The sequence below is a fragment of the Python bivittatus genome, unplaced genomic scaffold (assembly GCF_059951505.1).
Source record: "Python bivittatus isolate LINGU-HERP-01145 unplaced genomic scaffold, Pbiv_v1 ctg000090_np1212, whole genome shotgun sequence".
Lineage (NCBI taxonomy): Eukaryota > Metazoa > Chordata > Lepidosauria > Squamata > Pythonidae > Python > Python bivittatus.
The window spans coordinates 1-101317 of NW_028277046.1; the positions used below are offsets into that span (position 1 = coordinate 1).

At 46.7% G+C, this 101317-nt stretch overlaps 5 protein-coding genes and 3 long non-coding RNA genes across 18 annotated transcripts; 4 read left to right on the plus strand and 4 right to left on the minus strand.

The window, feature by feature from the left end:
* Positions 1 to 25870: 25870 nt before the first annotated feature.
* On the minus strand, positions 25871 to 30839 carry LOC103064023 (arylacetamide deacetylase-like 3). The gene is made up of 4 exons (XM_088136666.1): positions 30663 to 30839; positions 29090 to 29306; positions 27478 to 27541; positions 25871 to 26671 (listed from the first exon to the last, which is right to left on the minus strand). The coding sequence occupies exons 1-4, from the start codon at positions 30837 to 30839 to the stop codon at positions 25906 to 25908; spliced, it is 1224 nt and encodes a 407-aa protein (XP_087992792.1). The 3' UTR covers positions 25871 to 25905.
* Positions 27647 to 29315, plus strand: LOC148216383 (uncharacterized). 2 transcript variants are annotated; one of them, XR_015795451.1, is made up of 4 exons: positions 27647 to 27714; positions 27960 to 28183; positions 28704 to 28744; positions 29111 to 29315. It is a non-coding gene; the product is annotated as an uncharacterized LOC148216383 (long non-coding RNA). The 2 variants fall into 2 exon arrangements; XR_015795450.1 differs by having other exon boundaries at positions 27654 to 28183.
* A 5445-nt stretch (positions 30840 to 36284) lies between the features above and the next one.
* On the minus strand, positions 36285 to 41251 carry LOC148216384 (arylacetamide deacetylase-like 3). The gene is made up of 4 exons (XM_088136667.1): positions 41075 to 41251; positions 39500 to 39716; positions 37890 to 37953; positions 36285 to 37085 (listed from the first exon to the last, which is right to left on the minus strand). Exons 1-4 carry the CDS (start codon positions 41249 to 41251, stop codon positions 36320 to 36322), a joined length of 1224 nt encoding a protein of 407 aa, XP_087992793.1. The 3' UTR covers positions 36285 to 36319.
* On the plus strand, positions 37270 to 40338 carry LOC148216385 (uncharacterized). Of its 3 annotated transcripts, none has more exons than XR_015795454.1 (4): positions 37270 to 38597; positions 39114 to 39154; positions 39521 to 39844; positions 40190 to 40338. It is a non-coding gene; the product is annotated as an uncharacterized LOC148216385 (long non-coding RNA). The 3 variants fall into 3 exon arrangements; XR_015795453.1 differs by lacking the exon at positions 40190 to 40338 and having other exon boundaries at positions 37270 to 38128; positions 38374 to 38597; positions 39521 to 40182; XR_015795452.1 differs by lacking the exon at positions 40190 to 40338 and having other exon boundaries at positions 39521 to 40182.
* A 4083-nt stretch (positions 41252 to 45334) lies between the features above and the next one.
* AADACL3 (arylacetamide deacetylase like 3) lies at positions 45335 to 51308 on the minus strand. Its single transcript, XM_007444859.3, has 4 exons — positions 51132 to 51308; positions 48170 to 48386; positions 47498 to 47561; positions 45335 to 46109 (listed from the first exon to the last, which is right to left on the minus strand). The coding sequence occupies exons 1-4, from the start codon at positions 51306 to 51308 to the stop codon at positions 45335 to 45337; spliced, it is 1233 nt and encodes a 410-aa protein (XP_007444921.2).
* A 4801-nt stretch (positions 51309 to 56109) lies between these two features.
* LOC148216386 (uncharacterized) lies at positions 56110 to 76096 on the plus strand. Of its 2 annotated transcripts, none has more exons than XR_015795456.1 (5): positions 56110 to 56299; positions 62238 to 62461; positions 62893 to 63022; positions 63389 to 63568; positions 64057 to 76096. It is a non-coding gene; the product is annotated as an uncharacterized LOC148216386 (long non-coding RNA). The 2 variants fall into 2 exon arrangements; XR_015795455.1 differs by lacking the exon at positions 56110 to 56299 and adding an exon at positions 56309 to 57069.
* Positions 60186 to 62131, minus strand: LOC148216387 (arylacetamide deacetylase-like 3). Its single transcript, XM_088136998.1, has 3 exons — positions 62023 to 62131; positions 61753 to 61816; positions 60186 to 60951 (listed from the first exon to the last, which is right to left on the minus strand). The coding sequence occupies exons 1-3, from the start codon at positions 62129 to 62131 to the stop codon at positions 60186 to 60188; spliced, it is 939 nt and encodes a 312-aa protein (XP_087993124.1).
* Positions 76097 to 84306: 8210 nt separating the features above from the next.
* DHRS3 (dehydrogenase/reductase 3) lies at positions 84307 to 100451 on the plus strand. 7 transcript variants are annotated; one of them, XM_088136677.1, is made up of 8 exons: positions 84307 to 85075; positions 94744 to 94887; positions 95680 to 95799; positions 96564 to 96802; positions 97549 to 97674; positions 98790 to 98934; positions 99389 to 99529; positions 99991 to 100451. In XM_088136677.1, the coding sequence occupies exons 1-8, from the start codon at positions 84881 to 84883 to the stop codon at positions 100003 to 100005; spliced, it is 1125 nt and encodes a 374-aa protein (XP_087992803.1). In that variant the 5' UTR covers positions 84307 to 84880; the 3' UTR covers positions 100006 to 100451. The 7 variants fall into 7 exon arrangements, 6 of the variants coding, with proteins under 6 accessions (XP_087992803.1, XP_087992802.1, XP_087992804.1 ...); XM_088136676.1 differs by having other exon boundaries at positions 99389 to 100451; XR_015795459.1 differs by lacking the exon at positions 98790 to 98934 and having other exon boundaries at positions 84315 to 85075.
* Positions 100452 to 101317: the final 866 nt, after the last annotated feature.

Consider the following 101317-nt stretch of genomic DNA (forward strand, 5'->3'; position numbering starts at 1 on the left):
CTGAGTCTACTACCTCGGGAGAACATGAATTATCAGCTCTTTTTCAAATCTGGTGTTTGTCTGAGCCGGGAACCTCAGTTGTGAAAGGGCAGTTTCGCCATTGCTAGAATAGGCCATTTGAGCAATTGCGGTAATAGGCCGTTTCTTCCAAATTTCATCTTGGGATCACTCTTCAGGGAAGGAGAGACTCATGTAACTATCATGTTTTTCTGATTCTACTACCTCGGGAGAACATGAATCATCAGCTCTTTTTCAAATCTGGTGTTTGTCTGAGCCGGGAACCTCAGTTGTGAAAGGGCAGTTTCGCCATTGCTAGAATAGGCCATTTGAGCAATTGCGGTAATAGGCCGTTTCTTCTAAATTACTTCCTTGGATCACTCTTCAGGGGAGGAGAGATTCATGAAACCACGATGTTTTTCTGATTCTACTGCCTCAGGAGAACATGAATCATCAGCTCTTTTTCAAATCTGGTGTTTGTCTGAGCCGGGAACCTCAGTTGTGAAAGGGCAGTTTCGCCATTGCTAGAATAGGCCATTTGAGCAATTGCGGTAATAGGCCGTTTCTTCCAAATTACTTCCTGGGATCACTCTTCAGGCAAGGAGAGATTCATGAAACCATGATGTTTTTCTGATTCTACTACCTCGGGAGAACATGAATCATCAGCTCTTTTTCAAATCTGGTGTTTTTCTGAGCCGGGAAACTGATTTGCGAAAGGGCAGTTTCGCCATTGCTAGAATAGGCCATTTGAGCAATTGCGGTAATAGGCCGTTTCTTCCAAATTACTTCCTGGGATCACTCTTCAGGCAAGGAGAGATTCATGAAACCATGATGTTTTTCTGATTCTACTACCTCGGGAGAACATGAATCATCAGCTCTTTTCAAATCTGGTGTTTGTCTGAGCCGGGAACCTCAGTTGTGAAAGGGCAGTTTCGCCATTGCTAGAATAGGCCATTTGAGCAATTGCGGTAATAGGCCGTTTCTTCCAAATTACTTCCTGGGATCACTCTTCAGGCAAGGAGAGATTCATGAAACCATGATGTTTTTCTGATTCTACTACCTCGGGAGAACATGAATCATCAGCTCTTTTTCAAATCTGGTGTTTGTCTGAGCCGGGAACCTCAGTTGTGAAAGGGCAGTTTCGCCATTGCTAGAATAGGCCATTTGAGCAATTGCGGTAATAGGCCGTTTCTTCCAAATTACTTCCTGGGATCACTCTTCAGGCAAGGAGAGATTCATGAAACCATGATGTTTTTCTGATTCTACTACCTCGGGAGAACATGAATCATCAGCTCTTTTCAAATCTGGTGTTTGTCTGAGCCGGGAACCTCAGTTGTGAAAGGGCAGTTTCGCCATTGCTAGAATAGGCCATTTGAGCAATTGCGGTAATAGGCCGTTTCTTCCAAATTACTTCCTGGGATCACTCTTCAGGCAAGGAGAGATTCATGAAACCATGATGTTTTTCTGATTCTACTACCTCGGGAGAACATGAATCATCAGCTCTTTTTCAAATCTGGTGTTTGTCTGAGCCGGGAACCTCAGTTGTGAAAGGGCAGTTTCGCCATTGCTAGAATAGGCCATTTGAGCAATTGCGGTAATAGGCCGTTTCTTCCAAATTTCATCTTGGGATCACTCTTCAGGCAAGGAGAGATTCATGAAACCATGATGTTTTTCTGATTCTACTACCTCGGGAGAACATGAATCATCAGCTCTTTTTCAAATCTGGTGTTTGTCTGAGCCGGGAAACTGAGTTGTGAAAGGGCAGTTTCGCCATTGCTAGAATAGGCCATTTGAGCAATTGCGGTAATAGGCCGTTTCTTCCAAATTACTTCCTGGGATCACTCTTCAGGCAAGGAGAGATTCATGAAACCATGATGTTTTTCTGATTCTACTACCTCGGGAGAACATGAATCATCAGCTCTTTTCAAATCTGGTGTTTGTCTGAGCCGGGAACCTCAGTTGTGAAAGGGCAGTTTCGCCATTGCTAGAATAGGCCATTTGAGCAATTGCGGTAATAGGCCGTTTCTTCCAAATTTCATCTTGGGATCACTCTTCAGGCAAGGAGAGATTCATGAAACCATGATGTTTTTCTGATTCTACTACCTCGGGAGAACATGAATCATCAGCTCTTTTTCAAATCTGGTGTTTGTCTGAGCCGGGAAACTGATTTGCGAAAGGGCAGTTTCGCCATTGCTAGAATAGGCCATTTGAGCAATTGCGGTAATAGGCCGTTTCTTCCAAATTACTTCCTGGGATCACTCTTCAGGCAAGGAGAGATTCATGAAACCATGATGTTTTTCTGATTCTACTACCTCGGGAGAACATGAATCATCAGCTCTTTTTCAAATCTGGTGTTTGTCTGAGCCGGGAACCTCAGTTGTGAAAGGGCAGTTTCGCCATTGCTAGAATAGGCCATTTGAGCAATTGCGGTAATAGGCCGTTTCTTCCAAATTACTTCCTGGGATCACTCTTCAGGCAAGGAGAGATTCATGAAACCACGATGTTTTTCTGATTCTACTACCTCGGGAGAACATGAATCATCAGCTCTTTTTCAAATCTGGTGTTTGTCTGAGCCGGGAACCTCAGTTGTGAAAGGGCAGTTTCGCCATTGCTAGAATAGGCCATTTGAGCAATTGCGGTAATAGGCCGTTTCTTCCAAATTACTTCTTGGGATCACTCTTCAGGCAAGGAGAGATTCATGAAACCATGATGTTTTTCTGATTCTACTACCTCGGGAGAACATGAATCATCAGCTCTTTTTCAAATCTGGTGTTTGTCTGAGCCGGGAACCTCAGTTGTGAAAGGGCAGTTTCGCCATTGCTAGAATAGGCCATTTGAGCAATTGCGGTAATAGGCCGTTTCTTCCAAATTTCATCTTGGGATCACTCTTCAGGCAAGGAGAGATTCATGAAACCATGATGTTTTTCTGATTCTACTACCTCGGGAGAACATGAATCATCAGCTCTTTTTCAAATCTGGTGTTTGTCTGAGCCGGGAAACTGATTTGCGAAAGGGCAGTTTCGCCATTGCTAGAATAGGCCATTTGAGCAATTGCGGTAATAGGCCGTTTCTTCCAAATTACTTCCTAGGATCACAATTCAGGCAAGGAGAGATTCATGAAACCATGATGTTTTTCTGATTCTACTACCTCGGGAGAACATGAATCATCAGCTCTTTTTCAAATCTGGTGTTTGTCTGAGCCGGGAACCTCAGTTGTGAAAGGGCAGTTTCGCCATTGCTAGAATAGGCCACTTGAGCAATTGCGGTAATAGGCCGTTTCTTCCAAATTTCATTTTGGGATCACTCTTCAGGGAAGGAGAGATTCATGAAACCATGATGTTTTTCTGATTCTACTACCTCGGGAGAACATGAATCATCAGCTCTTTTTCAAATCTGGTGTTTGTCTGAGCCGGGAACCTGAGTTGTGAAAGGGCAGTTTCGCCATTGCTAGAATAGGCCATTTGAGCAATTGCGGTAATAGGCCGTTTCTTCCAAATTTCATCTTGGGATCACTCTTCAGGGAAGGAGAGACTCATGTAACTATGATCTTTTTCTGATTCTACTACCTTGGGAAAACATGAATCATCAGCTCTTTTTCAAATCTGGTGTTTTTCTGAGCCGGGAAACTGATTTGCAAAACGGCAGTTTCGCCATTGCTAGAATAGGCCATTTGAGCAATTGCGGTAATAGGCCGTTTCTTCCAAATTACTTCCTGGGATCACTCATCAGTCAAGCAGAGATTCATGAAACCATAATGATTTTCTCATTCTACCGCCTCGGGAGAACACGAATCATCAGCTCTTTTTCAAATCTGGTGTTTGTCTGAGCCGGGAAACTGATTTGCGAAAGGGCAGTTTCGCCATTGCTAGAATAGGCCATTTCAGCAATTGCGGTAATAGGCCGTTTCTTCCAATTTACTTCTTGGGATCACTCTTCAGGGAAGGAGAGATTCATGAAACCATGATGTTTTTCTGATTCTACTACCTCGGGAGAACATGAATCATCAGCTCTTTTTCAAATCTGGTGTTTTTCTGAGCCGGGAAACTGATTTGCGAAAGGGCAGTTTCGCCATTGCTAGAATAGGCCATTTGAGCAATTGCGGTAATAGGCCGTTTCTTCCAAATTACTTCCTGGGATCACTCTTCAGGCAAGGAGAGATTCATGAAACCATGATGTTTTTCTGATTCTACTACCTCGGGAGAACATGAATCATCAGCTCTTTTTCAAATCTGGTGTTTGTCTGAGCCGGGAACCTCAGTTGTGAAAGGGCAGTTTCGCCATTGCTAGAATAGGCCATTTGAGCAATTGCGGTAATAGGCCGTTTCTTCCAAATTACTTCCTGGGATCACTCTTCAGGCAAGGAGAGATTCATGAAACCATGATGTTTTTCTGATTCTACTACCTCGGGAGAACATGAATCATCAGCTCTTTTTCAAATCTGGTGTTTGTCTGAGCCGGGAACCTCAGTTGTGAAAGGGCAGTTTCGCCATTGCTAGAATAGGCCATTTGAGCAATTGCGGTAATAGGCCGTTTCTTCCAAATTACTTCTTGGGATCACTCTTCAGGCAAGGAGAGATTCATGAAACCATGATGTTTTTCTGATTCTACTACCTCGGGAGAACATGAATCATCAGCTCTTTTTCAAATCTGGTGTTTGTCTGAGCCGGGAACCTCAGTTGTGAAAGGGCAGTTTCGCCATTGCTAGAATAGGCCATTTGAGCAATTGCGGTAATAGGCCGTTTCTTCCAAATTACTTCCTGGGATCACTCTTCAGGCAAGGAGAGATTCATGAAACCATGATGTTTTTCTGATTCTACTACCTCGGGAGAACATGAATCATCAGCTCTTTTTCAAATCTGGTGTTTGTCTGAGCCGGGAACCTCAGTTGTGAAAGGGCAGTTTCGCCATTGCTAGAATAGGCCATTTGAGCAATTGCGGTAATAGGCCGTTTCTTCCAAATTACTTCCTGGGATCACTCTTCAGGCAAGGAGAGATTCATGAAACCATGATGTTTTTCTGATTCTACTACCTCGGGAGAACATGAATCATCAGCTCTTTTTCAAATCTGGTGTTTGTCTGAGCCGGGAACCTCAGTTGTGAAAGGGCAGTTTCGCCATTGCTAGAATAGGCCATTTGAGCAATTGCGGTAATAGGCCGTTTCTTCCAAATTACTTCCTGGGATCACTCTTCAGGCAAGGAGAGATTCATGAAACCATGATGTTTTTCTGATTCTACTACCTCGGGAGAACATGAATCATCAGCTCTTTTTCAAATCTGGTGTTTGTCTGAGCCGGGAACCTCAGTTGTGAAAGGGCAGTTTCGCCATTGCTAGAATAGGCCATTTGAGCAATTGCGGTAATAGGCCGTTTCTTCCAAATTACTTCCTGGGATCACTCTTCAGGCAAGGAGAGATTCATGAAACCATGATGTTTTTCTGATTCTACTACCTCGGGAGAACATGAATCATCAGCTCTTTTCAAATCTGGTGTTTGTCTGAGCCGGGAACCTCAGTTGTGAAAGGGCAGTTTCGCCATTGCTAGAATAGGCCATTTGAGCAATTGCGGTAATAGGCCGTTTCTTCCAAATTACTTCTTGGGATCACTCTTCAGGCAAGGAGAGATTCATGAAACCATGATGTTTTTCTGATTCTACTACCTCGGGAGAACATGAATCATCAGCTCTTTTTCAAATCTGGTGTTTGTCTGAGCCGGGAACCTCAGTTGTGAAAGGGCAGTTTCGCCATTGCTAGAATAGGCCATTTGAGCAATTGCGGTAATAGGCCGTTTCTTCCAAATTACTTCTTGGGATCACTCTTCAGGCAAGGAGAGATTCATGAAACCATGATGTTTTTCTGATTCTACTACCTCGGGAGAACATGAATCATCAGCTCTTTTCAAATCTGGTGTTTGTCTGAGCCGGGAACCTCAGTTGTGAAAGGGCAGTTTCGCCATTGCTAGAATAGGCCATTTGAGCAATTGCGGTAATAGGCCGTTTCTTCCAAATTACTTCCTGGGATCACTCTTCAGGCAAGGAGAGATTCATGAAACCATGATGTTTTTCTGATTCTACTACCTCGGGAGAACATGAATCATCAGCTCTTTTTCAAATCTGGTGTTTGTCTGAGCCGGGAACCTCAGTTGTGAAAGGGCAGTTTCGCCATTGCTAGAATAGGCCATTTGAGCAATTGCGGTAATAGGCCGTTTCTTCCAAATTTCATCTTGGGATCACTCTTCAGGGAAGGAGAGATTCATGAAACCATGATGTTTTTCTGATTCTACTACCTCGGGAGAACATGAATCATCAGCTCTTTTTCAAATCTGGTGTTTGTCTGAGCCGGGAACCTCAGTTGTGAAAGGGCAGTTTCGCCATTGCTAGAATAGGCCATTTGAGCAATTGCGGTAATAGGCCGTTTCTTCCAAATTACTTCCTGGGATCACTCTTCAGGCAAGGAGAGATTCATGAAACCATGATGTTTTTCTGATTCTACTACCTCGGGAGAACATGAATCATCAGCTCTTTTTCAAATCTGGTGTTTGTCTGAGCCGGGAACCTCAGTTGTGAAAGGGCAGTTTCGCCATTGCTAGAATAGGCCATTTGAGCAATTGCGGTAATAGGCCGTTTCTTCCAAATTACTTCCTGGGATCACTCTTCAGGCAAGGAGAGATTCATGAAACCATGATGTTTTTCTGATTCTACTACCTCGGGAGAACATGAATCATCAGCTCTTTTTCAAATCTGGTGTTTGTCTGAGCCGGGAACCTCAGTTGTGAAAGGGCAGTTTCGCCATTGCTAGAATAGGCCATTTGAGCAATTGCGGTAATAGGCCGTTTCTTCCAAATTTCATCTTGGGATCACTCTTCAGGGAAGGAGAGATTCATGAAACCATGATGTTTTTCTGATTCTACTACCTCGGGAGAACATGAATCATCAGCTCTTTTTCAAATCTGGTGTTTGTCTGAGCCGGGAACCTCAGTTGTGAAAGGGCAGTTTCGCCATTGCTAGAATAGGCCATTTGAGCAATTGCGGTAATAGGCCGTTTCTTCCAAATTACTTCCTGGGATCACTCTTCAGGCAAGGAGAGATTCATGAAACCATGATGTTTTTCTGATTCTACTACCTCGGGAGAACATGAATCATCAGCTCTTTTCAAATCTGGTGTTTGTCTGAGCCGGGAACCTCAGTTGTGAAAGGGCAGTTTCGCCATTGCTAGAATAGGCCATTTGAGCAATTGCGGTAATAGGCCGTTTCTTCCAAATTACTTCTTGGGATCACTCTTCAGGCAAGGAGAGATTCATGAAACCATGATGTTTTTCTGATTCTACTACCTCGGGAGAACATGAATCATCAGCTCTTTTCAAATCTGGTGTTTGTCTGAGCCGGGAACCTCAGTTGTGAAAGGGCAGTTTCGCCATTGCTAGAATAGGCCATTTGAGCAATTGCGGTAATAGGCCGTTTCTTCCAAATTACTTCTTGGGATCACTCTTCAGGCAAGGAGAGATTCATGAAACCATGATGTTTTTCTGATTCTACTACCTCGGGAGAACATGAATCATCAGCTCTTTTCAAATCTGGTGTTTGTCTGAGCCGGGAACCTCAGTTGTGAAAGGGCAGTTTCGCCATTGCTAGAATAGGCCATTTGAGCAATTGCGGTAATAGGCCGTTTCTTCCAAATTACTTCCTGGGATCACTCTTCAGGCAAGGAGAGATTCATGAAACCATGATGTTTTTCTGATTCTACTACCTCGGGAGAACATGAATCATCAGCTCTTTTTCAAATCTGGTGTTTGTCTGAGCCGGGAACCTCAGTTGTGAAAGGGCAGTTTCGCCATTGCTAGAATAGGCCATTTGAGCAATTGCGGTAATAGGCCGTTTCTTCCAAATTACTTCTTGGGATCACTCTTCAGGCAAGGAGAGATTCATGAAACCATGATGTTTTTCTGATTCTACTACCTCGGGAGAACATGAATCATCAGCTCTTTTTCAAATCTGGTGTTTGTCTGAGCCGGGAACCTCAGTTGTGAAAGGGCAGTTTCGCCATTGCTAGAATAGGCCATTTGAGCAATTGCGGTAATAGGCCGTTTCTTCCAAATTACTTCCTGGGATCACTCTTCAGGCAAGGAGAGATTCATGAAACCATGATGTTTTTCTGATTCTACTACCTCGGGAGAACATGAATCATCAGCTCTTTTTCAAATCTGGTGTTTGTCTGAGCCGGGAACCTCAGTTGTGAAAGGGCAGTTTCGCCATTGCTAGAATAGGCCATTTGAGCAATTGCGGTAATAGGCCGTTTCTTCCAAATTACTTCTTGGGATCACTCTTCAGGCAAGGAGAGATTCATGAAACCATGATGTTTTTCTGATTCTACTACCTCGGGAGAACATGAATCATCAGCTCTTTTTCAAATCTGGTGTTTGTCTGAGCCGGGAACCTCAGTTGTGAAAGGGCAGTTTCGCCATTGCTAGAATAGGCCATTTGAGCAATTGCGGTAATAGGCCGTTTCTTCCAAATTACTTCCTGGGATCACTCTTCAGGCAAGGAGAGATTCATGAAACCATGATGTTTTTCTGATTCTACTACCTCGGGAGAACATGAATCATCAGCTCTTTTCAAATCTGGTGTTTGTCTGAGCCGGGAACCTCAGTTGTGAAAGGGCAGTTTCGCCATTGCTAGAATAGGCCATTTGAGCAATTGCGGTAATAGGCCGTTTCTTCCAAATTACTTCTTGGGATCACTCTTCAGGCAAGGAGAGATTCATGAAACCATGATGTTTTTCTGATTCTACTACCTCGGGAGAACATGAATCATCAGCTCTTTTTCAAATCTGGTGTTTGTCTGAGCCGGGAACCTCAGTTGTGAAAGGGCAGTTTCGCCATTGCTAGAATAGGCCATTTGAGCAATTGCGGTAATAGGCCGTTTCTTCCAAATTACTTCCTGGGATCACTCTTCAGGCAAGGAGAGATTCATGAAACCATGATGTTTTTCTGATTCTACTACCTCGGGAGAACATGAATCATCAGCTCTTTTTCAAATCTGGTGTTTGTCTGAGCCGGGAACCTCAGTTGTGAAAGGGCAGTTTCGCCATTGCTAGAATAGGCCATTTGAGCAATTGCGGTAATAGGCCGTTTCTTCCAAATTACTTCCTGGGATCACTCTTCAGGCAAGGAGAGATTCATGAAACCATGATGTTTTTCTGATTCTACTACCTCGGGAGAACATGAATCATCAGCTCTTTTTCAAATCTGGTGTTTGTCTGAGCCGGGAACCTCAGTTGTGAAAGGGCAGTTTCGCCATTGCTAGAATAGGCCATTTGAGCAATTGCGGTAATAGGCCGTTTCTTCCAAATTACTTCTTGGGATCACTCTTCAGGCAAGGAGAGATTCATGAAACCATGATGTTTTTCTGATTCTACTACCTCGGGAGAACATGAATCATCAGCTCTTTTTCAAATCTGGTGTTTGTCTGAGCCGGGAACCTCAGTTGTGAAAGGGCAGTTTCGCCATTGCTAGAATAGGCCATTTGAGCAATTGCGGTAATAGGCCGTTTCTTCCAAATTACTTCCTGGGATCACTCTTCAGGCAAGGAGAGATTCATGAAACCATGATGTTTTTCTGATTCTACTACCTCGGGAGAACATGAATCATCAGCTCTTTTTCAAATCTGGTGTTTGTCTGAGCCGGGAACCTCAGTTGTGAAAGGGCAGTTTCGCCATTGCTAGAATAGGCCATTTGAGCAATTGCGGTAATAGGCCGTTTCTTCCAAATTACTTCCTGGGATCACTCTTCAGGCAAGGAGAGATTCATGAAACCATGATGTTTTTCTGATTCTACTACCTCGGGAGAACATGAATCATCAGCTCTTTTCAAATCTGGTGTTTGTCTGAGCCGGGAACCTCAGTTGTGAAAGGGCAGTTTCGCCATTGCTAGAATAGGCCATTTGAGCAATTGCGGTAATAGGCCGTTTCTTCCAAATTACTTCCTGGGATCACTCTTCAGGCAAGGAGAGATTCATGAAACCATGATGTTTTTCTGATTCTACTACCTCGGGAGAACATGAATCATCAGCTCTTTTTCAAATCTGGTGTTTGTCTGAGCCGGGAACCTCAGTTGTGAAAGGGCAGTTTCGCCATTGCTAGAATAGGCCATTTGAGCAATTGCGGTAATAGGCCGTTTCTTCCAAATTACTTCCTGGGATCACTCTTCAGGCAAGGAGAGATTCATGAAACCATGATGTTTTTCTGATTCTACTACCTCGGGAGAACATGAATCATCAGCTCTTTTTCAAATCTGGTGTTTGTCTGAGCCGGGAACCTCAGTTGTGAAAGGGCAGTTTCGCCATTGCTAGAATAGGCCATTTGAGCAATTGCGGTAATAGGCCGTTTCTTCCAAATTACTTCTTGGGATCACTCTTCAGGCAAGGAGAGATTCATGAAACCATGATGTTTTTCTGATTCTACTACCTCGGGAGAACATGAATCATCAGCTCTTTTTCAAATCTGGTGTTTGTCTGAGCCGGGAACCTCAGTTGTGAAAGGGCAGTTTCGCCATTGCTAGAATAGGCCATTTGAGCAATTGCGGTAATAGGCCGTTTCTTCCAAATTACTTCTTGGGATCACTCTTCAGGCAAGGAGAGATTCATGAAACCATGATGTTTTTCTGATTCTACTACCTCGGGAGAACATGAATCATCAGCTCTTTTTCAAATCTGGTGTTTGTCTGAGCCGGGAACCTCAGTTGTGAAAGGGCAGTTTCGCCATTGCTAGAATAGGCCATTTGAGCAATTGCGGTAATAGGCCGTTTCTTCCAAATTACTTCCTGGGATCACTCTTCAGGCAAGGAGAGATTCATGAAACCATGATGTTTTTCTGATTCTACTACCTCGGGAGAACATGAATCATCAGCTCTTTTTCAAATCTGGTGTTTGTCTGAGCCGGGAACCTCAGTTGTGAAAGGGCAGTTTCGCCATTGCTAGAATAGGCCATTTGAGCAATTGCGGTAATAGGCCGTTTCTTCCAAATTACTTCCTGGGATCACTCTTCAGGCAAGGAGAGATTCATGAAACCATGATGTTTTTCTGATTCTACTACCTCGGGAGAACATGAATCATCAGCTCTTTTCAAATCTGGTGTTTGTCTGAGCCGGGAACCTGAGTTGTGAAAGGGCAGTTTCGCCATTGCTAGAATAGGCCATTTGAGCAATTGCGGTAATAGGCCGTTTCTTCCAAATTACTTCCTGGGATCACTCTTCAGGCAAGGAGAGATTCATGAAACCATGATGTTTTTCTGATTCTACTACCTCGGGAGAACATGAATCATCAGCTCTTTTTCAAATCTGGTGTTTGTCTGAGCCGGGAACCTCAGTTGTGAAAGGGCAGTTTCGCCATTGCTAGAATAGGCCATTTGAGCAATTGCGGTAATAGGCCGTTTCTTCCAAATTACTTCCTGGGATCACTCTTCAGGCAAGGAGAGATTCATGAAACCATGATGTTTTTCTGATTCTACTACCTCGGGAGAACATGAATCATCAGCTCTTTTTCAAATCTGGTGTTTGTCTGAGCCGGGAACCTCAGTTGTGAAAGGGCAGTTTCGCCATTGCTAGAATAGGCCATTTGAGCAATTGCGGTAATAGGCCGTTTCTTCCAAATTACTTCCTGGGATCACTCTTCAGGCAAGGAGAGATTCATGAAACCATGATGTTTTTCTGATTCTACTACCTCGGGAGAACATGAATCATCAGCTCTTTTTCAAATCTGGTGTTTGTCTGAGCCGGGAACCTCAGTTGTGAAAGGGCAGTTTCGCCATTGCTAGAATAGGCCATTTGAGCAATTGCGGTAATAGGCCGTTTCTTCCAAATTACTTCCTGGGATCACTCTTCAGGCAAGGAGAGATTCATGAAACCACGATGTTTTTCTGATTCTACTACCTCGGGAGAACATGAATCATCAGCTCTTTTTCAAATCTGGTGTTTGTCTGAGCCGGGAACCTCAGTTGTCAAAGGGCAGTTTCGCCATTGCTAGAATAGGCCATTTGAGTAATTGCGGTAATAGGCAGTTTCTGCCAATTTACTTCTTGGGATCACTCTTCAGGGAAGGAGAGATTCATGAAACCATGATGTTTTTCTGATTCTACTACCTCGGGAGAACATGAATCATCAGCTCTTTTTCAAATCTGGTGTTTGTCTGAGCCGGGAAACTGATTTGCGAAAGGGCAGTTTCGCCATTGCTAGAATAGGCCATTTGAGCAATTGCGGTAATAGGCCGTTTCTTCCAAATTACTTCCTGGGATCACTCATCAGGCAAGCAGAGATTCATGAAACCATGATGTTTTTCTGATTCTACTACCTCGGGAGAACATGAATCATCAGCTCTTTTTCAAATCTGGTGTTTGTCTGAGCCGGGAAACTGATTTGCGAAAGGGCAGTTTCGCCATTGCTAGAATAGGCCATTTGAGCAATTGCGGTAATAGGCCGTTTCTTCCAAATTACTTCCTGGGACCACTCTTCAGGAAAGGAGAGATTCATGAGACCATGATGTTTTCTGGTTCTACTACCTCGGGAGAATATGAATGATCAGCTTTTTTTCAAATCTGGTGTTTGTCTGAGCCGGGAACCTCAGTTGTGAAAGGGCAGTTTCGCCATTGCTAGAATAGGCCATTTGAGCAATTGCGGTAATAGGCCGTTTCTTCCAAATTTCTTCTGGGGATCACTCTTCAGGCAAGGACAGATTCATGAAACCATGATGTTCTTCTGAGTCTACTACCTCGGGAGAACATGAATTATCAGCTCTTTTTCAAATCTGGTGTTTGTCTGAGCCGGGAACCTCAGTTGTGAAAGGGCAGTTTCGCCATTGCTAGAATAGGCCATTTGAGCAATTGCGGTAATAGGCCGTTTCTTCCAAATTTCATCTTGGGATCACTCTTCAGGGAAGGAGAGATTCATGAAACCATGATGTTTTTCTGATTCTACTACCTCGGGAGAACATGAATCATCAGCTCTTTTTCAAATCTGGTGTTTGTCTGAGCCGGGAACCTCAGTTGTGAAAGGGCAGTTTCGCCATTGCTAGAATAGGCCATTTGAGCAATTGCGGTAATAGGCCGTTTCTTCCAAATTACTTCCTGGGATCACTCTTCAGGCAAGGAGAGATTCATGAAACCATGATGTTTTTCTGATTCTACTACCTCGGGAGAACATGAATCATCAGCTCTTTTTCAAATCTGGTGTTTGTCTGAGCCGGGAACCTCAGTTGTGAAAGGGCAGTTTCGCCATTGCTAGAATAGGCCATTTGAGCAATTGCGGTAATAGGCCGTTTCTTCCAAATTACTTCCTGGGATCACTCTTCAGGCAAGGAGAGATTCATGAAACCATGATGTTTTTCTGATTCTACTACCTCGGGAGAACATGAATCATCAGCTCTTTTTCAAATCTGGTGTTTGTCTGAGCCGGGAAACTGATTTGCGAAAGGGCAGTTTCGCCATTGCTAGAATAGGCCATTTGAGCAATTGCGGTAATAGGCCGTTTCTTCCAAATTACTTCTTGGGATCACTCTTCAGGCAAGGAGAGATTCATGAAACCATGATGTTTTTCTGATTCTACTACCTCGGGAGAACATGAATCATCAGCTCTTTTCAAATCTGGTGTTTGTCTGAGCCGGGAACCTCAGTTGTGAAAGGGCAGTTTCGCCATTGCTAGAATAGGCCATTTGAGCAATTGCGGTAATAGGCCGTTTCTTCCAAATTACTTCCTGGGATCACTCTTCAGGCAAGGAGAGATTCATGAAACCATGATGTTTTTCTGATTCTACTACCTCGGGAGAACATGAATCATCAGCTCTTTTTCAAATCTGGTGTTTGTCTGAGCCGGGAACCTCAGTTGTGAAAGGGCAGTTTCGCCATTGCTAGAATAGGCCATTTGAGCAATTGCGGTAATAGGCCGTTTCTTCCAAATTACTTCCTGGGATCACTCTTCAGGCAAGGAGAGATTCATGAAACCATGATGTTTTTCTGATTCTACTACCTCGGGAGAACATGAATCATCAGCTCTTTTTCAAATCTGGTGTTTTTCTGAGCCGGGAAACTGATTTGCGAAAGGGCAGTTTCGCCATTGCTAGAATAGGCCATTTGAGCAATTGCGGTAATAGGCCGTTTCTTCCAAATTACTTCCTGGGATCACTCTTCAGGCAAGGAGAGATTCATGAAACCATGATGTTTTTCTGATTCTACTACCTCGGGAGAACATGAATCATCAGCTCTTTTCAAATCTGGTGTTTGTCTGAGCCGGGAACCTCAGTTGTGAAAGGGCAGTTTCGCCATTGCTAGAATAGGCCATTTGAGCAATTGCGGTAATAGGCCGTTTCTTCCAAATTTCTTCTTGGGATCACTCTTCAGGCAAGGAGAGATTCATGAAACCATGATGTTTTTCTGATTCTACTACCTCGGGAGAACATGAATCATCAGCTCTTTTTCAAATCTGGTGTTTGTCTGAGCCGGGAACCTCAGTTGTGAAAGGGCAGTTTCGCCATTGCTAGAATAGGCCATTTGAGCAATTGCGGTAATAGGCCGTTTCTTCCAAATTACTTCCTGGGATCACTCTTCAGGCAAGGAGAGATTCATGAAACCATGATGTTTTTCTGATTCTACTACCTCGGGAGAACATGAATCATCAGCTCTTTTTCAAATCTGGTGTTTGTCTGAGCCGGGAAACTGATTTGCGAAAGGGCAGTTTCGCCATTGCTAGAATAGGCCATTTGAGCAATTGCGGTAATAGGCCGTTTCTTCCAAATTACTTCCTGGGATCACTCTTCAGGCAAGGAGAGATTCATGAAACCATGATGTTTTTCTGATTCTACTACCTCGGGAGAACATGAATCATCAGCTCTTTTTCAAATCTGGTGTTTGTCTGAGCCGGGAACCTCAGTTGTGAAAGGGCAGTTTCGCCATTGCTAGAATAGGCCATTTGAGCAATTGCGGTAATAGGCCGTTTCTTCCAAATTTCATCTTGGGATCACTCTTCAGGGAAGGAGAGATTCATGAAACCATGATGTTTTTCTGATTCTACTACCTCGGGAGAACATGAATCATCAGCTCTTTTTCAAATCTGGTGTTTGTCTGAGCCGGGAAACTGATTTGCGAAAGGGCAGTTTCGCCATTGCTAGAATAGGCCATTTGAGCAATTGCGGTAATAGGCCGTTTCTTCCAAATTACTTCCTGGGATCACTCTTCAGGCAAGGAGAGATTCATGAAACCATGATGTTTTTCTGATTCTACTACCTCGGGAGAACATGAATCATCAGCTCTTTTTCAAATCTGGTGTTTGTCTGAGCCGGGAAACTGATTTGCGAAAGGGCAGTTTCGCCATTGCTAGAATAGGCCATTTGAGCAATTGCGGTAATAGGCCGTTTCTTCCAAATTACTTCTTGGGACCACTCTTCAGGCAAGGAGAGATTCATGAAACCACGATGTTTTTCTGATTCTACTACCTCGGGAGAACATGAATCATCAGCTCTTTTTCAAATCTGGTGTTTGTCTGAGCCGGGAACCTCAGTTGTGAAAGGGCAGTTTCGCCATTGCTAGAATAGGCCATTTGAGCAATTGCGGTAATAGGCCGTTTCTTCCAAATTTCTTCTGGGGATCACTCTTCAGGCAAGGACAGATTCATGAAACCATGATGTTCTTCTGAGTCTACTACCTCGGGAGAACATGAATTATCAGCTCTTTTTCAAATCTGGTGTTTGTCTGAGCCGGGAACCTCAGTTGTGAAAGGGCAGTTTCGCCATTGCTAGAATAGGCCATTTGAGCAATTGCGGTAATAGGCCGTTTCTTCCAAATTTCATCTTGGGATCACTCTTCAGGGAAGGAGAGATTCATGAAACCATGATGTTTTTCTGATTCTACTACCTCGGGAGAACATGAATCATCAGCTCTTTTTCAAATCTGGTGTTTGTCTGAGCCGGGAACCTCAGTTGTGAAAGGGCAGTTTCGCCATTGCTAGAATAGGCCATTTGAGCAATTGCGGTAATAGGCCGTTTCTTCCAAATTACTTCCTGGGATCACTCTTCAGGCAAGGAGAGATTCATGAAACCATGATGTTTTTCTGATTCTACTACCTCGGGAGAACATGAATCATCAGCTCTTTTTCAAATCTGGTGTTTGTCTGAGCCGGGAACCTCAGTTGTGAAAGGGCAGTTTCGCCATTGCTAGAATAGGCCATTTGAGCAATTGCGGTAATAGGCCGTTTCTTCCAAATTACTTCCTGGGATCACTCTTCAGGCAAGGAGAGATTCATGAAACCACGATGTTTTTCTGATTCTACTACCTCGGGAGAACATGAATCATCAGCTCTTTTTCAAATCTGGTGTTTGTCTGAGCCGGGAAACTCAGTTGTGAAAGGGCAGTTTCGCCATTGCTAGAATAGGCCATTTGAGCAAGTGCGGTAATAGGCCGTTTCTGCCAAATTACTTCTTGGGATCACTCTTCAGGCAAGGAGAGATTCATGAAACCATGATGTTTTTCTGATTCTACTACCTCGGGAGAACATGAATCATCAGCTCTTTTTCAAATCTGGTGTTTGTCTGAGCCGGGAACCTCAGTTGTGAAAGGGCAGTTTCGCCATTGCTAGAATAGGCCATTTGAGCAATTGCGGTAATAGGCCGTTTCTTCCAAATTACTTCCTGGGATCACTCTTCAGGCAAGGAGAGATTCATGAAACCATGATGTTTTTCTGATTCTACTACCTCGGGAGAACATGAATCATCAGCTCTTTTCAAATCTGGTGTTTGTCTGAGCCGGGAAACTGATTTGTGAAAGGGCAGTTTCGCCATTGCTAGAATAGGCCATTTGAGCAATTGCGGTAATAGGCCGTTTCTTCCAAATTACTTCCTGGGATCACTCTTCAGGCAAGGAGAGATTCATGAAACCATGATGTTTTTCTGATTCTACTACCTCGGGAGAACATGAATCATCAGCTCTTTTCAAATCTGGTGTTTGTCTGAGCCGGGAACCTCAGTTGTGAAAGGGCAGTTTCGCCATTGCTAGAATAGGCCATTTGAGCAATTGCGGTAATAGGCCGTTTCTTCCAAATTACTTCCTGGGATCACTCTTCAGGCAAGGAGAGATTCATGAAACCATGATGTTTTTCTGATTCTACTACCTCGGGAGAACATGAATCATCAGCTCTTTTTCAAATCTGGTGTTTGTCTGAGCCGGGAACCTCAGTTGTGAAAGGGCAGTTTCGCCATTGCTAGAATAGGCCATTTGAGCAATTGCGGTAATAGGCCGTTTCTTCCAAATTACTTCCTGGGATCACTCTTCAGGCAAGGAGAGATTCATGAAACCATGATGTTTTTCTGATTCTACTACCTCGGGAGAACATGAATCATCAGCTCTTTTTCAAATCTGGTGTTTGTCTGAGCCGGGAACCTCAGTTGTGAAAGGGCAGTTTCGCCATTGCTAGAATAGGCCATTTGAGCAATTGCGGTAATAGGCCGTTTCTTCCAAATTACTTCCTGGGATCACTCTTCAGGCAAGGAGAGATTCATGAAACCATGATGTTTTTCTGATTCTACTACCTCGGGAGAACATGAATCATCAGCTCTTTCAAATCTGGTGTTTGTCTGAGCCGGGAACCTCAGTTGTGAAAGGGCAGTTTCGCCATTGCTAGAATAGGCCATTTGAGCAATTGCGGTAATAGGCCGTTTCTTCCAAATTACTTCCTGGGATCACTCTTCAGGCAAGGAGAGATTCATGAAACCATGATGTTTTTCTGATTCTACTACCTCAGGAGAACATGAATCATCAGCTCTTTTTCAAATCTGGTGTTTGTCTGAGCCGGGAACCTCAGTTGTGAAAGGGCAGTTTCGCCATTGCTAGAATAGGCCATTTGAGCAATTGCGGTAATAGGCCGTTTCTTCCAAATTACTTCCTGGGATCACTCTTCAGGCAAGGAGAGATTCATGAAACCATGATGTTTTTCTGATTCTACTACCTCGGGAGAACATGAATCATCAGCTCTTTTTCAAATCTGGTGTTTGTCTGAGCCGGGAAACTCATTTGTGAAAGGGCAGTTTCGCCATTGCTAGAATAGGCCATTTGAGCAATTGCGGTAATAGGCCGTTTCTTCCAAATTACTTCCTGGGATCACTCTTCAGGCAAGGAGAGATTCATGAAACCATGATGTTTTTCTGATTCTACTACCTCGGGAGAACATGAATCATCAGCTCTTTTTCAAATCTGGTGTTTGTCTGAGCCGGGAACCTCAGTTGTGAAAGGGCAGTTTCGCCATTGCTAGAATAGGCCATTTGAGCAATTGCGGTAATAGGCCGTTTCTTCCAAATTACTTCTTGGGATCACTCTTCAGGCAAGGAGAGATTCATGAAACCATGATGTTTTTCTGATTCTACTACCTCGGGAGAACATGAATCATCAGCTCTTTTTCAAATCTGGTGTTTGTCTGAGCCGGGAACCTCAGTTGTGAAAGGGCAGTTTCGCCATTGCTAGAATAGGCCATTTGAGCAATTGCGGTAATAGGCCGTTTCTTCCAAATTACTTCTTGGGATCACTCTTCAGGCAAGGAGAGATTCATGAAACCATGATGTTTTTCTGATTCTACTACCTCGGGAGAACATGAATCATCAGCTCTTTTTCAAATCTGGTGTTTGTCTGAGCCGGGAACCTCAGTTGTGAAAGGGCAGTTTCGCCATTGCTAGAATAGGCCATTTGAGCAATTGCGGTAATAGGCCGTTTCTTCCAAATTACTTCCTGGGATCACTCTTCAGGCAAGGAGAGATTCATGAAACCATGATGTTTTTCTGATTCTACTACCTCGGGAGAACATGAATCATCAGCTCTTTTTCAAATCTGGTGTTTGTCTGAGCCGGGAAACTGATTTGCGAAAGGGCAGTTTCGCCATTGCTAGAATAGGCCATTTGAGCAATTGCGGTAATAGGCCGTTTCTTCCAAATTACTTCCTGGGATCACTCTTCAGGCAAGGAGAGATTCATGAAACCATGATGTTTTTCTGATTCTACTACCTCGGGAGAACATGAATCATCAGCTCTTTTTCAAATCTGGTGTTTTTCTGAGCCGGGAAACTGATTTGCGAAAGGGCAGTTTCGCCATTGCTAGAATAGGCCATTTGAGCAATTGCGGTAATAGGCCGTTTCTTCCAAATTACTTCCTGGGATCACTCTTCAGGCAAGGAGAGATTCATGAAACCATGATGTTTTTCTGATTCTACTACCTCGGGAGAACATGAATCATCAGCTCTTTTCAAATCTGGTGTTTGTCTGAGCCGGGAACCTCAGTTGTGAAAGGGCAGTTTCGCCATTGCTAGAATAGGCCATTTGAGCAATTGCGGTAATAGGCCGTTTCTTCCAAATTACTTCCTGGGATCACTCTTCAGGCAAGGAGAGATTCATGAAACCATGATGTTTTTCTGATTCTACTACCTCGGGAGAACATGAATCATCAGCTCTTTTTCAAATCTGGTGTTTGTCTGAGCCGGGAACCTCAGTTGTGAAAGGGCAGTTTCGCCATTGCTAGAATAGGCCATTTGAGCAATTGCGGTAATAGGCCGTTTCTTCCAAATTACTTCCTGGGATCACTCTTCAGGCAAGGAGAGATTCATGAAACCATGATGTTTTTCTGATTCTACTACCTCGGGAGAACATGAATCATCAGCCCTTTTTCAAATCTGGTGTTTTTCTGAGCCGGGAAACTGATTTGCGAAAGGGCAGTTTCGCCATTGCTAGAATAGGCCATTTGAGCAATTGCGGTAATAGGCCGTTTCTTCCAAATTACTTCCTGGGATCACAATTCAGGCAAGGAGAGATTCATGAAACCATGATGTTTTTCTGATTCTACTACCTCGGGAGAACATGAATCATCAACTTTTTTTAAAATCTGTTGTTTGTCTGAGCCGGGAATCTCAGTTGTGAAAGGGCAGTTTCGCCATTGCTAGAATACGCCATTTGAGCAATTGCGGTAATAGGCCGTTTCTTCCAAATTTCTTCTGGGTATCACTCTTCAGGCAAGGAGAGATTCATGAAACCACGATGTTTTTCTGATTCTACCACCTCGGGAGATCATTAATCATGACTTGTTTTTCAAAGCTGATGTTTGTCTGGACCGGGAACGTCAGTTTTGAAAGTGGAGTTTCACCCTCAATACAATGGACCTTTTTAGTATATGAGGGATAGGCCGATTTTTCCAGCTTTCTTCCTTGGATCACTCTTAAGGCACGGAGAGATTCATGAAACCATGATGTTTTTCTGATTCTACTACCTCGGGAGAACATGTATCATGATGTCTTTTTGAAATCTGGTGTTTGTCTGAGCCGGGAACATCAGTTGTGAAACCGTACTTTCGCCATTGCTAGAATAGGCCATTTGAGCAATTGCGGTAATAGGCCGTTTCTTCCAAATTTCATCTTGGGATCACTCTTCAGGGAAGGAGAGATTCATGAAACCACGATGTTTTTCTGATTCTACTACCTCGGGAGAACATGAATCATCAGCTCTTTTTCAAATCTGGTGTTTGTCTGAGCCGGGAACCTCAGTTGTGAAAGGGCAGTTTCGCCATTGCTAGAATAGGCCATTTGAGCAATTGCGGTAATAGGCCGTTTCTTCCAAATTACTTCCTGGGATCACTCATGAGGCAAGCAGAGATTCATGAAACCATGATGTTTTTCTGATTCTATCGCCTCGGGAGAACATGAATCATCAGCTCTTTTCAAATCTGGTGTTTGTCTGAGCCGGGAACCTCAGTTGTGAAAGGGCAGTTTCGCCATTGCTAGAATAGGCCATTTGAGCAATTGCGGTAATAGGCCGTTTCTTCCAAATTACTTCCTGGGATCACTCTTCAGGCAAGGAGAGATTCATGAAACCATGATGTTTTTCTGATTCTACTACCTCGGGAGAACATGAATCATCAGCTTTTTCAAATCTGGTGTTTGTCTGAGCCGGGAACCTCAGTTGTGAAAGGGCAGTTTCGCCATTGCTAGAATAGGCCATTTGAGCAATTGCGGTAATAGGCCGTTTCTTCCAAAATACTTCTTGGGATCACTCTTCAGGCAAGGAGAGATTCATGAAACCATGATGTTTTTCTGATTCTACTACCTCGGGAGAACATGAATCATCAGCCCTTTTTCAAATCTGGTGTTTGTCTGAGCCGGGAACCTCAGTTGTGAAAGGGCAGTTTCGCCATTGCTAGAATAGGCCATTTGAGCAATTGCGGTAATAGGCCGTTTCTTCCAAATTACTTCCTGGGATCACTCTTCAGGCAAGCAGAGATTCATGAAACCATGATGTTTTTCTGATTCTACCGCCTCGGGAGAACATGAATCATCAGCTCTTTTTCAAATCTGGTGTTTGTCTGAGCCGGGAACCTCAGTTGTGAAAGGGCAGTTTCGCCATTGCTAGAATAGGCCATTTGAGCAATTGCGGTAATAGGCCGTTTCTTCCAAATTTCTTCTGGGGATCACTCATCAGGCAAGGAGATATTCATGAAACCATGATGTTCTTCTGATTCTACTTCCTCGGGAAAACATGAATCATCAGCTCTTTTTCAAATCTGGTGTTTGTCTGAGCCCGGAACCTCAGTTGTGAAAGGGCAGTTTCGCCATTGCTAGAATAGGCCATTTGAGGAATTGCGGTAATACGCCGTTTCTTCCAAAATACCTCTTGGCATCACTCTTCAGGCAAGGAGAGATTCATGCAACCATGATGTTTTTCTCATTCTACTACATCGGGAGAACATGAATCATCAGCTCTTTTTCAAATCTGGTGTTTGTCTGGGCCGGGAACGCCAGTTCTGAAAGTGGAATTTCGTCCTCAATACTTCTGAGAGGTTATTTTTTCGTATTTGGGCGAGGGCTTCCTGCATTGCTCGCCAGGTGTAAAGCAGACTCCTTCGTACTTTAAGCAGCATTTGCTGCCCATTCTCTCAGCGTCGAGTGCAAAAGCTGGCTTGAAACTCAACATTAAAAAAACTAAGATCATGGCATCTGGACCCATCAATTCCTGGCAAATAGAAGGGGTAGAAATGGAAGCAGTAACAGACTTCATTTATTTGGGCTCCAAGATCACCGGAGACAGAGACTGCAGCCATGAAATTAAAGACGCTTGCTCCTTGGGACGAAAGCTATGGCAAACCTAGATAGCATATTAAAAAGCAGAGACGTCACCTTGCCGACAAAGATCCGCATAGTCAAAGCTATGGTTTTTCCAGTAGTAATGTATGGCTGTGAGAGCTGGACCATAAGGAAGGCTGAGCGCCGAAGAATTGATGGCTTTGAACTGTGGTGCTCGAGAAGACTCTTGAGAGTCCCCTGGACTGCTAGGAGGTCAAACCAGTCAATCTTAAAGGAAATCAACCCTGACTGCTGATTGGAAGGATTGATACTGAAGCTCAAGCTCAGATATTTTGGCCACCTAATGAGAAGAGAGGACTCTTTGGAAAAGACCCTGATGCTGGGAAAGATGGAAGGCAAAAGGAGAAGAGGATGGCAGAGGATAAGATGGTTAGAGAGCATCACTGAAGCAATGAGCATGAAACTGAGCAAACTCAGGGAGGCAGCGCGATGTGGTTCATGGGGCCACGAAGAGTCGGACACGACTTAACGACTGAACAACAACAACAACTCATATAATACTTAATCCATTTTATAAATTCCAGAGGAAATCCAAATCTATTTAGTACAGCAAACATATACTGTTTATGTATTTTGTCAAAGGGTTTTCCAACATCAGATACAATTAAAAGTTGTTCTTTGTTTTTATTCAAGTCTATTAACTCTACAACTAACCTAATGTTGTCTGCCGCTTGCCTAGTTTTTCTACAGCCTGCTTGATCATTCTTAGTAACAAACAATATCACTTGCTGTAATCTATTTGCTAGCACTGCTTTTAAAATCTTTGTGTTGACATTAATTAATGAAATTGGATGATAATTAGCCCAATTATCAATTTTAATTATTATTTAATAATTAGTCAATTTTTAAAATTTTATTCAGAATTATATAGTAAACCAGAGGATGTATGGAATGAAGATATAGAGGCTTTTAAAAATAAAATTAACCTACCACATGTAGGTGATACACAAAAGCAACTCTTATTTGCTCCACTATCTGAGCTAGAGATTAAAGAAATAATTTTAAAAATGGCAAGTGGTAAAACACCAGGATTAGATGGCTTCCATATTGAGTGGCGCAAAACACTCATAGATCTTTTGGTGCCAAAAGTCTGTCAAGCATATGAAGAGATACTTGATAAGGGAATTTTATCATCGGTATTTAATCAGGCTTGTATTACAATTATACCAAAAGCAGGTAAACATCATACTCATTGTGTTTCCCTTACTCTTAATGAAAGAGAGATTGCTGGAAATAAGTGCCTTTCCAGATTTTCTACTCTAGGGACAGCAAGTATCACCAGCCCGTTTTCAATTCTGCTGCTCCACTTTCTTAGAAACCCGACTGGTTTGCGTTGAATTCAATATTTGATACATAACGCACAAGGTATTTTTCTAAAAGGAAAGGCCTGTCATGTTCAAACCCACATTAGATAGGTGTAATACTTGAAAATCCCCTTCAGGGGCCTTATTTGTTGGCCCTGCCTTAGCCTTCCCCCCACAATTGGAAACAGCCCCCCCCCCCCCCCCGAGAGCAGGCTTACTTTTCTGCTCTCCTTGCCTTGCTATTAATCTGCACTGGCCAACCTTGGCTTGGCCTGTTGCAATCAGCGCCTTGTGTGGGAAGACAAGCAGGCGGGCTGCTTTGCAGGACACCTTGGGAGGAGTCACCTTCCAGGCGTTCCAAAAGCAAGATTTAACAAGGTCCATCCCATTAGGGATCAGGCGCAGCAGCTTGGGAGCTGGACTAGGAGCCCCCAGCCCTCCCCTATCAGCGAGCCCACACAGGCAGAGCTTCTTGGAAGAGTTTGCATCTCTTTTTCTGCTCGCAGCTGGCAATGAGCTCCAAATCAGCTCCTTGTTGGGTAATTCTGCTATTCCTCTCAGCCTCCTCCCAGTCCGCCTTGCTCAGCTGGTAGATGCCGGGTCTGCCTGAAATAAGACCTCATTTTGTTAGTAGGTGAGGGAGCAAGCTGGTGTGCGTCCCTGAGGCTGGCTGCCTGGCTGGCTGGGGCGACCCCCTCCAAAACTGACCCTCCCAGGATTCAGGTCTCGCCGTAGTTATGAACTCAGGAGCTGGGGGTTGAGGGAATAACAGGGACCCTTCGCTCTGGCCAGAGACCCTGGGGGTTGGGAGGAATGCACGCTTGAGATGGGGATCGAGACAGCCTCTTGTAAGGTGATCTGGGCTTCCCTTCAGCTTGGGAACTTGGATGTTCTCCAGCATGAGCTCTTCGTTGGCCCAGCAGAGGGTTGCGAAGCACTGTGTGGACCCTCCTGAAGAGACCTTCCTGGATCCAGCTACATTGGACAGCTATCATCCTGCCTTCAGCCTCCCCTCCAACCAAATCTTGCTGAGAAGGTGGTGTTCCTCCAGTTACAGAGCGGCCTGGAAGAAGCAAAGAATCTGGACCCGTTTTGTTCAGCGTTCGAGCCTGGCTATGGGATGGAAACTGCCTTGGTTGCTCTGGGGGACTCTCCCTATCAAGGCCTGGATGGGGAGTGTGTCCCTGTTCTCCTGCATGACTCTCTGAGGCACTCAGGACCACTGAACATGACATCCTTCTGGACGGCCAGTGAGGACTGGGGATCGGGGGCATATTTTGCAGCGGCTCCGATACTTCCTGTGCGGGCAGTTCCATTCTGGGAGAGGTTGGCCTCCTGGACAGTCACCCGTGGAGAAGGATCAGACCTCCTCCATCCCTATTTTTTAGCATTCACAGGAGACCATTAGTTGAATTCAATATTTGATACATAATGAACAAAAGATTTTTCTAAAAGGAGAAATCTGTCATGTGTGCTGGTAGACATGTTCAGGACCGCCTCTGGGTATGACCAGCCTGACCAGGGTTCTACATCCGGTCCAGGATGTTGGACATTCCCCAAATAAAGGAAGTGAGAACTCCAGGCCCTTCAGGATCGTGTGGCAGACCCTGCTTTGTGCAATAGCCACCTCCGGGATCAGCTGGCACTCATGATGTCATTTTGCGAGGCTGTGAAGATGGAGCTCTTGAAGTTCTGAAGTTCAGTGTTATGCTGTTTGGCCACCTGTATTGAGAAATACAGGTGTTGTTTTTATTGACTTTAGTGTTTTAAGTTGTTCCATGGGGGCAGTTTTATGCATATATTGACGTTAGGGATGTTGCTAACTGCCAGAAGTGATACCACATATGGCAGAATACAAATAATTACGCATTCCCAATTAAGGAATGGATGTGAGGGCGATGTGGCTGCAACATCTGTCACCCCGTTGATTGCCAGGGTTGATTCGACTGCTCTGGCTGGCTAGGTGGGTGTCCCCTTCTTCTCTCACGATCCATGTGCATCCCTCCCGAAGCTGCATGCTCGGTGGAAGAGGACGACCATCTCAGTGTACCGATCTTCGGTCAAGGGTATAGGATAGCTGAGCTCCCCTGCTAGAACCTCCTCCAAACAAACAAACAAGGAACCAGGATTTACAACTATCTGCTTCTGTTTTATTTTTGTATTTTACTAAAGGCTCTTTAGTTCTGAAGTTCAGTGTTATGCTGTTTGGCCACCTGTATTGAGAAATACAGGTGTTGTTTTTACTGACTTTAGTATTTTAAGTTGTTCCATGGGGGCAGTTTTATGCATATATTGACGTTAGGGATGTTGCTAACTGCCAGAAGTGATACCGCGTTTGGCAGAATAAAAACAATTAAGCATTCTCAATTGAGGAACTTTTAGAATAAGCAGGATCTACTTCTGTTTTACTTTTCTGTGTGACTAAAGGCTCTTTTTGATCATGCCACCAGAATCAAGGCCCAAACCTCTCATAAACCCTTTAGAAACTCCACAGTTTTGTCCATTATTTCCAACCCATCTGAAAAGCCAAAGTCAAAAATGTTAAGCACTCCATGAAACCCTTTCTCAGCATGGAACCACGTGACTTTCACGCCGTGCTGCTCCAGAAGCTCCTTATACAGCAGAGAGTCATCACGTAAGATGTCATATTCGCAGCTCACAATGCAAGTCTCTGGCAGCTGTTGAATGACAGAATCTTCAGCAAAAAGTGGAGAAAAAGAAGGTTGGAGAATTATTGCCAACTGGTCATAGATGTCACGTTTGAAAGGAGCCAGTGGGATTCTCTTGTACCCCCGACGTTTAAATTTCTCTGGGATGTTGTCTGCATCCAACCGTTTTCCGTACTTCAGCTTCATTTCATATGGCACATGAGATCCTTTTGCCACATCTTCCAATAAAGAAGAGTCCTTGTTCATGTATTGGAGTCCATAATAAAGCATGTCTTGGCGGGGCATGGGTGGCATGGCACAATTTTGTTGATAGGATGGCAGGTTGAAGTCCATTGCCTGGAAACATCCATAGATCAGCATCTGAGCACAAAGCTTTGGAAGATCTGGCTGCTCTGTGAGTTTCTGAGCAACGACAGTTGCATAATTGCCCCCTGCACTGTCTCCACCAATGATAATCTGGGAAGGATCCACCCCGTGGTCCTCTGCATGTTTCATGAAGTGTATGGTTGCAGTAAGGCAGTCCTCCCACTGGGCAGGAAAGGGGTGCTCAGGAGCTAAGCGGTAGCTGCAGAGCCATAACAGAGAAACAAACCATCAAGACAACTTAGGGATGGATAAAAGAAGAGTGGATGAGCAGAGATAATGTATTGAGCAGTTAGCTAGTGTAAGGTGAATCCCATGTAGTTTGACTTGGCAGCAATGCAGAAGTGGCTTGCCTTTGGCTTTTTCTAGGGGTGGGGTGGGGGGTGTCTATATGTGGTCACCTTCCTATGGATTTTTTGTATACATTTGAATTTTTTAAAAATGAAAACATTGCTTTCCAGGTGTCATCTGGGTCTGAGTGTTATCTGCTGTAGAACTGAAGGAATGAATTTGGTCAAGTTATGTCATGGAGACGAAAAGGACACGGGACAGTTTGGTCGAGAAGAGACTTAAACCAGAGCTGAAGCCAATCCCTGAGCACAGGTCCAGGGTCCTATAAGCTAGACCGCAACCAAAGTGAATCCTATACAAGTCAGCAGAGGCCTGGTCCTGCTCTCCTCTTTCTCCAGGCCATGATGTCCTGGGGAGAATCCAAGACCAGAGAATCATAAAATCCTGAAACCTTGCATGGATCCAAGTGCCATCAAGGCTACAGAGTCCAATCCCCTGCTCTGGGGAAGAACCCAAATTCTTGCACTGTTGGGAATGGTCTGGTCCGTAACATGCTTTGGTGACCTTACGAGGGATCTCGTCCAAGTCAGGGCTCCAGGGTCTGCACCCCGTGGCAGGCGAATCCTTCGCAGAGCACTAAAGAACATGTTTGGCCCAACTGAGCCCATTCACAGGATGCAGCGACTTCTGTCAAAGCAAGAGCCTCAGCGCACTCACCCGACGGACACAAGAACTGAATTGCTTCGCTGGGCGATTTTACTGCAGACATTCTCGTACAGATCTAGGAGACAAAGACAGAACAGAGAGACCTTCTTAACGTCATGAAGCAACATAAAAAAATAAGTATACTCACAATTACCAGGATCTCATTTTGTGAAGAAGGTGCTTTTGGTTCCAGCATTGAAATTCCCATAACCCTTGAGCAGTTTGAAAGCAGCAGGGATTCTAAGCATGGTAAGCAGGTTGCTGCCTTTTAAAAATTACTGGCGTCTTTCACGGATAGGGACAGGGGCTTTTGTTCTGTGCCTTCCCGAAACCTGGTCCCTCCGTGTGTTCTCTGGGCATTTGCAGCAGCCACGGGTGGCTGGGGCATTCTGGGAGCCCAGGGACCCAGAAGACCCAGGCTTGGGTTTGGTTTCTGGATTTTTGCTGACAGAGACATTTGGGCTGAATTTACTTCTTTTTTTCTTTTTTAATAGAATTTACATGGACTGCCTATCTGATATAAGGATTCAAGGCGGCTCGGAACCATAAATAACAGTCGATGATATACAGTTGTCAATTACATACCCATGGTCTTCTCTGATACTCTTCTGAACGTGGTTTTACAACTCAGTTAATTTTATCAGCTTTCTGATAAATCGCATGATATTTGATGCTATTGCAGAGATCACCATTTTGTTTGTAGAGACTGCCAGCAACGGTGGGTGACAACCTTTAAAATCTGAAATAGTTTAGGTCTGGGATATTTCAGGGATCCCTCCTCCCGTGCCTGTCTCCTGGGGAAATCTGCGGGCAGGTCAAAAAAGTCAAGATGGGCAGCACGATACATGTGTAATGCACATTTATAAAGGGGAGGGGCTTCATATACCTGCATCCCCCATTTTGCTTTTCTGACCCCAGCTGCTTCCCCGCACCCCAAGAACTGAGAGGCCATGAGGGTGCTATAAGCAGAAACGCCTTTTCAGAGATCCCACCTGAATTAAGCTGTCTCAGGAGACCAAATTAGCATCCTCCTGATTGGTTAAAACTTTCAAATTTAGGATGGTAGTTCTTCTGTGGGCAAGGTAAATTTCACTGAAGCAATATTTATTTCTTATTTACCACCTTTATTTGTATGCTGCTTACTCCTAGGGCTCTAGTAATGACATTACTTACAGAACCTGCCTATCTCCCTCCTTGTATTTTTTTCTCTTTTGATTCGGGATTCGATTCCAAACCAGTACTGTGGAGCACAGAGGAAAGCAGGTGGACAGGCTGGCAGGTAAGTGGATCGTTCTGGTTACTCCGTGCCCAAACCCAGGTCAAGATAATCTCTCAAAATTAAGTTTGGGTTCACACAACTAACTATGACAAAGCGTAGTTGATCTGGTTTGGGTTAAGCATGTGGTTTGCTAGTGTGGTTAGTAAATTACAGTTTTATTGTTTTGTGTATTATGATAATCCAGTAAATGTTTAGAACAAGTGTTCAAGCTCCCCAAGAATAAAATAGAAAACCAGAAATGGGGGGTGGGGGAACCTTCCCAAAGTCCCAAAACAGGCTTCAGTGCTGCTTCAGATCCTTCAGCTGTGACCTTAGAGATGAGCCAAGAGCAGTTTGGCCTCTTACCGATGCTTCCAAACATTCCAGCTCCTCCGTGGAAGAAAACGAATCCCTTTCTTGGGCCGGCAAATGGTGCTTCGGGTCGATAAACCCTGACAGGGATACCATCAAAGCAGAAGTCTTTGGAGGACACACCTGCAGCCAGCTTTGTCTTCACTGGACGTAGGATGAATTGGATTGCAACAACCTCCTTGCAGATGCCCAGCAGTTCAGTAATCCTCCCCTGGGTAGAGAGAGAATCCAACATGCATCCTTCTGTTTTTGCATTCAGTGAACAAGAGAGGTTCTTGTGGGCACCTGGTGCCATTTTGCCCACCTCTTGCTTTGCTTTGGGCAGATCTAGATCTAGGTTGGTACCTGCTCTAGTCGCCCATCAATCCACGCAGGTGATTGCAGCCAGGGCGGTCTCAGAGTTGGGCTCCAGTTCAGACGAGGTCCAGGGCTTTGAGGCTGAGCAGATGGTGGGGACAGCAAGTCTGAGGTCTGTAGCTGTGCCACGGGGCATACTGGGACACTTAGCTACGGATGTTGCTTGTAGGAGGACTCCTGGCATTGGCCATGGAATTTGGATCAAGTCTCTTTTCTCTCAATCTTTCCTTCCTTCCCCAAGGCTTTTATCTCAGACTAATGATAGCTCAGAATCCCAATTTGTAAACAGTCCTAGCAGGTAATTTTATTTTTTTTATTATTTTAGCACCCCCTTTAAGGCAGACCACTCCCTTCAGGCCGCATCGTTATGAAGATAGAGACATTAACTCTGGGAGATGGAAGTTAACTCAGGTGGCCTTCATGTTACTGACTCCTACAAATGGACCTTGAGCTTGTTTGGAGGTTCTAGCAGGGGAGCACAGCTATCGTATACCCTTGACCAAAGATCGGTACACTCCTCCTATCTGGGATGGTCGTCCTCTTCCACCAAGCACACAGCTTCGGGAGGGACACACATGGAACGGTGAGGGAGGAAGGAGACACCCACCCAGCCAGCCAGATCAGCCAAATCAACCCTGGCGATCAATGGGGTTATAGATGTCGCAGCCAGATTGCCCTCACACTGACTCTAAACAGTTCCATGCCTGGCCATCAAATGTCAGAACCCTTAATCACCTACCTATAAGCTATCCATCACTGCACTGAATTCGAGTATCCCTATAGTGAGTACCTGCCATCATCATCATCATCATCATCATCATCATCATCATCATCATCATCATCATCATCTAACACCATCAAACAATATCTGCCTATCCCAGGTCCTTGGGAAGGACTCTGACAGGTGGATAAAAATGTCGAATCCAGTCTAAACATCTGGCTGACTGTGCGACCAACAGAAAGAATAATATAATATCCTAGGATAGTGTGTATGCAGAAATATTTTCTCTTATGAAATGTAAAAAATACCTTTCTTCACTTACCCAGATTAGCCTTCTTCCTCTCAGCTACACTGAAAAGGGAGAAAGTCCAATATATGCTGAGCTTATAGTCACCAGCAGGCTTAAATATTGAATTTCACCAAACTCAATAAACATGTCCCAGTTGTCCCAGTCTCAACAGCTTTCCTTTCAGATGATGCTAAACTTACCACGGTCGCTATCATAATGAGTATCCAGTAAGCCATTCGAAGCTTGTATGGATGGTCAAATTCAGCAGGTATGCTGGTGTGGAGGAGATCATAGCAAATGGCCCAGGACAGCAGCAATAAAACAGCGAGTCCTGTAACTGCTCCTGCCCCAAGTAAGATGCTAGAAATCCAGGCCATTCCAGTGAATTGGATGAAGGAATCAGATGGGGAATCGGATGAAGAGTGAACTGAGTTCAGGACAGCTCCACAGATATATATGTGATGAAGCAATTCCGTTTGGTCACACATCTTCACGTGAATATTGATTATGGATTAGAATTAACCATTGTGAAATCCATGTGGAAATTTCTGATTTAGGTATGGACTGAGTAGCGTCCTCCAGAGTTTTCCGAGGGCTGTTGGCTAGAGCCGTACTTGGCTGAATGCTTGGAAACCTTCTCTGAAAGCCATAACAGACTGTAGGGAGCAGCCCAGGTATATTCTTTGACTGGTGGTGGCCCTTTAGGGAGTCGGGTGGTGAAGCTGGGGATGTGGAAAAAATTCTGCAGCAATGTCCTGGGCCTACTTGGTAATTATTTCTTTTCCATATCCTTTCATCTGATCTTCCCTCTTTATCTAATAACTTTAATGAAAAAATCACATGGCAGATGTGGGTGGTTGTGATGAAAATTATCTGATAATGATCCCTTATTGTGATCTGAGGAGGATGAATTTAGAAAGCACGTTACTTGCTGCAAATACTAAGGAACTGCTCTCATCCAAGGGGTCCTTCCTTGTCTGGACTGTGTGGATATAGATATAGATATAGATATAGATATAGATATATGTGCATCTGCTGAGCACCAGGACCTGGATAACTCCTGAAGCGAATGCGGTGAAGTGTACATGTAGTCATCTCAAGCCCGAAGGTCTGGGAGCAGTAGAGGATTTCCCATAGAGGGTCTGAACCCCACGGAATAATAACTGAGTCCCCGTTAGGATCAAACGGGTCAAGTGGTGCCTTCATGTGGTCACTGTAACTTCAGAAATGGGAAATGCCATCTTAGATTGCATCAACAGAAGTGTGGTGACCAAATCTAGGGAAATCCTCATTTCTCTCCCCGTTCTTCACTCAGGCCTTGGGCGAGGGTGATTGAAGCCCCCTTCTAGGTAATGTGGCTGTATTTTGGTTGTTGTCCAGTTTGTGCCAACTGTTGTTCTTTGTTTTTACTTTTACTCATTTTATAGCTCTGTGTTCTTTATCTGTGAACTGCGCAGAGTTGCTGGGAGTCAGGCAGTGTTAACGAATTCATAAAGTAAGAAATAATCAACAGCATTCCAGAAAACAGGCAAGACAAACAAGTATATCTTTCTTGGATGACCGGAAGAAGTTTCTAACGCGAAGAACCGCTTCAACCATGAAAGAGGCTTCCTCGGGGATGGTGACTCTTCTGAGCCGGAGGCTGATGGATGGCCATCTAGTTGGTGTGTTGTAGATCTTCAGAGAGGCTTCCCATTTCTGCCTTCTAGAATCCTACAGTTCTCGTTTGCTTATGAAGCTGTCCAGTTAAGAATGGCAGGGGAGGATGGTCAGCTTCTCAGAGGTTATTTTTTGGTATCTGAGCGGGGGCTTCCTGCATTGCTCGCCAGGTGTAAAGCAGACTCCTTCGTACTTTAAGCAGCATTTGCTGCCCATTCTCTCAGCGTCGAGTGCAAAAGCTGGCTTGAAACTCAACATTAAAAAAACTAAGATCATGGCATCTGGACCCATCAATTCCTGGCAAATAGAAGGGGTAGAAATGGAAGCAGTAACAGACTTCATTTATTTGGGCTCCAAGATCACCGGAGACAGAGACTGCAGCCATGAAATTAAAGACGCTTGCTCCTTGGGACGAAAGCTATGGCAAACCTAGATAGCATATTAAAAAGCAGAGACGTCACCTTGCCGACAAAGATCCGCATAGTCAAAGCTATGGTTTTTCCAGTAGTAATGTATGGCTGTGAGAGCTGGACCATAAGGAAGGCTGAGCGCCGAAGAATTGATGGCTTTGAACTGTGGTGCTCGAGAAGACTCTTGAGAGTCCCCTGGACTGCTAGGAGGTCAAACCAGTCAATCTTAAAGGAAATCAACCCTGACTGCTGATTGGAAGGATTGATACTGAAGCTCAAGCTCAGATATTTTGGCCACCTAATGAGAAGAGAGGACTCTTTGGAAAAGACCCTGATGCTGGGAAAGATGGAAGGCAAAAGGAGAAGAGGATGGCAGAGGATAAGATGGTTAGAGAGCATCACTGAAGCAATGAGCATGAAACTGAGCAAACTCAGGGAGGCAGCGCGATGTGGTTCATGGGGCCACGAAGAGTCGGACACGACTTAACGACTGAACAACAACAACAACTCATATAATACTTAATCCATTTTATAAATTCCAGAGGAAATCCAAATCTATTTAGTACAGCAAACATATACTGTTTATGTATTTTGTCAAAGGGTTTTCCAACATCAGATACAATTAAAAGTTGTTCTTTGTTTTTATTCAAGTCTATTAACTCTACAACTAACCTAATGTTGTCTGCCGCTTGCCTAGTTTTTCTACAGCCTGCTTGATCATTCTTAGTAACAAACAATATCACTTGCTGTAATCTATTTGCTAGCACTGCTTTTAAAATCTTTGTGTTGACATTAATTAATGAAATTGGATGATAATTAGCCCAATTATCAATTTTAATTATTATTTAATAATTAGTCAATTTTTAAAATTTTATTCAGAATTATATAGTAAACCAGAGGATGTATGGAATGAAGATATAGAGGCTTTTAAAAATAAAATTAACCTACCACATGTAGGTGATACACAAAAGCAACTCTTATTTGCTCCACTATCTGAGCTAGAGATTAAAGAAATAATTTTAAAAATGGCAAGTGGTAAAACACCAGGATTAGATGGCTTCCATATTGAGTGGCGCAAAACACTCATAGATCTTTTGGTGCCAAAAGTCTGTCAAGCATATGAAGAGATACTTGATAAGGGAATTTTATCATCGGTATTTAATCAGGCTTGTATTACAATTATACCAAAAGCAGGTAAACATCATACTCATTGTGTTTCCCTTACTCTTAATGAAAGAGAGATTGCTGGAAATAAGTGCCTTTCCAGATTTTCTACTCTAGGGACAGCAAGTATCACCAGCCCGTTTTCAATTCTGCTGCTCCACTTTCTTAGAAACCCGACTGGTTTGCGTTGAATTCAATATTTGATACATAACGCACAAGGTATTTTTCTAAAAGGAAAGGCCTGTCATGTTCAAACCCACATTAGATAGGTGTAATACTTGAAAATCCCCTTCAGGGGCCTTATTTGTTGGCCCTGCCTTAGCCTTCCCCCCACAATTGGAAACAGCCCCCCCCCCCCCGAGAGCAGGCTTACTTTTCTGCTCTCCTTGCCTTGCTATTAATCTGCACCGGCCAACCTTGGCTTGGCCTGTTGCAATCAGCGCCTTGTGTGGGAAGACAAGCAGGCGGGCTGCTTTGCAGGACACCTTGGGAGGAGTCACCTTCCAGGCGTTCCAAAAGCAAGATTTAACAAGGTCCATCCCATTAGGGATCAGGCGCAGCAGCTTGGGAGCTGGACTAGGAGCCCCCAGCCCTCCCCTATCAGCGAGCCCACACAGGCAGAGCTTCTTGGAAGAGTTTGCATCTCTTTTTCTGCTCGCAGCTGGCAATGAGCTCCAAATCAGCTCCTTGTTGGGTAATTCTGCTATTCCTCTCAGCCTCCTCCCAGTCCGCCTTGCTCAGCTGGTAGATGCCGGGTCTGCCTGAAATAAGACCTCATTTTGTTAGTAGGTGAGGGAGCAAGCTGGTGTGCGTCCCTGAGGCTGGCTGCCTGGCTGGCTGGGGCGACCCCCTCCAAAACTGACCCTCCCAGGATTCAGGTCTCGCCGTAGTTATGAACTCAGGAGCTGGGGGTTGAGGGAATAACAGGGACCCTTCGCTCTGGCCAGAGACCCTGGGGGTTGGGAGGAATGCACGCTTGAGATGGGGATCGAGACAGCCTCTTGTAAGGTGATCTGGGCTTCCCTTCAGCTTGGGAACTTGGATGTTCTCCAGCATGAGCTCTTCGTTGGCCCAGCAGAGGGTTGCGAAGCACTGTGTGGACCCTCCTGAAGAGACCTTCCTGGATCCAGCTACATTGGACAGCTATCATCCTGCCTTCAGCCTCCCCTCCAACCAAATCTTGCTGAGAAGGTGGTGTTCCTCCAGTTACAGAGCGGCCTGGAAGAAGCAAAGAATCTGGACCCGTTTTGTTCAGCGTTCGAGCCTGGCTATGGGATGGAAACTGCCTTGGTTGCTCTGGGGGACTCTCCCTATCAAGGCCTGGATGGGGGAGTGTGTCCCTGTTCTCCTGCATGACTCTCTGAGGCACTCAGGACCACTGAACATGACATCCTTCTGGACGGCCAGTGAGGACTGGGGATCGGGGGCATATTTTGCAGCGGCTCCGATACTTCCTGTGCGGGCAGTTCCATTCTGGGAGAGGTTGGCCTCCTGGACAGTCACCCGTGGAGAAGGATCAGACCTCCTCCATCCCTATTTTTTAGCATTCACAGGAGACCATTAGTTGAATTCAATATTTGATACATAATGAACAAAAGATTTTTCTAAAAGGAGAAATCTGTCATGTGTGCTGGTAGACATGTTCAGGACCGCCTCTGGGTATGACCAGCCTGACCAGGGTTCTACATCCGGTCCAGGATGTTGGACATTCCCCAAATAAAGGAAGTGAGAACTCCAGGCCCTTCAGGATCGTGTGGCAGACCCTGCTTTGTGCAATAGCCACCTCCGGGATCAGCTGGCACTCATGATGTCATTTTGCGAGGCTGTGAAGATGGAGCTCTTGAAGTTCTGAAGTTCAGTGTTATGCTGTTTGGCCACCTGTATTGAGAAATACAGGTGTTGTTTTTATTGACTTTAGTGTTTTAAGTTGTTCCATGGGGGCAGTTTTATGCATATATTGACGTTAGGGATGTTGCTAACTGCCAGAAGTGATACCACATATGGCAGAATACAAATAATTACGCATTCCCAATTAAGGAATGGATGTGAGGGCGATGTGGCTGCAACATCTGTCACCCCGTTGATTGCCAGGGTTGATTCGACTGCTCTGGCTGGCTAGGTGGGTGTCCCCTTCTTCTCTCACGATCCATGTGCATCCCTCCCGAAGCTGCATGCTCGGTGGAAGAGGACGACCATCTCAGTGTACCGATCTTCGGTCAAGGGTATAGGATAGCTGAGCTCCCCTGCTAGAACCTCCTCCAAACAAACAAACAAGGAACCAGGATTTACAACTATCTGCTTCTGTTTTATTTTTGTATTTTACTAAAGGCTCTTTAGTTCTGAAGTTCAGTGTTATGCTGTTTGGCCACCTGTATTGAGAAATACAGGTGTTGTTTTTACTGACTTTAGTATTTTAAGTTGTTCCATGGGGGCAGTTTTATGCATATATTGACGTTAGGGATGTTGCTAACTGCCAGAAGTGATACCGCGTTTGGCAGAATAAAAACAATTAAGCATTCTCAATTGAGGAACTTTTAGAATAAGCAGGATCTACTTCTGTTTTACTTTTCTGTGTGACTAAAGGCTCTTTTTGATCATGCCACCAGAATCAAGGCCCAAACCTCTCATAAACCCTTTAGAAACTCCACAGTTTTGTCCATTATTTCCAACCCATCTGAAAAGCCAAAGTCAAAAATGTTAAGCACTCCATGAAACCCTTTCTCAGCATGGAACCACGTGACTTTCACGCCGTGCTGCTCCAGAAGCTCCTTATACAGCAGAGAGTCATCACGTAAGATGTCATATTCGCAGCTCACAATGCAAGTCTCTGGCAGCTGTTGAATGACAGAATCTTCAGCAAAAAGTGGAGAAAAAGAAGGTTGGAGAATTATTGCCAACTGGTCATAGATGTCACGTTTGAAAGGAGCCAGTGGGATTCTCTTGTACCCCCGACGTTTAAATTTCTCTGGGATGTTGTCTGCATCCAACCGTTTTCCGTACTTCAGCTTCATTTCATATGGCACATGAGATCCTTTTGCCACATCTTCCAATAAAGAAGAGTCCTTGTTCATGTATTGGAGTCCATAATAAAGCATGTCTTGGCGGGGCATGGGTGGCATGGCACAATTTTGTTGATAGGATGGCAGGTTGAAGTCCATTGCCTGGAAACATCCATAGATCAGCATCTGAGCACAAAGCTTTGGAAGATCTGGCTGCTCTGTGAGTTTCTGAGCAACGACAGTTGCATAATTGCCCCCTGCACTGTCTCCACCAATGATAATCTGGGAAGGATCCACCCCGTGGTCCTCTGCATGTTTCATGAAGTGTATGGTTGCAGTAAGGCAGTCCTCCCACTGGGCAGGAAAGGGGTGCTCAGGAGCTAAGCGGTAGCTGCAGAGCCATAACAGAGAAACAAACCATCAAGACAACTTAGGGATGGATAAAAGAAGAGTGGATGAGCAGAGATAATGTATTGAGCAGTTAGCTAGTGTAAGGTGAATCCCATGTAGTTTGACTTGGCAGCAATGCAGAAGTGGCTTGCCTTTGGCTTTTCTAGGGGTGGGGTGGGGGTGTCTATATGTGGTCACCTTCCTATGGATTTTTTGTATACATTTGAATTTTTTAAAAATGAAAACATTGCTTTCCAGGTGTCATCTGGGTCTGAGTGTTATCTGCTGTAGAACTGAAGGAATGAATTTGGTCAAGTTATGTCATGGAGACTAAAAGGACACGGGACAGTTTGGTCGAGAAGAGACTTAAACCAGAGCTGAAGCCAATCCCTGAGCACAGGTCCAGGGTCCTATAAGCTAGACCGCAACCAAAGTGAATCCTATACAAGTCAGCAGAGGCCTGGTCCTGCTCTCCTCTTTCTCCAGGCCATGATGTCCTGGGGAGAATCCAAGACCAGAGAATCATAAAATCCTGAAACCTTGCATGGATCCAAGTGCCATCAAGGCTACAGAGTCCAATCCCCTGCTCTGGGGAAGAACCCAAATTCTTGCACTGTTGGGAATGGTCTGGTCCGTAACATGCTTTGGTGACCTTACGAGGGATCTCGTCCAAGTCAGGGCTCCAGGGTCTGCACCCCGTGGCAGGCGAATCCTTCGCAGAGCACTAAAGAACATGTTTGGCCCAACTGAGCCCATTCACAGGATGCAGCGACTTCTGTCAAAGCAAGAGCCTCAGCGCACTCACCCGACGGACACAAGAACTGAATTGCTTCGCTGGGCGATTTTACTGCAGACATTCTCGTACAGATCTAGGAGACAAAGACAGAACAGAGAGACCTTCTTAACGTCATGAAGCAACATAAAAAAATAAGTATACTCACAATTACCAGGATCTCATTTTGTGAAGAAGGTGCTTTTTTGGTTCCAGCATTGAAATTCCCATAACCCTTGAGCAGTTTGAAAGCAGCAGGGATTCTAAGCATGGTAAGCAGGTTGCTGCCTTTTAAAAATTACTGGCGTCTTTCACGGATAGGGACAGGGGCTTTTGTTCTGTGCCTTCCCGAAACCTGGTCCCTCCGTGTGTTCTCTGGGCATTTGCAGCAGCCACGGGTGGCTGGGGCATTCTGGGAGCCCAGGGACCCAGAAGACCCAGGCTTGGGTTTGGTTTCTGGATTTTTGCTGACAGAGACATTTGGGCTGAATTTACTTCTTTTTTTCTTTTTTAATAGAATTTACATGGACTGCCTATCTGATATAAGGATTCAAGGCGGCTCGGAACCATAAATAACAGTCGATGATATACAGTTGTCAATTACATACCCATGGTCTTCTCTGATACTCTTCTGAACGTGGTTTTACAACTCAGTTAATTTTATCAGCTTTCTGATAAATCGCATGATATTTGATGCTATTGCAGAGATCACCATTTTGTTTGTAGAGACTGCCAGCAACGGTGGGTGACAACCTTTAAAATCTGAAATAGTTTAGGTCTGGGATATTTCAGGGATCCCTCCTCCCGTGCCTGTCTCCTGGGGAAATCTGCGGGCAGGTCAAAAAGTCAAGATGGGCAGCACGATACATGTGTAATGCACATTTATAAAGGGAGGGGCTTCATATACCTGCATCCCCCATTTTGCTTTTCTGACCCCAGCTGCTTCCCCGCACCCCAAGAACTGAGAGGCCATGAGGGTGCTATAAGCAGAAACGCCTTTTCAGAGATCCCACCTGAATTAAGCTGTCTCAGGAGACCAAATTAGCATCCTCCTGATTGGTTAAAACTTTCAAATTTAGGATGGTAGTTCTTCTGTGGGCAAGGTAAATTTCACTGAAGCAATATTTATTTCTTATTTACCACCTTTATTTGTATGCTGCTTACTCCTAGGGCTCTAGTAACGACATTACTTACAGAACCTGCCTATCTCCCTCCTTGTATTTTTTTCTTTTGATTCGGGATTCGATTCCAAACCAGTACTGTGGAGCACAGAGGAAAGCAGGTGGACAGGCTGGCAGGTAAGTGGATCGTTCTGGTTACTCCGTGCCCAAACCCAGGTCAAGATAATCTCTCAAAATTAAGTTTGGGTTCACACAACTAACTATGACAAAGCGTAGTTGATCTGGTTTGGGTTAAGCATGTGGTTTGCTAGTGTGGTTAGTAAATTACAGTTTTATTGTTTTGTGTATTATGATAATCCAGTAAATGTTTAGAACAAGTGTTCAAGCTCCCCAAGAATAAAATAGAAAACCAGAAATGGGGGGTGGGGGAACCTTCCCAAAGTCCCAAAACAGGCTTCAGTGCTGCTTCAGATCCTTCAGCTGTGACCTTAGAGATGAGCCAAGAGCAGTTTGGCCTCTTACCGATGCTTCCAAACATTCCAGCTCCTCCGTGGAAGAAAACGAATCCCTTTCTTGGGCCGGCAAATGGTGCTTCGGGTCGATAAACCCTGACAGGGATACCATCAAAGCAGAAGTCTTTGGAGGACACACCTGCAGCCAGCTTTGTCTTCACTGGACGTAGGATGAATTGGATTGCAACAACCTCCTTGCAGATGCCCAGCAGTTCAGTAATCCTCCCCTGGGTAGAGAGAGAGAATCCAACATGCATCCTTCTGTTTTTGCATTCAGTGAACAAGAGAGGTTCTTGTGGGCACCTGGTGCCATTTTGCCCACCTCTTGCTTTGCTTTGGGCAGATCTAGATCTAGGTTGGTACCTGCTCTAGTCGCCCATCAATCCACGCAGGTGATTGCAGCCAGGGCGGTCTCAGAGTTGGGCTCCAGTTCAGACGAGGTCCAGGGCTTTGAGGCTGAGCAGATGGTGGGGACAGCAAGTCTGAAGTCTGTAGCTGTGCCACGGGGCATACTGGGACACTTAGCTACGGATGTTGCTTGTAGGAGGACTCCTGGCATTGGCCATGGAATTTGGATCAAGTCTCTTTTCTCTCAATCTTTCCTTCCTTCCCCAAGGCTTTTATCTCAGACTAATGATAGCTCAGAATCCCAATTTGTAAACAGTCCTAGCAGGTAATTTTATTTTTTTTATTATTTTAGCACCCCCTTTAAGGCAGACCACCCCCTTCAGGCCGCATCGTTATGAAGATAGAGACATTAACACTGGGAGATGGAAGTTAACTCAGGTGGCCTTCATGTTACTGACTCCTACAAATGGACCTTGAGCTTGTTTGGAGGTTCTAGCAGGGGAGCACAGCTATCGTATACCCTTGACCAAAGATCGGTACACTCCTCCTATCTGGGATGGTCGTCCTCTTCCACCAAGCACACAGCTTCGGGAGGGACACACATGGAACGGTGAGGGAGGAAGGAGACACCCACCCAGCCAGCCAGATCAGCCAAATCAACCCTGGCGATCAATGGGGTTATAGATGTCGCAGCCAGATTGCCCTCACACTGACTCTAAACAGTTCCATGCCTGGCCATCAAATGTCAGAACCCTTAATCACCTACCTATAAGCTATCCATCACTGCACTGAATTCGAGTATCCCTATAGTGAGTACCTGCCATCATCATCATCATCATCATCATCATCATCATCATCATCATCATCATCATCATCTAACACCATCAAACAATATCTGCCTATCCCAGGTCCTTGGGAAGGACTCTGACAGGTGGATAAAAATGTCGAATCCAGTCTAAACATCTGGCTGACTGTGCGACCAACAGAAAGAATAATATAATATCCTAGGATAGTGTGTATGCAGAAATATTTTCTCTTATGAAATGTAAAAAATACCTTTCTTCACTTACCCAGATTAGCCTTCTTCCTCTCAGCTACACTGAAAAGGGAGAAAGTCCAATATATGCTGAGCTTATAGTCACCAGCAGGCTTAAATATTGAATTTCACCAAACTCAATAAACATGTCCCAGTTGTCCCAGTCTCAACAGCTTTCCTTTCAGATGATGCTAAACTTACCACGGTCGCTATCATAATGAGTATCCAGTAAGCCATTCGAAGCTTGTATGGATGGTCAAATTCAGCAGGTATGCTGGTGTGGAGGAGATCATAGCAAATGGCCCAGGACAGCAGCAATAAAACAGCGAGTCCTGTAACTGCTCCTGCCCCAAGTAAGATGCTAGAAATCCAGGCCATTCCAGTGAATTGGATGAAGGAATCAGATGGGGAATCGGATGAAGAGTGAACTGAGTTCAGGACAGCTCCACAGATATATATGTGATGAAGCAATTCCGTTTGGTCACACATCTTCACGTGAATATTGATTATGGATTAGAATTAACCATTGTGAAATCCATGTGGAAATTTCTGATTTAGGTATGGACTGAGTAGCGTCCTCCAGAGTTTTCCAAGGGCTGTTGGCTAGAGCCGTACTTGGCTGAATGCTTGGAAACCTTCTCTGAAAGCCATAACAGACTGTAGGGAGCAGCCCAGGTATATTCTTTGACTGGTGGTGGCCCTTTAGGGAGTCGGGTGGTGAAGCTGGGGATGTGGAAAAAATTCTGCAGCAATGTCCTGGGCCTACTTGGTAATTATTTCTTTTCCATATCCTTTCATCTGATCTTCCCTCTTTATCTAATAACTTTAATGAAAAAATCACATGGCAGATGTGGGTGGTTGTGATGAAAATTATCTGATAATGATCCCTTATTGTGATCTGAGGAGGATGAATTTAGAAAGCACGTTACTTGCTGCAAATACTAAGGAACTGCTCTCATCCAAGGGGTCCTTCCTTGTCTGGACTGTGTGGATATAGATATAGATATAGATATAGATATATGTGCATCTGCTGAGCACCAGGACCTGGATAACTCCTGAAGCGAATGCGGTGAAGTGTACATGTAGTCATCTCAAGCCCGAAGGTCTGGGAGCAGTAGAGGATTTCCCATAGAGGGTCTGAACCCCACGGAATAATAACTGAGTCCCCGTTAGGATCAAACGGGTCAAGTGGTGCCTTCATGTGGTCACTGTAACTTCAGAAATGGGAAATGCCATCTTAGATTGCATCAACAGAAGTGTGGTGACCAAATCTAGGGAAATCCTCATTTCTCTCCCCGTTCTTCACTCAGGCCTTGGGCGAGGGTGATTGAAGCCCCCTTCTAGGTAATGTGGCTGTATTTTGGTTGTTGTCCAGTTTGTGCCAACTGTTGTTCTTTGTTTTTACTTTTACTCATTTTATAGCTCTGTGTTCTTTATCTGTGAACTGCGCAGAGTTGCTGGGAGTCAGGCAGTGTTAACGAATTCATAAAGTAAGAAATAATCAACAGCATTCCAGAAAACAGGCAAGACAAACAAGTATATCTTTCTTGGATGACCGGAAGAAGTTTCTAACGCGAAGAACCGCTTCAACCATGAAAGAGGCTTCCTCGGGGATGGTGACTCTTCTGAGCCGGAGGCTGATGGATGGCCATCTAGTTGGTGTGTTGTAGATCTTCAGAGAGGCTTCCCATTTCTGCCTTCTAGAATCCTACAGTTCTCGTTTGCTTATGAAGCTGTCCAGTTAAGAATGGCAGGGGAGGATGGTCAGCTTCTCAGAGGTTATTTTTTGGTATCTGAGCGGGGGCTTCCTGCATTGCTCGCCAGGTGTAAAGCAGACTCCTTCGTACTTTAAGCAGCATTTGCTGCCCATTCTCTCAGCGTCGAGCAATCTGTAAAAATGTATTCTTTCACCCGGATTCAAGGGGTTTCCCCTGGCACCAGCCATAACGCTCAGGCGCGCCAGCAGCAGCAAGTGACCAGTGCTATGTTTTGGACAACGGGACAGTCGGTGGATTCTGAACCGGGTCGTCTTGCGCACCGCAGCCAAGAAGACCTGAGCGGGCCAGCTGATGGCGCAGATTGTGTTGGTTTACCTCGCCAGGCAACTTGCCACGGGACATAACTAAGACCTGTGCTTTAGAGAAGCAGGCAAGTCCATTGGTAGCATAAAGGAGAGAGGAATGTGATAGTTGGATTTTTTATTTATTTTTTTGAATTGAAGAAAAATGTCAGGGAACGTTTGCTTGCTTAGTTTTAGTTTAACTTTCCACCAGAGCCATCGGGGGATGCTGGAGGAAACAGTGGCGACCTGGCCTGGCTGAAACAGTGTACCTTTCACGAATCGTGGAGAACAGGTGAAATACCAAGTAACTGGGGGATCAACTGGGGGACCGAAGTGGCGTAGCCCTGAGGAAAAGACCAACCGCCTTGACAACGGGACCGCAGGAGTGCAGCAGCCTCCGCAAGTCGGAGGGAGCCCGGCCGGAGGGGCTCCCCCAGGGCTCAGTTCTGGGCCAGCGTTTCTCGAGACGTTAGTCACGTGGATGGGGCCGATGTGGGTCTTCATCTACCGAGGATACAAGAGGGCAGCTCACGCCTTAGAAGGCAGAACTAAAGTTTGATGGGGGAGGGGGAAATCAGGGGTTGTCTTGGGGGGCAAGTGAGCCCATTTGCCGTTCCCAAACCCTGTGGGGAGAACTCCTGCAGGCTGGGTGCTCTGGGGAAAAGGCACTGGGGGGAGAAGCACCAGCAAGCAGGGGCAGCTTCTCCCCCCAGTGCAGCGGACCCCCTCGGCTGATATTGGTACTGGACAGACTTCCACCGAAAGAGCTGGGCTGCGGCCACTTGTAATTTGTCTTTTTGGGAGCGTTATTGGGCCCTCCCAGGCAATCAGGGCAATAGTTAACGCTAGACATTGCCTCCTGTGCATTTGCTTCAGCACCGCTTTGGAAAAGCCAGAGGGGTCAAGGTCGCCAACAGGCCCTGGAAAGGGATCCAAGGACACAGTCTGAGGACTCCTATCTTAGTCTTCGACCGACAGGCTGAATCATTGGAAGCTCTTTCCCATCTTGTGTCTTTTTGCCATAAATCAATAAATGAACTGCTATAATTTCCATGCTTGTAAAATTCATTATCATTGCTTCTTTATAGAAGAAAAATCTCATCAGATATTGGGAAGTGGAACCCACTAATCAATATTTTCCTTGCTTCCAATGCTCACCTTAATTTAATTCGAATGTATGCTTTTGCAAGGTATCTAAAATGGCTCCAAACCCAGCTACAGTTTGGTCCCACCTCCCCAACCTTGGCAGCCTCCAGATCTGTCAGGCCACCCCTTCCCCCGGTCTGCGCCCTTCTGGGCCGTGAGGAAGAACAACGGCCGCCTCCTTCACCGGGAAGGACTATACGGGGAAAGGAAAGGATGATTTCTGCCCCTTAATGAGGAGGAAGCATCGTTGTGCAGGAGTCGTTGCTTCGGGGGTGCTAACAAACGAGAGGAGCAGAGCCCGTTTTTGCCACGGTGGGCGACCGAGTCCCTGGCTGGCCGGGCCCCTGCTTTTTTCCCCCTTGCCTCCTCCTCCTCTCCGCTGTTGAAACAGGGACGCCTCTTGCCAGAGCTAGCAAAGAGCACTTGGCGGTCCTGTTGATAGGATTGAGAAAAACGATCCGTCCGATGAGTCACATAAAAATGGAGCTGATTCAAGTCGGATATTAGAACTGAAACCCTGAATGGGGGAGAAGCCATTGACAGGAACTGGACCTCCGAGTCCAATATTCGCACAGCCCTCCTTCCCTTTTACCAGACAGCATCAGAAGGTCTTGCCTAAAAAAACTGATTGGAAGGACCTAATAAAACGACCCGCTCTGATTAAAAGCTAGAGCTCCAGCTCCAGCAGTTTTTCCTCCCCTGATCTGGAGTCCTTCATAAATGGACTGGGGAGAAAGGCACAAAGTCCAGTTTTGAAAACATCGGCCTTCAGTCACTAACGAACCTTTGGCAACGTTCAAGGATTTCACTTCTGAAGATTTCTGCTTTAATTCCTACATCTCCTAACTCTATCCAAATCTGCATAGTTTAGTTCATGTTTCAACACTGATATATTTGCCAAACAGAAATCCCACCAAATGCTGTTAAAAATGATAATTCAGTACAACCTTTTAGTACTTGTTATAATTGTGCAGCTCTTTTTAAAACATGTGTATTCTTTTAGTTGCCCCACTAAAATTAACGCTTTAAAATAAATGCTGGAAAAGTATGACAATATTTGAACAACAGTTGACGTGTCAATGGATTTAATCTTTTTTTAAAATGTTTTCTGACGAATCAGATCCTTGATGGTAACTTGGGGCAGGAGAAAGCTAAAGAATTAGAAACATGGATCTCTTGCTTTCCAAAACTCTACCTTTTTAATTGGTTGTAAGACTGGACTTTTGAAGCAATGTTAAAAGTGTCTCAGTGTCTCATAAATGTCTGACAAAGTCCACTGCTTTGTCCAGTATTTCTACCCCTGCCGGAAACCGCAAAAGGCTCATGTGACAGAGGTTGATGATACCATGAAATCCCTGTTCAGCATGGAACCAAGTGACTTTCACACCGTTCTCCTCCAACCGTTTCTTGTACAAGAGAGAGTCGTCCCGAAAGACATCATACTCACAACTTGCAATAAAAGTCTCTGGGAGTTGTTGCATGACAACATCTTCAGCAAACAGTGAAGAAAATGTGGGGTGGAGTATATCTGGAAGCTGGCGGTAAATCTCAGGCTTGTAAGGAGCTAGTGGCATTCTCTTGTACCCCCGGCGTTTGAATTTCTCAGGAATGTTGTTCAGACTTACCCACTTTTCATATTTCTGCCTAAGTTCATCAGGCACGTGAGATCCCTTCAAGATATCATCCATCAGTGAGGAATCCTTTAAAAAGAACTTTAGCCCATAGTAAACAACGCTGTCCTGGAACAAGACTGGCATGGCACAGTTCTGCTGATAGGATGGCAGGTTGAAGTCCATTGCCTGGACCCCGGGGTAGATCAGCACTTGAGCCCGCAGCTTGGGGAGATCCGGTCGCCCCAGGAGTACTTGAGAGAGAACGGTCGCGAAATTGCCCCCTGCGCTGTCTCCACCGATGATAATCTGGGAAGGATCCACCCCGTGGTCCTCTGCGTGCTTCATGAAGTGCACGGTGGCAGTAAGGCAGTCCTCCCACTGGGCAGGAAAACGGTGCTCAGGCGCTAAACGGTAGCTGCAGAGCCACAATGCAAAGCAAGGGGTCAAATCTGAGCCATGAATTTGAGCAAATGGTTGCAAGTGGGCTGACCCCACACCTACATCCTGCTTGTTCTCTCACCTTGCTGTTTTTGTGCTTTCTGAAGGAGGTTGCAGAAAGAACAATGCATTTGAAAGCTCCTTTCACATCTTTATGCAAATGCAAAAAGATTTCACTCAGTGGGATTAGGAGGCCTCAGCTCACTCCCCATCATGTAAAAGGATGTGATTAACATTTTTTCTGAAAGTGGTCTCTCCCATATATTTGAAACTATTCCAGCACCAGGAAGTATGGTGCACGTGAGCTGGATGGTGGTTCGATACTTGCTGGATTTCTGCCTGCACAGTACGTTATAGTAGGTTAATATAGGGAAAAATGCCTGTGTAATTTGCTGAGCTTTGCAAGCCTGAGTAGAAATTGGAAGCATCATATAATTTAATATTAAACAGAAGGTTTTGCAATTACTGCTCAGCTGATGGCAGCACCTGACTGATCTTGTCTCTGCTCAGAAGCTGGGCAGGGTCAGGCTTGATTAGGACTGGATGGGAGGCAACCAGGCAATCTCACGGCTGCATGCTATGCTAGGAAGTTGAAAAATGGAGGCAACATCAAACCACTTCTGTGTGGTTGTGCCCCCACCCCATAATTGTATGGACACCTCCATGAGGTCAGCAGGACTTGAGGTCTTTATCTTTTGCAACTGTTGAATTTGTGACAGGCCATGTCTGAAATGCCTCTTTAATGAAAGGCTTCTTTTCTTACCAGCAAATCAACCAGCACTGTTGTATTGTTGAAGGCTTTCACGGCTGGCTTACGATGGCTGCTGTGGGTCTTCCGGGCTGTGTGGCCGTGGTCTTGAAGTTTTGTTTCCTAACGTTTCGCCAGCACCCGTGACCGGCATCTTCAGAGGGCAGGAGCACAGACAGGAGCAGGCAGGGGGCACAGAGAGAACTGTTCCTGTCTGTGCTCCTGCCCTCTGAAGATGCCGGTCACGGGTGCTGGCGAAACGTTAGGAAACAAAACTTCAAGACCACGGCCACACAGCCCGGAAGACCCACAGCAGCCACAGCACTGTTGTGTCTGCAGCGAGACGCGGCACAGACCAAGTCTTATAAAGAGAATGTTTATGGAAGGGAGAAAGGATGCTGGGAGAGCAGCAAGGGACAACGGAGACCAGTGGCAGCATGGACACCCATATACCCCCACCCACGTATGAATACATATACCCAGGCATGCCCCTAGCAGATCTGCTGAAATGTCCTGCACTGAATTTGGTTAAAGGGACGTCATGTTGTATCTCCCTTTGCTCCATCAGCGCATGTTTACACACGTATTTCATTGGATGATAGTAGACCTTCACGTACCTGACAGCCACAACCACTGATTGACTCTCCTTAGCAATTTTACTGGTGATGTCTTGATAGTAAGCTTAAGGTGCGGGGGGGAGAGAGAAACACATATGGCAGTGAAGGATTAAAACTTAATTGATATGAATCTGGATAGCACAATGTTGAAATATTCTCTTCTCTTAAAAGTTACTGTCAATTTTATTATTTCAGAAACCTTGTGGTGGCAAACTTTTTCTAAGTCCCACCACAGACCCCCAATTCTTGGACTTGCCCAATTCTTTTTCACTCCTCATCTTCCCTCAGTGGGGTGTGAAGAGCTTCAGGTGTTATTACAGTGTCGTACCGCAATGTCGTACGCCTTGACACTGATGTGCTTGGATCGGTTTTAGAACCTGGGCAATCAAACTGCAGCTAGTTTTGCACCAAAATAAGAAGAAAAGGATCTTACCCAGAAGGAAATAGACACGGGATTCAGATCCTGGCTCTGTACACTCTCAGGGACACACCTGGCCTCCTCAAAATAGGGTAATCAGACCAAGGCTCGCTTGCTCTTAAGTTTAATTCCAGTTGAATTGAATCAAATAGTGAAATGATTATTCCCCAGAACTTCTCTCCTTCCCACCCTGCGCGTGGCAAGGTTGGAGGGCTGCAGCCAAGGCCAGTCTAGCCCTTGCCGTAACCACTTACCAATGCTCCCGATCATGCCAGCCCCTCCGTGGTAGAAAACAAACCCTTTTCTCCGGCTGGTGGCTGGTGCTTTGGGATAGTAAACCCTGACGGGCACCCCGTCAAAGCTTAAATCTCTGGAGGAAAGGCCTGGATCCACTCTTGATTTCTTGAGAGACATCAGGAAGCGAATGAAAGCAACTTGTCTGCATAGATGCAACAGTTCCAAGCCCTTCCCCTGTTTTGGAAAAAAGGGGAAGAAAGCTGAGAAGGATTCGGGGGACAGAGGAGCCTCTCCCTCCTTCACCCAACGTGCATGACCCCTTCAACTGAAGACTTGGTAGCAGCATTTGGTTAGCATCAGTCTTGAGTTTTTAACGGCTTTTAAAGCATGCTGTATGACCTATCTGGTTCAACCTCCAGTCCATGTCTGGTGCAAACACAGAGGATGGGCTTATTCAGTAACTAGTTTAAATGTGTTGGGCGAAAGCAGTCATCCAGTAGTTGGAGGAGGAAGAAATTTATCACAGTTCTCCCCAACAGAGTGTGTTTGTTCTCTGTTACCAACAAAAGCGAATATGTGTAGCTCAGGGTTGAACCGTGCAGACCTTGGGGTTTTCTGAGTTTGGCTGCTTTCTTGCAGACGCTTTCGTTATCTTCAGGACTAGCTTGCGTTCTCTGTTGCCCAAGAGGTTCCCTGAGCCACACAGACTGACTGCACACTGGAGGAGTGTCCCTCCCGTGCCACCCGCCTCCGAAACAGGAGCATCTCAGTGCTCTGGGCAACCGTTCCCCTAACACATCAATGTCTTTCCACAGTGATATTGAGATTCTATTCCTTTGGTATTTATAGCACCTTCCTCACCCAATCTGGTGGCTTAATACTGACTTTGTTATTCATTTATTGTTTTCGCTTGTCTGTTTTAATGTATTGTTGAATTGCTTTGGTGATTGAGGCAGCTTATAATTAAATTTAAAGTAAATACAGGTCACCGAACTGGAATGTGAGACACACCATACTAAACCTTGATTTACTGATACAGCCGCAATTAGTTGGGTTGGCAAATAGCATCATAAATCACGTTCATAGACCCCAGTGTTTTTCTCCAATATGCTAAGGAAATGATAAACCTATTCAGGCCTTATTGTGCAATTTCCAGCTTAAGGATTTGAACTTAACTTTCCACTGAAATTAAGGAGATTTCAGGAAGTCAAACTTGATTCTCAAAGTCTCATTGATTGAGTGGAAAATGAGTTCATCTTGATTTTAATGAGACATAAGTTCATCAGTTTAGTAGAGATGGGTGAATGAAAATTGCCGCCAACTAGTGATTCAGCACTACTTCTCCCATAATTCTTGCTCATGGTAGTGTCAGGCCAGGGCTTATGGGATAGAGAGGAGCGGAAGGAAATTCCCTTCTCCAACTCAGTTTCATGTGAGCATTTCGTTTTTGATTTGGCTGGCATTTGACTCATCAATTTTTACATACCTACATCCATATCTCTTTTATTTTCATGTGCTGCCTGGTCAAATGCCAGATGGTGGGAAACCTGGTGGCCTTTTGCTTCCTTTGCAGATCTGTCAACCCATTAAATTAAAAGACCCACAACCTGTAATCCTCCCATGGATTTAATCAGGAAACTGAATGCCTTTTCTGCTGCTTACACGTCCGACTGTCACACATTTTTTATGCATTTGTCTCCAAGCCATTTCTTCTCAGGCACCAAATCCATCACATTTTAAATGAATGGGACAAAGAAGGTTCGTTTTCCAAAGACGGTTAGTCCTCCACATTGTTCATGGGAACAACCCTTTTATCAGGGCCCTGAAGCATTATTCCCAGGAGTTTGGCTTGAAGGGGCAGATAGGTTAAAGTTAAAGAGTTGTTGGTGTTAAAGGGGGAAAAGAGAGAAACCTAATTTCTCAGCCATTGTTGGTACTTAGTGTAAGATAAATGGGGTAGAAATGTATTCATGTGAAAGACATCTCCTCCTCCTCCTCCTCCTGCTCCTGCTCCTGGGTAACTGGCTCCCCACATTCTCACCCCAAACTGATGAAATTCACTGGTCCAAATAATTCTGCCACTAGCCCATTTACCCATTGCATGTGGGAATGCTCCATTATCTTTGATAAAGAAGAAAACTGTGAGAAAAAAAATCAAAAATACTCAACCTTTCTGAGTGCAATGTAAGAACTGCTGATAGAGGGGCAGGGGGTAAAAAGTTGGGAAGTGATAAAACTTGGCAGGGCAAATCTGTCAGCTCTTCAGGGTAGCCCAGACTAGGAGGCCAAAGTCACGCAGGCTAATGCTACTTTGATTATAGGTTATGTGACTCTTGCACGTCTGAAAGCTTCAGGGTCTTGTCTGAGACATCTTCTCAGGTTCCGTTTCTGCCCTGGACTCAAATTTTCTTTTATCTGACTGCTGTTTTGAGTGCGGCTCTTCCTCCTGTCCCTCAAGGCTATTCCTTCTTCCCGGTACCAAATCTAGATGTTGGTCTCCCCTTTTTCAGTCTGTTTGTGTTATTCCGGAGTGTCCAAAGGAAATGGTAAAAAAAAGGCAAGATGATGTGATACACATAAAAAAACACTTTGATCACACTGTTGCAGCCACCATCTTGACTTTTTTACTGCACCCTGGCTTGCTTCCTGTTTCTTACCTGTTCGTTGCCTTGCCTGAGAAAGTCTCTCCTTCTTATCCTGACAAGTGTTATTACCCCCCACCAAATTTCCACCAGTCTTTCTCTTCTCTGCAGTTTTCAGATTGCGCTGAAAATTTTTAGGTGATGTTGATATTTTCTTTCCTTACTGCTTTCCTCTTGCCCTCTCAGGAGATCCAGATCCAGATCCAGATCCAGATCCAGATGAAGGTGACTGGGCCTGTCAACTCACACAGGTTAAACGATTAATTAAAAGGTCAGTCCTAATCTGTAATTGGTCTTGCAGCCTGTAGTTTTCCCTTTTAAACAAGAGTAGACTTACCAGTGTGAAGAGTACAACAAGACCCACATGAAGGAGGCGCAGCGTAAAGGGATGGTCAAATCCAGAGGGAATCTTCGTTCGGGTGAAATCGTAATAAATTGCCCAGGAGAGCAGCAAGAAAGTTGCAATTCCTAGAACAGCTCCTCCTCCAAACACAATGGCAGAAAAAAGTTCCATTTTGGTAGGGAAAATGGCTGAGACCGAAAGCATAGGAGCCACAACCCAAGGTGACTCTGCTGAAAGTTCTCCTTAGCTTTCCAGAAGTTGTCTTCCCTTCTGAAACTGCACGCTTGTTTGTACAGTAATTCCCAGTTATTCAGCACACCTCCATATGTATACTAGCAGATGTTTCCATGATCGTGATAATTACACCAGATAAGGTGGATTGTTTGTTAAAATGTTGGTTGGAATGTAGGTCATCCAGATGCCTACTTTGGTTCTAGGCCAGAAGATGAGGAGTCCAACCCCATGACTGAAACCTTCTCTGGATGGTGGAACTACTGCTCTGTGTAGGACTGAGAACAACGGCCAGGCTGACAAGCAGTACACGATTCAGGATGTTTGTACCAACTCCTGGTGATGACATATGCTAGCTGTTTCCACCCTAGTGTTACGTTTGATGTTGATGGTCCTATTCTCAGGTATGTTTTGTGGTGACCATCCCCAGAGAGACAGACACATGCCTTCCTCTTTACAATTTGTATCTTCCTTTGCTGACTTACAATCATAGAATGGAAAGTTGGGACCCTTGAAATGATCCAGTCCAACCCCCTCCCAGCACAGGATATAAAACATAGCAAAGTATCATAATCACCACCATCATTAATAGTATTATGGTGGGGCTTTCTGGGAAAGATGACGGACCGAAGACAGCTCCGTGTAAAGCGGGCCCAACTTCTGCGGACTTTAATAAGGAGCTGATTAACATATGATCCTCTCTGGATAAAAGAGAGAGATGGTGAGATTGCCCAAGCTGTTTCTCCTTATGATTGTTCCTCTTTCTCATGGAGAAACTGCAAGACAACAATCTCAGGTGTGTGTGTGTGTGTGGGGGGAATCAGGAGACTCCATAATTGCTCCAGCCGCAAACAGAGCCTTGTTTTAAAAGGACCCTAAGGATGTACGCTTCCCTTGCGAAGTTAGACACCTGCAAAGTGACAAGGCTGTAAATAGCTGGTGAGTGCCTTCAATCAATAGAAAAGTATTAAATTTATTTTTATAAAATTTACGAACTTAAAATAAACAGCAAAAAGCAATACAAGGTTTTGGCTATAGAAAGTTTTAAGTGAACTAAGAGCTCCAAAAGCGTTGGAAATTGGACTTCAGTATTATGACTCTGAAATTGCTTTTAAAGAAGAATCTGAATAACGACATAAAATACTGGATGAGAATTTGAAAATTAAGAAGGAAATAAAAATGACAATCCCAGAGAGCAATTGGAATAATTTCTTTTTATTGGAGTCACAAGAGAGATTGTTTAAAGTACTGAAGAAAGGTCCAACAAAGGTCAACTACCATTTGAATGGATTACAGAGAAAGATTGTTCTGTGTAGAAGGAAAAAGGAATATAAAACTGGTTTATTTGACCAGGGGTAAAACGGGACACATTATTCTGGCTGATTCTTTTTGGATTTGCAGATATCTTAACTAGGAAAAAAATGCGGTACACTGGATTTGTTTATACTTAAGTTCTTGTGTTTAAGTTCTTTCCTTTATTGTTATTTTGTGTATCTTAATTTCATAGTACTCAGACTGGCTTTGTAATTGTTTTTACTTAAGGTAAGGGAGTGTTTTTTTTTAAAAAGGAGAAACTATTTCTCTTTGTTATGCTAAAGTTTAGTTTTTTATGGATTTGCTTCTAGTTTAGAGTTGAGATGTGGAATATTTATCTTGAATGAGAAATTTAAGGCAAAATGTTGTGTATTGCAAAGAAGAAATGGTCTCTTTGTTACCTTAAACCTTTATTTTGTTGTTATTGGCATACTGGGACCATTTTATGCCTTTTAAATGAGATTTTGTTTTAGCTAAGAGTGGAGATGTGGAATGTTGAACTGTATATAGGTTAGCTATCGTTAATATTTTGGAGCGCTGTTTGGACTTTTTGCTGAGGATCGGATGGGAGAAGAGGTTGCTCATTTGATTTGCTTATTGGTAAGAGATGGATTAAGGGATGAAGAGTTTTACATTGGTTAAGTGAGAGGAGGTGAAGGGATTGTAGAGTTGCTTATAGTTGTCATGATAAGAGTGGGAAGGCACTTTTTTAGGGGGAGGGGTTTTTGGTTTTGTTTCATTTTCTGACATCTTTTTCTTTTTCTTGTATTCTTTTCTTGTTCTATCTAAAACTTTTAATGAAATTATTGGAAAAAATATTATTGTGGTATTATTTTACAGATCAGAAGGGTGGGGAGATTCATTTCCCAGTCCATTCAGGGTGTGAAAAAGTTTGGGAACACCTTTCCTACCATCGGTTGGGCGGGCGGGAAGGGGAACCAGATCTTCCCGGCTGAATCACTTAGCTAGCAGAGAAGTCTTTGCTTCTGCTAGAAAGCCAGCAGTCTGTTGTGCAGCAGCCTTTCTTTTTATGCACAGATTCCAGGTGAACTGGTTCTCTTATCTATATGCTTTCCATCCCTTTAAAAGGCTTGTCCTGCGATTTTAAGGGTTAGCTTCTGCCTCTCCAGACATCTCGCTGTATCCTTGTGCCAAGTAGTTATATTAACAGGATATTCAAGCTTACATCCCAACGCTTGGGTGGTTCTGGTGAACAAATATTTTTCCTCTAGTGGCAGCACAGGGTTCAGGATAGGAGGGAGGGAGGAAAAAGAAGCTGAAGCGCCTCTCGCAACCGCAGCCACACCCCGAGCGCACATTTAAATGAAAGGTGGGAAAGTAAAATGAAGGGTCGGGAAGGCAAGAGTGAAGTGGGCAAACAGGCACATTATCTACGTGCTCCTGAAACTCTCAGTGTTCCTGTTTGCAGCCGTCAGTTGGGTGAAACGGCGCATCAAAGGGCGGCAGTTTTTGAATCACGGGACCTCAAGTGGGCAATCTCTGCCAAGGGTAAAGAAAAGTGTGATTAAACTGCAGGTGAGTGATCTTTAAGCCAATAACAGAAATATATCGATAATACTCCATTCTAAAAGGAAAGAATAACCCGCACGAGGATCGCTGGCAGGGGAACCGCAGCAGAGCCCCCGCTCACCCTGGCTGCTGCCAGAAAGCTCAGGGGAGGGGCGGGGTGGGGCTTTTCCCAGCCCTGCCTTGGGCACCCCGGAGCAGGCTGCCGGGTTTCTGGCCACATCTGTGGCTTGCAGAGGTCGGCCGGCCGGCCCCTCTCTTGGTCAGCGCTTCAGGTCGGCCTCCTGGTATTTCCAATTCCGCCACTGTCCTTGCTGGTCTGGGATTGGGAATGGAAGGGAAGGGCAAGGAGAAAGAAAGAAAGAAAGAAAGAAAGAAAGAAAGAAAGAAAGAAAGAAAGAAAGAAAGAAAGAAAGAAAGAAAGAAAGAAAGAAAGAAAGGAAGGGAAGGAGGGAGGGAGGGAGGGAGGGAGGGAGGGAGGGGAGGGGAAGGGAAGGGAAGGGAGGAAGGAAGGAAGGAAGGAAGGAAGGACGGACATGGGAAGGGAAGGGAAGGGAAGGGAAGGGAAGGGAAGGGAAGGGTGAAGGAAGGAGAAAAGGAGTGAGAGGAAGGGAGAGAGGCAGGAAGGGGGAGGGGAGGGAGGGGGGAAACACATGGAGTTGAAATTACAGTATCCCAACTGCTATACATGAATGTATTGGGTAAAATGCAACAAGAACAACAACAAACCCTTACAGGACTTTTAGAGTGTTACAGGAAAGAACAGGGACATTTTTTCCTCTGCGCTTGGCTGCGAAGTTGCAGTATTTTGCACCCAGTTGAAAGCAACATGTAGCAAAGCCGGCCAAAATAGCTTTGGGAAATCATGATTTTCCATGCCAAAATTAATCTTAAAAGCATTAACCTTTAGAAAACGATTAAAATGATATATATAAAAATTCCTTCCGTCCTTCCTTCCTTCCCTCCCTCCCTCCACAAATAATATAGGTCTGCGCCACTTGCCCTGCCCTCAGGAGAGACCCCCCCCATGAAGCCTCCTCCTCTTCCTGCTGCCACTTTGCCGGGGGCAGGTGGAGGCGAGGGAGCTGCGGACCGCGAGGAAAACTGCCCCCCGCGGCTGTCCCCAGGGGCCCCCTCCCATGGGGGAGGGAGCGGGCGCCCTCGGGCAGCCCTGCCTGCCTTTCCCTCTGCGGACCGACTTCCCCGGCCGTGCCGAGGGGAGCTGTATCTGGCCGGCGGAGCGGAGGGTGGGCGGCTCGGCGGACCGTAGAGAGATGAAGCCCGAGGGCGCGAAGTCTGCGCCGGCTCCTTTGGCGTTCGGACGCGGGTCGCGGGCACACAAGACCCCGCGCAGGTCAACCGCGGCCTTGCCTGTCATTTATTTCCCAGCCCTGTCCGGCCGCCCGGCTCCCGCGCGGGAAGCCCGGCGGCAAGAACCCCCGCGGCGGCCGCAACGGCAACCGAAGCCACCGCTCGGCCGGCTTCGCGTCCGCCCGGGGTCCTCCTGGGTGAGGGAAGGGGGGGGGGCGCATCAGAGGCTGCCCCGCCCCCCGGAGCAGCGCTTCTCCACCTGCGCAACTGTCAGGGGCGCGGACTTCAACCCCCAGCGTCCCCTCGCCAGAAGGCGGCCCGGGGCGCTCCGGGAGCTGAAGTCCGCGCCTTCAGCGCCTCGCCCCCTCGCCGGAGAGAGCCTCCGCCCGGCAAAGCGGCTGCGGGTCTCTCCGACGGGGCCTCCGGCGGGCTTCGTACCCGTCCAGGCGCCCGGGCCAGGGGAGCGCCGGAGGGCCGGCCGGCCCGGCGGGAGGGGGAGAGGGGAGCGGGCGCGGAAGGAGCCGAGGCGGGCGCCCGGTTCCGAGCGGGCGGGGCGGGCGCCTGGGCGGGGCGGGGGGCGGGGCTTGGCTCCCCGCCCCCCGCGCAGAACTGTCCGCCCGGCTGCGCGGCGCGCACAAAAGCGGCGCGGGGCTGGCGCGCGCTCGGGAAGCGCGAGGAGCACCGCGGGGCGGCCGTCTGGCGCGGGCGGCCCGCGGCGGCGGCGGTGGGGTCACCGCCCCGAGAACAGTCCTGAGGAACCCGAGGCTCCCCTCAGCCAGGTGGGCATCCCGGCGGCGCCGAGAAAAGGGCGCCGCCGCCGCCGCCTCTCCGTCTCCGCGCGGGCTTTCCGGCGGGATCTCGCCCGGCCCGGCCTCGGGGATGTCCGCGGCGGCTCCGGGGCGCTCGGCTCCGCGAGTGCTTCTCAGCGCCGCTGGGAGCGGCGCTTCCCCCCCCGAGGCCGGGGCGTGTCGCGGTGCGGACTGTCCGGCGGGGCCGGCGTGAGGGGCGCGAAAGGCGCCCGCGGGGGGCCGGCGGCGGCGGCGGCGGCGGCGGCTGTTTTTGCCGCTTGCCAAGTAGGAGGCCGCTGGCTCGCGCGTGTACGAAGGCTGCGGGAAACGTCCAGCGCCTTCCTGTGAACGGCGCGGCGCTCTTCTCTCCCGGAAGGCCAGGACTGCCCGCGGGCAGCTCCGCGGCCCCCTCTCGAGCGCGGGGCCGATCGGAGCGCGGCTCGCGGCCTCCTTCCTCTTCCCTCAGGGCGAGGCTCTCGGGCTGAGCGGAGGGTCCCTCGGCCAGCCCGCGCCTGTGCTGAAGGGCGGGAAAGCGCTGGGCCCCTTTGCCCTGCGGTACTTCGGGGGTTTTCAGTTAGACTTGAGCCTTTCCGCTGCCCGCCCTCTCTCTCAAGACCAGGCAGCGGGGGAACCGGTGCAGCGTCTCCTTTCACCGCATGACTTTTCCAAACGCGCAGTTTTCCTTCAAATCCAAGAATCTTGCCATCTGAAGTCACCGCATTTTCTCCAGTGCCTCGAGAGACTGCTTCATGGGATGAAAGGTGCCCACTTTTTAATTTGTTATTCATCTATTTATATCAAAATTAGTCACTGCCCATCTCACTGAAAGAGTGACTGGGTGGTTTCCAATACAAACAAGGATAAGTACTAATTGAAATACACTAAGACTGTGTTCTTAAATAAATGAATAAGTATAAGGAAGTATGCTTGTTTCTGCAACCATTCTCCATCTTCAAAGCACTCAGCAAAATGTGGAATCCTATTTTCTTGAAAATACTCTTGTAGTTCTGCCTTCAGCTCAAACAGCCTGTTGGGAACTCTTCCTCTGCTGAGCCACCCTATTTCTGTGTGAAACAGGAGACTTGTGTGCTCTTTGTCCAGGTTTTCACAGTCTCTTAAACATCTTGAGTGAACTGGTCTTTGTTTAATAAAGTTAACCATTTTTGTAGCATCATCCAGAACCTTTTCATTTCATCTCCAAGAGTTTTTGACACCAATGCCTCTCTGGGAACAAAGCAGTATGTTGTCACAACATCACAGTTTTCTTTTCTTACATGAGAAACGAAACCGCTCATGGAGCACCAGCAGTACAGATGCCAACACAGTTCTTCCATGACAGATTTTTTTTGTTTCCAAATATGAAGACAAAACTTTAAATACATCTTGGCCTTTGCATGTTTCATGTAGCAGAAAAGGTTTTCTCAAGTGTCACCTTCATTTACAAATCTTACAAATGCCAAAGCGTGACATTTATTCTTGAAATCTGTTGACTCATCCACTTGGATAGAAAAGCTGCTGTTCTTCAGTTTATCATATAAAACCTCTTCTGCATCATGTGACATGTTATCAATACACTGATTTGTACTGTTCGATAGTGGAACCTTTTCAATTTCTTACACTGCATCTGGTCCTAGCATTTTTCACACTATTATTTATATGGTGGCATGATTACTTTAGAAGAGAATAAGTGTAGCTCAGGGTTGAACTGTGGAGTCCTTGGGGTTCTCTGAGGTTGGTTGTTTTCTTGCAAACGTTTCATTACCCGGCTAGGTAACATCTTCAGAGTGATCTTACAACCAACCTCAGAGAAGCCCAAAGACTCCATGATTACTTTCTCACCCAAAGTGTGACTTTTCCTTTGCTGTATAATAAGTTCTGCTGTTAAATAACTTGCTTCTTGGGCATTTTTGATTGACTTTCATTTAAAATAATTCATTTAAAATAATCAGAACTTTTACTGGTCATAAGGCCTTGATTTGTAGTTAAGTGTCTGTTTAATTTTGCTGGAGCCATTGCTGCATTTGTAAGTTGTTTTGCCACAAATGAGGCACAGCGCAATAGGACAACTTCAATCACCAGCCCATGTAAAACCCATTGATAGATAGCTTTCCTGGTAAAGATGGACTTTTTTTGAGTCCGTTGAGTTAGCAGTGCAGGGAAATGCCTGAGAGCATTTTGAGAGCATTCACGGTTCCCAAAGGGTAAGGTTTAATGGCTCCCATCTATTGATATCTGAAGAAACCTCTCTCCATATTTTATTTATATTACGTGTTGCTGACTGAGTTCTATCCTTTGGTATACACATACCTAAATATTGAATAGATTTGGTACAAATACAGAATTGATACTCCTTAAATGAATGGGTGTTGAGGGAATAACAGGGACCCTTCGCTCTGGCCAGAGACCCTGGGGGTTGGGAGGAATGCACGCTTGAGATGGGGATCGAGACAGCCTCTTGTAAGGTGATCTGGCTTCCCTTCAGCTTGGGAACTTGGATGTTCTCCAGCATGAGCTCTTCGTTGGCCCAGCAGAGGGTTGCGAAGCACTGTGTGGACCCTCCTGAAGAGACCTTCCTGGATCCAGCTACATTGGACAGCTATCATCCTGCCTTCAGCCTCCCCTCCAACCAAATCTTGTTGAGAAGGTGGTGTTCCTCCAGTTACAGAGCGGCCTGGAAGAAGCAAAGAATCTGGACCTGTTTTGTTCAGCGTTCGAGCCTGGCTATGGGATGGAAACTGCCTTGGTTGCTCTGGGGGACTCTCCTTATCAAGGCCTGGATGGGGGAGTGTGTCCCTGTTCTCCTGCATGACTCTCTGAGGCACTCAGGACCACTGAACATGACATCCTTCTGGACGGCCAGTGAGGACTGGGGATCGGGGGCATCATTTTGCAACGGCTCCAATACTTCCTGTGGAGAGGTTGGCCTGCTGGACAGTCACTCGTGGAGAAGGATCAGACCTCCTCCATCCCCATTTTTTAGCATTCTCAGGAGACAACTAGGACCATTATCTTTTGATTTGAAGTGAGGTTGGTATTGGGATGCTGACAGTATCGTTTATAAGTTGCCACCCCAGGCCAAACTGGAGATGCTCTGGAAGTCTTGACCTAATGCTCAGAAGCTATCGGGGCCTGGGTGGGATGAAACATCTGAGGCTGAGCCCCTAACAAGACAGAGTTCCTGTTTGTCCAGATCAGTGTATACTACTGCAGCGTGCCTCATATGAGACTACCTTTGAAGATTGGGTGGAAACCTGAGTTGGTACAGAATGCTACTGCCCCTACAGGCAGGTTATACCTGTGTTGTGGGGGTTGCACTGGCTTTCAGTAGACTTCCAGGTACAGTGTAAGGTGACTGAAAGCCCCGTGTGCCTTGGCTGCTAGGTGTGTTCAGGATCGCCTCTGGGTACGACCAGTCTGTCCAGGGCTCTACATCCAGTCCAGGATGTTGGACATTCCCCAAATAAAGGAAGTGAGAACTCCAGGCCCTTCAGGATCGTGTGGCAGACCCTGCTTTGTGCAATAGCCACCTCTGGGATCAGCCGGCACTCATGATGTCATTTTGCGAGGCTGTGAAGATGGAGCTCTTGAAGTTCTGAAGTTCAGTGTTATGCTGTTTGGCCACCTGTATTGAGAAATACAGGTGTTGTTTTTACTGACTTTAGTATTTTAAGTTGTTCCATGGGGGCAGTTTTATGCATATATTGACGTTAGGGATGTTGCTAACTGCCAGAAGTGATACCGCGTTTGGCAGAATAAAAACAATTAAGCATTCTCAATTGAGGAACTTTTAGAATAAGCAGGATCTACTTCTGTTTTACTTTTCTGTGTGACTAAAGGCTCTTTTTGATCATGCCACCAGAATCAAGGCCCAAACCTCTCATAAACCCTTTAGAAACTCCACAGTTTTGTCCATTATTTCCAACCCATCTGAAAAGCCAAAGTCAAAAATGTTAAGCACTCCATGAAACCCTTTCTCAGCATGGAACCACGTGACTTTCACGCTGTGCTGCTCCAGAAGCTGCTTATACAGCAGGGAGTCATCACGAAAGATGTCATATTCGCAGCTCACAATGCAAGTCTCTGGCAGCTGTTGAATGACAGAATCTTCAGCAAAAAGTGGAGAAAAAGAAGGTTGGAGAATTATTGCCAACTGGTCATAGATGTCACGTTTGAAAGGAGCCAGTGGGATTCTCTTGTACCCCCGACGTTTAAATTTCTCTGGGATGTTGTCTGCATCCAACCATTTTCCGTACTTCAGCCTCATTTCATATGGCACGTGAGATCCTTTTGCCACATCTTCCAATAAAGAAGAGTCCCTGTTTATGTATTGGAGTGCATAATAAAGCATGTTTTGGCGGAGCAGCAGTGGCATGGCAGAATTTTGTTGATAGGATGGCAGGTTGAAGTCCATCGCCTGGAGATATGGGTAGATCAGCATCTGAGCACAAAGCTTTGGAAGATCTGGCTGCTCTGTGAGTTTCTGAGCAACGACAGTTGCATAATTGCCCCCTGCACTGTCTCCACCAATGATAATCTGGGAAGGATCCACCCCGTGGTCCTCTGCATGTTTCATGAAGTGTAGGGTTGCAGTAAGGCAGTCCTCCCACTGGGCGGGAAAGGGGTGCTCAGGAGCTAAGCGGTAGCTGCAGAGCCATAACAGAGAAACAAGCCATCAAGACAACTTAGGGATGGATAAAAGAAGAGTGGATGAGCAGATGTATTGAGCAGTTAGCTAGTGTAAGGTGAATCCCATGTAGTTTGACTTGGCAGCAGTGCAGAAGTGGCTTGCCTTTGGCTTTTTCTAGGGGTGGGGTGGGGGGTGTCTATATGTGGTCACCTTCCTATGGATTTTTTGTATACATTTGAATTTTTTAAAAATGAAAACATTGCTTTCCAGGTGTCATCTGGGTCTGAGTGTTATCTGCTGTAGAACTGAAGGAATGAATTTGGTCAAGTTATGTCATGGAGACGAAAAGGACACGGGACAGTTTGGTCGAGAAGAGACTTAAACCAGAGCTGAAGCCAATCCCTGAGCACAGGTCCAGGGTCCTATAAGCTAGACCGCAACCAAAGTGAATCCAATACAAGTCAGCAGAGGCCTGGTCCTGCTCTCCTCTTTCTCCAGGCCATGATGTCCTGGGGAGAATCCAAGACCAGAGAATCATAAAATCCTGAAACCTTGCATGGATCCAAGTGCCATCAAGGCTACAGAGTCCAATCCCCTGCTCTGGGGAAGAACCCAAATTCTTGCACTGTTGGGAATGGTCTGGTCCGTAACATGCTTTGGTGACCTTACGAGGGATCTCGTCCAAGTCAGGGCTCCAGGGTCTGCACCCCGTGGCAGGCGAATCCTTCGCAGAGCACTAAAGAACATGTTTGGCCCAACTGAGCCCATTCACAGGATGCAGCGACTTCTGTCAAAGCAAGAGCCTCAGCGCACTCACCCGACGGACACAAGAACTGAATTGCTTCGCTGGGCGATTTTACTGCAGACATTCTCGTACAGATCTAGGAGACAAAGACAGAACAGAGAGACCTTCTTAACGTCATGAAGCAACATAAAAAAATAAGTATACTCACAATTACCAGGATCTCATTTTGTGAAGAAGGTGCTTTTTTTGGTTCCAGCATTGAAATTCCCATAACCCTTGAGCAGTTTGAAAGCAGCAGGGATTCTAAGCATGGTAAGCAGGTTGCTGCCTTTTAAAAATTACTGGCGTCTTTCACGGATAGGGACAGGGGCTTTTGTTCTGTGCCTTCCCGAAACCTGGTCCCTCCGTGTGTTCTCTGGGCATTTGCAGCAGCCACGGGTGGCTGGGGCATTCTGGGAGCCCAGGGACCCAGAAGACCCAGGCTTGGGTTTGGTTTCTGGATTTTTGCTGACAGAGACATTTGGGCTGAATTTACTTCTTTTTTTCTTTTTTAATAGAATTTACATGGACTGCCTATCTGATATAAGGATTCAAGGCGGCTCGGAACCATAAATAACAGTCGATGATATACAGTTGTCAATTACATACCCATGGTCTTCTCTGATACTCTTCTGAACGTGGTTTTACAACTCAGTTAATTTTATCAGCTTTCTGATAAATCGCATGATATTTGATGCTATTGCAGAGATCACCATTTTGTTTGTAGAGACTGCCAGCAACGGTGGGTGACAACCTTTAAAATCTGAAATAGTTTAGGTCTGGGATATTTCAGGGATCCCTCCTCCCGTGCCTGTCTCCTGGGGAAATCTGCGGGCAGGTCAAAAAAGTCAAGATGGGCAGCACGATACATGTGTAATGCACATTTATAAAGGGGAGGGGCTTCATATACCTGCATCCCCCATTTTGCTTTTCTGACCCCAGCTGCTTCCCCGCACCCCAAGAACTGAGAGGCCATGAGGGTGCTATAAGCAGAAACGCCTTTTCAGAGATCCCACCTGAATTAAGCTGTCTCAGGAGACCAAATTAGCATCCTCCTGATTGGTTAAAACTTTCAAATTTAGGATGGTAGTTCTTCTGTGGGCAAGGTAAATTTCACTGAAGCAATATTTATTTCTTATTTACCACCTTTATTTGTATGCTGCTTACTCCTAGGGCTCTAGTAACGACATTACTTACAGAACCTGCCTATCTCCCTCCTTGTATTTTTTTCTCTTTTGATTCGGGATTCGATTCCAAACCAGTACTGTGGAGCACAGAGGAAAGCAGGTGGACAGGCTGGCAGGTAAGTGGATCGTTCTGGTTACTCCGTGCCCAAACCCAGGTCAAGATAATCTCTCAAAATTAAGTTTGGGTTCACACAACTAACTATGACAAAGCGTAGTTGATCTGGTTTGGGTTAAGCATGTGGTTTGCTAGTGTGGTTAGTAAATTACAGTTTTATTGTTTTGTGTATTATGATAATCCAGTAAATGTTTAGAACAAGTGTTCAAGCTCCCCAAGAATAAAATAGAAAACCAGAAATGGGGGGTGGGGGAACCTTCCCAAAGTCCCAAAACAGGCTTCAGTGCTGCTTCAGATCCTTCAGCTGTGACCTTAGAGATGAGCCAAGAGCAGTTTGGCCTCTTACCGATGCTTCCAAACATTCCAGCTCCTCCGTGGAAGAAAACGAATCCCTTTCTTGGGCCGGCAAATGGTGCTTCGGGTCGATAAACCCTGACAGGGATACCATCAAAGCAGAAGTCTTTGGAGGACACACCTGCAGCCAGCTTTGTCTTCACTGGACGTAGGATGAATTGGATTGCAACAACCTCCTTGCAGATGCCCAGCAGTTCAGTAATCCTCCCCTGGGTAGAGAGAGAATCCAACATGCATCCTTCTGTTTTTGCATTCAGTGAACAAGAGAGGTTCTTGTGGGCACCTGGTGCCATTTTGCCCACCTCTTGCTTTGCTTTGGGCAGATCTAGATCTAGGTTGGTACCTGCTCTAGTCGCCCATCAATCCACGCAGGTGATTGCAGCCAGGGCGGTCTCAGAGTTGGGCTCCAGTTCAGACGAGGTCCAGGGCTTTGAGGCTGAGCAGATGGTGGGGACAGCAAGTCTGAAGTCTGTAGCTGTGCCACGGGGCATACTGGGACACTTAGCTACGGATGTTGCTTGTAGGAGGACTCCTGGCATTGGCCATGGAATTTGGGATCAAGTCTCTTTTCTCTCAATCTTTCCTTCCTTCCCCAAGGCTTTTATCTCAGACTAATGATAGCTCAGAATCCCAATTTGTAAACAGTCCTAGCAGGTAATTTTATTTTTTTTATTATTTTAGCACCCCCTTTAAGGCAGACCACCCCCTTCAGGCCGCATCGTTATGAAGATAGAGACATTAACACTGGGAGATGGAAGTTAACTCAGGTGGCCTTCATGTTGCTGACTCCTACAAATGGACCTTGAGCTTGTTTGGAGGTTCTAGCAGGGGAGCACAGCTTCGGGTCGATAAACCCTGACAGGGATACCATCAAAGCAGAAGTCTTTGGAGGACACACCTGCAGCCAGCTTTGTCTTCAATAAATCCATTAAGGATCGGACTACAGGAACCTCCTTGCAGATGTCCAACAATTCAGTAATCTTCCCCTGGGTAGAGAAACAATCCAACGGACATCCTTCTATTTTTGCATTCAGTAAACAAGAGAGGTTGAAGAACTAGGGTCAAGTCCCTTTTTCTCAATCGTTACCTTCCTTTGTAAGGCTTTTATCTCAGAGTAATGACAGGGAACCTGTTTCAAGATTAATTACTTGAATTGATAGCTCAGAATCCCAATTTGTAAACAGTCCTAGCAGGTAATTTTAATGCTAGGCAGAGCCCGGATGATGATGAACTCCCTTTTTATTACTTTGGTACTTTAGTGAGTAACTGCCATAACAGCAACAAGAATAATGATAATGTTGTTTGATGGTGTTAAAGGTATTGTCACAGGATATGTCATTCCAAGTAAAATTGCAAAAGGCAACTTTACTTGGAACAGCTTATTTCGTGTGATGATACCTCTAACACCATTAAAGAACAACATCTGCCTATCCCAGGTCCTTGGGAAAGATTCAATAGGTGGATAAAAATGCCAAATCCAGTCTGACTGTGCGACCAACTATTATAAGTATAAGAAAATATCCTGAGATTAGGTTGGCCTCCACCCTGCTGGCCTTTCGTAAGGTTTGAAAAGACCTATTTTTGTGTCGGAGCCTGGGCCCCCAAGTGTGGGACAGACCCCTTTTCCTGGCTCTACTGAGGACATTTTATAATTCTCTGGTGGCTGTGCATTTTATTAATTGTTTTATTTTTTGTATCGTATTTTTTTGTTTTTTTTAAGGTTATGATTCGCCCAGAGTCACATACTTGAGATGGGTAGCTATATAAATTGAATAAAGTAAATAACTTTTAAAAGCCCTTGAACAGGTCTCACAATCAAGGACCCCCTGATTAGATGCTTTGAAGCATTCACAAGTGCAGTCCTACCATCCCCACAACGCTTTCCTCTAGAACCTGCAACAAAGTCTTAGGCATTCCTGAGAAACATGAAGCAGTTGAGGCCAAAGGCTGAACGGGAAGGATTGATTCAAGCAGCCAAGAGGAAAATTACACCGCATTTTGACTTCTTGTTTCTCATGCAGGGTCAAGGTCCACTTTTGGTTCCCAGAATTTGATCTTGCTCCAGAGCTGGGTTATTTGTTTCAGTGATGTATAGTTCATAGAACAGAGTCTTTCCTGACCCGTTACCCGTTTGGCCCCTAGTCTCCACTTGGACATGGACCTGTTCATGAAGTCACCAGCAATCAAGGGGTTCTTCCTTACTACATGTTCTTCATGTCTACTTTGGCCAAAGTTGAAAATGTCAGTATGTAGGCACAACATATAAATTTTTTAAAAATGCCTTTCTTCTCTTACCCAGAATAGCTTTCTTCCTCTCAACTACATTGAAAAGAAGGAAGAAAGTCCCTGTATATGCTCAGCTTATAGTCACCAGCAGGTTTAAATATTGAATTCCACCAAACATGTCCCAGTTGTCCCGGTCTCAACAGCTTTCCTTTCAGATGATGCTAAACTTACCACAGTCGCTATCATAATGAGTATCCAGTAAGCCATTCGAAGCTTGTATGGATGGTCAAATTCAGCAGGTATGCTGGTGTGGAGGAGATCATAGCAAATGGCCCAGGACAGCAGCAATAAAACAGCGAGTCCTGTAACTGCTCCTGCCCCAAGTAAGATGCTAGAAATCCAGGCCATTCCAGTGAATTGGATGAAGGAATCAGATGGGGAATCGGATGAAGAGTGAACTGAGTTCAGGATGACTCCATAGATATATATGTGATGAAGCAATTTGCTTGCTCACACACCTTCACATGAATATTGATTATAGACTAGAATTAACTATTGTGAAATCAATGTGGCAATTTCTGATTTAGGAATGAATTGAGTAGCATTGTCCAGAGTTTTCCAAGGGCTGTTGGCTAGAGCTGTACTTGGCTGAATGCTTGGAAACCTCCTCTGAAAGCCATAACAGATGGTAGGGAGCAGCCCGGGTATATTCTTTGACTGGTGGTGGCCCTTCAGGGAGTCAGGTGGTGAAGCTGGGGATGTGGAAAAAATTCTGCAGCATTTTTTTCCCTTGCTGTTCTCATTCAAGTTTGTTTTGGGCATTTATTTTGAAGAAGAAACATTTGGAATTCTTCTAGGTGGGTCGGGTGCTCTTCTGCTTACTTCCTGATGAGGTGACCAAGGATTTGCGAGTGACTCTCTGTCTTTCACTGCACCACTCTTTCTCCAGCCCTGTGAGGCCTCCCTGGTGTGGAGTGATAGAGAAAGGGGTAAGAGAAAACAGCAGTAAAACATTTGTATTCTGTACTTTCACAGGAAAATTGGCTCAAAGGTACTCCTAAGAGAGTCAGAAGAAAACCATCAAGACCTCTGAGAATAATGCAGGAAAATGGAAGTTTCTTTTTCTGATTTAAAAATCCATCTGAACAATTGCAAGGTAGCTTTTACATGGCAAGCACAAGACGGGGAAATTCTGCATTTAACACTGTTGATCATGGACTTACTGAAGGTAATTCAGTAAATAATCCAGTAATTCTTCAAGCAAAGTTAGAATTTGGGAATGAGAATCAGGATATCAGCTGATTTTGAAGAGTCAGTTGGGCAGGGTTATCACAGCATAACAGAAATCCAAGAAGGGCTTCAGTCAAAGGAATGCTTTCTTTGTCACCTGGATTCTTTTGATTCCTACTGATTGGACCCACAGCCAACCCTCTTCATGCTGTTGCAAATGCATGAACTAGTTTTCAATTTAATTACTAGCATGCTGTTTTTCGGATTACTAATTCTGAGTGCGTAGGTCACTGAATACACTGTTCAAGGAAGTTTGTCCTGGGCCTACCTGCCAATTATTTCTTTTCTATATCCTTTAATCTGATCTTCTCTATTTATAAAGTAAGATTAATGCGAACATCACGTGGCAGATGTGGGTGGTTATGATGAAAATTATCTGATAATGATCCCTTATTGTGAGCTGAGGAGGATGAATTTAGAAAGCATGTTACTTGCTGCAAATACTAAGGAACTGCCCTCATCCAAGAGGTCCTTCCTTGTCTGGAAGACTGTATATAACATTCTGATATTTTTTATTATTCTCTATTTTATTATTCTCTATTTTATTATTCTCTATTTTTTAAAATTTATTTTAATTTTTTTGTTACAAAAAGAAAAAAAATACACAAGTGCTTTAATAAAAAAGTGAAAGAAATACAACAAAGAGAAGTGTTAATATATCATTATAACAATAAACAATTACAATTCTATATGCACTTATCTAATGCAAATATTAAAGCACATAAATATTTCTAATAGTTATATGACTATCATTTTTTTTAACCCAGTATATTTTGTATAAATGAGTCCCATATTTCATTATACATCGATATAAAGTCTATGTCTATAGGCAATCTGCTTGTAAGTAGCAAGTGCAATCAGGTCTTCAATCGGTTGAATAAATGGGGCCATACGTTTATCTTTCCAATGCCGCAATATCAATCTTTTGGCCATAGTAAGGGCATGGAGAATCCATTTACGTTGTCCATTGTCAAGTTCCATGTACTAGGTGTAAGGTTTACCCCGTTCAGCCCCAATGAAACTCTCGTGACACGCAGGTTCAGCAAAGAAGTTTATTAGAGTGTAACGTAGGTAGGTATAGACAAAGCCAGGGTTGGCTTTGCATAACTTACATGGTGTTTTATAATTTCCCCATTCCTGCGCTTTACCCCATTGCCTAGTTACCGATTACCCGCAGTAATCCCCCCTCGCCCAAATGGCAGATTCAGTCTGGTTCTTTTGTCTTCTTGGTTGCCGTCTATTGTTTGTGTGGTTGTTGCATTCGTTGGGTTTTCCTGTTGCATGTAAAGCCAGGAGTTCTCAATCGCGCGCTGATCGCTGCGCTTCTGAGCCGCTGCGCTTCCCTTTGTCTGCAGCGCTCGAGGGAAACCGGGGGTGATACAATGTATCCGCTCTTGCCCGGAGTTAACCACTGCCACCTGTTGCCCATTAACTCCCGGTTTGGCTCACTTCCCCTTTTTCGCTGCTCACGCCTGGGGTGGTGAAATCGACTAGGTGAAACTGAGCAGCGGCGTTCTCTGTGCCATGCCGGCTGAATCTGACACTAGGTATATAGTTCAAAAGAAGATGAAAATGTTAGCTTTTGTCGCACAATCGTATTTATATAGTCCACTACTTTCTCCCAAAACTTAGTAAGTATAAGGACATTAAAGAAACATATGCTTTAAAGATACTTATTACATCTCCAACAAAATGCTGTTTTTGACAATCCTTTAGTATACAGATGTAGTGGAGTCCAATAAATTCTAAATATTATTTTTTGTTGTATAAGTCGTAGTTTGAGGTCCATTGACACTCTTGCTATAGAAATTAAGACATTCTTCCATTCTAGGCAATATAGAAACCTCTATTTTTTATTCCACTCATCCCTTAACATCTGCATTTCCAATTGATTTGTTGATAACAAATATCTATATAAACTAATAGTTTTTTTAGTTTTAATAGATTTTTTTAATCCCACCTTTATTTTTTTAATAAATAACTCAAGGTGGCGAACATACCTAATACTCCTTCCTCTTCCTATTTTCCCCACAACAACAACCCTGTGAGGTGAGCCGGGCTGAGAGAGAATGACTGGCCCAAAGTCACCCAGCCGGCTTTCATGCCTAAGGTAAGCGAGCTCACAATCACTTGGTTTCTAGCCTGGTGCCTTAATCACCAGACCAATTGGCTCTAATTTGTTCTAATGTCTCAGCTGTCTCAGAAGCTGAAAATGCTGCTGGTCCAAACAATGTTGTTAACAAATGTTGTAACTGTAAATATTGCTACTGGGTTAGAGTAAGATTAATGAAAACATCACATTGCAGATGTGGGTGGTTGTGATGAAAATTATCTGATAATGATCCCTTATTGTGAGCTCAGGAGGATGAATTTAGAAACCACGTTATGTGCTGGAAATACTAAGGAACTGCTGTCATCCAAGAGGTCCGTTGTCTGTACAATAAGTCAGTGTATTGATGACATGTCACATGATGCTGAAGAGGTTTTGTGTGATAAATTGGAGAACAGCAGCTTTTCTATCCAAGTGGATGAGTCAACAGATTTCAAGAATAAATGTCACGCTTTGGCATTTGTAAGATTTGTAAATGATGGTGAAATTTGAGAAAACCTTTTTTGCTACCAAGAACTACAGGAAATTTGCAAAGGCCAAGATATTTGATGTTTTGTCTTCATATCTGGAAACAAAAAGTCTGTCTTGGAGGAACTGTGTTGGCATCTGTACTGCTAGTGCTCCATCAGTGGTGGGCTCCATGAGCGGTTTGGTTCTCTTGTAAGAAAAGAAAACCCTGATGTTGTGACAACACACTGCTTTGTTCCAGAGAGGCGTTGGTGTCAAAAACTCTTGGAGATGAAATGAAAAGGTTCTGGATGATGCTACAAAAATGGTTAACTTTATTAAACAAAGACCAGTTCACTCAAGAATGTTTAAAAGAGTATGAAAACCTGGGCAAAGAGCACATAAGTCTCCTGTTTCCCAACAGTTCCCAACAGGCTGTTTGAGTTGAAGGGAGAATTGCAAGAGTATTTTCAAGAAAATAGGATTCCACATTTTGCTGAGTGCTTTGAAAATGGAGAATGGTTGCAGAAACTAGCGTACTTAGTGGACAACTTTCATCACATGAACCAGCTGAAGAAGTCTCTGCAAGGCATTGGAGAAAATGTTTAGACTTCAAGTGAGAAGATTCTTGGATTTAAAGGAAAACTGAATGTTTGGAAAAATCATGTTGCAAAAGGGAAATACTGAAATGTTTCCACTGCTGCTTGGGCTTGAGAGTGAGGAAGGACACTGGAAAGGCTCGAATCTAATTGAAAACTCCCTTGAAATACCGCAGAGCAAAAGTGATCAGAACTTTCCCCCCCTTTCAACACAAATGTATGACTGGGTGAGGGGTCTTCTGCTCAGCCTGAGAACTTCACTTTGAAGGAAGAGGAGGAACTTTGTGAGCTGCGGTCTGATTGTGCACTCAGGATGAGAGTCACTGATCTGCCCATGGACCAATTCTGGATTTCTGGGAAAGAAGAGTATCCTGCCATTCATAGGAAGGCATTGAACATTTTGCTGCCGTTTTCTTACATGCGTGAGCAAGCTTTTCTTATTTAACAAGCATCAAAAGCAGACAGAAATTGTATCGTCAAAGGCTTTCACGGCCGGCATACGGCTGGTGAAGAAGACCTAGAGAAGTTCCTGAACCACCTAAACAGCGTCCACCCCAATATACAATTCACCATGGAAAAAGAAGTGGGCGGCCAACTTCCATTTCTAGACACGTTGGTCATACGCAAACCAGACCTCAAATTAGGACACAAAGTCTACAGAAAACCCACCCACACAGACTGTTACCTACACAAAAACTCCACCACCCACGTCAGAAAAGAGGCATTATCAAAACCCTCATGGATCGTGCCAATCGGATCTGCGAAACCCAATTCCTAAACTCTGAACTTAACCACCTTAATTGGGTCCTACAAGCGAATGGCTACTCCAAGAATGAAATAAAAAGAGCCATCAAACCAAGAAAGCAACATGCGACTGAAGAAGAAAAACAGCCACCCACCAACAAAGTATTTCTGCCCTATATCAAAGGGGTCACAGACCGCATGGGAAAACTGATGGAAAAGCACAATTTCCAAACAATCTTCAGACCCACCAGAAAAGTACAAGAACTGCTAAAATCAGCAAAAGACAAAAGGGATCCCCTCACCCCCACAGGAGTATAGTGCATACCATGCAGTTGTGGGCAAGTATACATCGGGACCACAAAACGCAGCAGCCATACCAGGATAAAAGAATATGAAAGACACTGCAGACTACAGCAACCAGAAAAATCTGCAGTAGCTGAACATGCTCTCAAGCACAGTGGACACAAAATCCTATTTGAAAACACAGAGATACTGGACAACACCAACAGCCACTATACCAGGCTATACCGGAAAGCCATTGAGATTCACAAACACCAGCATAGCTTCAATAAAAAAGAGGAGAGTCTAAAAATCAACAAAACCTGGCTACCAATCCTGAAAAATACAGCCTGCAAAAGGTCAATGAACTCAGCTCAACCACCAGGACATGTGAACAGTTCACACAATGAACTTGCTAATCACCCCCAGCAGCCCCTCGTTAACAATTCAATAGAAGAAAAAACCCTGCCTAATCCCCAGGAAGATACACACAGATGCTGACACCAAAACAAGCAGCCACTCAGTAACCCAACCCCACCCACACACCCCCAATCCCCCCCTTCCCCCCCCTCAGATCTCTATAAATACCCACAAAAGGGTCACATCACCCTGGGCACAGAGAAAACTGCTCCTGTCTATGCTCCTGCACTCTGAAGATGCCGGTCACAGGTGCTGGTGAAACGTTAGGAAACAAAACTTCAAGACCACGGCCACACAGCCCGGAAGACCCACACCAGCCAGACAGAAATTGTCTTATTTCAGCTGAAGGTGAAGTAAGATGTGTGCTTATCTCACGTCTGGCCCAGAACTGAGTATTTGTGCAGCAAAAAACAAGGACAGGTTTCAGATTAAGGAGGCAAGTTTCATCCTTTATTTTTAGTTTCAGAATGCTTTTAATGCACATACAGGGGCCCACACATGAGACAAATGTAAGGTTTACCCTATTCGTCTAGAGAAACTCTTGTGACGCGTGTGTTCAACAAAGAAGTTTACTCAAGCGTAACGCAGCAGTTACAAACAAAGCCAGGACTGGCTTGGCACATTTCATGGTACAGTTTATAGTTCTCCCCTTCCTGCGCTTTGCCTCGTTGCTAAGTTACATATTGCAGGTTGCAGATTACCAATTGCCCCAGTAATCCCCCCTATTACTCCAATGGCAGGTTCAGCCCAGTTCTCATTGCCCCTTGATGGCTCTGCCCTGCCGGCGTGGTCGTGTTTCCTCTGGGTTCTTTTAGTTACGCGCAAAGCCGGGGTTTTCCAATCGCGCGCTGATCACCTTTCCGCGAACCGCGGCTCAGTCCTTTGTCTCGGCGCTTGCGTCTAATCAGTGTTGATACAATGCTTCCACTCTGCAGTTTCTTGTTAAGCGGGCGCAGGTGGCTTGTTAATCAGCCGCGGCTTTCACTTCCTCTTTTCCCCGGCTTGTGAGCGGGTGGTAGAACTGTCTCAGTGTGGCTGGGCAAGTTCCTAGCCATGCCGCGCCGGCTGAATCTGACAGGATGAAGGAAGGGAGGGAGGAAAGCAGGAAGGAAGAAAGGAAAGGGAGGGAGGGACAAAGGAAGGCAGGAAGAAAAAAGGAAGGAAAGAAGGAAAGGGAGGGAGGGATGAAGGAAGAGAGGAAGGCTGGAAGGAAAATGGAAGGAAGGAGAGGGAGCGATGGATGAAGGAAGGTAGGAAGGGAAAAGAAAGGGAAGGAAAGGCAGGAAGGAAGGAAAAGGAAGGAGGGGAAAAAAGGAAGGAAGGAAGGAAGGAAGGAAGGAAGGAAGGAAGGAAGGAAGGAAGGAAGGAAGGAAGGGTGGGCCAGAAGGCATGGCCAGCTGTGTCTGCATGAATGGCAGCAGGGACTGAGAGCTGCCATGAGTCTCATCAGAAAGTATGGGGCTTTTTACTACCCCCCCCCCCGGCAGGGCTGCAGTGACAAAGTGCAGGGGGCAGTTGCCAGGAGTCCAAAATGAAGGCTGGACGGCACAACTTTCAAGCATGTATGTGACATACAATTCCAGCTTCTATAATTTAACAAAGAAATATGTAAACATTTTAACACACCACTGTTACATGTATTTGCAATTTATTTATATTGTGGCACACAAATTTGTACTTGTTTTGGGAAAAGCCACACAAAACCTTTTCCACACATGGGACATCAGAAATTAGAGGCAAGGCTGCACAGGGGTGGTAAGTGGGAGTAAGAGGTGAGGAGTGGCCAGGAGGAAGCTCAGTGGGGTGGCTGGGAAATATATACACACAAACACACATGTTGGACCCAAAACAGGGTTCTTGCCTGGAGACGACTGCCAATAACTTCACTGGACACAAGAAACCTTTAGAAGTTTCCTTTATTGTTGCGCAGCAGTAAAGGGGCTACCTCTGTCAAAAGAGGCACCCCGAGCACAAAGAAATTGGGTTTTTTATACATTAAGTTCAAGAAAACAGAGCCAAAAGGAAGGATAATAATTGGTTAGGAGGCTCTTTATTGTGCGCCATACTGGTGCAAACTTAGGTTATTATGATGGATGGCTGTCAGATGACATCTCGTTATCATAAAGAGACAATATGCCTATAAGGGACAGTATACAATACAGTGGTACCTCTAGTTACAAATGCCCCTCACGAATTTTTCAAGATACAACCAGCTCCAGCCCCAAAAATTTACCTCGACTTGCGAACTCGCCTCGACTTACGAACCGGATCCAGGGCCATTTCCCACCTGTTCCACATGGTCCGCGGCCATTTTTCCGCCCGTGCCACGTGGTCCGCGGCCATTTTCTGCCACGTTCCATGTGGTCTGTGGCCGTTTTCTGCCCGACACGTGGTCCGCGGACATTTTTCCGCCCTGCTGCGTGGTCCGCGGCCGTTTTTCCACCCCTGACGCGTGTTCCGCGGACGCCGGAACAGATTAACAGTAATTACATTGAACCTTATGGGAAAATTTGCCTCGTGTTGCGACCAATTCGAGTTGCAACCAGAGGCACAGAACGGATTAAATTCGTAACTCGAGGTTCCACTCTACTAGGAAGTCTGGTATCATAAGAGATAATATCCAGGGAAGGGTCACTAAGTTAGTTCACATTTATGTATCTCTACCATCAGGAAGGGGCACCAAAAGGGAGGGGAAATTACAGGCTAATTCCTCTGTGCCTTGGGAGGTTTCATATATGGGTTACCACATCCTTGCCCTAAAGACAGAAGGGTCACTAAGGTTAAAAGACCTATGATAGGTTAAGGCTGGGAGGGATCAACTATAGGTTCTTGTTTTCCCACAGGAATCGCACTTACAGTATTTCTCCATTTCATGCCCCTAATTTTCCCCCCTTTGGTCCTTGGAAGACTTCCAGTCTGAAACAGGACCACCACTAACTCCTACATATTTACCGCTTCCAGCTTTCAGCATCATCATTTTGGTGCTAGAAGTCCAGCTGGGGCACAGCCTACAAACAAGTGGTAGGTACTAAAAAGCAACACACTACTGTAGTATTCCTACCACCACAACAAACAGCATACCTACAAACAGCTTCTTCAGCCATCCCCAGCCTGGTAATCATGATGTGAGGGATTCCCATAGATCATGAAAGGGAATTGAGAGGGCAGTTTGAGTTATATTATGGAATGTATCAGACTGCTGCATAATCATTTTGATGTCAGTGAGAACCTGACCTTTGTGGCTAACATAAGTGCAGCAACTGGAGTTCACAAGGGCACACACGCCATCTTGGCTTGCTAATAGCATATCCAAAGCTATTCTGTTCTGGAGCACCATCTGCTTTTGGAGGCAATATATAAGCTTCACCCAAAACCTGGCTTCGGTCTTGAATAATCCAGGTGTCCTTTGTAAGGGTATGAATATTGGAAGATTGGGTGTCACAATCCCCTGTGTCACTTGAATACTCAGGCCACCTGTGCACTAGTGTCTCTTGAAGAGATACTTCAGTCCTCCCTCTTCTGGGTCCACGGGCTGTAGTCCACTTGTCTTCTGGGGATTCAGCTTTCTTCACCCTTGTATGGTGAATCCAGTTCTTCACCTTTGTCTACCTTGACCGCCGTATGCGTTGTCAGCAGTACCTGGTAGGGTCCTTTCCACTTGGGTCCAAAAGGTTCCGAAGTCCAGGTTTTTACTACCACATAATCTCCTGGGCTAAAAGGATGTATTGGGTGATCTAGTCCAGGTAGGCGACTTTCCTGCAAGTACCAAGAAAAAGAGGAATTCACGGCAGATAGCTGTTTCACATAGTCCTTTACAAGTTCATTTCCCAACTGGGTCTCAGGTATCCCTCTCCTCTTGAAGGGGTAGGGTCTCTCATATAGGATCTCAAAGGGTGATATTTTAGTGCATTTGTTAGGGACAGTTCTCATCCTAAAGAAAGCAATTGGAAGTGCTTGAGGTCATTTTAGGTGGGCCTCCTGGGCTATTTTAGAGATGATCTGCTTTAGTATCCCATTAGCTTTTTCTACTCTCCAGAACTCTGAGGGTGATAAACAGTATGGAAATTCCATTTTACCCCAAGCTGCTTACAAACCTCTTGTACCACCTTTGATGTGAAGTGTGGACCATTGTCACTCCCGATTCCCTCTATTGGGAGGCTGAATTGGGATAATCTCTTTCAATAGTGCCTTCGCCACCTCCTGGGCCTTATTGGTCCGACAAGGAAAGGCTTCAACCCAGCCAGAAAAGGTGTCAATTAGGACCAGCAAATATTTATATCCCTGGCTTTTTGGTAGCTCAGTGAAGTCCACCTCCCAATTTGCTCCTGGATATGCTCCCCTAATTTGTGTCAGATTCAGCCGGTGCGGCACGGCTAGGGACTTGCCCAGCCGCGCGTAGTCAGTTTCACTGCCCAGCGCCAGCAAAGGAAAAGGGGAAGTGAGAAACCGTGAATTGATTAATGGGCCACCTGGGACCGCTTTACTAAACCGCAAGTGGATACTTTGTGTCAACGCCAAATTGCCTTGAGCGCTGCAGACAAAGGGGTGAGCAGCAGCTCGGGGCAAAGCAATCAGCGTGTGATTGAGAACACCCGGCTTTGCGCACAACAGAAAGACCCAACGAAGACAATGACCACGCCAGCGGGGTAAAGCAATCAAGAAACAAAAGAACTGGACTGAATCTGCCATTTAGGCGAAAGGGGGGATTACTGCAGGTAATTTGTAACCAAGCAACAGCTAAGCGCAGGAACGGGGGGACTATAAATTGTGCTGTAAGATGTGGCAAGCCAATCCTGGCTTTGTAATTATGTACGTTACGCTTGAGTAAACTTCTTTGCTGAACACACGTGTCACAAGAGTTTCTCTGAGTCGAACGGGGTAAACCTTACAATTTGGACTCCAGGGGCGCTGTCTGTCCCTCTTTTGGATTATTAGCTTGGCATGTAGGACATTGTCCCACTACCTGAGAGGCACGGGTATAAGCTCCTGGAGCTATGAAGCCTCGCAGAATTGAGTTAGCCAGTGCCTGAGGTCCCATGCAAGTTCTTCCATGGGTCTCTTTCAGAATATGCCACAACACTGCTTGTGGCAGAACAACCTTATCCCCAAGCCTCCACCATCCTTATAGGTCTCTCTCTACCCCTTCCCACCTTTGGAGCCTCTCATTTTCCTGTGGTGGGTATGGAGGCTCCCCTGGGGGAAGAGCAGACTCGGGCTTGGCAATCAATGCCAGCTGCTTGGCCATCTGTTGCAAGGCTGCTGCCATGTCAACTCTCCTGTTGCCATCTGCTGTTTTAGTATCTTCCTTTGAGTGAGCCTTCACATGGGCAAGTGCACTGCCTCAAGTAGGCGCAATATCTGGGGTCCATATTTTACCTCCTTATTAGCTGCTGTCAATAGGCCCCTTTCTTTCCAGATTCTCCTGTGGGCATGGGCCACTCCAAAGGCATACTTGCTATCTGTAAATATTGTTACTAGCTTTCCTGTACTCCAGGGCTGTTGTTGATGCTATAATTTCAGCCAACTGGGCTGAGGTACCCGGAGGTAGTGGCCCCATCTCAGTCACCTCCCATAGGGTTACCACTGCATACCAAGCCTTTCTTATTCCTTCCTGCACAAAACTACTCCCATCTGTAAAGACTCATACTCTGCATTCTGGATTGGGGTATCCTTTAAATCTGGTTGACTGGCATGAGTCTGATGTAACACTTCCACGCAATTGTGTTCCCTTTTATAATCCAGTTGGGGCATAAAGGTAGCCGGGTTTAGCCTACCTACTGTTTTCAGAGTCGCCTCGGGTCTGTCTGAGAGCAACACTTGGTATTGGGCTAGGCGGCCACTTGTCACCCAGTATGCCCCTTTCTTTTCCAAAAGGGCCATCACTGAGTATGGCACGAAAACTGTGAGGGCTGACCACAGTTAGCTTCTCTGCCTCTTTTTCTCATAGACTAGTCGCCGCCACCGCCCACAAGCAAGCCGGCCACCCCAGAGCTACAGTGTCTATTTGTTTGCTAAAATAGGCTACAGAGCGTTCCCAAGACCCCAGCATCTGGATAAGTACTCCTGCTGCTACTCCTCCCCTCTCATGCAGGAAAAGGGAGAAGGGCTTTTCCAAATCGGGGAGTCCCAACGCTGGAGCCTGCGAAAGCAGTGTTGTGATTTCCCTGAAAGCCCTTTTCCAATCCTTTGTCCATCAAAACTCCTCAAAGTCTCCCCACTTAGTGGCTTCATAGAGGGCGTTTGCCACAAGCCTGACGTTTGGAATCCAAATCCTGTAGAACCCGGCGATCCCCAGAAACCCCCTTAACCGTTTCCCAGTGCGTGGAGCCTGCATGTCACATACAGCCTGCACCCGGGCATTTGATAATGCCCTCTGTCCCTGTGAAAGCTCAAACCCTGGGTAAACAGCCTTCTGCTGGACTTCGTTGTTGTTGTTCAGTCGTGTCCGACTCTTCATGACCCCATGAACCACATCGCGCCAGGCCTTCCTGTCCTTCGCTGCCTCCCTGAGTTTGCTCCGTTTCATGCTCATTGCTTCGGTGATGCTATCTAACCATCTCATCCTCTGCCGTCTCCTTCTCCTTTTGCCTTCCATCTTTCCCAGCATCAGGGTCTTTTCCAAAGAGTCCTCCCTTCGCATTAGGTGATCAAAGCATCTGAGCTTGAGCTTCATTCTTTGATACCTTGTATCCACATGTGGCCAGGTGGTTTAGGAGACTGTGTAGCCTCCAAACACTCTGAGGCTGATGGCGAAGCCAATAGCAGATCATCTACCTATTGGAAGCACTGTCTCTTTCAAGGGGGGTGACCACAACCCCAGATCACTGGCTAGGGCTGCCCCAAATATAGTTGGGCTATCCTTGAATCCCTGGGGCAAAACAGCCCAGTACATCTGGGTCTTTTGTGCCGTTTGAAGATCTTCCCACTCAAAAGCAAACAATTTCTGGCTTCCCTCCACCAATAGGATGCAGAAAAAGGCATCCTTTAAATCCCAAACTGAAAACCACACCCCAGAGGCTGGTATATTTGTCAGCAGCGTATGGGGGTTTGGCACCACCGGATGAATTGTGACTACAATTCTATTAATCTGTCTCAGTTCCTGAACAAAACGATATGACCCATCCGGCTTCCTCACAGGTAAAATAGGAGTATAGGAGACGCCCCTGGAACGATGAGCCCATGTTCCAGGAATTTGTCAATAGTGGGTTTTAACCCTTTCCTTGCCTCCATTGAAATAGGATATTGCTTCATACATGGGGTTTGGGCTCCCATTTTAAAGTTACCTCCACTGGGGCTATAGTCTTTGCCCTTCCAGGTGTACCATCTGCCCATACCCATGGTTTGACTGCTGCCTCCACCTTCTCTAGCATAGACCTCTCACTTTCCACCTCTTGGCATACTGCTATTCTTCATACTTCATGTTTAGGCATAGACAGCCAAACCTTCCGCCCATCGGATGAGATTGTGGCTTGTAGCTTAGACAGAAGATCCCTTCCTAGTAACGGGATAGGACACTCAGGTACATACAGAAACTGGTGTGTTACTTTCCTCTTGCCAATCTGACATTCCACAGCTTGCAGCAAGGGAGCAGCCATAGCAGCACCTGATGTCCCCATTACTGAGACTTTTTCTGAGGTCTTTTCAATATTGAAAGAAGGGTTTAATACTGATTGGGTTGCCCTGGTATCTGCTAGGGCTGTGCACCTGTTGTCCCCTATTTGGAAGTTTACATAGGGTTTGGGGACTAGCAGTGGATGGAGGCACCAACACCCTTGACTGCCCTATTTTTCCTCAGAGTACATCACAGTCTCTAGCCTCTGCTGAGGGCGTTCTTGTCAGAAGTGACCTGGTTTTCCACATCGGAAGCATTGTCTCTCCCCGCTGCTCCCCATGCCACGCCTTTCACCTCTATCTAAGCCTCCTCGCCCTCTTCTTCTGCGGGACCCTCTACTTCCCCCCCACCCCCATTCTGGGCTGCTCTTGCATGGCTGCTGCCAGAAAGAGTGCATTCCTTCTCGCTCCCTGGGACTCCTTCTGTTCTGCCAGTCTTGTGCATCCCGCATAAACCTTGTAAGCGATCTCTACCAATTGTGAAATGTTCATTCCAGAAGCCCCTTCTGTCTTTTGTAGTTTGCTACTAGTGTCCGGGGCTGACTGTCCATTGAAAATCATATTCACCATCCTCCTGTTCTCCTCCTCTCCGGGGTTCAGATCAGTGTATCTTTGAAAAGCCTGACAAATTCTCTCTAGGAAGGCACTTGGGGTTTCCCTGTCCTCCTGCTTCACTTCCTAAATTTTTGATAAATTATTTACTTTCGGAAGTCCTTGTCTCAGTGTCTCCACTATAATCTGCTGGCGGGTCTGCAGCCTCTGCAGGTGTGCAGGATCCTGTGGATTCCAGTTTGGATCGTTCTCAGGAAACCTCTGGAGCAGCTGCCACTGCGGCTCCCTCCTTTCGGCTATTTTAGTTCCCGCAGCTATGACTAACCTCCTTTCCTTACTTGTCAAAAACATATTCAACATTGCCTGCAAGTCCCCCCAGGTTGGGTTATGGGTTCGGATTACGGATAACACCAATTCAGCCATTTTATTAGGGTTCGTAAGGAGGCATATTATTTTTCCAATTATACAAATCAGCAGTAGAAAAGGGAGTGTAAACTAACACCATCTCAGTCCTCCGCTGCTCGTCAGATATTGGGGTCTGCCTTAACGGGAATAACTGATGGTGAGGGTTTACTGACTCCCTGCGCTTTGGGGTCTCCCCATAACCATTGTTTTTTTCCTTAAAAGGTGAGGACTGGGGGTGACCTTTCATCACTAAGGGACCAGTGAGGGGTATAGCTGCGGGGGTGAAGGATCTCACTGTCTGTGAGCTTGGGTAAAATGAGCATAGGGTGGAGGGACCTTCTCCTTTTCTTCCTGCAACACTGGGGTGTTAGGTTTCTGTTCACTACCCCCGTCAGTCTCATCTTCCCCTTGAATCACAAAGATCCTACACTTTGTTCTTACTGATTCATCTGTAGCCACTTTTTGGAATATAGCCACGTACTTATCTTCTTTAGGTTTCCCCAAATAATCCAACCTCCTTCTTAAGCTAGCAATTTTACTCAGCTTAAAACTTCCGTTGACCGGCCACCTTTGCCCATTGTCCAAAAGGTAGTTCGGCCATACGGAGGTGCACAAGTGACTTAAGGTACCTGTTGTTAAGTTCTTATCTCCATGGGTTAATTCACAAAAGCTTTCAACCACACCTTCCAGGGGGGTGCGAGGGACTCGAACTCTTTGTGACTTTTTCCCTGCGCCCTTGGTCTGGCCAGACCCTATTTTCAGACGACTTCCAAAGGGGCTACCTCTGTCAAAAGAGGCACCCCGAACACAAAGAAATTGGGGTTTTTATACATTAAGTTCAAGAAAACAGCCAAAAGGAGGGATAATGATTGGTTAGGGCCTCTTCATGACCTTGCGCATCATACTGCTGCAAACTTAGGTTATTATGATGGTTGACTGTCGGGTGACATCTCGTTATCATAAAGAGACAATATGCCTATAAGGGACAGTATACAATACTAGGAAGTCTGGTATCATAAGAGATAATATCCAGGGAAGGGTCACTAAGTTAGTTCACATTTATGTATCTCTACCATCAGGAAGGGGCACCAAAAGGAAGGGGAAATTACAGGCTAATTCCTCTGTGCCTTGGGAGGTTTCATATATGGGTTACCACATCCTTGCCCTAAAGACAGAAGGGTCACTAAGGTTAAAAGACCCATGATAGGTTAAGGCTGGGAGGGGTCAACCATAGGTTCTTGTTTTCCCACAGGAATCACACTTAACAGTATTTCTCCATTTCATGCCCCTCACACAAATACATATTGATACACATAAATATTGCAAACAAATTCATAATACTGCATTTCCTTTTTATGTAATAATTATATTTAGTTGCTATCTGATTTTGATGAATTAATAAAAAGAACGAAATATACAAACACGTGGCTTTCTAAGTCAATGTGCGGCCCAGAGGGATCCTTACATACAGTTTAGTGGCTCCCATTTCTATTTGGGTTTGACCCCACTGCGGTCCGCCCAAAACAAACAGATCCCATTATTGCTTAACGTAATCTGTGAACGTGGCCTCTGCCTCCCACCAGATTTGTGGCACAAATCAGGGTTGTCACCTCACTTCCTTCCATCCACTGGTGCACATACAGGACAATGTTTCTACATAGAAGCAGGTGGACCCTGAAACCCCTTTTCCTGTGACCCCTACAACTCTATCCACAATTACTAAGAATCACTGGGATGGCTTCCCACCATTCTGAGGCTGTGAAAACATACCAGTTGTGATATAAGGTTGAAACCAGAGGTCATGTAAACAATGTAAAACTTTCCCCAAATTCTCCCCCAAATCCAAAAAAATGTAAAAAAATGTACACTTCAACAGCCATGCCCACTTTGTATTCGTCTCGTCTCCCGTGGTCTTCACCTCCCCCAAATCATTTCAAGTCCCCCAAGTTTTTGGCCCTTGGTTACAGGAAGCCAGTTGGTGCCTGAACGTTAGGAAAATGTCCTGATTCTAAGTGAAGTTCAATCGATAGTGGAACAAGTCGGGGGGGGGGGGATTTCTGAGCAAATCTGGGCAGCATCTGACATGGAGACTTCTATTTGGGACCCCCAAGGACCCCTCCTACTCCAACCAGTCTCCTGTGGTGCCACCCGTTTCTTCTGACCCAATACCATCCTCTCTGTTGAATCTGGCAGATGTAAACGGATGAAGACTTTAACCATCGTCTTTCTGCAGTCCCCACAGTTCTTCATAAAGAGGCGTGGAAGTGGGAACCCTTTCTCTTTTTTATAACGCAAATGGAATTGCCCAATTCAGTCCCCTCTCTTTGCTGGCTAAGCAGCTGGTCACAACTAGATGGCGTCCAAGGACTGCAAGCTCAGGAAAGTTTTGGTAAGCTGTGGACAACTTCCTAGCAGTTTCTGAGGGAACACATGGAGTTGAAAGTATAGTATCCCAACCGTTACCTTAGAATGTATGGGGTAAACAACAACAACAAACCCTGTTACAATACCTTGCAGTGTTAACAGGGGAAAAAAGGCAATTTTTTTCCTCTGCACTTGGCTGCGAAGTTGCAGTATTTTGCACCCAGCTGAATGCAACATGTAGCAAAGCCGGCCAAAATAGCTTTGGGAAATCATGATTTTCCATGCCAAAATTAATAGTTAATCTTAAAAATGTTAACCTTAACAAAGCTATAAAAATGAACGCAACTCACTTGTTTTGTTTCAGTTTTACCATTCCCTCAGCTTTACGTTGGTTCCAGCATGGTTCACCCAAAAGGGGAATACTTTTCTGTGCTTCTAATACAGACATTATACACATTTCCTACAAATGCATATTTCCGTACATGATTTTTTTGAACGCGGACATTGTGCAGGCTCCTTTATAGAAAGCATTTATAGCATCTTCCCTTAATATAAAACCATTTTGGTAAGTTCTTTCGCTACAGCTCCACATTTTAGTATGTAGTTTTTGAATTCTGAGCTGGATCTCACAGTCTCACATATAACTGTCCAGTTGAGGAAGAGGTTTGATATATAAAAATGTTCCGTCAGAACGTGATACTGAAGAGACTTTCTCTCCCACCCAGCTTCCAACACTTGTGCTGTTTCTGGACTGAATATGCTGGGGGGAGGCTGATGTGGCTGATTTCCTGGCAGGCCTCTTGGAGAACAGTTAGAAAAAAGGCAGGAGGAATGTTTTGTAGGGCACCACACACCACAGGGGGAATAAAAAATGACAGGAACTGGTCCTCCGGGTGTTGTGGCTACCCGAGTTCGGGGTCTGGCTATGGAGTGAGGAAGACTCTCAGCGTGTTCACCACAGGCTAGGTTAAGGCAGTCAAAGGGTGGTTTGTCATTCAGCGTGTGGTGGGAACCCACTGCTGCCTCCCCCTCTCGCGAAGCCATAAAATGGTGGCATTTCTCTCGCCACAGCAGCTTCTGTCAACATGGCCACTTATACACTGTAATCTGAGTTTCGGGGTCCGTGTATTGTGTGACCTCAGCTCAGCAAAGAGGGAGAATCTCAGGGATGGGAGGACCTGGGTTCAGATCCTCCCTTCGCCTTGAATAACCTTGAGCTTGTAGGGCTCACCCGGCCCAGGCGCATGGCTGAAACCGGGCAGCCACGGGAGGGATCCGAGGGGCCTCTCTGGACCCTCCGAGGATATGACTGGGGAACTGCCCTTTGCCGTGTGACAGTTGTGGGCCAAAAGTTGGCACTGCAGTCCCGTTACTCCTCCCCAGCTGCAAACGGGAGGCTTTTCCTTCCTCTCTTCTTTCAGGAGCTTGAGAATTTATTCCAGATTTTTTTCTGAGCAGTTTGATGGCTGGAGGTGACCAAAGATACCTGACTGCCGAGAGTGCTGCCCGCCCTGCCTCTCCTGGGTGAGGGAAGGCGGCCTGGGGCGCTCCGGGAGCTGAAGTCCGCGCCTTCAGCGCCTCGCCCCCTCGCCGGAGAGAGCCTCCGTCCGGCAAAGGGGCGGCGGGTCCTTCCGACGGGGCCTCCGGCGGGCTTCGTATCCGTCCGGGCGCCCGGGCCAGGGGAGCGCCGGAGGGCCGGCCTGGCAGGAGGGGGAGAGGGGAACGGGCGCGGACGGAGCCGCGGCGGGCGCCCGGTTGCCGAGCGGGCGGGGCAGGAGCCTGGGCGGGGCGGCGCGGGGGGCGGCGCGGGGCGGGGCTTGGCTCGCCGCTCCCCGCCCCGCCCCCCGCGCGGAGCTGTCCGCCCGGCTGCGCGGCGGGCATAAAAGCGGCGCGGGGCTGGCGCGCGCTCGGAAAGCGCGAGGAGCGCGCAGGGCGCCGCAGGGGCGGCGGTGGCGGGGATTGACGCGCAGGAGGGACGGGTACCCGCGCTCTGCCTCGCGCTCCCCGTTCCCCATTAAAGCAGCCCCTCGCCAGCCCCGCACGCCCGTCGCCCGCCCTCCCCGCCTGCCAGCCGTCTCCCGAAGGGCCGGAGGTGCCCCAGCCGCCGCCCCCGGGCGCTTTTGGGGAACCGGCGCACGGCGGCGAGGAGCAGTGGGAGGGCCCCTTGGCCAATAAGTCGGGGGCTGCAGAAAAGAGACCCTCCCGCTCCGACCCGTCTGCGGACCCCCGGGAGAAAACTTTCCGACCCCCCCGGCTTGGGCCGCAGTTCCGAGCCGGGCGGCCGGCCTCCGCCCGCGTCCCCCGCGCCGCGAGGGCGCCCCCCGCCGGCGGCGCGGAAGTTGGCGCAGCCGCCGCCCCCTGTCCGGGCGGGCGCTCTGCGTGGCCCGACGGGCGCCCGGCCTCGGGCCCCCGCCCAGGGCGGGCTGCCGGAGCGGCCGCGCCCCCGCCCTCGCGGAGGATGGCGTGGCGGCGGCTGGGCGCCGCGCTGCTGCTGGCCGGGCAGATGCTGGGCCTGGCGGCGAAGGCTCTCCTGGGCTGCCTCCTGCCCGCCAAACTGCGGGACCTGGCCAGCGACTGCGTGCTCATCACCGGCGGAGGACGAGGCATCGGGCGCGCCTTGGCCCGGGAGTTCGCCCGGCGCGGGGCCCGGAAGGTGAGCGCGGGCGCGGCCGGGAGGAGCGGGGCGGGCGACCCGCGGCTCCGTCCGGGAGGGCTCTGCGAGACGCGCCCGCCCCCGCCAGAGGTCCGGGTCGCTGCGGGAGCGCCCGCCCTGCCTGCCTGGCTCCCTGCCCGGCTCCCTCCCCGCCCCCAGGCACCCTGTGGGGTCCGCGAGCCCCCTCGGAGCAGAGGTCGGAAGTCGGGGGTGACCGAAGCCTTTGCCTGGAGAGCTCGGGCCCAAAGGTCGCCCGCGACGGACTCCCTACGGCCCCGGCCTCGGCCCCGAGTTCGGGTCCTGGCGCTGCAAGTGCGGCTTCCTAACTTCCGGGCTCCCTCTCCCCCTCGCATCCCGCGCGCGCCCTTGTTGGGGCAGGACCGGCCTCGCCTCCCAGCAGCCGCCTGCCTCCCTGCGGAGAGGCCGAGCGAGGGCCGGCCGAGACGCGCCGTCGGGGCACCTGGAGCACGCGCGGGCTCCGGCAGCCCCGGGACGGAATCTGGCTCCCTTGGCGGCGGCGCGCTCTCTGCTCTGTGAATCCCGCGGGCCGTGCTGCGCGTGGTTAGCGACGCTTAGGCAAGGACGCTCCCCTTGAGGGAAGCCGGGCGGTGTCCCCGGGGCTGGATGTGGCAACAGTGGAGAAACGTGGACTCCTTTGCTTGGTAGCTTTTTCAGCCTCCAGCTTCGTTGTGGGGGCATCGGAGGCGACCCGAGCGCAACAGCTGTGCGGCTAACCCGCGGTCCGGTTCGCGGGAGAGTCTAGCCAGCCTTTTGCCCCAAACCAAAAGCCTTTCCGACTTCTCGTCTTTCCTGCACACAGTCTGGATGGAGAAGTTGCACCCACCCCTCTGATTGCACATGCGCCCTGCCCACCCCCAAGGCCGCCGCTTGCAAAACTCGATAAGGGGGTTGACCAAGGCCAACGCCATTGGGTGGCTTTTATCAGAACGCCTCCCATGTCTGCTGGGTGAGCTGACTGCTGAGCCGGAGAGCCCTTCAGGACAGAAGCCCGGCCGGGAACCTTATTCCACCCCCTGCCAGTCTGTGCCATGCGGGAGTGGGAGTCCTTTGTCCAGGCCCAGAAGCCCTCCGTTGCTCTGGGGCATGCTGTGGGATTCAGAAGACTTTCCTGACTCTCCCTCGGCTGAATGGTCAGAGCAGCGTTCGGATTGCCTCTGAAGAGATTCTCTCTCCCCGTGGCCGATCCTTCAGTTGGCTCACTTCTGTTCGAAGCAGGTGCCAAATCATGTCCATATCTCCATTCTCTGGCACATTTACTTGCCTGCCACAGCCTGCCCAGCTAGTTCGTTTTCTGCCTATATTTGGACTGGCCCATAAATTGCCTTCAGCATATTAGCCCATCCACTGCCTCTGGGGCCCTTTCCAAGGCCTAAAACCGATGTTCTCCCAGCCAGGCTCCCAGCATTTCTGGGCTGCAGAAAGTTAGGTCTGTAGCAGCGAGGGTGAGAGGCTTCGGTTCCTCTGGGCTGCATCTGGGACTCTACAGATTTCTGAGCTCAGGTACGGTAGGCCTAACTCCAGCCTGGCAGCCAGGGCAGCGCAGGGGTGAAAGGTGCCTAGGAGACTGTGGGTCCTAGTTCTGTCTTGGGCACAAAAGCCAGCTGGTGACTTTGGGTCAGTCACTCCTCTCCTGCCAAGAACATTTCAGGGGCTTGTCCAGGTGTCACGACTCCCTTGAAGGCACCAACTCCCACAAAACTGGGGATGGCGCAATGAGCGCCAGTGAACCAGGCATTGGGAGCAATCATGCACCGTATTGCCAAGCCTGTGGCTGCCATGGCCACGGTGTTGCTTGTGTTTTTTCCAAAATCCATCGCAAATCAATCTTTTCCAGTCCCATTATCCGAGATCTTCTGAAAAGCAAAGGCAGGATTTTAATGGGGGGGGGGTGTCGCTGCACCGAAAGACGGTGCTTAGTAAATTGGATCTTTGGGAAGCAGCATTATGAAATTGCCTTGGGCAACTGGGGAGGGGGCGTTGGCTGGGTCAGCCAATTAAGCACGGAAACAGGCTGGCGACGTTCCGGTTTGCCTGCTGGCAAAGATCTTGAGGGAGTGAGAATTGCAGTCATGTCTATACAGGAGTGAGCAAACGTTTGTGTGTGTGTATGCGGGGGGGGGATCTCATACCAGAGAGATGCCTTCAGAGGATATTCTTGTTTCAGCTTGCATAAAAAGGTGTGGAGGCCCAAGCAGAGTTCTGTGGGCAGTTCACTGAGACCTTGTTGTGTTTTACCTGTTGAAAACAATTTTATTGTTTGATCCTTCCAAGTTTATTGCACCAAACAAAATTGAATCGTGGCTGAAACAAGGTTGCAATAATTACTGTAATGCAGAACAAAACTCTAGATATATGCACGCTCCTGTTCTAGTGCTTGCAGGTTTTTAATGTTTCAGCCGTAGCTATAATGGCTTTTATAATAGTATTATTTTATAAAGTTCTTTCCAGTGCCTCAAACTCAAGGCACAGCTGCTCTCTTTTCATCCTGACTGCAGGCAGCTCAGGCTGCAAGATATAGTGACGGATCCCAAATCACCTTCAAGTTTTAGGGTGTTACCTGAATCTTGTCTTTACTTAAAAATCATGTGTCTGGATTTTTAAAAAATGGAAATGCATGAAGATTTATATTCATGTTTAAAATGTATATTTCAGGAAATACTCTTATGTTCATTTTGCCCTAAAAACCCACTTTAATACATTTTAACTTGGCATATATGTTTTAAATGCATTTTAGATTTTAAAAAATGATTTAATGTGATTCATACCTGCCACAATCAACCTTTAGCTGAAAACTGTAGAATTTCTAGGTATTGAGTCAACTCCCTGAAAAAATGTGAACCAGGTGAAATGTTTGAGCATTTCAGCTATAAAGTTGTTCGATGCTACATCCTATGTACGTAGCTGATTTAATCTGCTTTAAATGCTCCACATTCTTTGTGATTTAGCTCGTTCAAGGACCAAAGTCCCAGCAAAGGATTATACTCTAGATTTTCTCAAAGGAAAACATAATTGTATTGTCAAAGGCTTTCATGGCCGGAATACATAATTGTATTATGTTGGACATCCCGGTTCAAGCTGCTTGCTAACAGAATGATTTTATAAACCTGTAAGCTGCTTTTGAAAATGACCCTTTTTCCAGGGGACTGTATGAAGAATGAAAATCCATTCAAACTCATCTCAGCATTAAAAAGGTCACAATGAAATCAGGGATTTTAATGAAGAGTATTGCAACTGTTCCAAATTAGCCAACCTAGCATAACCTCAGCACAACAAAGGGCATTCTGTTTACATTAGAGTGGGTCTTCAGATGTTGGATTCCAAGCTCCAGCCAGGCTAAGATGTGACGCTTGCTGGAAGTTGAGGTTCAGCAACATCTGGATTCACTGTTCCTGACATACATTATGTCAGCAGACTTTACAACCAGGTGTTCTCAATCCCATAATCCCTCCCAACAAGACCGATGGGAATTGGAGTCCGGGGCATTTGAAACATACTGAGTTGGGTGGACGTCTGTTGTGAAGCATTTCACACGTTAAGATGACAAGCAACATAACCTTCAGCCAGAGGGCCATTCGGCTGCTGTGGTCCAGGCAAGCTCATTACTTCTCAAGGCAACTTTCTGTCTACCCCCTCCTTAAAATTTGTTATATATATATTTGAACTTAATTTAGGACTTACATGGGGTGGGATGATGGTGATGCTGCCAAGGATTTTCCTCTTCTGTGAATGCATCTGCACGCTGTTTGGGCACTGGCTTGCTCTCACTCCTTTCTGAAAATGAAACTTGCAGGTTATAAACACCTTGTAAATGCTTTAGCTTTTTAACTGGGTGATGATTACCATTTTGCCATCTTGTTTTCTCTTTCTGTGGTTGGCTGCTTTGGGCCGGATGCACCCCGTGTACAGATGGTTTGGGGTTTTCAGTTGAAAATGTAAGCTCTTGGTGAAGGCCAGATCTGTTCTCTTCTGCCCTTCCAGCCTAAGCAGTGAGTGGGTTGGCTGTTATTGTATTGTCCCATAGCATACTCTGATTGGTGATGGGGCCGTGAGTGACTTCCAACGAGGCGGGGCTTCCTTTGGCTAGGTGGACATCCATGACTGGTTTGCATTTGCATTAGTCCATATCAATCACATCTGGCGAGATTGGTGGGTTGTATGAACTGCTCAGTAAGCAGCCTTTCTCAGGTACTCTCTTCCAGACGTGGTGGGCCAAGGTAGATGACAGCCCTTCAAACAGTCTCTCATGCCCTAGTCACTTCACGATTGGACTACTGCAATGGACTCTATGTGGGGCTGCCCTCTGTCCAAAAGCTACAGTTGGTTCAAAGTGCAGTGTCGCGAGCAGTAACTGGTGCTTCTTGTGTCATCACTGCTACGTGAGCTGCACTAGTTGCCAGTGGGTTCCAGGTGCGATTCAAAAAAAGCCCATCATGATGATCTGAGGAATCGCCTATTACCAATACTTTGTGCCCATCCTGTTGGGCAGAGTGGGTGTGCTCCAGGTTGTCTTGAGGGACGGAGGAAGTGTGCTTCTCTGTCGCTGCCCCTGCCCTCTGAACAGCCTCCCCCAGGAGATGCGGGCAGCTCCCACCCTCCAGGGGTTCTGGAAGACCCTTCAGACTTGGCTCTGTTCAGGACTGGGGTGAGGGGCCCTGCGCAACCCCCGGGGAATCTTTTTTCTGAACATTGGAGCTGCTGTTTTAGTCTGGGCATTTGTGTGGTTTTGGTGGAGCCTTGAAAACTACGTACAGGATATTCTGTAAGCTGCCCAGAGCCTTTGTGGAGGTGGGCGATCTTAACATATATAATAAACAAAATAACCACATCCCCAGTCAGTATGGGCAGGGGGGAGGTAAGTTGGTGACCCACGGGTATCTGCTTTGATTGCATCCTGCTGCCCTAGCTGTCCCTAGGGATCTTTGGTTTCCAAATTGCCCTCTATGCCCATATTAATAGATATGCCTCCAGATGTTGCTTTGTAGTTTCTCTTGGTCCTGTGCCACCTTTCATTTTCCCTGTGGCTTTTTGAGTCCAGATTTCACTTCCTTTGTGGCTGCTGTTCCATGTGGCTCCCACTGCCACTTTTCTTCTGCGGTGATTATGTAACTCCGGCAACTCCGTTGAGCAGCTTTGAGTTGGCAACAGTTCCTCCTGCCGATTCACAGCCTTCAGGATGGGCTGAAAGGCCGATGTCCCGGGCAAGTCCTGGAGGTGGGCCAAGCTGTTTGAGACAAAGTGACGGAGGAGATGAGCAGCGTGGAGACCAAGACGTGAACGTAGACGTGTCTGCAGTTGTAGACACTCATTGACGGCTTTAACTCTTAACATAACTGACACCACGTTATATCTAGTTTTCCTTCTGCCATCCATAAGGGACTTTCTGTAGGGACACCCAACCCAGCCAGTTGGGTTGATGCACAAGGTACGTCTTTTTCCATACTGTGCCAAGCTTTGAACTTTGAAAACATTGCCAACGTGCTCTAAATGGGAATGTAAAAACTCTGCTTTTTCTGCGCTTTTTAAAGATGGCTGGCGCCCTAGTGGCACAGCATCGCTGAACACTGGCAGAGAAGGGTCGAAATGGCCAGGTTTGACCTGTGTCCTTGCAAGGAGTAAATTGGTTCTAATTAATTGCTCGGGTAAGGGAAGGCCACCTTGCTGGTGCTAAAAGTGCATTTGCCTTCCTCTTTGGCCATAAATTAGGCTTAATTACCCGGGAAGCTGTCGTTGCTGCCCTTTTTAGCCATCTGGCTGCTTAATTATGTCTCCTTGCCTGCTAGATGAAAGAGCACTGTTGCTAAAGGAATCATTACTGCCAGGCTGTGATCTGGGTGGCATTTTCTCAAAGAAAACCTGTGTGGGGCAAGCCGTGAGAACAAGCAACTCAGTGATGAAGACACCAACTTTGCTCACCTCTCTTTTGAATGGGCACAATAGCTTGTGACCTCACCTGATGCCCCTTTTCGTTTTTTTTTTCTGTATGTGATGCAGTCCAGTAGCACCAGGCCCCTGTGGGTGCATGAATATAAGTGTGCAAGGATTGTGTAAGGTTGTCCATGCTTTAAAAGGGCAATGAGGAGAAGCAGGACTTCAAGGCTGTGTTTAGGCTAACATGAAATAATGCAACCCTGTAGAGATACGGACTAGGGATAAGTCATTGCTATTGATGATGATGATCATCATCAAGCATAGTCAGCCAGATGTTTAGGCTGGATTTGGCATTGTTGTCCACCTATCGAGTCCTTCCCAAGGACCTGGGACAGGCAGATGTTGCTGTTTGGTGGTTTTCAAGGTATCGTGGCAGGATGGAAGCTGGTCCAAGTAAAGCTGCCCTTTGCAATGGACTGACAATGATTTTGTCAATGCTGAGGGTCTTCAAGGGGTGCTCCAGATGTTTTGGGATGGCACCCAAGGTGCTTATTATTATTGTTGTTGTTGTTGCTGCATTTATATGCCCCTTGACTCCCAGCAACTTCAGGCAACTCTTTGCTTCGGTGGGACTTGCCTCAGAGTAGGTACACCTTGGTTGGGGCTATTAACGTGCTAGCTTTTCAAAGCACAGCAGCTTCTGCCAACTCACTTGGCAACTGCTCTGTAAGGTGGGCCAGTACCCTTACCATCCAGTGGGAGATGGAAGAGGAGGGGACGACTGGATTTCTCCGGTTCCTTGTTTTCTTTTACTCGTCCTTACACACAACCTTCTTGTGGAGACGTGTATCTGGGGAGGATGGGGCTGCAATGGAGAAGGTTGACTTGTTGCCTCTTTTCATGGCCCCACCCCAGCCTTCCCCCGTTTCCCACATCAGAAGGGCAGGGAGTTGAGCCTCCTGTTTGCAGCAGGCCTGGTCAGAGGAGGACTTCAGGCACTGGACAGAGGAGCTATGAGTTGGTTACCACCCCTGTGCTTAGCTATGGTTTGTTTATCACAGGAGCCGCAACCGGCTGGGACTGCGGAATGTGTGAAGCTGTAAAGCCTGCTTGGTGAGCACCGAGGCCACTGCACACCTTTGGCTGCAACGAAGCCTTGCTATGTATGTGGTTGGACACGATACTGGCTACGGCAGACTCTTCCTCGTGGAAGACGCCGATGGGACTCTGGAGGAGGGAGAGTCTCATACAAATGCAGGCAGGTGGGAAACGGGATTTCCTGCCTTTTGGACGATCTGGAGCTCTTCCAATGACCTGGTAGCGACTCTGTCCCTGACTTGGGGGGCGGATTGAGAAGGGGCCGGAGAGTTTGGTTGCTGCCATGTTTCTGAACTGGATCTTTTCCCTCCTGCAGCGTCAATTTTCCTTCTTTGCGGCGTGGCCGTTCTTCCCAGACTCCGGAGGATGCTCGTCCGGCTAGGCCAGGGACTGATTTGGTCAGCTTCCAATTCAGTGCACCCACTGCCTTTTTTGACCCTTGCCTCTGGTGTGGAGACCAGAGTTTGCTGGGAAAGTGGCTGCAAAAAGGATTCCCTTGGGCCAGGGCTAGCCAAGCTGGTACCCATGGAATACATTAGCCGTGCTTGCTGTGACACACGGGGGATGCGTTTCAAAACATCTGAAAGGCATTGGTTTGCTTATCCCAGCCTTAGGGAGGAATAAAACTACAGCAGTGGGATGGATGGGAATGTTGGAGAAAGTGTCTCCAAACTTTTGGGAAGACAGTCCGAATAATTGACTGACCCCCTTTGTGTGCTGAGAAGTAGTGAGGCTTCCAGATTTTACAGTTGAGCACAGTGGAAGTGAAGCTGAAGCCTTCCATGTGGAAATGACCAGGCAGAGGCTGTAGTTCCTCCCTCACTTGAGATGGGGTTCCTTCATGCACCAAAACACAAAACCAAACCCACCTACCTAGGATTGCATTGTCAGTTAGCATTAGCTTCCAGGGCTTTCAGTTTTACAACACAAAGTACGCGCAGTGCTTTTGGTCTCTTCTGCCCTGTTTTAACTCCTGATACTGCTGAAAGGACGCTTCCACCTTTCCATTCTTGACCAACACCTCCTCCTCCTCCTCGCCTTCCCACCCTGCCTAATTCTCAGCGATCTGCCCTGATTGTCAGCCCCTCTGCATCAAGAGGTTTTCTCCCTCTTCAGTAAAGACCTTTAGATGTCTTAGCACTCTTGTCTGCACACAAGATTACCAAATAGCTCTTCTGAAATTGTCATCGGGCCTGGCTTGAATGGGCAGGTGCTTTGGCACCAAACGGAAGCCCGGAAGGCTGCGACCTGCTGGGGAGCAGTTGGTGCAGGGAAAGAGGGTTTGCACACGTAACTGTGGGCCATTTCACCATTAATTGAGGGCCAGAATCACTACCCCTGTTAGAGCTACAGAATCTGAGATATTTCATCCTTCCTGAGGGCTGCCGAATGCTACCTTTGTATCTGTTGACCGCAGGTCAATGGATAAAGTGTAAACAGCAGTTGAAAGTCCTACCATGGCGGCATTCTCTCCCCAGAGGAAGTGGGAGGGGAGGGTTGAACACCTCCCTCTTTCAGTTGCCTGCAGTTCAGATTTGAGAGGAGAAACATAATCATGGCTGGCTGAGATTAGCTGCCTCCCCACCGCCCCTGGAAGACCCAGGGGTGTCTGCAGGTATGCTAAGAAGTCAAGATGGTGGCCACAACATGACAGCTTCTTTGAGTGGAACTATCTGCTGACATCCTCCTCTCCACAGCTCTATTTTTAGTCAATCAGGAAAAGGCAGCTAAAAGTTTTGTGCAGCAAAACTGGGTCAGTCTCTTCTGGCTTCGACATTGTGTGCACCCAGAAACCCAGTCCTGAAGGAAGAGACCACTGTGGAGGGCAGTTGGAAAGCGTAGCCATCCTCCTGGGTTGGGTGCCTTTAGCTGTGTAAAATTTGGTGGCTGTGGCATCTTGTCACTGCCAGTAACCCCCCCCCCCGCAAATATACCTGGGGTCCTCCAAACTAGTCATCGAGCGAGGGAGCCTCCACACACTGACTTTCTGCAATGGGAGTATTGTTCCTTGCTGGTCTGGGGTCCTTGACAATTTTCTGGTCAGTAGTTGTTTGAAAAGGAGAATGTGTCTCTTGCAAGTATCCTGGCTTATGAAAAGAGGGAAGGAGGAGAAGGTAATCTGGATGAATGCCTGGGTATGATCTGATCTGATCTGAGAGCCAGCAGCTGCTTGCACTGCTTCCAATCCTGACCAAAGACTGTCCAAATTCTTCCAGCAGTGGTGCCAAGCTGTCTGAGAGTAAGGCAGAAAAGCAGAAGCTTCTTCTGGGAGGGGAGGAAGCTTTCAGTATGGAGCAAAGGGCTGCTAGAGAGCCATTGACTTCTCAGTGGCCCATTATGTAGCACCTAGTTGAGCTGCTGGATTGGCATGGGTTTGGTGTGGGCCGTGATGCTGGTTTGTCCCATCCATGTTGCTGCACTAGTTACCCAATTTCCCCCCATCCACCCCTTGAAGAGCTTGTTCTAAGATCTTTCGTGCAGTGGCATGGCTCATTTGCTTAAGCTTTGTAGGCTCTGGCAAGGATTTATTTGGGAGTTGGGGTTGGGAAAGGCCTTGCTGGTCTCTGGGGATGCAAGGGTCCCCCCTCTATCTTGTATCGCCTTCTCAAGACCGGTTCTGAGAAACTAGGATGGAATAACACAAAGGTTCCCCCATAAATACAAGGACGTGTGTCTTGCAGATTATCCTGTGGGGTCGGACTGAGAAATGCTTGAAGGAGGCTACCCAGGAGATCCGAGCAATGGGAACCGAGTGCCATTACTTCGTCTGTGACGTGGGGAATCGGGAAGAAGTCTACCAACAAGCCAAGGCTGTCCGGGAAAAGGTGGGTTGGCTGCTGTTGCCCAGGCAGAAAGGGCAGAAAGTGCAGAGAACTGGTAACCAGAGATGGCATTTTAATGCAAAGTGACCAAGAGTGAGCAATTTGAATGCAGCTCTTGCTTGCAGCCTTGGAGAGAAATTAGTATGAGCGAGCGAGTGAGTGAGCGCAGTTGGGGCAGAGAATGGATCCAATCATCCATCATCCCTCCTATTGCTTCAACCCTGCCTGCCCAAGTCCTCTGACAGATCACACAAGGATGCAGGAACCAAGATGGAGTCCAATGCTCTGATCCATGTTGTTCTGGATTTTTGTGAGACATACAAAAAACCGTTACTCACACACTACATCTAGCTATTTGGGATATGCAAGTCTCCCCACAATGGCTTAAAAATCAAGCCATTATGGCTTGATCAAGAAACCATGGTTTAAATAGCCCCAGTGCCTGCAACATCCTTAAGACGGTAACTGTGAATACCAGGAATTAAATTCAGACAGGCTGAAATCTCAAGAGATCTCCATATTTTATGGATTCCAAATATTTGCATCTCACGAGCTTTCAGGCGATCTTGGAGAACCTCAGAAGACCTGGATTCCCCCTTTATCTTGTATCATCTTCTCTTAGGAGATTCTGGGAGATCCCTCTTGGCCACCCTGACCCTGGGAGAACCCTCCTCATTCCATTCACCGGCCTGTCTCCTCTGAGAGATGTTTCTGGGGGTTGGGATGTGATTTTGGTCCAGCCAGATGCAGCAGGTGACTGGGCATCTCTCCTTCCTTTTTTCTCCCCCTTTCCAGGTGGGGGATGTCACCATCCTAGTGAACAACGCAGCAGTTGTTCACGGCAAGAGTCTCGTGGACAGCGATGACCATGCCCTGCTGAAGTCGCAACACATCAACGCGCTGGGACAGTTCTGGGTAGGGAACTTTTCAGGAACAGGCCGACTGCCGAGACGGGCCCCAGTGGGAGGGGGCAGGCGGGCAGGACGTGCCCAGATCGCCGCGCTGAGGAAGCAACCAGGAAAAATAAGGCAGAGCTGAGGCTGGCTGGTCAGTTTCGTCCCAGCATCCTTCAGGGAGTCATTGGGGTGAATTCTCTAGCACTTTGTGGATTTTGTCAGGCTCTCAGATGGCACCTGTGTTTTTAAAAACAGTGTTATCTCACACATCCCTGAGCTTTGCAGAAGTTGTTTTTGCTTCTTCTCCGTAGCTTGCCAAAGTCTCTGCATCACTGAATGAGCTTCTGCAGTGCTTTGCAAGTTGCTCCCTTCCCCTCCTTTTCTGCAGCCCAACGCAGCAGGCCCTTTCAACAGAGCCAAGGCTGAGCCATTGTTTAGTCAACTTGCCCAGGGATTAAAAAAATTCCTTTGAACCGCCCTACCAGGCAGGCACGATGTCTGTAGTCTGTAACATAGATGCAGACATAAAATATATTCAGAACAGCATCGGAGATTCAAAACTTAGCAAAAGTAGCAAACGTTTAAGGGGAAAAACATGCTGAAATGGCCGCAAAGCACCCAATGTACGGGAGGCAGGGACCGCAGGCGCCACAGGAGCCTTGCTGAGGAGGCTGGCCGGCACGGTCCAGTGGTGGCCCTCCGCCCTGCAGTGATGCGTGGCAGCTGCTGCTTGCTCACCACGTACCCCCTGTGCCAGCGCTGCTTTGCCCTCTTGGCCCTCAGACCACCAAGGCCTTCCTGCCGCGGATGCTGGAGCTCCAGAAAGGACACATTGTCTGCCTGAACTCGGTCCTGGCCTTGTCGGCCATACCTGGGGCGGTTGACTACTGTACCTCCAAGGCCTCCTCCTTTGCCTTCATGGAGAGCTTGACGCTGGGCCTGCTGGACTGCCCAGGGGTGAACGCCACCACAGTCTTGCCCTTCCACACCAGCACGGAGATGTTTCAAGGGATGCGGATCAGGTGGGTGCCGAGGGAATCCCCGGTTGACCTGGGGTAGCCGCCCCATCACCTAAGAACTCTGCTCCCCACCCACCCAGCCAGGGAAAGCAATTGGGGGGGAAAAAGCATTGGAAGAAAAACAGCAGTCGAGGGCATTTCCAGGCACAAGAAGGGTGGTCTCTGCATACAGAAGCAGCTGCAAAGGGGGTGCCTGGCATTTTCTGTCCTCCGGACTGGGTTGGGGCTGGGGTGGGGGGAACGGGAGGCACCCACAAAGCTGCGGGTAGTGACAGCTCAGGGAAAGAATTTGCTGTTTCTAGAGAGGAGGAAATGGGAGAAGGCGCTCTCGGAGAAAATAGTATGGGAGGATTTATTCGGGACATTAAGACAGAATATTTCGTTTATTTATTTATCAGCTGTTCAAAATCAGGTTTTTCCGAGTGGCTAGGAAAATGGACTGTTAAAATACACAGTATTTTAGTCCAATTAAGATTTAGGACGCAGAGAAATTAAAACAGAAGCTACAGTTGTTACAAAGTGTCTTGGCAGCTGTTGTGTTTAGATGAAGAGAAGAATGGATGCAAATGCCTGCAAGAATAAAAAGTAAAAGAAGAATAAAAACTTGGTGCCAGGCACATCTCCCTGGAGGAACCTTCCAAAGACAGGCTTAGCAGGTTGGGTGAACCCCAAAAAATAAACTGGCCTAGCAGGATGCTTGAAGTCCGCCTTGGAGCCCTCTTTTGAGGTTGCTTCGGTTTCTCTTCCAGGTTTCCCAACCTTTTTCCTCCACTGAAGCCAGAGATGGTGGCCCGAAGGACGGTTGAGGCTGTTCAGCAGAACCAAGCTTTCCTCCTCCTCCCGTGGACAATGCACATCCTTGTTGTCCTGAAAAGGTACTCAGGGCTCTTCTTCCCTTGTGCTCTAACTCAGTCGCTGCCTCTTCTGAGGAAGAAGCCGATCTCAGAAGACATTTAACATCTTGGGGGGGGGGGGAATAAACCACTGGGGATGCAGACCCCATGGAAGGAAGCTTTCCATTCCTTAGCTGCTGTAATGGTACGTGGGAAAGGCCTTGGGAGACGCTGAAGAGATGCTGCCTAGGGAATGGTCGGATAAGAGGGAGCACAGCCCACAGCTGCATAATGGGTGGAGAAAAGGCTCAGAAGGGACCCTCCCTAGTTTCTCGGGCTGTAAAAGGGATGGCAGGAGAATTGTACTTTCAGACTTGCGAGATTCTGTTAATGTAGCCTTACAATAAAGTAGAATCAGGTCATCTGGTTATATTTCCTGTCTGCTCTACCTTGGAAGGCTGACAGTTGATAACAAGTGGAATATGAGCCGGCAGGACAAGGGGGCTGCTGACAAGGTGAATGCCTCCTGGGTGGCACCAGCAAGTAGAGCTTGTGAGTTGGGAGAATGAATAGCTGCCCTCTGCTCTGTGCCGGTCAGCCCCTACCTTGGCAGTCAGTACAGAGAAGGGTGATGAAGATGACCAGATCTAGGTTTAGCCTTGAGAAGGTACAACTGGAGAGAGAGCCCTTTTCAAGCCCTTGAAGGTCAAGACCTTTGCATTCAATTCAGCACAGGGCCCAACAGATTGTAGAAAAAACTTGCAATGGTCAGAGGGGTTTAATAGTGCCTTTCCCTTTCGTATGTACGTATGTATGTACGTATGTACGTATGTATTTATGTACTTACTTATTTCTCTTTCCCCCCTTCCCTTCCCTTCCCTTCCCTTCCCTTCCCTTCCCTTCCCTTCCCTTCCCTTCCCTTCCCTTCCCTTCCCTTCCCTTCCCTTCCCTTCCCTTCCCTTCATTTATCTTTCCTTTCCTTTCGTTCTTTCCTTTCCTTGATGACTACAAGAAGAGCCTAGGGAGGCACTTGCCAGGCACCAGGGCTCTCAAAAAAATAAGATGGCAGTCACAACCTTGAGATGTGTGTCAAAAAAGGGGCGGGGCTTTGATTGCATGGTTGCAACTGCCATCTTGACTTTCTTGACTCCCACCAGGCATACTTCATTTTGGATTCCCACATCAAACAGATGGCGGGACTTGATGTTCCCTTCCAGCTCCAGGATGCTTGTGTTTCTGGATGGTGTTTTCTTTGCTGGAAGAAACCCAGCCTGCCGATCTGCCTTTGCCTCTTTGAGCAAGGTGGGCACCTACCATCTGCAGGCCACGTAGAAGCTTGCTACTGAAAGCGGGAATGCAACCAAGCTCAAGCTCTTGGAAGCCGCTGGCCAATTGCCAGACAAGAGCTACACCATTTCTTGCCTGTTGTTAAAGCTGCCAAAAATGTGCTTCTCGCCTAAAGCAGGGCTGGGCCAGAAGTTAACACCCCTAGCTTTAGACAACCAGTTGGCGAGGAAGGATGGCAGTGCTTCCAGCAGTAGCTTCTGGGGAACGTTTGCAGGCAGGGCAGGTGCTCATTCAGAGTTACGCAGTCCTTGCTCAAGATTCAGATTCACAGGAGGTTACCCTTTGCATCTGGCCGAACCCGTTGCCCACACATTGAGATCACAGCAACAGCATCCAGCCTTGTTCTCTCTCTCCAGTTCCATGTTGTTCTTCTAAGATGCCAACGAATCTCTGTTTCTTTCCTCGGCAGCATCTTTCCACAAGCGGCGCTGGAAGAAATCCACAAGTTTGCTGGGAGCTACACCTGTATGAAGACTTTCAAAGGACGGACCTAAGAGTTGCTGGGAATCAGGACCTTGTGGGCCCTTGTCAGGGCTGGGATCCTGCTCTCGTAGGTTGCAGTGAGGCCTGTGAAGGATGGACTGGCTTATCGTGGAAGGGAAAACAAACCAGGACATGTCAGGGCAACGTTTTTAGCACCGAGATGCTTCCATTTTTTAGTTTGTAAGCAGTTTTGAGCTGGATACATCTCAGAGGAGTTCCACCCTCCTCCTTTTTGGCTGGCTTGAGGGTAGAAAGCTTGCCTTGGGTGACTGAGTAGATCTTGCTTGGCTTCCCGCCACTCCGTTGACAGGCAGTGCATTTTGCTAACCGAAGAAGCGGCGTGTGGTTCTTGAGGTTCTGCTTTGAGGGGACAGGGGTGAGAGCATTCCTCTGCTGGTCCATCTTCACAGGAGACAAACAGCCTCAGATAATAATAATAATAATAATAATAATAATAATAATAATAATAATAATAATAATAATAGAGGGTTAATTGGACCCTTAAAGCTTTCTCATTTATTGCAATAGGTCCTCTCTCAGTAAAGCTGGATCCAACCCATGGTCTCATTGAAGAGGAATGCGTTTTACATTGGCATGGCTGGGTGCACAATACGAATGGAAGCGCTGTCTTCCTGGCGCACACAGCAATACTTTTCAGCATCCTGTTTCCAACAGCAGAGAGCCAGTCTCTGTTCGCAAGACACGCAGAACCATATCCTTTGTCTGCTGTTGAAGGAACTGCAAGGTAGGTTGACGCTGACCTCGGTGGAGACCTCCTCAGTTTCTGCACGTCACTGCTGTCAGGGAGCAGCTGGCGGAGCCAAACCCCATGAGGATAACCAGGCCGTCTTCTGCATGGAGCTGATGAATCCAGGGAAGGAGCTGAGGAAACCTTTCCAGGAGAGTCCAGCTTTTGGCTCTGCGGTTCATTGTGAGCAGAAAATCAGCTGCTGGTGCTTGTGCGTGTGCATAAAAATGGTCAAGTCACAGTACGGTCTCTGAGTATGTCTTCGTTTGGCTTTTGAATGAGCACTGAAAATAAGAAACAGCTCAAAAAAAAAAAAAGACTGAAGAATACAATTAGGGCTAGAATGATTTCCGCTGTGGATCTTGCCAGCCACTCTCTCCTGGGCCCCAATATTCTGTGCCCCTTACTAGATGTGGGTGATAAACAACCCAGCTTTGCAGCACAAAGTGCCAGCTAGTTAGCCAGACCCTTCTCACCCAAAGTAACGTTTGATGCAGTCTTTATCCGCTTCACTTTGGTGGTGCACCCGTGGCCAGTCTCCGTCCCACAGGCCTTCTGAGGGCCAGAGGCACACCCTAGATACACACGCCCTGCAGTCCTCCGTCACCAGGCTCCGTTGCAGCCCTGGGTGGGTGGTGGGGCCAGGGTCGTGTTATGAGACGGGAAGAAAGGTGGAGGGAAGTGACCACATTCCTTGAGGCCTCAAAATCCTCTGCTGAAGTTTATGTCTTCCAGCTAGTAGACACCCATGGGTGTGTTACCAGCGTGGTATGCTGCAGAGACACCCTGGTGCATTCTTGGAGGAATTTCTGTTCATTTTCATTTAATTCTGTCAGGCTTCTACCCCACCCACTACTTTTTGTCATCATTTTTAAAGGAGAACAGAGGGATGAGCTGCCTGGGGAAAATTGTGATGCTAGAAGCAACGTGTTGGGGAAGAAGTAGGTAGAGGCTACGGTCCAGTTTTTAATCCAACAATGGCAAGTTCCACTTGGGAATAATATTGTGCTAATGTCTCCTTTGCACATCCTTAAAGCTTTTCTTCCTGAATGAAAGAAACTTCTGTTGCCAAATGCTGTAGCATGCGTTTGGAGAATTGTTTTAAGC

Bases quoted from the DNA above. Each gene is read 5' to 3' on its own strand.
- LOC103064023 (XM_088136666.1), bottom strand. From the start codon at position 30,839: ATGGCCTGGATTTCTAGCATCTTACTTGGGGCAGGAGCAGTTACAGGA. The intron at 27,542-29,089 runs GTAAGAGGCCAA...TTTGTCTCCTAG, and splicing joins TGGAATGTTTGGAAGCATCG to ATCTGTACGAGAATGTCTGC. The intron at 26,672-27,477 runs GTGAGTGCGCTG...ATGGCTCTGCAG, and splicing joins TCAGTTCTTGTGTCCGTCGG to CTACCGCTTAGCTCCTGAGC.
- LOC148216384 (XM_088136667.1), bottom strand. From the start codon at position 41,251: ATGGCCTGGATTTCTAGCATCTTACTTGGGGCAGGAGCAGTTACAGGA. The intron at 39,717-41,074 runs GTAAGTTTAGCA...CTCTCTACCCAG, and splicing joins TCATTATGATAGCGACCGTG to GGGAGGATTACTGAACTGCT. The intron at 37,954-39,499 runs GTAAGAGGCCAA...TTTGTCTCCTAG, and splicing joins TGGAATGTTTGGAAGCATCG to ATCTGTACGAGAATGTCTGC.
- AADACL3 (XM_007444859.3), bottom strand. From the start codon at position 51,308: ATGGAACTTTTTTCTGCCATTGTGTTTGGAGGAGGAGCTGTTCTAGGA. The intron at 48,387-51,131 runs GTAAGTCTACTC...TTTCCAAAACAG, and splicing joins TTGTTGTACTCTTCACACTG to GGGAAGGGCTTGGAACTGTT. The intron at 46,110-47,497 runs GTACGTGAAGGT...GTGGCTCTGCAG, and splicing joins TCAGTGGTTGTGGCTGTCAG to CTACCGTTTAGCGCCTGAGC.
- LOC148216387 (XM_088136998.1), bottom strand. From the start codon at position 62,131: ATGCCCCAGCCACCCGTGGCTGCTGCAAATGCCCAGAGAACACACGGA. The intron at 61,817-62,022 runs GTAATTTTTAAA...TTTGTCTCCTAG, and splicing joins CCTATCCGTGAAAGACGCCA to ATCTGTACGAGAATGTCTGC. The intron at 60,952-61,752 runs GTGAGTGCGCTG...ATGGCTCTGCAG, and splicing joins TCAGTTCTTGTGTCCGTCGG to CTACCGCTTAGCTCCTGAGC.
- DHRS3 (XM_088136676.1), top strand. From the start codon at position 84,881: ATGGCGTGGCGGCGGCTGGGCGCCGCGCTGCTGCTGGCCGGGCAGATG. The intron at 94,888-95,679 runs GTGGGTTGGCTG...CCCCCTTTCCAG, and splicing joins CCAAGGCTGTCCGGGAAAAG to GTGGGGGATGTCACCATCCT. The intron at 98,935-99,388 runs GTGGGCACCTAC...TTTCCTCGGCAG, and splicing joins CCTTTGCCTCTTTGAGCAAG to CATCTTTCCACAAGCGGCGC.